The 121,896-nt window shown below is 44.5% G+C and overlaps 9 protein-coding genes across 16 annotated transcripts in view; 7 read left to right on the forward strand and 2 right to left on the reverse strand.

Moving 5' to 3' along the window:
- The window catches only part of efna3b (ephrin-A3b), a 43,655-nt gene extending 42,129 nt beyond the window's left edge, over positions 1–1,526 (reverse strand). The window contains exon 1 of the mRNA XM_071911182.2: positions 1,407–1,526. Coding sequence (XP_071767283.1) covers positions 1,407–1,516 — 110 coding nt within the window. The 5' untranslated portion in view covers positions 1,517–1,526. The remainder of the gene's footprint in view (positions 1–1,406) is intronic.
- A 21,005-nt stretch (positions 1,527–22,531) lies between these two features.
- On the forward strand, positions 22,532–54,095 carry efna4 (ephrin A4). Its single transcript, XM_071911226.2, has 5 exons — positions 22,532–23,052; positions 42,751–43,040; positions 45,500–45,568; positions 51,789–51,815; positions 51,946–54,095. Exons 1-5 carry the CDS (start codon positions 22,928–22,930, stop codon positions 52,038–52,040), a joined length of 606 nt encoding a protein of 201 aa, XP_071767327.1. The 5' UTR covers positions 22,532–22,927; the 3' UTR covers positions 52,041–54,095.
- Positions 54,096–62,059: 7,964 nt separating this feature from the next.
- Positions 62,060–69,882, reverse strand: flad1 (flavin adenine dinucleotide synthetase 1). Of its 3 annotated transcripts, XM_078287226.1 has the most exons (11): positions 69,682–69,705; positions 68,409–68,505; positions 67,582–67,755; positions 66,679–67,056; positions 65,839–65,952; positions 65,462–65,729; positions 64,929–65,076; positions 64,426–64,524; positions 63,895–64,084; positions 62,702–62,775; positions 62,060–62,520 (listed from the first exon to the last, which is right to left on the reverse strand). In XM_078287226.1, exons 3-11 carry the CDS (start codon positions 67,750–67,752, stop codon positions 62,385–62,387), a joined length of 1,578 nt encoding a protein of 525 aa, XP_078143352.1. In that variant the 5' UTR covers positions 67,753–67,755; positions 68,409–68,505; positions 69,682–69,705; the 3' UTR covers positions 62,060–62,384. The 3 variants fall into 3 exon arrangements, with proteins under 3 accessions (XP_078143352.1, XP_078143353.1, XP_071767328.1); XM_078287227.1 differs by lacking the exon at positions 68,409–68,505 and having other exon boundaries at positions 67,582–67,752; positions 69,682–69,882; XM_071911227.2 differs by lacking the exon at positions 68,409–68,505 and having other exon boundaries at positions 69,682–69,882.
- A 1,679-nt stretch (positions 69,883–71,561) lies between these two features.
- On the forward strand, positions 71,562–93,294 carry shc1 (SHC (Src homology 2 domain containing) transforming protein 1). Of its 3 annotated transcripts, XM_071911194.2 has the most exons (14): positions 71,562–71,758; positions 75,942–75,986; positions 82,909–83,073; positions 83,323–83,393; positions 83,930–83,993; positions 85,017–85,136; positions 86,223–86,276; positions 86,649–86,700; positions 87,141–87,267; positions 87,410–87,557; positions 87,911–87,968; positions 88,624–88,743; positions 89,684–89,940; positions 90,160–93,294. In XM_071911194.2, exons 2-14 carry the CDS (start codon positions 75,975–75,977, stop codon positions 90,286–90,288), a joined length of 1,377 nt encoding a protein of 458 aa, XP_071767295.1. In that variant the 5' UTR covers positions 71,562–71,758; positions 75,942–75,974; the 3' UTR covers positions 90,289–93,294. The 3 variants fall into 3 exon arrangements, with proteins under 3 accessions (XP_071767295.1, XP_071767296.1, XP_071767293.1); XM_071911195.2 differs by lacking the exon at positions 75,942–75,986; XM_071911192.2 differs by lacking the exons at positions 71,562–71,758; positions 75,942–75,986 and having other exon boundaries at positions 82,218–83,073.
- A 680-nt stretch (positions 93,295–93,974) lies between these two features.
- lenep (lens epithelial protein) lies at positions 93,975–94,169 on the forward strand. Its single transcript, XM_071911186.1, has one exon. It carries the CDS (start codon positions 93,975–93,977, stop codon positions 94,167–94,169), a length of 195 nt encoding a protein of 64 aa, XP_071767287.1.
- Positions 94,170–95,638: 1,469 nt separating this feature from the next.
- On the forward strand, positions 95,639–106,258 carry pbxip1b (pre-B-cell leukemia homeobox interacting protein 1b). Of its 4 annotated transcripts, none has more exons than XM_071911176.2 (12): positions 95,639–95,734; positions 97,947–98,023; positions 98,563–98,647; positions 98,750–98,808; positions 99,393–99,819; positions 100,232–100,306; positions 101,106–101,339; positions 101,530–101,553; positions 102,320–102,372; positions 102,736–102,849; positions 103,038–103,272; positions 103,450–106,258. In XM_071911176.2, the coding sequence occupies exons 2-12, from the start codon at positions 97,973–97,975 to the stop codon at positions 104,970–104,972; spliced, it is 2,880 nt and encodes a 959-aa protein (XP_071767277.2). In that variant the 5' UTR covers positions 95,639–95,734; positions 97,947–97,972; the 3' UTR covers positions 104,973–106,258. The 4 variants fall into 4 exon arrangements, with proteins under 4 accessions (XP_071767277.2, XP_071767281.2, XP_071767279.2 ...); XM_071911180.2 differs by having other exon boundaries at positions 103,038–103,128; XM_071911178.2 differs by lacking the exon at positions 101,530–101,553.
- Positions 106,259–106,859: 601 nt separating this feature from the next.
- Positions 106,860–112,260, forward strand: LOC139921034 (toll-like receptor 12). Its single transcript, XM_071911181.2, has 12 exons — positions 106,860–107,044; positions 107,254–107,386; positions 107,496–107,836; positions 107,955–108,281; positions 108,475–108,691; positions 108,870–109,037; positions 109,152–109,460; positions 109,633–109,893; positions 110,041–110,229; positions 110,454–110,888; positions 111,794–112,002; positions 112,131–112,260. The coding sequence occupies exons 1-12, from the start codon at positions 106,860–106,862 to the stop codon at positions 112,237–112,239; spliced, it is 2,883 nt and encodes a 960-aa protein (XP_071767282.2). The 3' UTR covers positions 112,240–112,260.
- Positions 112,261–113,793: 1,533 nt separating this feature from the next.
- LOC139921071 (protein S100-A11-like) lies at positions 113,794–115,174 on the forward strand. The gene is made up of 3 exons (XM_071911233.2): positions 113,794–113,886; positions 114,078–114,234; positions 114,859–115,174. Exons 2-3 carry the CDS (start codon positions 114,106–114,108, stop codon positions 114,991–114,993), a joined length of 264 nt encoding a protein of 87 aa, XP_071767334.1. The 5' UTR covers positions 113,794–113,886; positions 114,078–114,105; the 3' UTR covers positions 114,994–115,174.
- An 851-nt stretch (positions 115,175–116,025) lies between these two features.
- LOC139921036 (protein S100-A13) lies at positions 116,026–120,739 on the forward strand. Its single transcript, XM_071911183.2, has 3 exons — positions 116,026–116,203; positions 119,909–120,030; positions 120,220–120,739. Exons 2-3 carry the CDS (start codon positions 119,911–119,913, stop codon positions 120,373–120,375), a joined length of 276 nt encoding a protein of 91 aa, XP_071767284.1. The 5' UTR covers positions 116,026–116,203; positions 119,909–119,910; the 3' UTR covers positions 120,376–120,739.
- The last annotated feature ends 1,157 nt before the right edge of the window (positions 120,740–121,896 follow it).

The raw sequence follows: 121,896 nt of genomic DNA on the forward strand, positions 1-121,896 counted from the left end.
AAAGTTTTCACGTAGTTGGGATTCATTGCCAGATGGAGAATGAGTCGGCAGGTGTGTGTCAGTGTGTGACGTGCGCTCTTAGGTGTGAGTGTGTGTGTGTGTTTGCGTGTGTGTGTGTGCACGTCTGTGTCATAAAATCTAGGTCGATCATTGCATTTTTCTGTGACCTTATCGGGAAGAGCAAAATAGATCACAACTGGCTGAGGCACTCACTAAAATGAAAACGTCAAAGTCAGCCAATAATTGATGTAAATATCTGGCCCTTGGTTGCAGATTAACAAACCCTCATCTACCTGTTTTGGGCAAGTGTAAGTGCCTGTGTGTGTGTGTGTGCGTGTGTGTAAACATACATGTATGTAGATGTATAGATTGGGACATACTGAAACATGACGGATAAAAAGAAAAATTTACAAGATTTTCCTGTGAATAGTAAGAAAGATAAGCCTACAGAGTGCTGCTGCAGACTGACGCTACATTCCTAAGGATCCAGCAGCAGAGCCGTGGACTCACTAGGACAGTATTAAAAAGGCAGCTTTCAAAAAAAAAGAGAAGAAGCCTTTTCACTTGAATTGAGATAGGGGCGAGGAGCGAGGGATTAGGAGGATAACAAAAAGGCCAACGGACTGAGTGTAAACAAGAAAGGGGGTTAGAGAGGGATAGAAAGAGAGAGCAAGTTGGAGAGGGAGCGAGAAGCAGAGATTGAATAGTGACACTGCTGGAACACAATGGGGTCAGGATGAAGAAGTGCTCCTAATTGAACCAGATAGAGGAAGAAGACAGAGAGGCCCTGAAAGACTGAGAGAACCACATGACGGAGAGAGGAGGAGAGGAGGAGAGCATGGTGGAGGGTGGAAGAGAGGAGAGAGAGAGAGGAGGAGGAGGAGAGCGATGGGACCATTTGTAACGAACGCAAATTGGTGTTGGAGCGAGGAACCTATCGTGCTAAACGAAGGTGATTTGGAGCCTTGTTTTCGTGGTAGGAGTCCCTCTTGGTCTGACAGAGCGGTCTGATGCTCGCTCCCCATGTCCTAACATAAGGATTATCCTACAGAGGTGGCCTTACTGCAGGCAGGAGCATCGTGTTCAAATAGTGTCCGTGCCATCTAAATCACGAGTGCCACCTTAGAGAGACAAAGATATAGGCGAGAAAGGTGACTGCTAGAATCCCGAGGAAGCATGAGAGAGCCACACAAGCAAAAGCTCAAAATGGCAAAAACCACTAGCAAACTGAATATTCGAGGACATGGACCTGACAGCCTGAAACACATGAGGACCATACAGGAGGAGAGAGTGCAAATCAGGACATTTACCTTCCCTTTAACAGGTGTGGAATGGAGAGATCAAAGGAAAGGGCACACACACACACACACACACAGAGAGAGAGAGAGAGAGGAGAGAGGTCTTACTGTATGTTGGAGCTGTTCCAGTGAACGGCATGCCTGTTGGCGGACACCTGGAGGAGGTTCGCCCAGGTGAGACTTGTTAGCACCCAGAGAGACAGCGCTACCAGAGCCATGCTCTCCCTCTCTCGGCCTCCGTCCCTCGGTCTCTCCGGCCACTCTCTCGGTCCCTTCACCCCACCAAACAACGCGACTCAAACATCCCAGCAATTGCCTAACAAACGAAAAAAAAAGGGGGGGAAAGCTTCATGCATGCACACAAACGGATAGGTTCAAAGAATATAGTTGCTCTGGTTAATAATGCACTGGGGAAGTGTTGTAAAACTCAAAGTCTATTGTGATGTGAAGTGACTGAGGTCCCCCCTCCCCCATACCCAGATACTGCGTCCCCCCCCCCGCCACACACAAATCCTGGGCTTCAAACAGGGGGGTTTGTGGATGGCTTGCTGGCACAAGTCCTTGCGAGCGGGTCCTGGTCGGCGCCTGGTCCTCTCACGCCGGGGATAGCTGCTCCGGAGCCCGCCAGAGGAGTGGGGGAGGCCGGTACCGGGTCCAAGCGCGAGGACGGTCTTTCTCCGGGCATGAAACGCTCCTCTCCGCTGGCTCGGGAAAGAGTTGAGTGTTGGTGGGGGGAAAAAAGCCGCCTGCTCTACGGCTTACTGAAAGAGAAGGAAAACGGTGGAAAAACACTAAATAGAAAAGAAGTCCCGTTGTTTCTTCAACGTTGAAAAGAAAAAAAACGCTTTTTAATATTTATAAATTATGTGCGTGCTGCTGCTGCTGCTTCAGCTGCTGCTGCTGCTGTTTTTTCTTCTTCACAGAATCCGTAAGTAGCGAAGGATATGGGCTACTGAGCTCTGTAATCGTTGCAAACAATTCACCCGGCCAATTTCATTAGGTCTTCAAGACTCTATCCGACAACCATCGTTACAGTGAACAGCCTGCCCATCCGTCTCTCTCTCCCCTCTCTCTCTCTCTCCCTCACTCCCTCTCTCTCTTTCTCCTCTCTCTGTTTGGTAGGCAGCACTCGTTCACTTTCTAACTCCACCCCCTGTGAGCGACAAAAGCGCATTCCTCCAATATTGTGCCCAAGTCGCAGCACATCAGGCATCACTGCGACTTCAAGTTTTTGTCAACTATTCGACCTCCATGCCGCCGTAAAGCAGCACGCTTTGAAACCTCTGCCAGATCCGTCTGCAGCCACCATCTGCAGCCTATTTTTCAACATTCGGTCCCCCCACTTTTGCATTTTGACTACATACAGAAACACGCACGCACATACACACACACACACACACACACACACACACACACACACACACACCCCTCCACCCCTCCTTGCTCGCTCTCCCGGATTGTGGACCCAGACACTGTAAGTCAGTCTAAGTCAGCAGCATTATCATCATCTACAATCCTCTTAGCTGCAGCGCATAAACACGAACACACATGCGCGCACGTATACATGCACACGCGATGTCTTCTCCCCTCATCGTTATCCACCATACATATAAAATATAATGCCCCTATAGGGACTTACAGTGTGACGGTGACACTCAATAGTGAGTTCAAAGTGACTTTTATTTCTCTCTGATATCACTATGATATTCCTACAACATCCCCATAGGGACTTGCTGTGATATCCACAAGTTATCCCTCTAAAATGTATTATAGCTTGTGATTTATAGTTCTTTTCATACAAATGTGACATGGCTAATATCCTTGTGAGTCAGAAATTAATGTAACTGCTCTGTCCTGCAGAGAGATGGTAAAATGCTCTGTAATTTGCCCCCCTCTGTCACCTCCCCTGCCACAAACTGTGCATGTATACGTGAGTGTGTGTGTGTGTGTGTGTGTGTGAGAGAGAGAGAGAGAGAGAGAGAGAGAGAGGGAGAGAGGCTAGACGGGGAAAGAGACACGGAGGAGGAGGAGAAAGAGAGAGAGCGATAGTGGATGGGAGAAAGATTGTTACAGTTTTCTTCTCGCCTGCTGGGAATGAGTTGGTTAAGGAGAAGTCAAAATGATTTATTGGGAGAAAAAAGGAGGGAAATAGGGAGGAGAGCAAGAAAGAGAGAGAGATGAGATGTCATCGGGGAATCCCTCTGTCTTTTCTCTTTCTTCCTCCTCTCTCATGAGCTGTCCATTTAATCCTCTCCCTCTCTCTTCTCCTTCTTCTCGCCTTACTCTCCCGTTTCCAACACAAACTTTTATTCTCTTTTCTTTTTTTTTTTCTTTCCTCCACCCCCTTCTCTCCCCACCTCCTATTTCCACTCTGTGATTCCCGCTCCCTGGCTCTCCCATTTTGCCTCTGTCTTTTGTTAGCTTTGTCTCTGGTGGTCTACCTGTCTCCTCTCCCTCTGCCTCTGCCTCTCTCTCCATCTCCCTGTTACAGCAGGCATGCAACTTTTTTAATGAGCACTCCTCCTCTCCTCTCCTCCACGCGCCTCTGTCTATCATTTCTCCTCAGTCTCCCTACTTTGTCTCTCTGTGTTTATCACTACGCTGCACTGTGTAGTATCACAGCGGTGAGAGAGCACCATGAACCCAGCAGCCTGCACAGCGAAGCACCTGATAAAATGAAATATACATGCATACATATTGCATGTGTATGCGAGCTACATCTGTACTCCCTCTTTCTGCTCTTATATCCCAGGATATGGAGCGTGGACGATTTACTGCATGGGCTGGATTGTAGATATATGGCTACATTTGAAAGGAGATTGTAAATCAGTTGCACGGACACAAGCTTGAAAATCCAACATCCAGAAGTAGGGATTTGGTATGTTTGAATAACACAGATGCCATTTCCCCCCCTTTTCCATTTGGTTTCTTTTAAACAGACGCTGACAAGTTCTGTTTCCGCAAACGCCCCTGTCAATTTTAATCATCCAGGTTGGATTTTCCAGGCGTGGGCTGCAGTGCTATTGGATTACTTTTGTATTGGGGTTATTATGAGAAACGACCTCGGGGCTGACTGCACGCAGTGACACCAGGGCTCTTATGACATTTCCAACCCAGAGCCGGCCAACATCACATCTGTCAACTGCTCCTTCCTCCAACCCCCGAAATCTAATCGGAGTTTTCTCATAGCGCTGATAATTGGATATTAGGCCCCTATGGCTCACATCCGTCTCTCGGCCCAGGGAAGTCAACAATACACGTATGAATTCGCCATAAACTGGCTTGTACACATATACATACGCATGGACGTCATGTGTGTATACAGTATACTTTATATTTCTTCCTAGGCTTGTATATGTACACTGCATTTCAATGGCATTCTTGAACTGGGAGTCTCTTTCTCACTCCGCCTCCCGCTCGCTCTGTGTCTTGGCCTGCTTCGCTGTTCACTGTTGTGTTAGTAAATTGTACTGACACTCCCCCCGCCTCCTCTCTCTCCCTCACCGCCTCTGTTGCTCTCCCTCCCTCCCTGTCCCTCTCTCACCCGACTGACTGACACGAATTTTCAATCTCTCTGTTTACCTTTCACTGCTGCGCCTAAAACAACACTGGTACAGACTAAGAGCAAGGAGGAGACGGGGGAGAAAGCGAGAGAGAGAGAGAGAGAGGGAGGGAGAGGGAGATCGAGCTGAATACGACAGAGTGGCGGAGGGGGGAGGAGGAGGAGGAGGAGGAGGAGGAGGAGAGGTGCCACTAAGATCGGATGGGAGAAGGAGGGGGTGGGATGCAAAAACGAAAGAGGTGCAAAAAGAGAGAACAGGGCTTTCTCTGTGTTTTGGTTGGAGAGGAATCCATGGGGGAGAGAGGAGAGAGAGGGAGAGAGGGGTTAAGGGAAGGAGAAGAGGAGCTGATACTTTTGAACAGTCACGCAAACTGAGCCAGCAAAAGGGGGCGGAGGAGACGGGAGGGGAAGGTGAAGGGAGAGGAAAGGAAAGGGTGGAAGAGAGGGAGAGAATAAGAGCAAGCCACAGAGAGAGAGAGAGAGAGAGAGAGGGTTGGGAGAAAGAGTTAGATGGGGCACAGAACATTAGGAGTGCAATGAGATATAGAGAGTGAGGGGGAGAGAGAGATTTATAGAGGTACAGAGAGAGGGAGAGGACAGAAAGAGTGATGTGTAGAGAGAAGGGATTTTTTTAAGAAGACGGGAGGGATGGTGGGAGAGAGGGAGGAGAGGGCGGAGAGAGAGAGAGAGAGCTCAGAATAGATACGCTCTCAACAGCATGAAATATTGAACGAAGGAGACTGAACACAAGGAGGGGCGAGGAAAATGGAGGGACTGATAAAGACAAATACAATCGTTTTGTGTGTGTGCGAGTGTGTGTGTGTGTGTGTGTCTGTGTGTGTGTGTGTTTGTGTGTGTGAGTGTGTGTTGTTTTGGAGACAGAGGAAGATGAGAGAGAAGAAGAGTAGGTGACAGGAATATGAAGAATAGTTGCTGGTGGCTGGAGACAAACACAAACACAAACACAAACACACACACACACACACACACACACACACGCACACTGACGTTGCTTTGAGTTTAGATTACTCCCATGTGTGGAGGAGATGGAGGGGAATTTGGTGGTGTTGAAAATATCACACTGCAGAATACGTTTCATCACTACTTGCCCCCCCTCCACCCCTTCACCCTCCCCCTCCACTTTGATCTCTCTTCTCACTGATCTTCTCTCCTTCCACGTCAAATATTTAGGCTGCATTCGGCAGGTTTGACGAAAATTACCATGGAGAAATGATTTTATTTATTTAACTCCACATCAGAAGTCAATGTCAGTAGCTCCGGAGGATGATCCCAAATTTCAACGAGCGGCAGACCGGCTCTGATCCAGGAAGCTGGAATCTGCTGAGCTTCCTCTTTCAGAGAAGTTTTTTTAAATTTTATTTTTTGCAGGGAATCTCTGTCGATGGATTTCTGAGGAAAGACCAAAGCCAGAACATGAACAATTCATTTAGCAGAGTTAATGGAAAAAGTATGGAAAAGTTTAGTCAGATTCAAAAGACATTACTTACACCAGACATTCTCACACACACACACACACACACACACACACACATGCAGCCGCACACACAGAAACCCACTTGAGACGATGAGTTAACATTCTCTACCTCAGTCGTTTCTAGCATGGTGTTGTACAGCATGTAATCTTTATGAGATTCAGTTTTATGTTATTTTTTGGGATAAGTAACGGTATTCTTCAATTAATTCAGACCGTGCGGCCCTGCAGGGAGCGTTAATCTCCAGCTGAGCCGGAGAGCTCTATCTTTTTCACAACAGGATTGATAGAGAATATCTGACTGGCATCACACATCCCACACAGAGACCGACGCACAACAGCATATCTCTCCTCTCTCCTCTTCTCTCTCTCTCTCTTTCTTAGACACACACAAAGACCTGTATTCACTTACTCTGCACTTTTTTTTCTTTTTTTTTTTAACCAAAGATCTTGACATAAATCAGATAGAGAGCATCTGGGAAGGGGGAGGCGGGTTTACAGTAGTAGATGAAGAACGAAAGAGAGGAGGAAAGGAGGGCCGCAGTAATAACCAGGAATAAACCCACCTGAACACATTTGATCCACCTTTTAAATGGTGAAATTGAGTTTAGTATGTTAAGTATGTTTTACAATAACACAGATCTTTATGTGAGATATATAAAGGCAAAATATTACACAGATTTAAGTTACATGAAAATAGGGTATTTTCAAGAAAATAAAGCCTAAATGAATGTGTGGATATACTTGTTTATAATGATGGTTGTTCGCCTAATGGAGATCACTGACTGCAGGTCATTGTTCACCCTTTTAATTTGACACTACATCACTGGTAATAACATTTGTTACAGAAAAACAAAGAGTCATCTCAGCCGTGAGTCTGCCTTCTTAGGACAGAGAAGCTGTCTGTGATAGATCACACCATATGTGCTACACATATACGTACATACACAGGCCTGGCGATAAAGTAAAAAAGTTTCTGCCACTTAAATTGCTGGTTATAGCAATGTGTGTATGTGTGTGTCTGTGCCTTTTTGTGTGCGGGCGAGTGTGTGTCTATGTGCATGCCTGCAAGCTTGTGTGTAAGAGTGGTTGGGCTTTGGGGCTATTTAGACAAATGTTCCTGACGCCTCATATATCACAAGTCTCAGTACTGTATCATCCCCCGTGAGTGTGCTTCTGCAGACAGCACAGAAATACTGAAGACAGCAGGTACACACACACGTACCGCCGAACGCACACACAAACAAACGCACACGCACCCCGTATGCATACTCACACGCATGCACAGGCGAACACACACATGCGCACACACACATACACGCAGGGAAAAGGAACAGGTGCAGGTTGAAAAAGCCAGCTGCCACCCGTTCTTTGTAACATCTACATTTCATCAGCAACAGCAGCGGCACAGGTGACGCCGAGCCCAGTGGGCGCCGAGATTAGGAGAGCGGGAAGAGGTTTAACTTAGACTGTCATCTAAGGTCAGATTTGCATTTTCCTTTTATTGTTAAAGGTTAGGTATTTGGGTGGCTAAGCTGATCTTAGATCAATGCCTGAAGGCACCTTCCACCCAGAGGGCCTGCACCTTGAGCTCTTGGTGATGACATCATATCTAGCAGGCCCGTCTTCAAGCTTGGGCGCTGGAGGCTGAGTGGACAGTGGGGTGATTTTTGCCCATTTAGAGCAAAGTGACTGGTAGACAGTCAGTGTCCTCTACTCCTCTACCTTCTTTGCTCACTCTCTCTCTTCTTTCTTTCTCTCTTTTCCCATCTCTCCCTCCCCCTCTCTCTCTTGCCTGTAGCGTCCTCTTTGTCATTCTATCTCAATCCCCTCATTTCTGTCTCTACTGCTATCTCTATCGCCCTCTTGCTCCTGGCCTCCTCTTCCCTGCCTCTATCTCTATTCCCTTATTGCCCCCGGCCTCCCTCTCTCTCCTCTGCTTGGCTGCTGTGAGGAAGTGCTGTCAGGTGAAACCCCGGTGAGCAGATTACCCTCTGACCCGCAGCAGGAGGTGCGACCGATTGGCTTGTAATTGCTATCAATGTAGTGTGTGTGTATGTGTGTGTGTGTGTACGCATGTGTGTGTGTGCGTGTGTCTTCTCTCCATTTGGACAGTGAGATGGCTATCTGGCCTAGCACAGGTAGCCAGCAACATTAAAGGGTGAAATGCATTCTGGGCTGTGATGGTGCATTATGGGTGTAAGTGTCTCTTTGGTGTCCATACCAAAGAGGATGAAAAACCATCTCTGCTGCTCTCAGCAAACTGGAGCTTACTGCTGTGTCCAGAGAATCCCTATACACAAACACGTAAACACACACACACACATACACATGTACAAACACAAGAAATAAATAACTTAAAATGATATCCGTTCATTTTTGTTTTTTTAATGACACCTGATTTGCACATCGGTGGGTGGTGAGGGTCCTCCTGAACAGCTTGTCTGATTGTGTTTGCGTGCACGGGTACCCATGTGTTTGCCTGTGTGTGCAGAATATTTAGTACAGGCGCGTGTGTATACACGTGTGCGCGTGTGTGCGTCATGAGTGTTCATGTGTGTATATAGATGGGCTGCTGTGAAACACAGGCTCTGACTCCCAGCAGTCCTTTGTCACACTGACTGACTGCTGAAAGGCTGAAAGCAGGAAAGCTATTTCAGACTGTGGGGCTAAATGATGGCAGGTACTCCGATCCACCCGCAGCTCACTACAATAACACAGTACAGACCAGTCATCTACAGCCCTGTCATCTCCATCTGTAAATGCACTTCTCAAAGCCCCCCCACCCCCACCCCCTCTCTCTCTGCTGACTGCCATTCAAACACTTGTGTAACTGTCCCCTAAACCCAATTGGACCTTGTATAACTGAAGTACAGCCAGTTTCTGTGCAGTCATTTGTGTGGTTCCTTTTCCCTTGTTTCCTTGTTTTGTTTGTCTTTTGTCGTCCTCAATTTGTTTTGGAGTTACTGCTGAATTTATTGGCTCGTTGTTTTGGCGGGGGAAATGTCACTTGGCTTTAATGTATGACTCACTTGGAGGAGCCATGTATTTCGGATGGTGTCGGGGCTACTTCTGAGCCTATTGATGAAATTAATGACCAGAGTGACTAAATGGGCCGTCACAATACATGGCTCTGGAGACTCACAGGGTGGGCAGGCTTTTATGCCGGCCAAGCACTAACACAGTCAGCTGCAAGAGAGACAGAGCAAAAAAAGAGGACTAGAGAGTTTTTTTTTTAAAGTGAGAGAGAGGAAGGCGGAGAGAAAACAGAGGGAGAGAGACATCAGATGGCAGAGGAATGCATACAGTAAAAGTAAAGGATGGAGAGAAAGGGGGGGAACAAGAGAGGGTGGCAGAAAGGAAGGGAGGGAGAGAGAGATAGTGAGTAAGTAAAAGCAGGTCTGGTCCAGGTGGGGTTCAGACAGTCAGTATGTTATTTTAGGAGGGCAGAGGGAGGGAGGGAGAGAGAAAGGGATGGATGGAGGGAGGGGAAGATGAATGTAGTTAATTAAGACGAGCAGGCGGAGGAGACAGTGTGGAATTACACAAACACTAATTAGAGTCTTCGTTAGGGGGCACGAAACGAGAGCAGCACATCCATCATCTCAACCCTCCATCCCTCTTTACTCCCTCCTTCTTTACCTCTATTCTCCACTGCTCTTGCTTTTGCATGGCAACCATATTTCCTCTCACAATCCTCCCCACGGCCCCCACCTCCTCCAATCCTCCTCTGCCACTTTTCACTCCACCCTTTTCCTCCCTCCCGTTTTTTCCCCTCTCCTCAATTTTCCCTATCGATCCGATCAGCAGTTAACTAAATAGGTGCGATTTAACATTCGTAATCGTAATCGAAGCCACCTGTCCTCTCCCCCGCCTTCGCTCTGATTGCTATTCTTCCTTTTCACGTCATCCCTTCTTTTTTTATCACTGCTCCAGGAAGGATTTCATTTCCACACTCCGTCTCCCACTTCCCTGTTACGTGCTGACAAACACACACACATTAACTGTGCCATGTCAGCACTATTTTTATTGTCTCTCCAAGCCAGTCAATGCCTCCTCTAGCCTCTCTGCTCCTGTTCCCGTCCTCCTACATACAGTAATCATAGCACTGTAAACCACTTACCTCTTCTTATCTTTCAGTGCCTTCTCCCTATGTCTCTCTCCTCTTCTCTCTGTTTTTACACACAGTCTCTCAGCACTTCTCTTGTCCTCTTATCGTTTCACTGTCCTCCACCAGCTCATCCCTCATTCCCTACTCTAATAGAGGAGCAGATCTACCTCACACTGCTGTCATCTGCATCCCTCCGCTTTCCCTCATCAGACCACAGGGATGGATGGAATAATGGGGGGGATAAATTTAGCTGGAGCAGGGGGTGGTCCTGCCTGATACTGCATGCATTCACATATACAGCCATGCACACATAGCATAACAAAGAATAATAATATCTGAGACACAATGCAACTGGACTACTGTACTCGAATGAATTGAACACCCTTTTCATGCCATATGAGAGAGAGAGCATGCAACATGTAGCAGTGTTTCCTTGTGGTGGACTGAAGTGAGTGTGTACCATTCTCTGTTTAACTAATAGCAGTGGCAGGCTAATAGCAGTCAGCAAGCATCATGATTGAAAGCAAGATGACGCATAAATATTGTAAGTGTTATTCAGCAATCATCCCTCTGTTCTTCAGGACACCTCGTCTGAATATTTATTATTTACTTACCGCTTCCACACCTTTGACCCCGTGCTGAACTTTGTATGAGCTCCTCTCCGCCGGGTTGCAGACAGAGGGAGCAGGCGGAGCGGAGGACTCCCCACTGTTTGCAGCTCGGATCTCCGGTCAAAGGTCACAGCGCGCTCACAGCTGGAGCCTACTAACAAGCTACTGTCCACCTGCCTGTCACATCCAGGTGACCTCAGAACACCTATAGCATGGTAATGGACCACCTACACTTAACGCTCAAAATACTTACTCATAGATGAGATGGAGCCGCGCTAGCAGCAGTAATTATGTTGGCTGGGAGTTGTTGAAGCTGTAAAACCAGGAGCACTCCGCATTACCTCAGCCGACCCACAACACAAACAAAAGAGTAGCGCTGCTCAGGGAAATGTTGTCAAGTGTTGTCAAGTTGGTTCAGGCCTTCTTGATACAAGGCCTAACAGGGAGGGAATTTCAGAATCAATAATTTTGGGTATGACTCGCAGCTGGTAAAGATTTGCTTGTGCACCAGAGTAAAACAGAAATGTTTGAGCCACAGTGGCACAAGGAATTTTCAGAAAGCATAAGGTCCTATAGGGCTGAATGATGCGATTATTTGACAGAATATTGCAATTGCGATTTAAACTGCGATTCATATCATCACTAGTTTTTCTGGTCATACATTTTTTATAACTTTAAAATTGTTTAAAGAAAAGTGATTTTGTTAAAAAAAAAAAAATAGATGTCAGTGTGCAGGATTTACTGAGTTTGAGTATGATGGAAGGTTTTTACCGATATTGTACTTGATTCATGGACCAAAGATTAATAAAACACCTTGTTTAGAAATCCATTTTGGACGCTCCTCTCTCTTAAGCAATTAACTGCAGCCTCTGCAATTTGGAAATTGCAGAAGTTTATATTTTGATTTTTTTTTCGATTAATTGTTCAGCTCTAGGTCCTACTCTGCTAGATCCAATACTAATATTGTCAAGGAGGGATGGCCCTAAAACCTTAAGTTTCCCCATGCAGCAAAGCTAGCGTTGTGCCTTGAGCTATATTTCTTTGGCGGGGCAGTTTGTATGCCCTACAAGGGTTGTTTTTATACATAAAAATAATTTATGTACTCCCTGACTGAAAATTCCTTAAACTATTCACAGTCAACTGGGACTCCATTGCAACAGCGGACCACCCGTTAAAACCAGTGCCATTTTTACTCTACGAGAATTGCCCAGTCTCCTTTCTTCCATCAGTATCCATCACAGCACTTCCAGAATGCTACCTGGCCGGCACAACAGCAGCATGCTAATTTAGCGTGAAACCACCATAGTGTGTCCCATCATCGCAACTCCTGTAATCCCTGCAGGTGAGAGAGAGGGAGAAAGAGTGAGTGAGAGAGATGGATTCCTGAGTATCTGATTGAGCAGCACTAGATGAATAATTGATATGTTGGTTCTCCATCACAATGAATACACAGAAAACACACAAACACACAGACGCACAAACACCTACTGTTTTACAGCCCATGCAGTCACCAGCCTCTCAGGCTAAGCTAATCCTCCAGGAAATGTATTACGTGATTCAATTAGTAGCAGCATGACTATAGTGCCAGCTCCCTCTGTGTATGACATGTTAGAGAGTGTGTGTGTGTGTGTGTGTGTGTGTGTGTGTGTGTGTGTGTGTAGCAGCACTCTAGGTACAGAGCTGAACTAAGACCGTTTATTAATGTACGGTGCTTTCCCACATCTCTTCCAGATCCTAGAGCGTGGAGAGGAAAAAAAAGAAATATTGAACAGAGAGGCCTTGAGACACACACACACACACACACACACACACACACACACACACACACACACACACACAGAGTAAAATTAAAATCTGTCTTTCCTTAAATTAGAAAAACTTCAGAGGCAAAAAGTAGTGAATCAAAATGTGTGTAATTTGCATTTTAAAATACAAAAAATACATCTTACAAAATGGACATCCAAGCAAACAATATCCTTCCCATTGTTTCATCCCTTCTGTCCAATTGATCTGTTTGCTTTTTCATTATTCATAATCTTGTTTTTCATACACAAGAGTCAACCACCCAAAATCCAATCTCAAGCCAAGATACAAACAAACCAACTGAAGGGTTTCAAAGGCTCTATATCAATTTTTTTTTAGACAAATTTCAAACATATTGATGACTCCATCCTTAAAAATGTTTTGCAAGTCAAGGTCAGCTAATAGCAAAACCGCTAATAACATAAACAGAGTTTCATAATGAGTTGGTAATGGCCAGTTTGTCAGAGTAGGCAATATATTTTTCAAACTGATATCTCATTTTGGAATGAAACTAACCACATTACTCACTACATAATATTACTTTTCTCTTAAGTCTAATTTAAGACAGTATTTCAGAGAATCTAAAAATCATAAAGAAAATATATCAGATACAAATTGAATGCTAACACAGGGAGGGAGACAAGGAACATGACTGAGGTTCCCAACTCCACCACAGTCCTGATCTTGCAGTATATTGTTGTGATCAGTTGATTCTTTTTTTTTATTTCAGTTGCCTAAATTAGCTCTCTGTGGTGTAATAGGTTTCATAAATTCAATTTTCGTCAATTATAAAGGCAGATCTTTACTAAAAACGTATTTCACCACTTTTTAAATACAAAAATACTGTCCTCATAGGCATCTTGTTAAAAATAAAATAATGAATCTCAAACTTGGCAAATAGTAATTGCATATTTCAAATACATATAGTGAAATACAGTCCATGTCATGGTCCAGTGAGGGAAGAGACAGAGGAGAAAGAACAAGAGTGTTACTCTTTATTGCTCCATCTCTTTTTCACGCTCTCTGAATCTCTCTATTACCCTAGAAGTCTCCTGATTCTCCAAGACACACACACATATGTGCGTGCACACACACACACACACACACACACACAGTGAATAAGTGTCCATCTATGAACAGTGTGTATTGCAGCATGTGGATAAGAATAATGACTCTGTGTGCGTGTGTGTGTGTGTGTGTGCACGCGCGCACGTGCATGTTTGCATGCGTGTGTATGTGTGTGTGCTTCTCTGAGTTATGATTGATGTCTCTCTCCTCGTATTAGGCATTTAAAGACGAATGGGGTAGAGAAGGGGAGCATGGGATGAAGAGAGAGAGAGAAGAGATAGGGGCTGAGAGAGCGAGAGAGAGAGAGAGAGAGAGAGAGAGAGAAAACAGCCACTTAAGAGGGGACTAAACCATTTAACCATTTAACCTCAAAGCCCTCTCAATGTCACGATGCCTTCCTCCATCCTCTCTCTCCTCCACGCTGCCTGCCTTTCTCTGCTCACATGTTCTCTCTCTCTCTCTCTCTCTCTCTCTCTCTCTCTCTCTGTCTCTCTGGCCCAATAATCATCTGATCATCATCATCAAGAAATAAGGACCGTCCCCCCAATTGGCCTTTTAGTGTCCATCCATCCCTTCACCAACTCTTTCGTCTCCATGGCTCAAACTATTCTGAGGTGATGATGTCACAATTTCACGCCACAAACAAGCAAAAGAATTCAGCTGTCTGCAAATCAATCGGTCTGTCACTGATTGATTTGCAGTGATTGGTGGATTAACCCGGATTGGCCAGCCTGCCTGTCTGTAATCAAAGCGGACGAGGCGAGGGCGGGGCGTGAGACGGCAGACCGGCCGGATGTGACTCTCATTATTTTCCTCGCTACTTTCCCCTCCTCTCATCCCCTACTCCAATTTATAATACCACTCTCTCATTCTGTCTCCTCTCCCTCTTTCCCAAGCCTTCTGCTCATCAAATCCCCCTCCTATCCTTATATATTCCCTATTTTTCATTTTCATTCTTCCTCTCTCTCTCCCCTCTTCCTCCCTCCCTCTGCCTCTCTCCCTCTCTCCCCTGGATATTTAGTTTGATTTATTGCCTCTTGTTGGAAAGGTTGGCGTTTTAATAACTCAGCTCCTCCTCACCCGAATGAGAGAGAATGTGAGGGAGAGAAGAACTTTAGTAAGCACAAAATAAACGTGTGGACAGGCTGCAAGGTTTTCTGGTGCTTTTCTTTTATCTCTCCAGCGCTCTCCTCTCTTTCATGTCCTCTGGTTCCTCTCTCTCCATTCACTCCGGCTGAGGATATAAAAGCTAAACGTGCAGTCGAAATGGATGTCAATTTGAGCTCCTCTCTGATCTGTGGAGAAAAATACACACACACACACACACACACACACCCAACACCCGTAATGGACTGGGGATGTGAAAACTGACAACCACATGAAACAGAAAAGAAAAAAACAGCAGGTCTGGGTTGTGGTACAAGAAAGCATGGTACCGGAAAGATGACTTTAACCAGGAGAGCAATGTTGAAAGGGGGGAGACACGCTGGCCATGAGATACAGAGCGACAATGAAGAGACAAAAAAGGAAGAGAGGTGGAGGGGTGAAATCATCCGAGAGATGAGACTCCGAAATGTACGGTCATCAGCTAATGGGCCAGCGGAGAGACAGGCAGAGAGGGAAGATAGAGAGGAGGAGGAGTGAGACACAGATAGTGAGAGACAGACTGGGAGATTTCTAGCACCAAACAGAGCCTTTATTTAGATGGCGATTATTCACACTGGTCATTAGAGAACCGTATCACTTTCCCTCATTTACTGAAAGAGAGCGAGGGAGTGGGGGCGAGGAGAGAATGAGAGGGCAATCATTAGGAGATATCACTTTCACCCGTCTTCTGATGAGGGGAAGAGCGGCGGAGGAGGACGAGCAGACAGATACGCAGTTTGAGAAGTCCTCGTCCTACAGCAATAAGACAATAACAGCAATTAATAATTAAAGTGACATGGCGGCCGCCGTCACGCTGACACATGGGAGTTACAGAAACCTGTTCGCAGCGTCATAAGCTCTTGTTCATTTCAGGTTTCAGTGTCAGGGCATTGGAGGTAAACCTATTTGATCGAGGTAATTAAGTCGTCTTAGCTATAGCCTGAGCACATTGTTTGTTTATTTACAGCACATCTCCTCCAAGAGCAATTAAGTTAAAGCATATGTAGAGTTAATTACTGAACATGAAGTGGGATTATTGGAAAACATGCTGCATTTTCAATTTAATTAAATGCTTTCAGGTATTCATTTTAAATACGTCAAACGCCGTGATGTAAAAACAGCAGAAACAGGCATTTATATGACACACAAGCACACAAATATAAATACACTGGCACACAGCCTATCTCTCTCTCTCTCTCTCCTATTCACACACACACACACACACACACACACACACACACACACACACACACACACACACACACACACACACACACACACACACACACACACACACACACAGACAGTGCTGGTGTCTGATTCCGCAGTAATAACTCACAGGAAAAATCGTTGATGGGGAAAAAGTCATTGACAGGAAAAAAAAAATAAAAAAATCTGCATTTTTATCTCCAGCCCATAATTTTAAGTGGTCCGGTCTGTTTGAACGTATCCTAAGGGAACAATTAACTTGCTTTTAGTTCCTACCACATAAGCATGTCTGCCAAATCCCCATCAGATCACTGCCCACAAAAACACACACTGACAGTCAGAGATTAGAGACACAAAGGCACAAACTGGCAAACATTCACACATGCACACGTACTGACAAAAAAACTAAAAGGAACAACAATAAGAAATGAGTGAATTTATTCAGGTTAAAGAAAATGAAAGCTTAGCGCGCACTAATATGTGTACTGCTCTTGTGCTGCTGGAGGTAGACCAAGCAGTGGAATTAACCAAGGCCTGTACCAAGTTTCTCCTTAAAGGGTGAATCCACTTAATTCCGGATATGTACTGTAAAGGCTGTACATGTATGTGACATTGTACACATGTATTCTGTTCTGTACTGATAACTGAGTGGAAGCATTTGTAAAAAAAACAACAAAAAAACAACAACAGCAGTTCAGTGGTTGTGTGAGCGGACCTTTCCTGTTAAAGCGGCTGAACAGCTGCTAAAAAAGATGGATATTCATTTACATTTCAGCCACGTGACTGAGCAGGTAAGGGATCAGTGTCGAGCTCAAGGGCACTTTGACATGACACATGGCTGTTTTGGGGTTTCAAACCTGGAATACGTGGTAATGGGACAGTCACTGTAACCACAGAGCCTTTTTGGCTATAATTACATTAATTTTTTTGGCACTAAAAAGAATCTTTTAGACTGAGAAGGTGGAGGGCATGAAGGCAAGTTGCAAGTCACAAAAGTGGAGTTCTTGCCACTAAATGGATCGAGATTTAACCTTCACTGCATATTTGGCAGAATATCGTACTGCATGCGCAAACAGCCATATAGCCTTGTTCATCTCAAGGTCAATTTTACTACAGAGGGTTCTCTCAATCCATTTGGGATAGAGAGGAGGAGATAGAGAGAGGGAGATACAGTTAGGGGACAGACAGGGAGAGGACAGGATAGATTGTGGAGGTATTCAGGGGAGAGGATGACTGCTGCTGGCACACAGAGCGGATGGAGAGTTAGCGGACAGGGAGCGGAGAGAGAGAGGGAGGACTGCAGCGAGCGGCCCGGCGAACGGAGGGAACAGAAGGACAGATGAATATGTAGAGCGAGCCGCGTGTCCTCGTCTCGCTTCCATCTGACTCCACTAATCATCCACATGTGCTGAGAGGGGGACCGGGGAGGGGGGGGCAGGAAAAGAGAGATGGAAAATAGGTGGGAAAAGGAAGAGGGACAACATGGAAACAGAGGATGGGGATGAGAGCGAAATGTGTCGGAGAGAGAAAGAGGGGAGAGAGAAAAAACAAGGTGAGCTGCTCTGGAGAGAGAGATGAACAAATAGAAAAAGAGAGAGGGAGACAGAGAGAGAAAGGGATATTGGACACTATCGGTGATGATGAGGGGAAAGAAGAGACACAATCAGATTGCTCGCATCTCTGAGCGTTGTATTCAGTTGGGGCCACTTACACTGTCAATAGTAATGGATAGTGCACAGCGTATCAGTACAATAAGAGACCTTGCCTTCTTTATGTAGTACATGGCAGCAACAATAGCCCCATCCACTGTATTGAAAATCTATTCAACATATTCAATCCTCCTCTCTCTCCTATACAAATAACAACTATTAGTTACCAAAGAAGTTAAAGTACCCCCCTAGATAACAAAAGAGCGGAATGAAATGAGAAAAAAGACACGGAAAAGGAGACAGTCAATACACAAGGGCACATGAAGAGAGTCAACAAAGTGAGAGACAGGTAGGGTAGGAAAAAAACGAGAGGAGGGAAGGCGAGAGGGCTTAGGGGGAGGCAAGAAAGAGAGGCAAAAAGCATTTAATAAACACGTCTCTATAGTAACCAAGATGTAATTTGCTTGGTGAGAAAAAGAGAACGACGGAGATTGAGGGAGAGCGATGGAGAGAGGGGAATAGAAAAGCATTTACCATCACTGCTTGAGTCCAGAGCTGTAATTACGGAACTGAGAGGCAGAAAGAGAGGGGGAGGAAAGAAAGGAGGTACACACAAGAAAGAGTCGCACACAGTGTACTTCACAAAAGGAAAAGGTGAGAATGAAAAATGCGCACAAGTTAAACGATGACCCCATGAAGTCGGTGCTGTTGCGACTGATTGCAGTGGGCGAGTGGAAGAGAGTGTCGGGGAAAAAAAGCAGTTCAAGAAAGCCAAAAATTGAGCGAGATCTACCAAAAGATAAAGTTGAGAAAAGGCATTTTCTGTGTCTATGCATTGGGTAAATAGAATGAATGAGAGTGTGTGTGTGTGTGTGTGTGTGTGTGTGTGTGTGTGGGGGGGGGGGGGGGGGGGGGGGGTCGGGGGTGCGTGCGCGTACATGTGTGCATGCATGTAACCATCAGAGGAAAAAACACTGACAAGACTGAGCAATCCTCCGAGACTGCTAGATCATTATACATGTTAGAAGTCAGCCATATCCCAACATTAACACAGTGGAAGCAGCCGAATAGGTCTGCGCATGGGTTTGAGTGGCAGTACGTATTAATGTTACCGGTGGCACAGAGAGGAATGCTGGCATGCAAAGAGAAGAAGAAGAAGAAGAGGACGAGGAGGAGAGTTAAAGTGAGGAGGAGGAGGGAGAGTGACAGGCGAAGAGGACATATCTTATGGGAAGCAGTAGTACTCCAATGATGAGTGATAGACAGGCCGAGATGTGTGTGAAACGTGCAGGCATGTGGCCTATCACAAATGGGAAGAGACCAAAAATAGAGGGATTACAGAGAAAGAGGGAGAATGGGGCCAGTCTGTGTGTGTGTGAGAGCGTGTGTGTGTGTGTGTGTTTAAGAGACAGTAAGTGTGTGTGTGTGTGTGTGTGTGTGTGTAGGGTAGTTGATTACAGCTCTGGCGAGTGGCTTGGTGTCAGCCTGTATGTGTGGAGATAACAGGATTAAGAGGCTACTGACACTACTGTACAACAGCAATGGAGGAGAAAGAGAGAGTGATGGAGAAGAGAGTGAGAGAGGGGAAGAGCAGGAAAGAGGAAAAAAGGAGTGGAAAAGGAAAAAATGAGAGGAACTTAAAGGAATATACCCCTCAAATCCTGAATGCACGTATTATTCCTATGGCGTGTGACACTTCAATAAACAAGAAATCTCATCCTGAATCTACTGAATAAGGAAGACTGTTGAATGTGAAGACACACACACACACACACACATAATAGTAATTCTGACTTAAAAAAAATGCATTCACATCCATCGTATCTTTTCCATCTACTTTATTCAAATTCATTCACAATGAAGCTACCCATCAGTATTAACACAGATGGGGGCAGAACATCAGTCTATTTAACACTTTAAAATACATCAAATAACAATACATGCATTTTATAATAATCAAGCATGACACATTATAGTCATCGACTTATTTCTAATGTGGTTCTTCCGTTTAAATATACAGTTTTAATGGGGAGTTTAATGGAGTCAGTAGCAGTAGTTAATACAATAGTTAAACAAATAAGACAGACATTTCTTTTTTGAAAACCACACTTGTCAGAGGCATAATACATACAAAAAGTGCAGAATATGTAATGAATTTATACATTGAAAAAGAATCCTCATAACCTTAGCCTCTTTAATGGCAATCCATTAATCTCCTCACTACGCCTTTATAAGCAGAAACCGTGATCCTGAGGGCGACGACCTGCAGCCTGTTTGATAGGAACTAATAATAATTCCAATTCCTGCGCCCCAGAAAATAAAAAGGAGCACTGAGCAGTTCTTGAGCCTAAAATATAAAACTATTCTTCGACTTTACCTACATTCCATCACACAAACAGTTTAGAAAATATCCTTTAAAAAAAATGTTAAAATGAAAATGAAAAGAGACTTCAATATGACATCATCTTCTTTTGACTTGCTTGGGTTTCATTTTAGGTAAAAAAAAAAAAAAATGTGCATAACAATCTTTTAGAAATGAGGCTACTCATCCCGTAATGCGATGGATGCAGGTTTGCTGCGCTAGGACAAACTCTATGGGACAATAGAGAATGTTTACTGAGATAAACTGTCCCAGGGGACAGGAAAAACATATTTGACCGGTAATGAGAAGATCAATGAGAGGAAAGATGAGCAAGGATGATGGATAGAGACTGAGAAAAAGGGAAAACAAAGAGTTTGAAAGAGTATTGATAAGGATAAATAGCAGACACACAGGTCTGAGGACAAATTCAAAAGATGAAAGAAATATTAAAGAGGAGAGATGGAAGAAGAAAGTTGGAGAGAGAACAAAGTTGGAGGGAGAAGAAGAGATGACGCAAAGCGGTAGTCTGGTTAGTTGAAACAGCCAATACCAGGTGTGAAATCCATCAGACTTGCAATCAACATGACTCCTAATTTAGTGCATCATAATTGTAGATCTCAATCGATGCTCCCATGGGGAAAATTAGATCGCTTTTCTCTCCATCCAATCAGAGTCAAGAGGGTGAACTCTGGCCAGTCTACAGTCTGTGACATTATCTTGGAGAGAAAGGTAAGCTAGAGGGTCCCAGTACAGCTGGATAACCATGCTCTAAAGAAAGGCTTTTTCAGAGAGAGACCAAACTGAATTTTAAAAAAGCATTATTAACCATCAGCATTCTTACAAATATTATCAGAAACAGTGCATCGATCAATCAAAAACGAAAGAGAGAGAGGAAGAGAGAGAAAGAAAGAGAGAGAGAGAGACCCCTGTGTACAGTTACTCCACTGTGGTCCTCTCCATGTTTGCTGAGGGAGTGCTAGATCTCACTAGGGACAAATTAGCCACACAGGAGCACTGAGGCATCATGGGAAATTAATGATCAGGACCTCCAGGAAGTGAGCTAATGAGTCCTAGTGCCACACAAACACACACACACACACACACACACACACACACACACACACACACACACACACACACACACACTGGGAAAGAGATAGAGAACGAGAGAGGAGGGGGTCCGGATAGGAATTAGCCAAACGTGCAGTCGCAGCTAATAACACAAAGCTAGCCATGTAACTGTGTCTGGATGAGTGATGGTGCTAGCACAATAGCAGTGTTAGTAATCACAGACACACACACACACACACACACACACACACACACACACACACACACACACACTCACTCAGAGAATCAGATAATTAGACAAGACCACCAGTGGCTTTCGCCCATGGAGGTGCAGTGATTACTGTCACTACACCCTCCCCTGGGGTGGCTGACAACAACCAGTGAATTAATACTTACCCACACGCACACACACACACCCACACGCACACACACACACCCACACGCACACACACACACACACACACACACACACACACACACACACACGGCAGGTAAGGGAAGATGAACTAAATGGGGATCTTGCAGATGACAGTCAAAGCAGTGCTGGGGCCTCCTGCTGTTTGATTACCATGTGTGGGTTACCTGAACACACCACTTTACCATGTAAAGTCCATGCAAAGTTGCCCTACTGGGAGCAACACAGTGGTGTCTACTAAGATACGTTGGTATCTGCTGTGCCTTGAAAGCAGGGGTCGGTGAAGCTCTGACTGGACGTTTGCCAGTTCAATCCCTGAGCCAGCTGGGGAAATGTGGGTGGGGGAAGAGAACGAGAAACTCCATCAGCAACTGTCGAGGTGCCCTTGAGCAAACACCCAGCTGCTGCAGTGGAGCAGACTGTGCAGGTGTGATTGTGTATGCAGCTGTACTGCCTGGTTAAATAAAAGTTAAAAAAGTAGTCAATTCCCTGATCAGTCATTTCAGACGGGAGAAAAGAGGACAGAAGTGGGGCAGACGCTTTCCAGAAAAACTGGAACAGGCTGCCTGCTCACACCAGTCGGCGCACCTCACAAGGAAAACTATGCACTATTGTCACCACACCCTTCTCTGCTGATTGGTCCAAAGTTTCCCCGGCACCGCCCTCTGCCCTGCGGACCCGCCCTTCCGCGGCTCTGCACAGCCTGTTGCTGCCAAACCAGATGGCACCTCTCAATTGATTTTCCAACCTATTACTGTATGCGCAATCCTGACCTTTAAACTCAGGTTTGGTCTCTTTTTTTTATTACTTTTCAACGAGGAGATCCTAATCTAAAACAACCATGCGGAACGTGGACAGACTCTTAAGAACTTTTCATTGTGGAAGTTAATACGTTTCTTTCTGCAGCCTGCTGACAATTAACCTTTTTTGAGCGACAATCAGCTTACTTTTAGTCAACATGCGAAAGCAAATGCTGAGGACATAGCTGTTCGATTTGTTCATTAGTTGGAGAAGCTACCGGGGAATTGGAAGTTGTTCGCCCAGTTCCTCAGTCGGGTCTGCTTACCTGTCACCGAGTTCCTCACCACTCCCACCCGGTGCAGAGCCTCCCCGCGGCCCCTGCGGCGGTAATGATGGGCTCCCTTTGGACACCTGGAGCTCTCCCTGCATGGAAGGTCACCCTTTTCCTCTTCAACTTAGTCTCTACTGCCATGGCCAAGAGACACGTCGTCTACTGGAATTCTACCAACACAAGGTGAGAAATCAATGGTTGGCAAAGCCCCATGCATTGACACTCATTTCCCGGACAAAAGAAGATAGCTGCTCACACATCTCTCTTGTCCTGCGTTCATTCTCACTGCGTGCAGAAAGCCTGCATAACGTTTAGGATGCATTTCATAATTCAGTGGGAACCGACTTTGCGCAGGACAAACATAGCTGGTCTGAACTTGCTCTCCCATGCTCACCTGTACTATTGCGCAATGACCACAATAATTCCTCCTAAATGAGTCAGGCTTAAGTTGGGTTAAAGAATCTCTGCTATGCAGCGGATCACGTCCCTGTGTACTTAATTGAAGAGAGATGCATAGCAGGTATGATCGCTTAAAACCTCCCCTAACCCAAAAGCTATCAGACCTGTATTTTAGTTGAATAAGGAAGCCTTAACTGGGCCAATATGAGACGGAGTGTTCTGATCTCACCCTCGTCCTCCTCCCAGTCAGGCTATCTCTATCATAATGACTACACTCTAACCCTGGCTTTCACCCATGCACTGAGTTTTGGGGTTAGTGATTAGGCTACTTATAGAAGGCCAGAAGTAAGGGTTTCTTCCTAAGTGTTTGTTCTGAATCGTGCCCTAGATAGCTTTCTGCGAACACAGGTGTATATTAAAGTCTAAAGTGCTGCTGTGCGTAAGCGAATGTGTAGTCGGGTAATGGGAAGGTGTGTGTGTTTGTGTGTGTGTGTAATGGGTTGATTGGGGCTATTAGCAAGGCAGAGTGAGGCTCACCTGCTGATCCAGGTGTTCCAGTCTGGCTAATTGAAGGGTTGAGTTGGGAGAGCTGCAGGGCCAGTAGGGCTACTGTCCAAAATAACACATCCGCCGTTCCCTCACCCACTCGTCTCGTAGCCCTCGCTTTCCATAAGGCCTGATTCCCCAAACACTCGGATGAATGGCTCTTTTTACTTCATAGCCATTGGCCATGGAGACCCCAATGTCAATCACAATTTGGTCTAGTATTTTACATCATTCCTGGATGCACAAAATGTGACAGAAATATTACGCCAGGGACTTGATTTCCCCCAGGGCTCCATTGGCAGGTCTGCAGGCTCATCCTGTATTGGAGTCAGCCGAGGTTAAATCCAGTGTGTCCAGGCGGGTAAAGCCCAGTCCTGTAATTGGGAGCCACCAGAATTGTAGTGGGGAGGAACACTGTGAGGATTAGGAAGCACCTTCTTGTTCCCCGGAGGTTCAGGGATGAATGGTCACAGCCTGTGGCAGGGCCACACAGTCGGCCGCAACACCACACAATCACAATGCCATCAGCATCACGGCGGAGGGTAACCCACTGTGGCAGAGAATCGCTCTCATCAGCAACACCACCCAATCACAAAGCTATCAGTGGAGCCGCGATGCTGCACCCGGCCCAGAATCCCCTGGGTTTACCGCTGGGGCTCGCTCTCATTCCTCCACTCCTCCCTCTCTCTGTTTTCCTGTGTCGTCTCTCCTCTCCTCTCCTCTCCTCTCCTCTTCTCCCCTCTCCACACTCTTCATTACCTCCCTTGCTTCATCCCTCTTTCCTTTTCATTTTTTTCTGCACTCCCCCTCCACTCCTCCGCCCCCTTTCTCTCACGACTCCCCCCTGCCCAGTGATGGATATTGGCTGTGTGATTAGTTGAGGTTCAGTCATTTTCCCATACCATATTTTCCATTAGGTGCCAGCCAGCTAGCCAGGTTGTCCCGAGGCCCATAACCGTAGCCAGGCGAGCGGAGCGGGGCGCGGGGACTGGAGGGCGATGCTTCTGTTGGCACGGCTCTGCGCTGCAGGGTCCAGGAAGCACTTGCTGGCCGTGGTGCAGAGGGCACTCTTGATCACAAAATACTCACACTCTGGTTTTCTGTTTATAATTGCCCTCGAGTTTCATATTGAGCTGTAGTTATTAAGTATAAAAATAATGAAAAACTAGTATAACTTCTTAAATTTGTAGGGGCACAGGAATATTCCTTACATCTAGCCGCTGTGGCTTTGACCCTTGCACTCCTTACTGTTGGTTGTTAGTAATGCGGTCTAGGAAATAAAGCTTATTCGACTGTTGCACTAATTACAAGTTGCTCTGGGTAAGAGTGACAGCTGAAGGCCTAAAATGTAAAATGTAATTCAAACCCCAAAACTTGTGTGGGCCTATTTGTTTATCATTTATTATGCCAGCATTATTCCTACCGGCTCTGCCACTGACAAAACCGCAAAATAGGGGCCATGTCTGACATTACTGTACATAAAAGTCTTAGCTAGTGTGTAATATCACTGTAGCTGGCGAGCACACTGGCTCCTCTTAATACAGATGACAGAGGACATTCCCTGGCCGTCACCTTTCCTTCGACATCTAGATTTATGGTTTTAATGAAGCAGGGGCAGTGAAGTGGAGACTGAAGGGCCTCGTTGCTCTGTTCTTTGCTGGTTAATATGGCTGTAACAAAGGCTCAGTGAAACACTTTAACTGGCCCACATTTAGCACCCTCCAGATTGAAAAATGGAGCTCTGAAATGGAAGTGATAGACTGACTGCAGGGTCAGTGTTGAACATCTTACAATCAGATACGCTGGCCTCTTTCATTGTGGGGCTAAATTGGTTCGATTGCCCTGTTTTATGATTTTATGAAGAGGGTTTATGATTGTCCTCAATTTTATAACTGTGTTTCTCTCTGAGCTATAGTTCCTTATTAGAAGAGAAATTATTTTTCAGTTCCTGGAACAGATAAAAGTTAATAAAATATTAAAAACCACAGTGTTCTAAGCCTGTGTGTGTGTGTGTGTGTGTGTGTGTGTGTGTGTGTGTGTGTGTGTGTGTGTGTGTGTGTGTGTGTGTGTGTGTGTGTGTGTGTGTGTGTGTGTGTGTGTGTGTGTGTGTTCAGTACTCGGTGTTGACAGTGATACTCAGCTCTCCCATGAGCAGCAAGCTCAGACTAGTTTATTGGTATCTTCAGCCCCCTGAATGTGGCATCATGGTTTGCTCTAGAAGCTGTTGGATCAAACCAGTTTATCACCCAGTTGACCAGCCATCTTGTTGGTACAACGGTGTCTGCTTGTTGCGTTGCATTCTTCCTCATAAATACACCGAGGATCTGTCAGGTAGTTTACTTGGAGCACGAGAACTTTCAGGGTTGAATTACCTTTTTGCAAGAGATGGCACGAAAGAGGCTTTTAACATCTATAGGGCTTCCCATAAATTTGTAACGGGAGTAAATGTCACCCAAACCTGAACCTTAAATCAACTGCTCCATTTCCTTGTCCTCTGTCTTACCCTTGGTTTTGGCTCACACCTCTCCTTTCGCTCTCCCTCTTCCCCGCCGTGTGTGGAGCCAAACTTGTTGCAACACTTCCTCTGGTTTCCAGCTCAAACTTCAGACTCTGTCTATGTTTTCGCTACCTCTCTTTTTTCCATTCTCTCTCTCTCTCTCTTTCCCACAGAATGGCAGATCAGCAGGGTTTTAATTGGAGATAACAGTGTTTACTATTTACATGGAGAGACACTGTACAATAGGAACACTCGAAGTCATTTCCCTTACCTATGCCTCCCTCCCTGGCACCTTTCCTCTCTTGTTCCCCCACTCTCTCCAGCAATCATTAATGTATGCAAGTAACTCACTCAGCAAGTTTGGACACAGAAGTTATATGTATAACAATACCAGAAGTCCAGACAACTCTGACTGAACTCCCTCTCTCTGTCTCTCTCTCTCTGTCTCTCTCTCTCTCTCTCTCTCTCTCTCTCCCTCTCTGACGAAGGCTGAAGGCGAGGTGCAAGCCAGTGAAGCATGTTTAAATGGTGTGCCAGGAGATGAATATTTGTATTGGTTTTCTGTATCTTTATTGAAAGCACCCCTCATAAGTCTTCTGTGTAATCTCTGCTCTGTTTATGCATCATTTCCCTCTGTGTGCACTCATGAATGATCGTGCGTAAATACCAAAGTAAATCACATTCCGCATACCATACCTTCACACACACACACACACACACACACACACATATTTGGGGGTGCGCTTGTGCAACCAGACACACACATAGACGCAAATGCACACCTGCACATACAGTATACAGTAGAAATGAAAGCCGGCAGTGTTTGTAATTGTGTCTTGTCAGGGGAGATGATTGCACCTCTAGACTTTTTTTTTTTTGTTGTTTTTTTGCCCCCCAGTCTCTCTGTCTGTTCCTCCTCTGTCGTGTGTGTGCATGTAAATGAATGCATTTCTCTCACTCCCTGCTATCTCTTCTCTCTGTGTCTGTCTCTGCGCTAATCTCTGTCTTCCCCTGGTAAATGATTAACATGGAGAACCTGGCTGAACTATAATCAACAAACCCACAGTGAGGTAATTACCGCTTTATTCCCTGTCCTTCTAACAAAGCAATCTCTCTCTCTCTCTCTTTCTTTCTCTCTCTCTCTCTCTCTCTCTCTCTCTCTCTCTCTCTCCCTCTCTCTCCCCTTCTCTCATCTAAGATCTATCACTGTCTCTCTCACTCTCTTTATCCTATCTGTGTCAATGTCTATTGTCTCGCTTGCTGCTGTGCAAAGCGTTGTGGTCTATGTAGATCCAAAGGTGTGTGTGTGTGTGTGTGTGTGTGTGTGTGTGTGTGAGAGTGTGATTGTGTACCTTATCTGTCTTTGTAAATGTGCTTTGTCTGTTTGTTTGTGGTATTGAGTGTATTATCTGGAGGTAAACTGTGGATGAGTTAGCTTGTGTACACTTGAGCTTCTTCATCTCTGGAGGAAAACAATGTGTGGCAGTGATTTTAGTTATTTGTTCACCTGTAAATTGACATTTGGCGCCATTGTGTTTGGTTGAAGTTCATTTCAGTGGAACAATAGCCCTGTCAGAGGTGTGTGTGTATGCTTGTGTGTGCGGTTGTGCGTGTGTGTGGGAGTGTGAGTGTGTGTGCGTGCATGTTCTTTTGGAACTGACCTGTTGGTTTGTGTTAAAGGGAAGTCTTTGTTTCCTTGAGCAGAGATGAAGTGTGATAAAGTTCAGTGCTGGAAAAACAAAGCCCAGAAATCCACCAGGATACCCAACCCTATTAAAACACTCACACATTTCATTCATTTGTGAGCCACAATATGAATCATGTTTTTTTACTAGAATACAGAGGTCTGTTCCGCGCACAGCAAGCAGTGAGAGTGGCTTTGACTGGAAAAATCCTCAGTTCCTGCCAGTGGTGTGCGTCTGTGGGAACATTTACCAACCGCTGTGTTGGCCTCTCATCTAAATAGGTCATTGTTTTGTTTCCACTCGCTACTTCATTTAGGTGTGACTAAAGTGTTACAGGGAAAAGGTGTGTTGTTGCCTTTGGATGCTTGGTTTTTAGAAGGAGGGGTGAGCAGGCATGAGATTAGTATTGTGCAACCAAGTCTCTCGCTCTAAAATGTCATGTGGCCTCATTTTGTGAACTATTTCAGGTTTGGTGTGAATTTTCACAAAAGTAGGTATAGGTCAGAACTGACACTGCTTCCTTTGTGTGTGTGTGTGTGAGTGTGCATGCATGAAATCAGTAATCCTCAATTTTACAAAGAAGGAGAGGCATCTTAGATTAGTGTTATATTACACCTTACAGTGAAATCTTATAAACATGTTGCACAACAAAAATAATCCTTGCTGCTATTGAGGTGAAAGCAGTTGAGGTACACACACACACACACACACACACACACACACACACACACACACACACACACACACACACACACACAGTCAGACTCTTTCTCTGCCAAACACACTGTGTTGAAAATGAGGTTTGGGCAGAGGCCTAGCGGTGAGGATGTCTGTATTAAAATGGATCAGATAGTCACAGTGCTGCTTGGAGCCGTCGGAGCAGACATGGTGTACAAGCATGAAAGGACGGCCGCTCTCTCCTCCTGGTCAGGATATTTAGTCAATCGATACCAATTTAACACCCAGATATTATCGCCAGCTTCTCACATTATCGCCAGGCTGCATATGGACCCGTCTCTTTCCCAATTTCTCTCGTTTTCTCTCCCCACGCTGCCCTGCTTCTCTGTGTACACACATACATCAATATTAGGTTCTATTTAGCTGTAATAAGTTGTATTGTATGAATGTCTCCAAGTGGGGTGTAACAGCTGTGGAGTGAAATGAGGTTCAATGTCGTCTGCCTCTTGGTTGGCACAATGCTGCCTGGCTTTGGCACAAAATGGCTGCTGTGCCGTATGTGTGTGGAGAGATCCGTGGTGGTTAGGGGCTGGTGCTGAGGACTGTGCAGGAGTGCGTTCATTCATGTAACACAATGAACTGCCATTGCGGTTTGTGTCAGGCCTACTATGTATTTTTGGCTATAAAAAAATGTATATACAAAATGGCATTTAAATCATGGCAATATCTAAGCTAAAAAATGTGGGGGAAAAAAATAAAGCAATCCACTTATTGTATTGAACCACTATGCACATCTTAGAATTATTTCCTTCTCACACACACACACACAAACACACACTGACATACGTATACACACGCCACAAAATGCTCTCCCGCTCATCTCAGAAACCCTGCCGAGAGGCAACCAGGGAATTCCCTGAGACAGAAATTGAATTAGTATTGACCCAGGCAGAGCAAAAGGCTGTAGCAGGAACCTGGATTATTGTACCATACAAGGTCCTCAAAGCCAGGAGGGCACAGAGACTACAGCTCTTCAAAGGTGCTTCAACACAGTCACTTTCAAAATGTGAAAAAAAAAAATCCAGTTTCTTCTTTTGCATGTGCATTCCCACCATAATTCTGAAGATATCATATGATCGCCAGTACAATAGTTGCTATGGCAACTACCATTTTTCCTACGTTGCCAAGAAAATGCAAGAGGTGCATGCTTTTGGGTGTGACTATTTGTTTAGACATTTGTTCAACGAGCCCTAAAATGTGTGTGTTCCCCAAAAGTAGTTAATTGATTTAAAAATCCAGTTTTTAAGCAAAAATGTTATCCTGAATCTTTAGAAATTAGATTTGTGACTGAGCGTGCTAGCAGAACTTGTGTGCAGCAGTTCTGTAGCCAGGAAATGATCAATAGGTTGTAAGCAACAATGCCTGAGATACAACGTCAAATAAATGTGCACTGGGAAATGTCCATGGTTCCCCAGTGGACATTCCTAAAATCTTAACATTCCTAAAATCTTAGAAAATATGTCATTAATTTTTTTTTAAATAAATTTTGGTTTGCATTCAATTATTCCCAATGTCAGTAGGCATATGTAGCAACTCTTGACATGTAACAGTAGCTGTTTTTTTTTTTTTTTTTTTTAAATTACAGAGTATCTTGTGAAAAGTGTAGAATAACTTCATTGGCACAGGGAAGTGGTTTCAGTGACATTTATTAAAGTTTTATATCGAGGGAAAATTGTAAACCTGCGTGACATACCTCCGTAATAATAACATGATCTGGCATTCTCTCACTGAAAGGCTCAGCAACACACAACGAAGAAGTACACTACATCACTCCTGATGAAATCATATGAATTCTATTACAGCCTTACACTCACTGGAGGAAATGGAACAATCCATAAATAGTAAAAAGCAGGGAAAATGCATAGCCAAAGAGAATACACCAGATGCATTTTATACTTTGTGCTTCGCTAAGCCGTTATCTGTGACCTGTCTCTCCTTATTTACTAGTTATTTCTGCTGCTGGTCATGTGTACTCCATCTGTCCCGTGAACTAGGACACAGGTCGGCGATGTCATGTACATGTATCAGTAAAGTTCACAGTGTGTCTCGAGTGTGATGCTGTGGGTCCGGGAGCGGCCGTCTTCACACCAGAACAAACTTTATGGACTAATAAGCCTCCTCCTAGAAAGCAAAGCACAGCCCCTCCACACTTTATCTAGACACAACAAAGAGACAGTTAGATAACGACACTTGAAGGTGTATGTGTGTGTGTGTGTTTAGGGGGTGTAGCTTTCTGGCTTTGGTGTGGGCGTCTTTTGTGTATTGCACCTTAAAACCGTTCTGCTTATCAGAATTGCCTTCTCGGGGTTGTGAAAAGGCTTAAGAAACACTTTTTGCCGGCTATATTCCCCATTTGATAGTCTGTCCTAAAAAACACCTTTTATCCTGTACTTTTTGATTCCCGCTCAAGTGGAGGAGATGGATCACATGACAAATCTTGCACTATGTAGATATTTTGGATCTTTGAGCGCTGGATGATTTCAGGAGATTTTCATGCCACGGAACAAAAACTAATATTATTTTGGCATCGCCTCCCAGAAGTATGGCAGCACAGCCTACTTTCCAGCCCCCAATGATGTGAAACGCACACACACATTCTTCTTCCCTTTTTCTTTTGCTCTGACACACACACACACACACACACACACACACACACACACACCGCATGCACACTCTCTCCCCTCTCTGTTTCTCTTTCTCTTCAGCCCCCAGAGATGGTAAAAACATTAGACCTGCAGTGGAGGGAGCGAGGGATGGAGAATGCGTTAAGGAGAGGATGGTAGGGAAAGAGTCAACAGATTTCAACTCCCAAAACAGCACGGGAGGGCCCCGAGGGATGGAGGGATGAGGTGAGAGGGAGAGAGGGAGAGAGGGAAGAAAGGATGTCAGCAGGTATTACTATCACTGTCACAAGGAAGCGTGAGGAGCCCCCCCTCTCTCTCCCCTCTCTCCTTCCCCTCCCTCCCTGCCAGCACACGCACTGGTGTGTGTACGCTCTCTCCCACACACACACACACACACTCGCATACAGGTGTGGTACAGACACACGCACACCGCCGCCACTACCATCGCCCTGCCTGCATACACTCTCACACACACATGGCTGCCTGGACTCTGGGGAGAGCCCGAGTAGGAATCACACCCCATTTAGAACTGACACTGCTTTCTGGTGTGTGTGTGTGTGTGTGTGTGTGTGTGGCTGTGTCTGTGTGTGTGTGTGTGTGTGTGCATTGAGTAAGCAGGCTTGCGCTGAATTATGGTTATGCATGTTGTGTGTTGGCAGTAGTGTGTGCTTTTTTGCATTGTACCTGTGTAAAAGGGCTTATTGGGCAAAAAATGAATGGAATGCTGCATCATATTCAAACATGTTCCGTGCAACATACGACCTCACATTTTTTGAGGCTTACGGTGAGATGATGAGATATGGTATTGGTATGTGTGTGTGTGTGTGTGTGTGTGTGTGTGTGTGTGCGTGCATATTTGGATGTGTTATTTTTGTAGCAATAACCAGTACCACATGATTTTCGGGTTAGCGGTAATGCGCAGCTTGATCCCTCTCTCTTGGTACTGTGACTTCTATTTTTTTTTTCCTCGGCTTCCACTTGTTCTTTTTTCCTGCCCTTCGCCCTCCTTTCTCAGCATTTTGTTTCAATCAAATCCTTTATTTATGAGTTAAAGGAATGCAGACTTTTTTTTTCCAATAAGTTCTTTGATCAGCCTACTGTTGTGCGGCTAGAAACTGATATCAGTTTCACCTCTATATATCCAACATTTATTGCAATACGGTGCATATATTAATGCTGCTGAGACGATGCTAAGCTAGCTTGTACCGTCTGTTATAAACATGCGCAGCCGGCTAAAGCGCTAGCATGCAGAGGAGGGAGCTAAATACTGAACATACTGAACACTGCTACTGAACCTACCTTTCCATAGTGGTAAATTCATTAAACTGCCAAACAGTTGTTGTGTTCCTTAAAGTCTTTAGATTTTTTTTTTTTTTTTTTTTAATGTTTTTATGTATTATATTTTTAAATGAATTGCTTTCTGTCACTGTCCAAAAGTATGTTTTGTTATTTTCATCCAAAATGATCAGCTGGTTGTAATTCACAGTCCAAGAGCATCCAGAGTAGTGGTGCTATTTTGTGCTGAATGGAAGAGGGGGAAATAGCCATGTCCCAAATCTCCATAGCTATGGCCTTGTAGCAGCAGAACTCATGAATCTCATTGCTCTCCTATTCAGCTGGAAATGGAGTTCTTGTACGCACCACGCTTCTCAAAACACTGGAGCAGACGCTCCTGTGTTTATGATTGTGGAATTAATCTGTGTGTGCTCCCAAAATACGCCCAATGACAAATGCCTAGTCATGAAAGTCAAAAAATCCCCTACTCACTACATTTTTAAAATTAAGGAGGTTCCCTGGTTTATTTTCTTTGGGAACAGAAAATTGTTCTGAGTAATGTTATACTTCATCAAAGTTAGATATTCAGCACCAAAACAGGTTACGTTTCTTTTCTTTGTTGGAGTTATTTGCTTGCTAACCCGCTTCCTGTGAATGATTTACAATGGATTTACTGTTCTTTTTTTTTCCTTGCCTCATTAAGGAAACACACACAGACACACACACACACACACACACACACGCTGATGCATACCTCCTGCGTGTTAATCTAGTAATTGTGGGTCATTACTTAAAGCAGTGGCCAGTCAATCTTTAATCCCAAATTAATCAGATAATCCCAGTCCAGTGTCAGGCCATCATTAGCATGATGGGCCATGAGACCGCCGTCTGCACCCCTCCTCTCAGCCCCCCATCCTTCCTCTTTCCTGCTACACCCCCCCTCCCCCCTCTCTTATTGTGTCTAACCCCTTCAGCGGTGTTGTGGAACTGAACAAGCCTCTCTAAGAAATCAGGGGCATCCGGCTGCAAGGCTGGCCATGTTATGTCAACCCAAATGTAGAAAATCAATGAATAATCTGGTAAAACTGTATTTTATTCAATGCAACTGAGTGGTATGTATGACCTGTGGCATGTATGTATGTATGTATGTATGTATTAACTCAATTTACAATACACAGTTTATTAATAGTGAGAATTCAATAGCCTTGGCGTCCAACAGACTTTGCAGGTTTGGCTTATACTTTTTAAAGTAAGTGTATTTCTTTACTCAGTTGGTATTAGACATTGATGTCAGTATCTTACCTTTGGTGTGTGTGCGCATGTGTTTGTATGTGTGTATAAGGGTGGAGTGGTGGGTGGCTGTGCGTGACTAGAGCAGGACAAAGCTGGCTGCCTTGAGGGGGAATAGGGGGACCGTCCCATACCCCTGATGCACAGAGCGATATGAATCTTAACCGTTCTGACGGAGAAAGATGGAGAGAGAGGGAGAGAAGCATGGATAGGCTGCAAGAGAGGGAGAGGGAAGGGGCAGTTTAGACTCCTGGGATTCCAAAGCAGTGACCGTGAAAGTGCTTAGATAAACAGAGAGAAAGAAGGAGAGGGAGGGAGGGAGGGAAAGCAAACGGGGGGGAAAGGGCGGTGGAAGGAGCAATGGAGGGAAGAGAGAAGGGGAAGGTGAAGACACGTTGACAGGGGAAGGAAATGAGACTTGCTGAAGATGGGGTGAAAGAAAGCGGGTGAGAATGAAACCAAGTAAAGAAGTTTTTAAATAAGTTCAGCAAGAGTCAGAGGGACTGGAAGGGGCCAACTCACTCTATTTGCTCCTTAACTCTTGTGGCTCTCCAATCTATTTCTCTCCATCTTCTCCTTTCCTTTCCTCTCCTTCTTTCTGCTTAAATAATTCAGGCCTGTTGGCTGTATTGGGGCAGGATCCTAGTTGTCTTGACATGTCTTAACTGTGTGTGTGTGTGTGTGTGTGAGAGAGAGAGAGAGAGAGAGAGAGAGAGAGAGAGAGAGAGTGAGTGAGTGAAGGAGGGCTTCCAGAGCCCAGGCCAACTTCCCATTCCTCCGCTAACAACCACCAAGGCATCAGAGAGGGAGGGGGAGAGAGATTGCACACCTGGGACGAGTTGTATTTGCTGCCTATCCAGCATTGACCTTCACATCAGGGAGAGAGAGCGAGAGACAGAGACAGAGAGTGCGAGAACGGGAAAGAAAGAGTGTCTACCCCATCAGAAGTGTGACCCACTTAGTAAATGATGGATTCTCAAAGCCAAGTCTGATTTATTGGTTCAGTGTATTTGCTTAGCGAGCGCCCTTTTCACTATGGTGAAGAGTGTATCTGAGTGTGTGTGTGTGTGTGTGTGTGTGTGTGTGTGTGTGTTGTGGGGGGTGTTGCTTGCATGTCCTCCTTAACCCACTTACACAGGTGGGCCTTGCTGAAAGACCTGGGACACAGATAAGTGTAGTTAAGTATAGTTAAAATAATAGATGAGAGCCTAGACCCTATACTGTTAAGCTCAGAGACTATTCCGCCCTCTGTAAGGATAGGATTATAACACAAGTAACTTTTCAAAACACTGTTACAAAGTGATTTTCCAACAATAATAAATGAAAGCCAATAAAATAAACCAAAAAAGAAAAGCCAGACTTGGATATAAAACAGGGTTACATAAGGATTAAACAGGAAAATGCAAGAATAGAAAACGAACTGAAAGCGTGTTTGTTAAAAGTGTTACAGAAGTGATTTAAAAGATGACACTCATTATCTCCTCTGACAGCGTGTCCAAAGCCCGAACAGCAAAGTTACTACATAAACATTAGACAAATGATGTTGACACACCAGATCAGACTAGCTGACACTTTGTAGCAATGCACTTTGATAGATTTCATAAATGTTTTGAATCATGAGTTTTTTCATCCACCCCTCATAGCTCTCACTGTCTTCCTCCCCCCTTCATCTCTGTCAGTGTCTGAGCAGTGAGGTACTGTAGCTATATTCAGGTTTATATATCCAGGCTTGGCACCAGTACAAATCAGCCCTGTATTTACACTGCAGCTCCATTTAGACTGCAGAAACATGGAGAGCACTCATTACTCTGAGGTTTAGGCTGCTGTACGGAGGGATGCAGGAAAAAAGATGGATGGAGGGATGGGGTGAAGGATGGATGGGTGGGGCATAGGCTTGGCACCAATCCCAGCTCCGGATTGGTTGTTGTCCTGGCAACGGCACGTCTGACCTTATTTACCCCCCTGCACACCCTTGCCGAACGCGCGCTCTCGCCGACGCACACTTCTTTTGCCAGAACACACGTGCACTTCCTCCATAACTCCACTTCTCCGTGTGAACGTTCTCCTTGTGCTCTTTTACTTGAGCTCCTGTTACAAGTGTGGCCACCTCCACAATGCAGGTGAGAAAGTCAAGTAACACAATACAGTTAGCTGCCGCTGTGCTAGCTGCGGCTGTGCTAGTGGGCGGCAGTGAGGCAACGTTTTGGCATGCAGTGTTTGGTCAAACGGCACAAAAAAAAAAGACCCATTCCAGAGCCCGAGACTGTGTTCATGTCCATTTATATTGTGGACAGTAATTTCATATCTTCCAGTAATGTCACTGGAAAGCCTATTCGAGGACCAGACTAGACCACACATAGAGGGCTGTGCCTGTGTGCAATAGAGCTCCACCGCAGAGAGTAGAGACGGTTTCCACAGACCTGCAGCCGTATCGAACTGGTTCCGATGGACTGGTTTCCATACTGATGGCTTCTGTGGGCTCGAATCACTCAATTCTCCTCAGCTCTGAGGGTCATAGCTATGCATCCTGTTCTGCTGCGGAGTCCCATAGAATGGACACACATGTGCGCGCACACACACACACACACACACACTGTAGCACCAAGGCCATAACAGGCAGAAAATAGGGTCTGTTCTGTCTTTACCTGAGGCTTAGAATCTTCAGAGCCTGAAGCAGCAGGTGTGTGAGTGTGTCTGTGTGTGTGTCTGTGTGTTTTATCTGTGTCTCTAAATTGATAGGGGATGTGGGTCCATGAGGCAGCCTGCTGATCCGCACATTCTGAATGTGAAGTGGACTGGTCTGTGCCTTCTGGTCATTTAATGGAGCCTGCAGGCTAAGAGAGGTGCAACCAATCGCTTCATCTAGGTTATGGACATACACCCACTGCCACACTCACCCACATCCATGCACTGAATTCAGATCAGTGTATGAGGCATTCTCTGAGCTCTCTGCAGTGTGTGTGTGTGTGTGTGTGTGTATGTGTGTGGGTGCGCTCGTGCGTGTGCAAGTCCTTGCACTTCTATCCTTATGCGAACCAAGGATAGAAAGATGAGGAAAATCCTCCAAAGTATGGACGTTTTAAGATTAGGTATGGGTTACGGTAAAGGTTAAGGTTATGCATGTAGTGGGGTGAATGTAGTTTATGGAAGGTCCTCACTTGTATATTAATACAAATGTGTGTGTGTGCTGATCATGCATGTGTAGAAAAATCGCAAAATCCAGTGGATGGAGAAAGAGAAGTGGAAAGGGAGAGACGTACTCCACAAATTCGCAGATCAAAAGTCACAGGAAAGACGGCAAAAGGTCCAGTGTAGCGGAGAGATACACTTCCTGACAACCTTGAAGGAAGCATGCACACACACACACACACACACACACACACACACACACACACACACACACACAGCATAGCAAACAGGAAAGAGCAGATAAGAGCAACAGCTTGTTCCCCTTAAGTCCCTCTTTCCTCTCGGTGAGGAAGGCTCGGCGGTGGTCGTGCGCCACAGTTTGAGGACACCGAGGAAATCTTCAGAGAATTTGGAGAGGCGGGGCTCGGGGCGTCTCGGGCGGGGGGGGGGGTGCAGGGGATTTTTCGGCCAGCTGGGCAGGCAGGGAGGTGGGGGGCCCCAGATGGTCAGAAGTGGGGGGTAAAGTCCTTGTTTGTGCGCATTGAGGGGAGTAAGCACCAGGTTAGACACAACACTGGCGTTTGGGCTCAGGACACAGCATGGCTTTGTGTGGGTGTGGAGGAGGGAACAGCTAATGGAACGGGGGGGTCTGTCCCGATACTGTTCCGTTTTACAACCATGCACTCCATAGTGAAAGATGGAGTGGGAGAGAGGAACAGCTGAGAATGGAGTAGATGAGGGAAAAAGGGGTTTAAGCAATGCACAACCTTGGAAATGGTGCAATGGCGAGTAGTTGAAGGTGTCAGAGTCTCTCTCTCTCTCTCTCTCGCTCTCTCTCTTTCTCAGTCTCACGGGTGTGGCAGTAAGGTTGTGTGATTCTCTCTTTTTTTTTTTTTTTTCTTCTCTCTGATGATGGGATAGCCTGTGGAGCAAGAGGTCGCTGAAACTATGGAGACCTTAAGGAAAGAATGTTCTGCCTCTTTTGTTCTCTGCCTCGCTCCCTCTCTCCTCATGTCTGCAGGGTCTCTTTGTTGTTCACTTCTCTCACATTTTCCATCAGTTCCTCTCCTCCCTGCACTTCTGTTCTTCCTGGAAAGGCTTCTACACAGTCTGGTTTCGTTCACCTGCCCAATATCCTTGTTTTTGTTTCACTCTGAGGATGAAAACGTATCTGCGTTTAGGTACACGCCCATATGAGAAACCTCCCAGTTAAGTTATTTGTTTTCCTTTGGTGGTCCTCATGTTGAGGCCAAGCACCAATGTCCCTCCTCCAGTCTGACCTGGGTCAAATAGTATTTGCAAATATTCTTAGCGTGTTGGGAATACGAGATCGGTGATGTTTTCCACATAAGACCGTACAGTAAGAGTTGGAATGCTACGACAATCATAGGAAAGTATCTGAAAGTTAATTTAGCATACTTTATTGAGATTTATGACTCACCCGACACCTACTCATTTGTCCTTATGCGGTAAACCCCACCCGTCTGGTACTCCAAGTAAATTGAAATAAACAATACCATTTGACCAAGGCATTCTCCTACTGGGCCAGCGGTTCTCCCATAGCACCACTCATGTTGCTACAGCACACAGCACCACAGCGGCTGTAGCCGTGGCATGCTATGCCCAGCCAAGGCAGAGTGGCCACAGCCTGCTGTGCCCAGTCAGGACAGTGACCAGAGTTAGCGGTTGCCCTGCTGTGATTGGCCACGGAAGAACTAGGGCTCCACCAAGCCTTTCGGCCTCCCACCATCACTGTAACAAAGCAACACTGACTTTTACTTTGGGCTGATTAGCCTCCTGTACATGCACCACGTTTAATAAAACTACGTATATATTTTCTGAATTCATTCAGGATGCATAGTGTAGTGTGTGCATGTTATTAGCATTTTCATTGTAGTAGAATACTCTTATCCACCATGTTGATTATGTGTACTACTTGTATAAGGGCCTCAGTGTATTCGGTATGCGTAGTATGTAGCTGCTCTGCGTGGTGGAGTATCTATTCTGTATTCCTGATGCTGTGTTGTGGGATTGTTGCTCCTTTAATTATTCTCTCATATTAAAGGATCAAAGGTCTCTGCCACAGTCAACCCCCTGCATTTCATTATAACTACACACACACACACACAGTAGTGCACTTGTGTGTGTGTGTGTGTGGGTGTGGGTATGTGTGCATGTGTGTGTGTGTGTGTGTGTGTGTGTGTGTGTGTGTCCATTCGCACGCACATTTACATGGATACTCATGTACACATCGGGAGGACATGAGTTATGTTAAATTTTGAATTTGGATCTGATTTGCTGTAATTCTATAAAGTAGAAAAAATACAATTTTGGCCTTGTTAAGTTTTTCCATTGAAGAGCCCGGCACGTTATTTTTAATTCGGCTCCTCGTTGAGATTTTTCTTTATCAACCAAGAGCTTGCACCAGACCTCAGAAGGGTGTCACTGATCCCCCTCTGGCATGGGGGATGGAGTGTGTTTCATTCTCCTGAACCCGTTTCATGTTTATGCGTGCCTGTGTTTGTATGGTTTTGTATACGTGTGTGTGTGTGTGCACGTGCACATATGTGTTCATGTATACTTAAGCACACTTGAGTACGAGTGAGTCTGCTTTGCTGTTGCCTTGCCCTCTACCCCGCTCCAGCGCTGGACCGAACCAATCCTCTCCCCTGCTTCCAGAGGTTTCTCTCCCTGATAGGCTGCTCCAGCGCTCTGTGCTTTGACACCCACTGCTCCGCAATGCTCCCATGATGCCCTGTGCTGTCACCGCTCTGCAGCATGGTGGCTGGCAGGAGGGGAGGATGCCGAGTGTAATTAGGGCGTACCCAAGCCTACCAGGGCCAGAGAGAGGGAGAGAGAGGAGAGAGGGGTAGAGGAGAGAAGGAGGGCTGACAGTTTGACATCAGTAGAGCACACCTTCTCTGTAATTGCTGGCGTGCATATGGTGCAGGCCGAGGTTGGAGGCTTGTGTGTGTGTGTGTGTGTGTGGTGGGAGGGGGGGGGAGTCACAGAAATAGGAGGAGAGCAGAGGGAGATGCAGCAGGGCCTCTGAAGCAATAGATGGGGATGAGCGTATGTCATCCAGAGAGAGGAGATCGTGAAAGGATTGAGGAGGAAGGAGGAGGAGGAGGAGAGGAGGAGGAGGAGGAGAGGAGGCACGCAGGGTGGGGGAGGGGGGAATGTGGGAAGGGGGGGGGTGACAGGACCTGAGTAGCTATACAAGCACAGAAGAAGCTTGTGGTGACTGACATGTATAGCAGGGGGTGCAGCATGTTGACACAGCATACGTCTATTATTACATACACATGCACACACATAGGCATGCACACACACACACACACGCACACACTACGACAGCTGGTGCACCTAAGTAAACATCTCTCTGTCGAAGCCTCAGAAAACGCCACAGGTAGTACTACGAGTAAACGGGCTGCTGTGCGCACGTGTGTGTGTGTGTGTGTGTGTGTGTGTGTGTTGAGGGTGGGGATTGGGGGATTGGGGGGATACCTGTGCACGATTACACCGGCTTATGTGCTTTTCTGTTCTCTTAACCAGACAATCGAGTGCCTTTGTTAGGCTGTAATTAGAGCATCCAGGTAATAAAGCTATTGGACGTGACCACACACACACACACACACACACACACAGTGGCTCACAGAGGGGATATTGATCAGTGGAGTGTGTGTGTCCTGTGCGAGGGATCCTGATCGATGGTGTCCTGTCCTGTTGATAGATCACCAATCGTGTGCAGCAACTATTGAGCAGGAAGCAGCTTTAGTGAGGCCTGCCTCCCGGGTCTCACCTGCCGCCCTGCCACACACACTCACTGCTTTTCTGCTCCATTATCTCACCGTGGAAACACACACCCGCTGTGTCCACTTTCATTCACTCAAGCATCGCCGTCCGCGGATCGCTCGGGTTAACACAAGATGTGAATTTCTATTTTTTTTTTTTTCAATTTCAGTTTCACCATATGGCCCCCCTTCTCTCCTGACGGTTTCTTGCCATTTCCCTTTTCATCGCTCCATCCATCTTCACCACCCTCCGCAGATTTGCTGGACCATCTCAGTCTCCTGCTTCCCGTCACATTTTTCTGTTTCATTTCAGTCATTCTTTCTCTCATTTATTCTTTTTTGTCTCTTCTCTGCCCACCTACTTAACTTGAGGCCAGCCTGCTGTCCATGCCCCCCCCCTCCCCTCCCCCCCCCCTTCCATACTCTTTTTTCCCTCCCTTGTTCCCCTTCGCTGACTCCCAGCACTCCTTCCCTCGCTCCTTCGCTCTGTCGCCCCTCTATAAAGACTCCCACTGACGGACCTGAACTTGCTGCCCAAGCCACACTCGGCCTCCTCTTCCTCTCGCCCTGCTAACCCACCCCCCCACCCAACCCCCCACCCCCCCCGCCCCTCCCCCTTCTTTCTCTCCTGCGCTCCATGTGAAGGGGAGACCAATTAAAGTCCGTCTCTTCTCCTTCTCCTCCTCCACTCCGTCGTTCTCCTCTCTCTGTGTCTGCAGTCAGACTCTCTGGGGTCACTAATTAAAACACTTTCTCTTTACTTTCTTTGCTCTTTCCTTTCCATTTTTTTCCCACCTGCTCATCTTACTTTCTGCTTTCTTTTGCTTTCTTTTCTTACTGTTTTTTTTTTTTTTTTTTTCCATCTCTGTGCCCTAACCTGTCTCAACAACTGTCTTTTCATCAATCTCCCTCTGCCTCTCTCTGGGCCCCGTTTGATGTCACTCCATCACTCACATTCCCTCTCTCCATTTGTCACGCATTTCCCTGCTCATTTCTAGTTTCCTACTTTATTCGCCTGTCTTTTCATGCTGTTATGATTCTCATGAAGTCTTGTGATTTCTTTCTATTAAGTTTGCCTCTCTTACTTTGTTCTACATCTACTTTTCTCATCTCCCTCATTCAGTTTTTTTTCTGTCTTATCCTGTCTCTCTCAGTTTGTGGTAGTTTGTCCAGGAGTAATTATCTATACTGTAGCTTACAGTAAGAATGTGCAGTCCAAAGGAACGCGCTTTATGCAGCTTCTTCTGCTCTGTTCTATTACTACTGTCTTGTCCAGAGTTGTTATTATGCCTAAAACCAGCCAACCTTGACTTGAGGCGTGTGTGTGTGTGTATGTGTGCCTGTGTGCGTGTGTATGTACGTGAACAGAAGAGCGTACATGCCTGTGTTTATCTGTATTGTGTAGTGGATCATGGAAAGAAAGAGGGAGTCAGGTTTATTTTACACTGAACTCTTCCCACTGGCCTTAATTAGCATATGAAGAATTGTTGTTCTGTCTCTTTTGTCTCCCGACCCGTCTCCTTTGTAAGTCAGATGATTTCCCCGGTATTAAGATGGAATTGCATCATTACAATGTATCAAATCCCAAAACAAATATAAAAAAAAAAACAGCTGCATAACTTTGCTTTATCACCCTGTGTAATCGTTATATGTAATATTGATGAACTATCCATCTGCTGGAGCCATCCACACTCCTCCAGGCACAAAGGAATTATGGAATATCTGCCATCCATCTCTCTCTCTCTCTTTCTCTCTCTCTGTCTGTCTGTCTCTCTCTCTCTCTCTCTGTCTCTCTCTCTCTCTGTGCTCTACCTCTACCTCTACCTCTCTTCCCCTTTCAGTCATATATTACTCTGTCTAATTGTTGTGTGAAATATTAATGCCGTTGTCGTTCTCTCTCCCAGGTTAACAGCGGGTGATCTGTCCATCCAGGTGAATCTGAACGACTACCTGGACATCTATTGCCCCCACTACCCCGCCGAGGGCCCGGGGCAGCCGGAGACGCTGGCCCTCTACCTGGTGGTGGAGAAGTCCTTCCAGGGCTGTGTGGAGACCAGGGGGGCCATCAAGAGGTGGGAGTGTAACACCCCCCATGCTCCGTTTGGACCGGTGCGCTTCTCTGAGAAGGTCCAGCGCTTCACCCCCTTTTCCCTGGGCTTCGAGTTCCTGCCTGGGCACCACTACTACTACAGCTGTGAGTAGGGCATGCATGTGTTTATGCATGTATGTGTTTGTGTATGTGTGTGTGTGGTGGGGGGGGGGGTCGTTTAGCCTGGGGGTTGAGAGCCCCAAGGGGATCACAAGATGATTTATAGAAAGGGGGGAAAATATATATTTCTAAGATGCAAAATAGATTATCACATTTAAAATGCTTTTTTCTCATGAAATAATGAATATTTGCTGCCTCCAGGCTTCCCACACTAGTACCCAAGTGAAATAGCGGCAAAAGAGAAAATGTAAATATTTGATGTCACAGTTCATCATTCTGTGCATAGACACCTGTGTCGGCGGGAGTGTGGCGGCCCTTTATTTAGAGGAGATGCGAGCAAAGAAGGTTGAGAGCAGCTGCTTTAGCCAATGTGTTTTTCATGAGGCTTTGAGTGTTGGCAAACTGCAGCTTTTAGCATTAATGCTTTCCATAAATGCATTCTGAATTGCATTAATATGTTGTTTCCTTAAACCTGTAGGCTGTTACACAATTTCAGTGACGGTTTCCTCTTTTTCCATTACATCCTCCCGTGCTCTCCCTCTCTCATTTATTTCAAACCACTGGAGGGGGAAAGAGGGAGGGAGGGAGGAAGAGAGAAGATGGCTTAGTGGCTGTAAAATCAGATGACAGTTTTTTTTCTCGTACTTTTTACAACTTCTGGTGGCGGTCCAACCGAGAGGGAGAGAGGGGGAGGACATGAAACAACACGGAGAATGAAAGAGTCAAGTGAATGCATGGAATGGAAGGGTGACAACAAAGAGACAGAGGGACAGCGAAGTGTAGGAGGAAGAAATGGAGATCAATACAGAACGACAGAGAGAGTGAAAAAAAAGGCAGGCAGAAAAGCAGACGGAGGTAGAGAAGCGTGGAGGAGTGACAGAGAGAGAGAAAGAGCAAAGATGGACACAGTCTGACAGTACAGGAAGGGAGGGGTGAGAGGGAGAGAGAGAGAGAGAGACGGGGAAAAAGGCCGGATGAGTGGAATCCACACAGGAGAAAGAAAAGGGAGAGCAACAAAAGCAACGGAGTGAAGGGATGGATGAGACGAAGGGAAAGAAAGAATCTTTACATAAATTACTGTTGCGGTCGGTGGGACAATGGGGCATTGTCAGAGCATGAGAGAGTGGTTTCACACACACGCTAACACGCACACACACACATACACATATACACGCACACACACTGGGCTATTGTGGTTGCGCAGGCCAGTTCAGAGAAAAGCAACAATGGGTCTTCCCCCCCTGATTGTGCCACATCGGGTTTAGAGCGATTGTGTGTGTTTTGTCCACATCAAAGATAAGGCGTAAAGTTGGTCCAAATGTCTGGCTCTAGGGCTGTGCGCTGAATGGGCCCGGAGCAGTGGAGACAGTATAATGGCATTAGCCTGGGAGGACAGTACAATAGTATTAGAAACACTAATGGTATTAGTTGGCTCAGTCTGAGCTGGGCTCAGCCCCTCTCCCTGGCTCCCACAGCCTAGGACACTGACAACACATCCCACTGTCTGTGGGTCTCTGGGTCTCTGTCCCACTGACAGGCCAGGCACACCAACACCCACTGGTTTTCCATGTGTGGACAGCAGACCCATTGCTCCCAGCAGCCACCAAACAGGAAACACCTTGACATCCTCAGATATGTCGCTCACAACATGGGACTGTTTGAGAGGATGGGGCCCTAATGATATAGTTCCATTGTTATTCTGTGCTGTATCAGTTTATATAGCAGATAGAGAGTGAGACAGACTGTAGGCGAACACACACTCTGCTTGTGTGGTGGGGTTCCTATTCAGTTAGCAGCTGTTTGTGAATTATTCAAATACAGCCTTTAACTGCAATTGCCAAACAGATTTGTTTTATGAAACCAATGCTAAACTGGCAGGTGATGCAGTCGAGGTGTGCCAGTTTCCCCGGGTGAGACATGATCAGCATTGATATTGGAGCAGGGTTCTTTTATGTTTGCACTTTCAATTGCGTAGTTTATTGTTTTTATTTGGTTAGGTAGTGTGATGAATGTTATTCTCTATAACACGATGAGGCGGCTTAACGCTTTATTCTGATGTCATGTATTATATAAATTGTACTTTTTTTTTTTTTTTTTTAAGTATTGATATTGGAGCAATCGGAAAACAGCCTTACTGCTCTCCAATTACTTTTGTCATAGGAATGCATCAAATAGTAGTAATAGTACCAAGAGCACCTTCAAAATATGGCTATGGTGGAAGGATTTCATTCATTGCTATGCAAAATTCTCCCTTTTATTTGACACTTTAGTATTTGTGATGCTGCATTTCACTGTTTGTTGAGCTTAATAAGTAAGCAGCACATTTAAATCTCTCTCTCTCCCTCTCTCTCTCTCCCTCTCTCTCCCCCTCTCTCTCTCTCTCTCTCTCTCTCTCCCTCTCTCTCTCTCTCTCTCTCTCTCTCCCTCTCTCTCTGTCTGTCTAGCTCTGCCTACAGATGAAGGCCCTCCTCTGCCATGTATGAAGCTGCGTGTCACCGTGTGCTGCGAGCCCAGTGAGTGCACTCCTCTTTTCATCCTTTCTTCCTTTCATCCTTCTCCCCTACACCATCAAGCTCGTCTCCCTGCCTCTCACATCTCTGCTACATGGGCTGTACAGCATGACGCTGGTATTTAGACTGCCACTTACCCCCCCCCCGCCCCGCCTCCCCTCCCCTCCGCCCCGCCACTATTCCCTCCATTTCTGCTTCTTTCTTCGGTTGCTCTGTTGTACTACCTCTCCATTCTCTGTGTTATCCCGTCCTTATCAGTGAACCTAAATCTGTCCTTACTATCCAGAGTGATAACCTTGCATTGTCCCCTGCTAACCCAGTGGAAACATGCCTTAGACGAGACTTTACAAACTGCTTTTACAAACGACACAAACTAAAAGAAACCCCATTCTTCCTTCCCGGTCGGCTTTTTAAATTAATTGGATTGAGGCTCTCTTAAGCATTAGTGCCTTCTAAAGCGCGTCTACCTTCTCCCCCACCCCGCCATCCTCTTTTTTCTTTTTTTTTTCTTCTCTTCCCTGTCTCCCTCATTCTCCCACTCTCCATCTCTTTCTCCCACTGTGAAATTCCCAGAGTTGATCTAACCCAGAGCCCGCCTGGAGTAATGTTAGTCTTCCAGTCCAGTGAGCTGCCCATTCCGGTTGGGAATGTTGCCCAGTCACTGTGGGAATCCCTGTACAGTTGTCGGTGTGCGTGTGTGTGTGTGTGTGTGTGTGTGTGTGTGTGTGTGTGTTTATGTGTGAGAGCATTTCTCTGTGTATGACCACTTTTTTTTTTGTCTGTGCACTTTGTGTGTGTTTGTGTGTTCATGCGAGGGTATATGTGCATTTGCGTGTGTTCTTTGGTGGTTTAACGTACGCGTGTGTGTGCATGCGTGCGTGTGTGTGTGCGCGCCCTCATATGCATGTCTGAGACGTCTGTCCCAGTTCCCATCCCAGTGCTATCTGCAGGGGGCTTCTCATTCTGTCCCAGGCCGAACCAACACGCACTCTTTCCAGGGAAACTGGTAGCAAGGGATTTCCAGCAGTAACCAGTGTGGGTGTGGGTGTGTGTGTGTGTGTGTGTGTGTGTGTGAACCATTTACTGAATTCCTACATGTCCTTTGATGAATACCTCCCAATCATGCAGCTTTGATAAAAATGTGTCTGCCTGGTTTAAAAAAAATCCCCTATCGGTCTCGAATGAATTCTTAAATGCCATCACTATTCCAGCGAGAGACGGGGACTAATTCGCTGTGTTATGACTAGAGCGAAGGCTGATGACTTTTTTACACGTTAATTATCCTGTAGTCATTAATTAGAAATACCACAGATAGACATTCAGTGGGGAAAAGCTAATGTAGTCTTGACCTTCCGACAGAGTATTCCCCGATCTGTCGTTCTGTGACGGAAATATTCAAAATATGTAAAATCTTGGGATTTTGCATGCTGAGACACACACACACACACACACACACACACAAAATTATTATCCATTACAATAAATTAGAAAGAATATTGACTTCTCTTCTCGGCCCACTAAGATGCACTTACTTCCCTCTACTGTTTCCTTTTTTCATTTTTTTGTCTCTCTTCTCTCCCTCTCTCTTCCCTCTCATCCTGTTCCTTAACCAAAACTAATCCCGACTAAATTTCGGGATCTCTCTCTCCTTGTCTTTTACCCCCCCCCCCTCCATCCCCCCCCCATCCCCTCCATCCCCTCATCCCCCCAAACCTCCCGCTCTTTCTTTCTAGTCTCCTGTCATTCCTGAAGTGGCACTAATCCTCCCCTTCTCTCTGTCTCCTCAGCTCTCTCCTCCCTTCCTCATTTTTTATGATCTTTCGCTACTGGAGCAAAACTAATCTAGGCACCATCCATGGCAGTCTCTTTATACTTCCTCCTCCCTCCCTTGACTCCAGCCCTCCTCGCTGTATCTTCTCTATCTCTTTGTTGTATCTCCATATCTGCCGTACAGTTACTTATTCACGGACTCCCCTCCTGGTTTTACCCCCCTGCCTCCCTCCCTCCCTCCCTCCGCCGTGCTCGATCTCTGTCGTGCGCATGCTGTTCAGTGAGTGCGTGGGGATGAGAATACATGAGGCCGGAGAGAGGAGAGGGAATGAGATGGATGAGAGGAGAGATGAAGGAGAGTTGGAGGGTCTCTCTCTCTCTCTCTCTCTCTCTCTCTCTCTCTCTCTTTCTCTCTGGCTGTCCATTAGTGGTGGTTTACCACAGCTGTTGTTGTGTTGTTCCCTGTGGTAACGCCTCACATACTCTCTGGTTCCTTCCTGCTCAGGTTCCCTTTTATCTGACAGGTAGCATGGCAGCAGGGCGCTCCTTGTCTTCGTACTCTGTGTGTGTGTGTGCGTGTGTGTGTGTGTGTGTGTGTGTGTGTGTGTGTGTGTGTGTGTGGCCCACGGTGATGGCAGCTCTTGTCCTTCAGCTACATCCCGTCTCTCTCTCTCTCTTTCTCTCTCTCTCTCTCTCCTGCTCGGCTTTATTTAAACTTCAAACCGCGCATCTTTCTTCTTCCCTCCCTCCCTCCTCTGCCCCAAACTTTTCTTTTCCAGAGAGAAGACTGTGTGATTAAAAGCTAGTTCCATGTGGGGATACCCTGTTGTGGGTGTGTGGTGTTAATTATCAGAAACACACTCGCCCGCACGCACACACACACACACACCTAGCTCATACCGGTCTGAAGGACAGAGTGGTGACAGTGAGAGGGTCCGTCAGGTATGTTGTCATTGCGCCAAGGTCAGCAAGCACCGGTCTTCTCTCCAGTGTGTGAATGTGTGTGTTTATCTCCTTAATTTAACCCAAACGCACAGCAGACCAAGCAGGACACAGAGTCATGTGACGCAGGATGCTCCTAATGATGTCCTGCGAGTGTGTGTGTGTGTGTGTGTGTGTGTGTGTGTGTGTGTGTGTCCCTAATGTCTTCTAGGTCCATATTTCCCACTCGAGGTCGTCCTCGTTGTCGCTAATGCCGACTGGAGCGGTACAAAGCGTCTTTTAACCTCGCTGTGAGGGCTTTTGAAGTGTTTGGTTCTGTGTCTGGTAGTGATGTTTATTCCAACATAGCGCTGTCACGCATCACGCCAGAGAAAGGCTTTGCTGATAGGTGCTTGAGCCCGAGTTGCATCAGAAACAAGTCTCTGAATCGGCGTCGGCAGAGTGGTGTTATGTTAAATCTGTGGCGCCCTGCAGCCCTCTCTTTTATTCCATCTTTCACCGGCTCTCTTCGCCTCTCTCACTCCCATACCCACCTTTTTTTCTTTTTTTTTTTTTACTGCAACTCCTCCAAATACTCCTCCTGTTGTGTTTATCTCCCTTATTCTCTCTGTCGTTCTGTCTCTCCTCCTTTCTCTTTTCCTGCCGTCCCACTGTGAGAAGCCATTATAGACCAACTTCCCTCTCTCTAATTGATTCCCTTTCTCTCTCGGTCTCTCTTCTTTTTTTTCCTGTCTTTCTCCCGCTGTGAGCAGTCCATTGCGGTCATTTCAGTTTGCAGAGCTTCACCATTTTCCCCACTTCTTTCTTCCTTTTTCCACTTTTTTTTTTTTTTTTTTTTTTTTTTTTTTTTTAGAATTTTCTTACATCGCTGCCCTCCACCCCCTCCACTCTCCCAAATACCTTTGTACCCTCTGAACCCGATACACACAAGCACAAACCCGAACACAGACACACACACTCACACACACACACACCGCTTGCCCAGCCCGGCTCTCTCAGATCCCGAACTCGACACTGAAAATTTGACTTTAACCGTTTTCGTCGTGATTTGTTTTTTCGCTCTTCTTCTTTTTTTTCTTTCGCAATTTTTCTGTTTTTTCGTAAAGCGCTAACAATCGGGTTGGTTAGCATTAGCTGCTGTGTGTGTGTAAAATGGCGGCATGGAGAGGAGAGGTGGGATGGTGGAGCAATGTCTGTCTCTGCAGTGGGGCGTTCTGCCGACTGGAGACACACACACCGACACAGACATGCGCGCACGCACACACACACACACAGCCATGGCTGTGCACATATAGTTACACATACTGCGTGTTTCTGACTGCAGTGCAGGAACGGCACTGTTCTTACAGACACGCCACCATGGACGCCATTTTGTGGCAGAGCTCGCCATGACCAAAAATATGATGTTGACATAAACGAGTACTTTTCTGTTCGGTACATGCACACACGTACTCGTTTAAACCGCATCAAAACACACATATCAATCACAAGGCTTTCAGCATGAGCTCATTTTAGTTAAGAGCTGTGATGCAGCGTTATATCCACGCTAATTGTTAGTGTACAGTGCAGTGTTTTCCCTCTCCTCTCGCCACACAATAAATTAAAATAGTCTATTTTAAAAACGGATTTATAATTGACATGAAGAAATTCTACTGTATACTTGCCACATCCAAGTCTGCTCCAACCAAGACATGTTAAGCTCCCTAAATAGGTTTAGTGTGTGAGATGAAGTCATAGCCAAATTTATTTTGATGCTGTGGGAGCGCTCTTGTTTGCTTGATGTCAATAGTTTTGCATGTGCTAATTGCTAATTGATTTCGGGAGAACTAACTGATAAAATCCCACACTTTTTTTTTTTTGTCTCGCTTTTTGTGCTTCTGTTTTATCCGCGCAATTTAGACATGAAAGGAGTGTTAATTAATAAATAGTCTTCAGTTGCTAAATTGTATTATAATATATTTTGATCATAGGAATGCAGTGCATATAACATTCTGAGCTTTAAAATTTTTAAACTCAAAATTAACACAAGATCATGAACATCATTTTTACTTAATATATTACTTCTGTGTGTGCATCTGTGATAGAGCTACACAAGTTGTAAGTGTTTTAAGTATAATTAAGTTCTATTTGAAATGATTTCTCTTACAAGCACGAACACACACTCACTCACTCTCTTTCTCACACACACACGCACAATCACACAGCGAGGGGCCCAGGCCCAGCATGCTATTTAATGCTTCGTTAACTCCTAGATGGTCGTTAGTAGTACAGAACATGTGAGTAATTTAGTGGTTCATGTCTTTGGGAGCGACATGTTGCTGCGGCGGTCTGGGACCTGTGGAACTCAGATGGATATTACAGACTAATAGAGGTTTGAGCGAAGTCCACATTTACCGGATCCAACCTGTGATCCTTCCATGTGACTCTAAAACAGACGAGTTTCCCCTCTGATAATCTCAGTCAGTCGCTGTGGTATGTGGATCAGTGGTAGCTTTTTTCCGGGAGAGATCGATACACACTTTCCTGTGAGTGTGAGTGTGCATGTGTGTATGTTCGTGCGTGCGTGTGTGTGTGTGTGTGTGTTTCAGGTTGCAGTGTCAGAAGGGGGGCTCAAGGCCGTAGATCAGTTTAATAATAGTTGCAATTCTGCCGTCTCATCCCCATTTCCTGACCCTCTTCTTCTTCTACACCTTTTCACCGATGCCGCACAGCAATCCCTTTTTGCGGAGGGGTTCTTTAACTGTCTCCGCTTCTCAGTCCTGCTACCTGCATGTTTTTCTCTTCCTTCACCCGCTCTCACACCCCCTCCCTGTCTCTCCATCCTACCGTCCCTCCATCGTTCCCTCCATTATTTCCTTTTAGTCCGCCCCCTGCTGAGAAAGTGACGCCCAGACACAAACACCCCCCTATTCCGTCTCTCTCTCTCCTTCTCTCTCTCTCTCTTTTCTTTTTTTTTGTCTCCGTCTGACCTTCTTTCAATCTTTCCAGCCTCTTTTTTTTTCCCCCTCACTTTCTCACTCGGGTCTCTACCTCTCTTCCTTTCATCTTCTGTCCACTTCTTGGTTTCGCTCTGTCATTTCGAATTTTGTTGTTTTTTTTTGTGTTTTTTTTTTTTTTTGCCTTTTTCATTTCCTGTTCCCCTCTGTATAATCTCGATCATTCCTACTCTTCCTAATTTACATAACACTATCTTTCCCTGTTGCCATGCTTTTCAAGCTCTTTTTTTATCCGACCTTTAAGAGAATTTGCATAGGGGACATATTTAGGGTTGCACAGCCAGTCAGTAGTCATTTTTCATGGCATTAGGCTTTGAGTAATGGTAAATACCTTCCCTTGGTCGTTTGTCTGTTTCTCTCTCCTTTTGTTCCACAGCAGAACATTCTAAATCAGTACTTTTATTGAGAAAGTTAAGCATGCAAAAATGACTAATCAGCAACTTGTTTCTTTTCCTCAACTTTATCTAAACTCTCTCTCTCTCTTTCTCTCCCTCTCTCTCCATTTTCTGCTGTAGCATCAGAGGGGTCAAAACAAAAACAAGGTGAGATTCAGCTTTTTAAACTCAATTTATTCTAGATATCTATATTGTGTGTGTGCATGGTTACATTATGTGAAAATCAAATTGCTGTTGAGTGATCACTAATATTTCTCTCTCTCTCTCTCTCTCTCAGAAACTCCAGTGCCTCGAAGTATTGCGTGTTCATTGAGGACCGCTTCTTCGCTTCCACTCCTCCTCATCCTCCTCTTCTTCCTGCTGGCCATCTGACTCTGCTCCTCCATCCTCGCCGCTGACCTCATGCCTGTCGTCTCTGTGGGATCGGGAGATATTACTCAGGCATTGAAACTACGCAATGCAATCTATGCTAAGCTATTGCAAATGACACATATTACCTAGAATATGGCTTGTGGCTGTCTACCTGTGATTTTCCGTGAAGAATCAGGTTTTTTTTTTTTTAAACGGGGCCACCGTGACTCAGGGACTGACGCACCGAATCACTCTGATTCATGTCTTGCTGTTTTCGTGTTCCCTACCTGTTGTGTAAGCAGTTCAAGTAGTAACACAGACTCAATATTACACATAGAGGTACGCACAGTCGTACGCTCCGTGTCCCACTCTGAGTCTGGCTAGACACATCCAAGCTTTCTCACCTTTTTCATTGCTATTTCCCTCCCTGATGTTACTTAATTCTCACCACCCCCCCACCCCCACCCCCACACACCCCGCCCTCTCCTTTGAGTACCTGCCTCCAGCTGAAAAGTGGCCAAATCGACACATACTACTGAACTGAGTGACTCAGGTCGGGGGTCAATCAGGTAGCAGGTGACATGATTTTCTGACATGCTCTACATGGGCAAACACAAACAGTTTCTGGCTATATATTTTTTTTTACTGCCACATTTGCATCCAAGTTTCATAAATATGTTGACTAACTTTTGTAAATCAACTAGATTTTGGGAATAAAGGCATTCTGGAAGTAATTGGGGAATGTTCTGGAATAGTCAGGCAGGGCTGCTGCGCCCCCTACTGGGATTAAACTGGTTGTACTGGAGTCCGGACTGGGCTGGCCAGAAACCCAGCTGCCCAGAGACTGGACACTACACTGCGGTGCTGTGTGCTGATGCGGACTGTCTCTAACTGGACCTGGGAGCGGGCGCAGGCTTTTTGATTGGACCCCCTGTTGTTCTGCCTGTCCAGCCGTCTCTCTCCATCAGACTAAAAAGCAGGAGAGAGGGGTTTATGGGTAAACAGAGGGCATCAACTCATCTCGCTCCACTGAACACGCCACGGACCACTGAGGCTGATTGGTTGATGCTCCTGCTGACCAACTAGGTGTGCAGATATTTAAAATGGCTGCTGAACACTTCACCATTCCATAATGGGAGCCCATATTATTATTTTGTTTGTTTTTTGTTTTCTTTGTTTTAAACACGATCCTCGGTTTTAGGTTTCATAGTTAATTTAATTTGCAGAAGCAAGATATATTAACTATATATTTTAATGATTTAGTAACAACTTTGTTGATTTCTGTTATTAAGGGCCAAAACTCTGATGAAGAACAAATTAATTTTTGCATAAACGAACATGATGTTATACAGTATATCCTGGATATGTATTTATATATTGATATGTTCTCAATATGCTCTGCTGCAATGTAGTTTCCCAAGTTAAATGTTTTGCTCACAAAATTGATTACATTTTCAACTGAGGATTTTATTTAATTTCATTTTTCGGTTAAAACAAATTGCTGGAATCGACTGGCATTAATTTAGAAATAACACCACGGTCTGTCATTTTTTAATAGTTTAGTAACAGTTGATTTAATAACCTGAGTTTTTTCTCTAAAAAATGGAGATAATCTAGATGCACCTCTGAATGTGTATTAAATGAAAGTTGATATATTTATGAAAATGAATAATCACTCCCCCCCCATTCGAGTGACTTGTGCTCGCAAAATTCAGTCATCACAAATTAATTTATGATGTTTATTTCTCTTTTTAAAAAACCTACATTGTTAGCACTTATATGCTATTTTTTTCTCACCACATTTGGATGTCAAAATGCTGTAAATCACATCTCTCATCCCGTTGTATTTTATGCCGTTCATTTCCTAAATGGGGGATAAAACTGCTGTTTGGAACCTTGTTCAATAATTTCAGTGATGCCTGATGTAGAATTTTACAATCATTTACTGCTAGGAATATGTTTTTGCTTTATGTGTGTAATTTCTTCTGTTTTGTTTTCACATTTTAGTGAAGAATGTAGCATCTTCTGTGAAGAGCCAACTGCAATCTGAGCCTTTTTACATGGCAAGACAACAAAATAAATATGATTGCATTAAACCAGTTTAAGTGAATTGTCACTGAACTTTTTAAAGTACTGGTATGTTTTTTGCAACCGCAAGTCTCGACGACAACACACACACACACACACACACACACACAACTTTATCCATGGAACAAACACGTATCAAGTGTAATACACAGGAGTATGCAGATAAGGAGACTTCAGGGACTTGAAACGACCTTGTGGTGTAAGAGGCCATTGTAATGTGAGAAACCTAGTGGAATATTGAGCTGAGTTTATCTATGGGCAACCAAAGCCTGATAACACTCAGATACTCAATAGACTCCAAATATTAATAGACCCTGAAGCATCACTGCCAATATGTTGACCTTAAAGTATTCACTGTATTCATTTTCAGCTTGAATACAGTGCTGTGTTCTGTTTTTTTTTTTTAAAGATATAAATGTACATCCAAGTAAGCTGTAAATGCATTTCCATTTATATAGGCTGTAATGTATACCCTCTTGTGAAGCCAGAAAGGCAATTTCCTGGATAATAGGGCTAATGCTCCTATTTCATGGTTTATGATCTGTTCTGATGACATGTTTGTCACTGTTGAGGCATGTTGTTTTCAACTGGCTTTGATTTTGACCTTCACATATACATTTCCTAAGCCCGTGTTTTCACTCTTTTCCCGTCGTGAATACTGAAATAAGCATACTGGAATTCAGCGGTAAGTGGGGAATAGTTTTGGACGGGTGTGAAGGGAAAAGGACTTTGAGCCGTCCCCAGAGAGCCACATCTGAGCCCCTGCCCAGTCCCAGCCGGACCATGTACCAATACTGTACGATTATTTATCCTCGCAGATACAGATAAAAGCTGTGTTGTAACAGTGTGATCTGGTGGTGTTTTTATCTTTTAACTTTGATTCCAGGGAGGAAAAAGTAATTCCTTTTTCCTTCCTCATTTTCATGTGATTAAACAGAAAACAAACCAAACGTCATGATATGATAATAATTTGATTACAGTCTGAAAGTTACAAATTGAGGATTTTATATCACCTACTGTTGTTTCTCTTGCCAGCCTCCTGTATCACATGCAGTTGAAGATGTGATAACATACAATTATCACCAGCCAAACATATTATCCAGACTTAAGTTGATGTGATATTGATATTAATATTAACTAACTTGATTGACCATCAGGATGCTTGTGTAGAACTAACAGTCACAATTTACATTTACATTTTCAGAATTTATTTGTTCTTGAAAATATTGAAATTTGTAACACTTCTCCTATATGTGAGGGTGTATTAACTACACAACTGGAGCTGAGCTCAACTTCAGAAATAAACTACATAATTATGACCAGATGTTGCTGTATCATAAATTCAGATGATTATGATGAAAACCCCACACCAAAAGTTTTCTCAGAAGCTCCCTTGGAGGACTGTGATCATAAACATTTTTCTAGAACACCAAATTTAGTTTTTAATTATGTCCAACCTCAGAAAAATATCATTAACACTTCACATTGCAGCTCTCTTTTTCCGCAATTGCAATGTAATTAGACAGTATCAAAATTTGACATTCGACGGTTCTGTTGCTACCAGTTGGCCTATAATTAATCTGAAATAATAAAGTTAACCTTGCCTGAATATTTAAGGGTCAGATTCCTGGTGTTGATTACAACTTGAGAATAATACCACTGACCATTAATAGAAGAAATTAATGCCCATTTTTCTTGCAGTATCACTATCAATTCATATCTTGCACCATGACCATACCGTATACATTTTGTTACTGTCTAATTACTGGAATAAGGAGTTTGATATTTACAAGGTTACTGAAGAATCTACATTAAATCTAATAATGTTTCAAACAAAACTTAAGTGTATCACTCTTTATGTGATTATATTAAGAAAATAGAATTAAAAATGCATTAAATAACAAAACATAAAAGCAGGTGAAATGGATCCAAAGATGTACTTTAGCTATGTTGGTCCATCTTGGATAAGTGTAATTCAACTGTGACCCAGTTACTACAAATCAGTGCAGGAATAATGCATTTCTCCTTTCTATCTACTGTTCAGTAGGGTGTGGATGTCTTGGACGCATGATTTCCAAGTCAAGTCCAGATCTGTCCCTGAATTTTGAAATGATGTTTCCCACAGCTGACTGTTTCTCATCGTAGCCCACAGCAGGATCCGGATCCTCAGCCTGTAGTGGCACACACTGGTTGTACACACTTCAGAACCAAGGCTAGCTGGGTCGGGCTGAGGGGGCGTCCCTGCAGCAGCAAGCGTCCTTCTTCCAAACTTTTTGGAAGTAAATGTCTCAAGATCATCAGATCCTTGGGAATACCTTCAAGATTGTGAATTTTTGAGGTGCTGATTGGATATTTTTTTAATCAAAGTCACAGCATCCATCAAGAATGAGAACTTTATCTCCTCTGGGCAACGAAGCCACACAAGGTCAAGCCGGCTTTCTTTGGGCACGTTCCGCTTTCTTCTGAAAACCTTCATCAGGTACATTTGTAAAGGACTAGCGAGGATTGTGGAGAATATTATGTAGTCGGCACTGAAGCCATGCCAGTCATCTGTTATTTTAGACAGGCTTAATCTTGTTGAGATTATTCATTTTGAGGGGTTTATTAAAGGCATTCTTTAATATTTGTGCCATTAAAGACATGTTTTCCTTGTTGTCACCTAGATGGGTTTGTGAATGTAATTGATGTTCAGAGCAACACAGAGATTTCATAGGTGTCAAAACTTAAGCTCCACTGATCTTTCCAGCTCGCCAATCTAATCTTGAGTTGTCATCTCTCTCTATAACGGAGGGCACATCTGCCAACTGCAAAACAGGATTGCCTTTTGCCTGAGGAAATGGAAGTGTGAGTGACACCGAATCACCGTCTGAAATCTCTTGACCTCTCAATCTCACAGCTTTGGACATAAAACATTGCGTCTGCTTGTATGAGGAGCCTTTCTAGCCCGAAGAAGCAGCTCTGTGAGCGGGGAAAGTGTTTTTACTGTTGGGTGCAACCTTGCCCAGATGTCTGTAAGGTGCAGTGAGAGTATTTACTCCTCAAGGTAACATCTTAGCGGTGTGTGCTGCCTGTGGCCCGCAGCAGGGCTCGCACCAATACCGGCATCAAGGACTGTGTTGAAGTCTCCACCAATCACCAAAATTTCAGTTGGCAGCTCTTGCAGATATTGACTTAACCTCTTCGGTATTTTATGACTATATGTATTTCCCTGGGTGAAGATTTGGCCATGGACAGAACAACAGAACTGCAGTAGGCTACAGTTTTATTTTCTTGGTTATCACTATGGTGGTCCTGCATGGTGTGAAGAGTAAATACTGCAGTAAGATACAAAATATCTTCACAACCAATGTGAGTCTATGCTACAGATGGAAGAGCAGACACTCAACCTCCTTTAGATCATTAAGAATACTTTTTTTCTGTGAGGTTTAACTCGCTGTTTAACCTCCCTGTTGATCAATACTCTTACCATACACTGCTAGCACTAGAATCATACTTAGAGAACTGGAACAGCAATGGCTCTCCCAACAAAAGGACAGAATCATCACTTCGTATAATGGAGAATATCGTCTTTGTTCATAGTACCATAATGGAGATTTTCCGATGCCATGCTGACTATACAATGGCAGATCAACCGCAAACACTAGGCTTTATACCACTCAAATTCAGCTCTCATTAGTTCATGAGATATTTAAAGCTGTGACAGTAAATTATGATGTTGGTTTTTAAATGCTAGCTAATACTTTAAATGCCAAATGTGGTAATTACACCCGAGGAGAACCCAAACCAAACTGAAAAGCCACAAGATTTATTTTACACATATTTTCCAAATCCTTCGATAAGTCACAGAATAATAATCAAACCAGAGGAAGCACTGACAGGAGTGTAATTTGAAGTAGAGATGTGTGATGTTTTTTTTTATATTTGTGTGAATAAATCAAATCAAATCAAATCAAATCCTCAGGTGAGTCTGTCTAAATAAGACTTTTGCAGCTCCACACTCATCTCCTAGTCGTCATAACTGAAGATGCCACAACACAACAAAACACACTGTGGAGAAATTTGTTGTCTGAATGTTGTTTCATTTATTTGGTTTTTATATGAGTTGATTTACTGCATTACGTACAATCAGTGTCCCGTCTGCAGCAGAAATAATCACAAGGTCCACAACAGCCAGGTTTCACAAGGTGTTTCTTGCGTGAGACTCTGGGATTTTTCTACGAAAGCCTCGGAGGAGTGTCATCGAATAATTTTGTAGCCTTGATAAATGGCTGTATTATTTAAGTTTCAGGTAATGATAAATCGTCGGGGGTTTTATTTACTCTTCGGTGTGAGGAGGTTTCGCTCGTTCTAAATAAAGTCTAAACTAACCGGGTCTACTTGTTTCATCACATCCTTTACACGTGTCAGGTAGCCAATAACAGTGTAATTATTTCTGCTGTATGCTTTCAAAGCAGGCGTTTCCAGCATGTCACACAAACAGTGATGAATGTGGACAGACCAGATATGATGAAGGAGAAAAAAACAGCACATCAGCTGTCTTGGTGTCTAGCTGAGCAAAGAGCTCTTGTGAATAGATACAGCAGCTAACCAGGCCAACCTTATTTATCATTTTCATAGCCTAATACCACATTTTGTTATTAACATCAATTAATCGCAGAAGTCTGGCATAGGAACAACTCAAGGGCAACCTGAACAACATTGTAAGTAACTTTTAACACGAGAAATGGGGTCTAAGGGAAGGCCAATAAGCTGTCAGTTGAAGGAAGTAAATATAATTATGACTATTATTTCCTTCTAACATCTATAACAAATCTAACAACACTGGTTTGTACAGAAAGTAATTGTTAGAAAAGTCATGAAGGGACATTTTGAAGGCTGAGATTTTAATTCTAAAATATAAAAACAGCAATCAGTTGACAATTGGCTTGGCTGTTCTAGTGTTAAACATCTCTCTTATCTCTCCCCCACTATGTTTATCTTATGGGCATTGGGTGCAAATGAACTCCAGTTGAGTTGAAGTGAGTTAAATTTTTTCATCAGTTTTCAGCATGGTGGCTGAAGCTTCACAGGCCGTGGCCCTTTACATTAAAGTGAACCCGCTGTGTGAAAGGCATTTCTGAATCCATCCCATGTGTGCGGATGCGAGCGGGGGGTCTTGGTTCTGTGTACCGGACTGAGAAGTGTGACAAACTTAAGATTATGAGACCGGCTTTTATGCGAACGCACCAAAACCAGACACAAACGACCTCACTCAGTCACACTTCACATGACAGCGAGCAAAGCAGCCTCCTTCCTCCTTCTCCCTCCTGCTCCCTCCCTCCCTTTCTCTCTCCCACTTTCATCCACTTTTAATGTGTGACACTTTGATACTGAACATCCTATTTCCCGTGTTCTGGTCGGTTGGCTTTACATGCAGATGGGTTGGTAATTTGCATAGACTCAAAGGTCTCCCTTCTCTCCTGATGCTTTCTGACAACGGAGCGTCTATTCATCCTCTGTGTTAAGCATCCCTCCTAGGACACCGCCTGAATTGCTGTCTCATGCTGCTTCAAGTCTCGTTTTACACCGCAGGAACTGCTGAGGAATTGGATTAGGAACATATTCCTTTAGAGAAAACCATCACATTCACCGAGGCAGGCTCTCATCTGAGAATCTGAAATGGATAGTTCACTCTAAAATCAAAGTTTGTCAGATGTTTTCCCATACAAAGTTATGCCGAGTGTGTAACAGTGATCTCGAGTCATGCTGAGTCCATATTACACGCCATTAGCTTTGTGGATTCTGTCATAAGTGAGAGTCCCACCTAGGAAATTTGGAGAGAAACATTGATCAGGAGTGTAGCTAGGAATTATGGGTCCCATCCTCCACCCCCGCCCCTCCCACCTTCTTCTCGTCCCCACACCACCTTTCTTCCATCGATGACAAACATCTATATCTACCCATCCACAACTCAAACACACCACCGCACATCCATTTACTGATCAATTATCGGACACGTCCCTAATTGAAATGATGGGTTTTGGGTGTTTCTCTGAAAGCGCTAATTAGTTGTCATCATCATGCTTTCACCAGTAGTCCTTTGTTAGAAAATCTGTCTAGGGAGGACAGTTTTGTTTGTTTTGTTTTGTTTGCAGGAAAAACCTTGCCAAATATTATTCCTGCTTGTTCCAGTTTGTCTCAAAAGACACAAGAGTTGCTGTATCAGATTTTTGAGAAAGTTTTGTTCGCGGTTTTGTAGATTTCAACCAAACCCTGTTTCAAAACCAGAGCAGTGTGAAATAGAAGTCTAAAATATGTATAAAAGCACAATTGAGGACCACAAAAGGCATTTTAGTCCCTCAGTCTTGCCTCAGCTTGGGATTCTGGGTAATTGGTACTCCGTATTCCCCCAACTGTGGCTCCCCAGACTTTGATAGGTTGTTTTTCCAATCCAGATTTCCAGATGTTCCAAAAATGTTGACAAAAATGCAGGGTCACAGCGCACAGGAAAATGAGACGGTCAAAAGCAGTTGTCTGATGTCTGGATAGAGTGGTTTTGCTATGAAAGAAACACACATATAGGGGAAAAAGTTGATGAAGTAGACGAGTGAGAATGACAGAGTGAGAACTGAAAGGGGATGAAGACAAAAATGTGTAAGATATTGTAATAAAAGAACTATAGTAATCTTATAATAAACTTTAGAAAGACACAAATGTCACAGCACAATTATAATGTAAGTCCCTATAGGAATATTATAGGAATATTACAGTGATGCTGTAATAGGAGAGGAAAATTAATTTAAGAACTTCACTTATAAGGAACATGATAGGAATATATATAAAGCTATCAAATGCTATCAAAGAAACACACATATAGGGGTAAAAGTTGATTAAGTAGACGAGTGAGAATTGAAATGGGATGAAGATAAAAATGTGGAATATATTAGAAGAAAACAACTATAGTGATCCTACAATTTATTTTAAAGGGATAGCCTACTATAGGCTACAAACATGCAAACTATAAGTCCCTATAGCAATATTATAGTGAAAAATACCTGTAAGTACGACAAGGTTACTATCAACTCACACTTGAACACCACAGACGCACTTTAAGTCTCTATAGGAATATCACAGGACTGTTATAGTGATTTTTCACAGGACTACATCATAATTCCAGACAATGTCCCGGTCTGTTTATTCCACCATCCAAACACACACCATTACATTTGGCTCTGATTATGAAGCTTCTTTTCATTGCTCCTTTTATTACTGTTATTATTAATAAATCAAGCAAGCCGTGAAGCCCGGACAGACAAGTTAGGGGGTATGGAGGCAGGGCGGAGATGGTAATTGCTGGTGTAACAGTGTGTGCAGCCCCGCGGTGGCCTCGTAAGCGACCCGCTTTATTAGATCGGCCGGTATCGATCCACGCTGCGCGGTGTTGACTAATCTCCAGGCGGGGAGAGAGAGGAGGAGATCGATGAGCCTGGATTCAATCATGTCTGAAAACAGAGAAGGTAATTTATTGTAATCACGGCGCTAAATGGAAAACGTGAGAACAACGCGCCCGTGAGGTCAGCAACGAGAACTGCACCTGGGACGAGATTTTCCTGATGGACCGAGGATGCTAGGCTACATGCTGGAGTCTCCAATTATGGACATTCACTGTGAAAAGGATAAATCAATAGGAGTGTGCTGGTTGACCTTCAGCAGTCTCTCCATGCCTCCACAGACTGAGACTCTCAACTCTGCTTTTCTCACCTTGACAGAAAACCTATTCACATTATTTACCTATATATTTTGATAAATACTGTCTTTCTAGACAGCTTGTTGTTATTGGATATATAAATAAGATAGATGGATTCACGAATAAGCTGAAGCAAGAACTAAATTGTTACTACTACAAACTGCCATCTGCTTGTGAGATGCATCTTAAAATAGTATCAACAAAACCATAGAAACAGGTGACAGATTGATGTTTTATTGAACACCACAGACAGCCATTACTTCAGACTGAGACTCACATGTATACACATGTAGCACGCACGCACTCTCTCTCTCTCACACACACACACACACACACACACACACACACTTCCTTCACAATCTCATTCTGCAATCTGGGTCTCTTTTTGCAAACATTCACTGCATTTCCTCTTTTCTCCTGTGGATAAAATGGTCCATCAGCTTTCGTTTTCCACTGCTAGTTAAGTGCAGGGGAGGGCTGATCCTGGATCTGTGGCAACGGGCAAATTCTGCCTCCATCGGCAACAGGCGGCACTGAGAGACGTGACAACATCAGGCACGAGAGTTGCGCTCTTCCTCCTCGTTCTCCAGCAGGTAGGCTGGCTTGTAGCGCTTCACCCCCCTGCCATCCACCGTCTGCAGGGACGTGTTTCGACAGGTGTTGTCCATACTGCCCAGTGAGGTGTACCTGTCGGTCCACACAGAGGGTTCAAGGCCGGTCAGAGTCAGACAGCAAAGAGGAACACAAGAGCTTCCGCACAGAACAAACACACATGAAGTGATAATTCTACAATGTAACTGTCATGTTGTTCAAGCCCAAATAAAAGGAGGATACAACAACTGGAGAGAGTGGATGGACGTGTTCTTACCCTTTATCATAGAGAATACAGTAGGGAACATATAACGTCCTCAAGAATGACCAGATGTCATGATACGTCCAGTCCTGTACAGGGAGAAGACAGGGAAATGAGTCAGAGGCAGACTCAGAGGCAGGCGTACCAGTAAGGGTGCAACTAACGATTATTTTCCTTATCGATTAATCTAATGATTTTTTTTTTATTAATTGATTAATCATTTAATGTATAAAATGTAAAAAATAATGACAAATGCCCATCAGAAGTTACCAGAGCCCAAAGTGAGTCTTCATATTGCTTACTTAGTCTGACCAGCAGCCAGAAAACCCCAAAGTATTCATTTTATAGTGATATGAAACAGAGAAAAGCAAGCAAATCTTAGCATTTGTGAAGCTGTTTCCAGATTAATCGATTAATCGATTATGAAAATTCTAATCGATTAATTTTCTGTCTGAATTATCCATCAATCGACTAATCGTTTCAGCACTACATACCAGTGTTTCCCCTACATGTATTCTATCATAGCGGCATGCCACATAAGATCATTACCCGCCATGCTAAATATATCTGCAATATATAAATAAATAATAATTGAAAAATAATAACCAATTTTATTTTTACTCTGAACAGGCGAAATACAGCGGCGGCGCAGTAAACATTTGCGCGCTACAGTCGGTGCGTTTCCTCATCATCTCAGATTCACCTCAGCTCTTCAGTCAGACCAGGTGAGAGGCAACAACACCAGTTAGACTTATGCCGACGTTAGCGAGCAATCTAGATCTGCACTCTACAACTCAAGTCAACATGATGAATAATGTTAAGTGTAACAGGGGAAATTGCTTGGCTAGAGCCGTGGAAACAGATTTGTATTACCAGTCAAAAAGACATTTCTCTCCCAGCAACAAATCTAATATAACTTCACTTTAGTTATCAACTGTGTTTTGGTTATATGTATTTTTCACATTGCAGTAAGTCAACTTAATCTTAGATGTATTCTGTGTCTCAGTCATATTTCCTAGCAGTGATTTTCTGACTTTTGAAGTGAAATCTGTTTTCTTCCAGAAGGAGAATGCCCCCAAACCGCCCTACATATGACTTTGTGCGTCCTACCACCACAATTAGAAAAAAAAAAATAAGGAAAAGACTGAGGCAAACTATATTAAAAGTGTGTGTGTGTGTGTGTGTGTGTGTGTGTGTGTGTGTCTCACCAGTAGCGGGTTGACTCTCATGTAGTCTGGCCAACCAGGGTCGGTGGGACACATGGGTGTGAGTGTGTGTGAGTAGGGGTCGCTCCTCCTGGTCCCCATCAGCACCGCTCTCAGCTCCGGCCTCCTCTCCTGCACCTCGCTCAGCGCCTGCCGAATATTGCCCTCCACAGAGAACAGCTCCAGGTCATATCTGTGGGAGACACATTGCCAAATAATGAGCCCCAGTGTTGTAACACCGAGAGTGGGTGGACACTTTTTGAACACTGTATTCCAAAATATTCTTCTCAGAAAGTCTTGAGAAATGCCCACTTAGACTAGAGAAGTACCTGCTAACAACGTGAGGATGTGAAAATATACAAAATTAATCTTCACTAATGCCAAGGATTCTACAGACGAGCCCTGAAACATTCTTATTAATGAAGACTCGGATTAGAGCTGTGAGTGTGCGGCCATACTTTCAAGTGTTTGCCAATATTGTTTTCAAACCAAAAATTCAGTCCCTAAAGAGATGAGGATAAACTTGTAGCTCACCTCTTGATAGTGTCCTGGAGGAATCGCTCCATTTCTGGGAATGGAGAGACAATGCGGATGTACAGAGCCTTCACCTTGTCTTTACCATCTGGGCACCGCCTGAGTGGGAGGAAGAGAGAGATGGGGAGATAAAAGAAAAGGATAAAAGGAAAAGAAGATTAGATAAGTCTCCCATTATCATAATTGTTATATCTCTCAGTATCTGTCCAATATAGGTCAAGACAAAGCAACAGAAGAAGTCTTTGTCCAGTCTGTCTTCTCCAAAGGATTGTTTTTCTCTGTTCTGTCTGGTTGCTGCTCTCTGCCTCATCTTCTTCCCCACTCTCTTGTTACTCTGATATATCCCTCTATACTTTAACAGCATCGTTATGTTCTTAATTTACCTCTTCCTCTGAATCTCCCTTTCATCTCTAATCTCTCAGGTCATTTCTTTTGTCCTCATTAAATCATTCCCACCCCAAAACGGTCTAATTGTCTTATCTCCTCCGTTCCCCTCCCGTTACCTTTTCAGCGCTGCATAGTAAAGATGCAGCAGGGCTGTGCAGTCCTTGCCTCCGTTGAAGCCGACACAGACCTGCTCTGTCGAATACTGATCCAGTGCAGTCTCTATTGTTTTCAGCGCAGACAATACTTTCTCACCCAGCGGTGTGCCTGTGGGAAATGAAATTAACATTGACTGGATGTTTTAGGGGAAATGTAGTCAAATTTTGTTAGGTATGATATAAAAGATCCCTTGTTTCTGTGTCCAAGTCAAAGTCAAAATTCTTGCTTGTGTGTTAATTGTCTTATATTTGTTGCCTGTTCTACTGACTGTTCTGTCTCGTGCTTGCATTAGTTCTTTTCGTATGATCTATTGTGATTTTACAATCATCATTACTTTAACCTCTTTGTTTGCTTGCTTTCTTGTCTGTGTAAATGTCTGTGTAAAGGGTATGACAGTTCTGTACAAAATTCACTTTCAATGAAGTTTATATGACTTATCCATCTTCCCCAAATCAACTGTCCCACCTCCCTCTGCCCTCTGTCTCCCCCTCACCGCTGTTGGCCAGTGTGTACACCTCGGCAGTAGCGATGGACACCGGGTCAGTGACTAAGGGCACCACGCTGCCCTTGGGCAGCTCGTCCAGCAGCTGCGCCCGGGCTTTGTCCACCTCCTCCTGGCTGTCTGAGTCCAGGACCAGCCTGACTCGGTGATAGTTACTCAGCCAGTTGGGGTAGGAGCCTAGTGCCACCCTCCGGCCCCAGCCCGCCTGCAGTCTGGTCAGCACAGGAGCGATCGCTGCTTCGTCTGCATCCACAAATACCTACCGCAACGATAAAGAGGTCAGCTCACAAAACTGCTTTCCACTGTGGCTGCATGAAAACAAGGTATTTAAAAGGATTTGTACATGTTAGGGATGGTCATGGTGTTACCTCACGAGTATGAAAGGTGGTCCCTGACCCAGCAAACAGGTGCTCCAGCCCATTAAAGGCCCTCTCCATCAGAGACGGGATCCCAGGAAAGATATACACGTTATGCACGCTGACCTGGGACAAGGGGACAGACACATCTAAGGATCTAGATCAGTCAGTCTGTCCTAAAACTGTAAATATATCAGTAAATATACAATAATAGATTGAGTAGTATACATACTACATACTATGGTGCACAGAAAGTGAAAAATCTCAACATGTTTATATGTGAATTTCAATATACTATGTTCTAAACATACTGAAGCCCAAATATTAGCATGTCTGTGCCTTACACTGCTGTCTATTTGAACAAACCCAGAAAACAATAGAACATTCAGTCACTTTGCAGGAAATTTTGTCAACTAAACCATTTGTTAACACTGTATACTGAAAAAGCCTAGTGAGGAGGTAATACACAGCGTAACAGATTTTCGAGACACAAGTTGAGGGTACTGACTCATCACAGACTGGGTATAATCTGATCTAATTTAAGGTCCATTCACATCTAAAAGGATAATTATAAAGATAAGCATAACGACAAAAAGATTTCGATCTCATAGTGATTTTTTGGATGCAGAGACAGCGATAAAAGTCACTGCTCACTGCAGCTTTGTTTGCTGAGGATCTTATCACAGATACTGTTGCAGTGTGAATGCTTAAGTAACAATGTTTTGTTATAGTTTAGCCTATAGTTATTGTTCTAGATGTGAATGGGCATTATGTGTTCTATGATAACCTGGTGTCATGAATGAAGTTCAATGTAAGAAGTGAGCTAATGCTCCCGGTCCTGAGCTCACTCACCAGTGGGTAGCGAAGAGGCTGGCCGGTCTGAGGGTCTATCCCATAATTCAGTTTGGCTGAGCGAGGCACCATGGCCAGCTTCATAGCAGCACTGTCCTTATCCACCACCCCAAAGAACTCCTCAACCAGCCGGCTCAGCTCAGGGTGGGGATGTAACTCCTCCTGGAACGCCATGGCGATGCTCTCAAAGGTGACGTCGTCATGGGTGGGGCCTATGCCCCCCGAGGTGATGAGGTGTGTATACTGCGGCGAGAGGAGGGCCACCTCTTTGGCAATCACCTCCTGTACATCTGGTATGACTGTTATGCGCTGCACACACACTCCCAGCTTCCTCAGTGCTCGGGACAGAAAGGCACTGTTGGTGTCCACTGTGTGACCCTGAGAGACAGAGGGGGAGAAGAGGTGCTGCGTTAGATCTTCAACCCAGGGTTCCTACTACAGGGTTCTACTCACTTGGACATCAAATTTAAGGACTTATCTGTGAAATTCAAAGGCTCAAAATTGGCATATTTTGGGGTGAGACATGACATTATTAGATGACAATTAGACATCATGCCAAGTCAAAAAATCCTGGTGAAATCATTAATTCTAAAACTGCTGCTATGTCACCATAAATATCCATCACAGGGTTTTCCTCTGGATAATAAGTGTTGATCCTAGGACAGAGAGAGGTCTAGAGAGCTGAGGCATACTGGTGAATTTGGGTGCTATATTTTAATCAAGAAAATCAAGTACTTTCAAGGCCATCCATTCATTTCAAAAACTTTTAATGGCTTATTCTTTTTCTCAAACGCACAAACTTTCAAGGGTTTTTAAAGACAGTGGGACGCTATCACACAAGTGCAGTGTGAAAGTGGTACAAGCACGAAATATCTATCAACTCTGAATCACCCTCCAGCCAACCTTGAGTATCTCATCTCCTATGATGAGAATGGCTGCAGTGGAAGATTCCCCCTTCGCTGTAGAGGACAGACTGGAGCACTGCTGGTTGTTTGCCATGGCTGCTTTGGTGACCTGAGCTGCCACTCTCCTCACACGCACTACTGCTCTACTCAGCTTGGGAACAGCCTGCATCTACTGGGAGACAGACAAAGCAACGCGCGATAAGACACTGGTCATAAAACATTTTGCACATTCTGCATAGATGCTCTTGCACTCAACTGTAAATGTGTAAATCTGTGAACTGCAAAAATCTCTCAATCTGTCAGATTCAGATTCAGACAAAGCTTATTGGCATGAATCTAGTAGTGTTGAGTGTTGCCAAAGCAAATTACAATAGTACAGGATAAAATAAGGCACAATACAGATTAATATGGTAATTACAGGATTTTTTTTTTTTTGTTCATATGATAAATGTAATTATATGCAATGCTATGGACAATACATTGATTTGTATGCAATGCACCCTCGACAATTTAGTCACTAATTATCATCCCTGAGATTATAACACAACAAAACATATCTGGCAGCAAGTAGCATTGTTTCACTGTTTTCTCCTCCTTCCTAATAACCACTGGGAGTTTGAATGAATTTAGGAGGGAAAATAAATTATCCAACATTGTCAACATAGTCAATAGCCAGAATTCATCCCAGCCAATAGGAACTAGGTACTAACATCATGAGGACAGTGCTTTAATCTTCAATGATATTATCTATCTTGTATTGCCATCTAGGTCCCATTCGTTGCTGTTGCAAGGAGGATCAATAAAGTTCATCTTATCTTATCTTACTAGAACATGAAGAATCCATACGGTGTATCCCAAAATGTTTCACTACAGCTCAACTCCTCTTCTCCTTCATAACAACTCCTCTCCTACCAGGACGTTTCTTGGAAGAGACACAGGAGGGAGCGGAAGAGAGGAGGAAAAGAAAGGGAGCAGGGGAAACTGTGAACGGCTTATGCACTTCAGCATCACAGATAATGCGTCAATTAGCCTAATGGTATGAGATCACCATTAATCGTTATTATCTGCAGTATCAATAGTGTCCTAAAATTAGCTATGGATATGGCTTGAAATAATAAATTATCATCTACATTTAAGCTACTGCATCTTTAATGTTTAAAATTCAACTGTCTGAGAGATTAATTTGCTTCCCCTTTTCGTCTTTTAATAGGACAATTAGTTCTACTTTGAACAGCATGGTATATGGTTGGGCTACACTGGCTACATATGAAACAACCAACAACAATTTACACCTTACACCCACATATGGGATGGTCACACTAACTACTGTACTAGGCCGTCCTGCCATGCCAACGTTAGTGCCAAACATGGAGATTGAACCCACAACCCTGAGATGAAGAGGCTCATGCTCTACCAACTGAGCAAGCCGGGATGCGTATCCAGTATCCCTGTGTGTCCTTTGTCTGAAGCGGTTTTGAAACGCTTCCTCTTGTCCCCTCCAAGCAAAATAACAACAGAATGACAAGATGGGAACAGAATGAACAGGATAACAGAGGAAAGGAAGATTTGGGACTGTTTGGGTGTATCCGTAATACTATACACCACACATAGCTGTCTTGGCAGGAATATGTGTGACTGTAGTCAAACAAGTGGATATTGTAATCTAATGAGGTAGCCAGTGATCTCTGTTTAAGCCAATGTGCCAAAATAGTGAGAACAATGTGAGAATACCATGCTTAAGGGGATGAAGACAAATAGCCTATATGTTGACTGGGGAAAGTTAAGACAATGGAGAAGACAATGATAAGGAGAAAGAGAGGAGAGGAAAACAGAGGTAGTGGGATAAGCATAGCATGGGCAGAGAGGTTGTACCGGCAGCAGCCAGCTGGGATATAATTCCCCTGACAAGATAGGTGTATAAAGTGTTAATACGGACAGGTGCAAGTTAAATTGGCAAGATTAAACCCCATGCACATTCGTTTGCTGGTAATGGCAGGCAACACACAACTAAAGTAACTGAGGGTTCAATGTAATTCAAAGCGTAATAGCTACTACTACGTTTAAATGACAGCATACTCCTTCGCTTCAAGTCACCTACCTAAAAGTGACCCGATGAGGGACACTAGTCTTGGAGAACTCTAGCTGACCAGTAACTAGCACCACTGCAGTTAGCTGGTAGACGTCTGCACTTTCGTTACTCTTCTGCCTTTTATCTCGACTACCATACACTGTGAACTAACACACAAGATATTACGGTAATTGTGTGTTTGGTAGCGAAAATCATAATGAAAATTGAGGCACTTCGAGGCTAAGCTTACCCCTGAGCCGCATATGTCCTCGTTACGTATCACTACATGTCACTCAAAACTCTCGACGCCAGCCGTCCAATCACAAAAAACACAGCGTTCCCTGGGAAATAAGAGAGCCAATCAAGTCCGCGGAGGCGGGTCTTAACTGACAGGCTTTTTGGCTACACGGAAGTAGCGGAAAGATGATCCTTGTCGCTCCAAAGATAATCGGTTATGACAAAAACTCTATTAAGTAAAAAAGGCTATTTGGCCAAAATAAACAGGGCAGGTGCTGAGCGAGTAGTAGAGAGAACTTCTTTATCTGTCAACTAGTAGTTGAGCTATCTCGACCTGGATAGCATGCTAAATTGCTAACAGATGCGGAGACACTGCTTCTTCTGCCCGAATTAAACGAGATTACTGTAACTCGTCTGCCTCTGCTGGTTGGAGGAGACGATCACGGTTACAAACCAAAGTGGAAGGTGAAATGCATATTTTCCCTGTGATTTTCTGTGCAGCACGCATTTGAAGTCAAACCCGCCTCAGCATCACTGCACAATTCACATTGCTTTGACTGGATTGCACTTGAGCATGTAACTCTGGTCAGTATTTTAAGGTGACTTTTATGTAAAGAAGAACAAAAGAAAAAAACAAAACAAATGTGTTTATTTTTTCATATATGTATATATATATATATATATATATATATATATATATATATATCTTCTGTATTACATATAATAGCCTAAAGACAATACCAACACATATTCTCAAATGCACGAATGTGTATATCATCCATACACCTATAGTCTACTTTGTCATACACACTCACACCCAAACGCACACCCACACACACACTGGCGGTGGATTATCAGACATACAAAGAAACTCCGACTCTCTTTAGGGGTCCAGCACCATTCGACCTCATAGGCTACATGCAAATTAATTAAATTAAACTATTTCAAATGAATGTACACGCAGCCCCTTCAGGTTTTTGCCCCAATTTCAAATTAATCTACACATTAATCTACACACTACTAAAGTGCCACCGGTCTATGGGGCGTGTGTCCCATATGTGTGTGGTTGTGTGGGTGTGTGGGTGTGAAAAATAACTATGGTGATACTATTGTGAAATTTAAAAATGAACTACAAATATCACAGCAAAACAGAAACTAAGACAAAGCGAAGTCCTTATTGGGATATATTGGAATACCATAAAGTTTGATAACTAGCAAGTACCACGCACTACAGGAATATTATAGTGACAATAAAACTTTATAGTGATACTATAAAGAAGCCTAAGATAAGGTCACTATAAACTTCATACTGAGTGCCACAAGCACACTATAACTCCCTGTAGGAATATTACAGAAATATTAGCCTTTTCCTTTGAGGAAATATCTCCTTTTTTTTTTTTTTTTTTTTTTACTTATCGAAGTGTTGATAGGCCACTTGGCTTGCATTAAATCTGGGGTTTTCTACTTTTGCGCAATCCGGGGTCTGGGGCCAGGTGCAAAGCGAGGGCCAAATACACACACACACACTCACACACACACACACACACACACACACACACACACACACACACACACACATACAGCGGCCAGATGACGTTGCCATTTGTTCGCGGAAGTGGCTTCTTTCGTGACCGTGGAGGGGGCGGCAGGGGGAGGAGGAAGGGAAGGGAAGGGAGAGGAAAGAAGAAGAAGAAGAAGAGAAGTTTAGACCCATTTCTTATGAAGTTAATGAACACTGTAAGGAAACCTGCGGCGGACAAAACCATCGACAGTTGTGTCCTGTTAGATGAAACTAAGCTGAAGTTTGTGTACTAACAGCTTGGAGGAAAGGAGGGGCGACACAAGGGAAGGGAAGGGAGGAAGAGAGCTGGTAAGTTGTTCGTCAAAGTTGACCACACTTTTTGGGGCATGGTTGGGGCTGGGATCTCTACACTGCTGCATGCTGTGCACAACGTATCCGCAATGTTTCGCAGTTGATATGCATGCAGCAGCAGTTGAGAAACTTTCAGGAAATAGGTCACACACTATCTTTATGGTGACCGCCGAGAAGCATTGTTCTGCCTGTGTACAGTTGTCTGCTCATGTTAGGGCGACACAGTGCAGCCTATCGGGTTACTGTGACACACAAATGTCTGGGGCTTATACACACATTATACGAAATGTTCAGACTGTGTTCTTATTCGCGCTGTCAAACGAGTTTTTGTGTTATTCACGCTTCGAAGTCTCGGCAACTGTTAAGTTGAGCAACACTGAGGAACTACAGGACTCGTTAAAGTTAATGAACTAGGCAATGAGAAGTCAACTTTTGAATAGACAATAGGTCACTAAAACAGCTTTTTTTTTAGTGCCTTTTGATCATCCATTAGACAGGAATATTCTTGAATTAAGAGTATTTAAAACACTTAACATTTTAAAAAGGATTTGTTCATGGTAGTGTCAGTCAGTCAAGCTGTAGCTCTTCAGGTTGTAGTAGCACAAGATAGAGTTTATCAGCACAAGCACAGTCAAATCTTTACACACACACACACACACACACACACACACAAACAGGCTACACATTATGGTTACGGTCTACCTATTAATCTATGTTAGGGATATGCATGGAGACTTTTACCCATCAGCAAAACACACCTAGATGTGATGAGACAGGGTCACAGTGACAGAATGAAAGTTCACTGTGAAAGAGTGAAGGACAGGCAGACTGATGGAAGCAGACTCAAGGGCATGTGGGATGATTGAGGGGCCTGAAAGCAGTGGGCTCACTTCTCTTATCAGGGTCAGCCACACTCCTCAGACCAGCAGCAGCCTCTGACACTGATATTATATGGTGAAGTTATCTCCACTGATGAAGAGGAGGGGCAGGAAGGCCTAATCAGCAACTGATCCGGGAAATGGTAGATTCAGACACATGTCAGGGGCCCAGACAAACAAGACACACATGCACACACAGACACACACACACACACACATATGATGACAAAAACACAAACAGGCAGACGCATTAAATCAGACAGTCCAAGAAACAAGCTGTCGATCAAAGCGGAGCATCTCAGCCGCTCCATCACGGCACGCCACAATCCAAGAGCCACTCGATTAAAATTGGATCTGTCCAATCCAACTCAAACCGTATCAATCAGCGGTGAAAGCTTTAGTCCTGAGTGACGGGGGGAGCGTGACACCTGTGATTGTTACAGCCTGACTCTGACAGGTGCGTGTGCACGTGCACGCACACACACACACATACGCACATTCATGCCAGAAATAAGCTTTGATATTTGTAATTAGTGACATATGAGTCCTAAAGTTGTTGTTATCATATTCTTTATTGAATCAGTGCAAGTAGCAGTGTAATATTTGAAACTTTGCTATTGATAAAACACAGCAGCAAGGTACTCAGCTGCTGTAAACATGTCAAGATGACCTCAGACTTTTGCCCACATCAACAGAACATAATGAAATTTTGTGTGTGTGTGCGTCTGTGTCTGTCTGTGTGGGGGTGTGTTTCTCTCTGTCTTTGTGTCTGTATCTGGTGTGTGTGTGTGTGTGTGTGTGTGTGTGTGTGTGTGTGTGTGTGTGTGTGTAGTGGAAACATGTGGGAGTTCTTTTTCTAGGTCGTAGCGTGTGGTTGTCCGTTTCTACCGAATGGGACTGAGTCTAAGCTGTGTTTCCTCCTGCACTGTTACCATATGCAGCATACGCAGGTTCTCTATGCTGTGTGAACCACAATCGGTCATGTTCAAAATGAGAAATGAGTCTAGATGACTTTAGAGTACTTAACAGACCCCCAGAAGCGAAGCTTAGTAACATTGTAATACGTGTCATTTGTTATTTTTGTATATTTGGGCCTGACCATCAGTTAATCTTTACCCATCGATACATATAAGTTGTATAATGTACTTATAATTGATTCCAGTTTTGTCTTTATCATGGTCATTCACTCTCCATGCAGACATTTTCACAGGTCACCTACTTTTTCAGGTCAGGGCCCCCCACCCCTCCCTAGGTTGTGTGGTGTGAGGTCGACAGTGTTCCTCTGCCAAGCAGGGTCAGGTTTGGGTCAGGTAAATATCAGGTCCGGACTAAATCTCGCTTCCTGGTGTTTCCCTGAAGAGATGTTATGGCTGTTTTATGCTCTGAATTGTCCTCCATTCTCAGTATGCTGATCTTGGGGGAAAAAAAACTTACCAAAGAGATAATTCTCGTAATATACTGAAAAAGTTCACTGATCAGCAGGTACAGAACTGCGTGACACACTTTTTGGACACAGAAAGTGCTTTAGTTTAATTTTATTTGCATAGTGAAGCACATAGAAACAAAGTGATAAAAACACAGGGACAAAATCAACACCAATTATTCATTTATGCATGTGAGAAAAAAGAAACTTGAAAACATCTGGCCTCAAAACAAATAAGAAAAATCAAGATGACAAGCTAAGATGCACCTGGATTGGATAACAGAATCTAAATGATAGAAATAACATGGTGGAAAATGGCAAAAAGGTAGAGGAAACAATCAGAATGGTTGTAGTTTTGCTTGCAGACCAAGGAGGACTTGGGATGATGTCTACTCTTACCAGTCTTGATCATTGAGGTGTTAAATACCTGCGTGAAACCATTTCCATTCGGTTCTTTGTGCAGGTCCTGAGTTGAGTTAACGCTCGTCTCTCCATGACAGAACGACTGGGTGATAGTCAGCTACATGAGAGCAGACTGGGAAGTGAGGAAGCAACACACTCTATGACAAATAAGACCGTTAGAGAGAGGGGGAACTTGCAAGCAGAAGAGAGAGAGAGAGAGAGAGAGAGAGAGAGAGAGAGAGAGAGAGAGAGAGGCAGAGTGACAGCAGGAAGGGAATGATGGAGGGAGAAAGAGACGGGGAAAGAGAGAGGGAGAGAGGGGGGCGGGGGGGGGAGGCAACCCGAAATAGCCAGCTCACATGTTTGCTGTGTGTGTGGTGAGCTGTTAAACAGGCAGACCAGCCTGCTGCTGAATGCCTAGCTAATCTAATGTTCACTATCACCCGCTAATCGCATTGATTTTACTCCCAATCCAATTCTCTGCCTATTTCTAGACCTGTCCCACCACGTTAGATAGACATAGTCTCTCTGAGATTGATTTGATTGTCTTGTGGCTGTCTGTCTGTGTGTGTGTATGTGTGTGTGTGTGTGTCTTCTTTACAATCGTAAATTCTCAAAGGCTTTCAGTTCGTGATCTCCTGTCAGTTTCGCTCCCTCCCACTGCTCCGTCTGCAGTCATCATCTTCATCATCGTTATCCTTGTCTCCATAATGTGAACTGATGTTAGACAGCCTTCAGCGCTGGCAGTAGTCCAGTAGGGAAAAGGTCAGCCGCTGGGCCCGGTCACTCATCTACTCATCTACACTCGTTTTTTTTTTGGCGTAGTGTATGTGAGTGGGTGAGTGAGGTCAAATCAGATTACTCGCACACACACATATACACACACACACACACACACACACACATACAGTATAAGAGCAGACAGCAGATGTGGCCCTGCAGCGTGTCTCCATCTTTGCCTGTTTCGTCCGATATGCGCTGACTGGCTGCAGCTTCCACCGAGGTTTATCCCATCGACTGCATGCAAAGAAAGGAAACGCACGCTCGATAACTTGTGCTGGGCAAGCTGAGACAGAAACGTCCTACACATGCAGTCCCTTCAGTCAATTCCTTTCATTCCAAAGTGTGTGTGTTTCAACACGCACACTGGATCATTCTCCTTCTCCCTCTTGCACTCTCTCAATCTCTCTCTCTCGCTCTCTTTTTCACTTTCTCTCACTTTATCTATCACTCCCTCTCTCTCTCTCTCTCTCTGTCTTGTGTCAAGAGTTGTGTGTATCTGTGTGCTTGATCAACTGGATTGTTCATGTCAAGGAGGTCCCGTGACACTCCCCACAGCTGATCCTGGGAGCAAAGCATGCTGGGAGTCAAGTGGCTGCAAGCGCGGCATTGGAGCATACTGTGATTGGTTCCTTGATTTTTGTGTGTGTGTATGTGTGTGTGTACAGTGTGCTGATGTGCACTTTGGTGTTTTTAGGGTTACAGACTGTCAGACAGCCAGTGTTGCCCAATGGAGTATGTGGTAAGAAGTTCAGATGATACACACACCTAATCAAAAACACAGTGACACAGTGGCAAAGGGGCAAGACTCACCTCAGATGCATAAATCAGTATGTATAATCATGGCATGAACAGAAATTAATTAATGAATAGAACAAAGTAATCATAATCATTTGGCCCATAAAAAGTCCTCTATACTACAGCAGGATCATTAAAAATTGGTCTTTATTCGAATGCCTTATTATAAATTTAGGGCTGCATGATTATGGCAAAAAGTGATCCCAATTATTTTGATACATATTGTGGACATGATTTTTATAATACAATTATTACTTATGATGATTTGATGATGACCAAAATATTTTACTGCACTTTTGGCATGTTACATCAGCATCTTGAATGTTTTCACGTCCAGCAGGCACTCTAAATGTCAGTATAGCCGATATGCCAGTATATAATCACGTTATTATCTACTATATTGTATATTATTATGCGCGATTAATTGTGCAGCCCTATATGTAAATGTGTTGTGGATTATTGTAAACCTAGTCTTTTTATTGCTTTTAATAAAAAGACAGGGTTCGACAAGAATATGATTGTTCACGAGTTATCTTTAAACTTTTACAAGGACATGAGAAGGTCTTCCTATTATTCCCAAGCCACAGTGTGTCATGTGTTTCACGGGCATGGTGTAGGCCAGGGGTTTTCATCCATGTGCCACAGAGAGCCACGTGTATGCCGGTTTTCGCTCCAACCAAAGACTAGAAATCACCTGGTGCAGTGTTTGGTTGGAATGAAAACCTGCACTCGCTCGGCCCTCCGCGGCAGCTGTGTGTGAATACCCCCGGTGTAGGCTTTAGGCGCCTGGGGATGTGTTCACCAGTCAGTAATATCACTCTGTAACGCCGGGGTGTGTGGTGACGGACGTTGCCTCGAATGACACCCTATAGTTCTCTGTAGCTTTCTCATTTTGATCCTTCACATCCCTCGTGGAGTCTGCTGGCAGACTGCATGATGCTGGTGTTGTGGTCAAAGGCAGAACTGCAGGCACGCCACACAGGGTGTCATTTGAGGACTTCTTACTATCCAGTCTGCTGGGTTCCTCTGGCTCTCTATGGGTGGCTCACTCTGGTTTCTGCAACACTGCCTTCTCATCAGATACGCTCCTGAATGTCGGGACCAATCTCTCGGATCTCTGCTTTCTGTCTGCTCCACAGAATCATTGAGTTGTTATGGTGCTCGTCTGTTAATAACCTGTCCTTTCCCCTCAGAGAGCTCCAGCCACATAGTAACAGCAGAATGCTTTATTATGTGAATGCCAGTCTTTCTTTGTTGTTTTATTTGTCCACTTCCATCAAGGTTATTCACAATGCCCTCACATCAGACTCCATCTGTACAGCCCAGAGAGAGAGAAGGGGGGGGGTGTCTCTCCCTCCCTCTTTTCCTCTGTCTGTCTCCATCCTCCCTCTCTTTCCCTCTTTCCCTCTTTCACCCTGTTTCTCAGGTTACTAAACATGAATAAGGGAGGAGCCTTGAATAACCCTCATGGACTGAACCCACCCCTCCACACAAACACACACACACACACACACCTCCCTCTCCCCCTCTCCCCCTCCCTCCCTCCTTCCACATCTCCGTCTCCCCCTCGGAGTGTGTGCATTAATGTGTGGGAGCACGGCATCTTGCTGTGCATACACATGTACACTGCTAAATGATTGAGGCTGCAGAGAGGAGGGGGGAAGGGGAGGAAACAGGAAGGAGGCAGGATGGGAGAAAAGGAGGCAGGGAGGGCAGAGGCAGCAGCCGTGTGTGTGAGAGGAAGAGAGAGAGAGAGAGAGAGAGAATGGGAGGCAGCATCACCCAGACTGGGAGGAGGGGAGGACAGACAGCATGCTCGTCCCTCTAACACAGGCAGAGGTGGAAGGAAAGTGGGAATGAGAGACAGACGTGAGAGGAGAAGAGGAGCACAATGAAGGAGTGCCGTTGTCCGACCCCACAGCTCTGCCATTTCACCGTCTGCTGAGAGAGAGAGAGAGAGAGAGAGAGAGGAGGGAAGAGAAGAGAAGAGGAGGCAGCCAAACGGAGGAGAGGATAGATGGAGAGAAGCTGCCGGCAGTGACTTTGTGAATTAATCGAGTGGAAGAGCGGATCAGAGGAGAAGCACGTTTTTCAGGGAGTGGACAGAGGGAGAGCCAGAGAGAGGAAGGAGAGGAGGAATGACCGGACAGTCTGTGGCTGTTTAAACATTAATATGGTTCTCATGTGAATATGGAGCCCAGCTTTAGATGGATCACCATGGATTATCAACTTTATGCTTTTTAAACCAAAAAAGGAACTATTTATGTTTTGTCACTCATTTAAAACAAAGAAGGACCTCCTAGGGAATTGACTAGACTCACTTTATTCAGAACAATCAGAAATACATTTTTTTTAAAATATAAAATTAATCCGTTTGTGACTTTTTTTTTCTATTCTCTATGAACATAAGACCTGCTCTGCAGGATGTTATACAATCATAACCTTTGTTGTTAGCTGCTGTACAGAATATTCAGGTTGTTTTTATGCAAGTTTTCTAAACATCAGCGTTGTCCTTTAGCTAGTAATGAATGGTTGGTGCAGTTTTGTAATTTTTTCTGTTATTATTGAAGTGAGTATTATTCTCTGAAATATACAGTTTCACATGTCCTAGTTAGAGCCGGTGCATGCAGCCGACGTGGGATGTCAACATTGATTGGGCTTTATGGCTGGCGCGACGCGAGCCAAACTTTGATCATTTCCTGAAGCCTATTGATCTCTCTAGGAGTCTGTAGTTTTTCCCCTTGTTGGTTGAAAAAAGCTCTAATGTGGAGGCTGTGATGCAGCCAGCCACTGCTGCCATGTGAGTTGAGGAAGCAGTTATCTCTTTGTCTGAAGATTTCTGCCTTTGTCAGGACTTCTCAGTATATATCCTCTGCAGGCATCTCTTTTAATGTCTGTTGCCATAGCAACGGGCGGCAGCCCCAGACGGAGCAAGATGTAAAGTTCTTTGTTCATTCCTTATCTTTTAAAATTGGTGCTGTTCCATTAGGTAATTGTATGTATTTAGTAGATAAGAAGCAGTAGACTGGACTAGACCATGCTTGTGAGTGATTTTTGACATTTTTTAATGTATTAGACGGTGTTTGTCTATTCAGAGCTTGGCGGTCTCACAGAATCAGGGTTGTTTCAGGTCACCTGTCTCTTCCCCCTCCCCTTCGTCTTTGTCTTGTGCCAGGCAGCTTATCCTTGTCTGCCCTCATCATCGGCTACTACCACCTGCACTAGTCAAATTGATGTGCCATTATAAGAAATGACTGGACAAATCACATTATTCGTCTGGTTTCACTTGTACATATCACTCTGTGCAGCTGTTCAGCCTTGAGGCCACCGATCACTGATTATTGGTGTGTTATGTTTGTGACAGATGTCACACATGTCTGTGTGTAGGTGACTCAGGATTTCTCCTCATCTGGAGGGTCATCTCTTCTGCACTCACCTGACCTACACTGTGTTCTGTGCACTAAAACCATCGGGCAGGGCAAGGGTTAACTGCTCCTCGAGTATTTCAACACCCCTGTCTATTTGAACACACCTGTACTCTCTACGCTAGTTTTCAGAGGTCCAATTATTTTGGATTTTTGCCTTTTTATAAGTGCTAATTTTCTCTCTGGACTCATTTTTAGATTAGAAGTTTAACAGACTGTTCTCTGTTTGCTCTGCATGGTCTGATTGTCCGATATGGGGTGTCTTTTGTGACTTTTCTAGCCATACTTCCTTACAGCTATCTGGAGGCCATCCCAGCCTGTCTGGCAGTGTGTGAGTGTGACTGGGTTCTCCGCGGTGCTTCGTGGCCAAGACCAGATGGATGACTAGTTAGACTCACTAGACAATCCCTCTGTGGTGCTAGACTGGTGTAGGCGACTGTTCCTTTGCCATGCATACAGCACCCACTACAAGCTGGCGCTCTGTACTTCAGACACAGTTCACTTCTGAAATGTGAGCGTGTGGAAAAATCAGCTTTTCTTGGCGTCACTGAAACGTTGGTGCCAAATGTACAACCTTGTGTAAGCAGGCCAGGCCAGGTGTGTGTAAAATTGTTCTGTTCCAAGAGAGTAAAGGTCAGGAGAGTGTAAATATGACAAGTGCCTCAACAACACTGAGGTGTAGGCCAACTAGCTAGCTACGGAAGTGTAGGTGTAGCTGTGCCTCCTACTGAGGTGAAACCACTGCAGACTGTTTTACTTGTGGGACTTTGGGTTACAAGAGACTGTTAATGTAAAGAGACTGTTGTTTGCCTTCTAGGTTGGACTATGCAGAATACGAGATGTTATGTGGCGTCTACACAGTAGTTTGTAATAGAACTGAGAGCTAGCCTACACACTGCTGTTAAGCCCTGCCTTAGATAAGGGAGAAAGCGGATTCAGAATATAGTAGTTGGCTTGTCCATATCATATGGGGCTGTGTCAATGCTCTTCTCTCAGGTAACTGACTATAATCTGGGCTTGTTATTTTAACTAGACTGTTTGTGTGGCAGTAATAAAGCAACAGGGAGAGAACAATGGTGGATAGAGACATCAGCAGAACAATAGAGTACAGTTTTAATTGAGCGTTTCTGGCTGGGTGAGTGAGTTCACGTTCAGCTCTGATGAGCCTCCAGCACCATTCAGGGAACCCTGGGTTGGGAGTTCAAACTGGACCAATCAGGTCTCATTATTGTCGCAACAAGCCCACCGGTAGTCGTCATCAGCCAATGACCTACATTCTCCAGTGTTACATCACCGCCGTGCTACTGCAGTGTGTGTCACTGTACCAGACATAGACAACATCTCAGACTCAACCATCTCCAATCTAATGGTGCTCCAGAATAAACACATTTTAACCGAGGTGGCCCTTTTTAGAGAACACACTTGAACCAGGGCAGCCTCACTTGTTTTAGCCATATCAGGAACCTCCGTCAGGAATGGGCCCGACTCTGCCGGCCCAGTCTTAAGTACTAATCTTTTTTTTTTTCCCTTTTCTACTGGTGTCTAAATAGGTGAACATGCCTAACCTCTAGCCATCGCTAGTCTTTGAGTGAGTGAGGCAGAAAGACAGGGCTCACCATTAATACAGTAGACAGAGGGACTGTTAAACAGGACAGCCTGGAGAACGGGAAAGCAGACGAGGGAGGGGGAGAGGGGGAGAGAGAGATCATCTGGAAGAGGAGAGAGGAAGTGGTGGAGCGGGAGAGGGCGGAGGCGTTGGAGAGACAGAGGTTGGCGGAGTACATCGTGTGGAGGAAGAGAGAGGGCTTCCAGGAGAAGAGAGGAGACAGAGAGAAGGGAGAAAGGGGTGCAGAGAAAGGGAAGGAGGCAGTGCCAGAAGTAATCTGGAGGAGGAGGGAAGAAGACGGAGAGACGGAGAGGGAGAGAGCGAGGGCTTTTCAGCAAGGACACGAAACCATTTGGAGGAAGAGAGAGAGGGAGTGAAAGAGGAACTCGGTGAAAGAGTTCAAAATAGGGTGAGCTTTAAAACTAGGTGTTAAAGAAAGCGTGTTGCCACCAGGAGTTGGAGACTAGCCATACATCAGTAAGCCTCCTCTCTTCTTTAGCAGTGCCGGGCTTCATTGAGCTCTGCAGGTGCTCGCTGTAGTATCGACCGGTTGGAGCTGTGCAAGTGTCTGTATTGTGTGTGTGTTGCTGCTGTGTTAGTGCGTGCAGCCCCCTCGTGATACCCTCGTTGGCTGCTAATAGGATTTTTATGGGCCTGTGTCAGGAAAGAGCTGCCAAAGGGAGCTGCTACACACGTACACGCACGTGCGCACACCAACACACACACACATACACATAATCTCAGAACCAGTGTGGGCAAGAAAGGTTTATACTCACTAGACACATGCAAACACACAAGAGCGCACCCCTCAATGCAGTAACACACACATGCTTGGGGTTGTTGAGAGACAATCACTTGTGTTGATTCTCCATGGTGCTCACGACAGCTGGTGGACCGGCCTGCACTGAGAGGCTATTAAGCTGGGACAAGATACTCACAGATATTGTTTTACATTATGGCAAAAACACTACACCAAGATGAATACTTTTTGGAAAACTGAAGAAAACATTTCCTCATCATCAGTCCCTGGGAACACAATGAACATTGACGCAGATTAAAAGTGAACTGATGACAACATGATCTGTTCTGGTGCACTAAATACAAACTCCTTCCATCTGTTTTCTGCCATTAACTGGGACACTCCATTGCACCTCTACTCCTTTTCTCATTCTGCTTTCATTGTGGATAAAGCCGTTTTTAAAGCAGTTTGGTTTTGGCTGCCTGGTAATGAGTGGAGGACAGACAACCAGACAGATGGATGTGGGCCTGACTCTGAGGGAGACAGACAGATGGCTGTGTGTCCTTTTCGAGAGGAACTTTGAATACTGAGACAAAGAGACTTTGACTGAATCACTAGAGCCTGTGTGGACTTGCGCGGCTACAAAAACTGACACTGCAGATTTATCATGGAGCTTGTCCCAAAAACCAAGTACACCCACTTTCGGAGTGAATCGCTAAGCTCAACTGATGAGACAAACTCCAATCCATCATCCCTCCCTCCTTCTACGCCTGCCACCCCCCTCACTCCCTCCCCCGGTTTACCTTCCTCTCTTTCCTCCTCCTCTCTCACGCCTATCTTGCCCCCCTCTTCCCCTCGCCCGGCCGAGAACAGCCCCACCACGCTCTGCTCCTTCTTCCCCAGGATGGGAGCCCTTCGTCTGGGTGTCTCCGCTACTCTCCTCCCGGGACTCAAGGCCTCGAGCAGGCCGCAGCAGCCTCGGGCCCCCGTCGAGTCCTCCGGGGACGAAAGGAGCAGTTCCAGCTCCTCCCCTCCCCCCCACCACCCCGCTCCCCCTCTAACGGCTCCTTCTCCCCCTCCTCGACCTCCTCTGCAGGACATGAACCGGCTGGGAGGGGCGTCCAGGCGGGCACGGGTGGAAGGAGGGCAGCTGGGAGGAGATGAGTGGACGCGCCATGGCTCTTTCGTCAACAAGCCCACCCGCGGCTGGCTGCACTCCGACAACGTGGTCAGCACCACCGGCGTCTCCTACAGCGTACGGGTAAGTGGCTGGCTCACCCTCACTCTCCATTTTGGGCCTCCCTTTCTGCATAACTACATATCTGTCTTTCCTGGTTTGTCTCCATCTATGCTTCCATCTTTCACATGCATTTAGAAAGAAGTACAGCAATGAGGAAAGGGCACCATTGCTTTCTTCCTGTGCTGTCAGTATTGTGTTCCATCTGCCCAGTGGGACTGTGATGTAGGAAATGTCTGTCGTTAATGTGTTGCCTTCCTGTTTCCTGGGCAGTATATGGGCTGTGTGGAGGTGCTACAGTCAATGCGAGCACTGGACTTCAACACCAGAACTCAGGTCACCAGGTGAGATTACACACTCCTCGTCTGCTGGCTTGCTGTTTCGTTCTTTCAGCACTTCTGCACTGGTTCGTGCATGTGAGGGCGGGATGGCACAAGTGTGGTGCAGAATTAGGAAAGCTGGCCATACACACTCACGCACCACCCACCTCTAATCTGTTCCTTTCTCCTATTGCTCGCTTTCTCTCCCTCTTCCGCTCTGTATCACTCACTTGCTCACTTTCTTTGTGTGATTCATGTCTGTGTGTGTCTGTTCGTATGTGCATGTGTGTGTGTGTGTGTGTGTGTGTGTGTGTGTATACATGCCTGCTGCTCTCTCAGCCCCTAAATTAGAATGTTCTGGAATCCTGGTGGTTTCCCTCTGGTTTCCGTAGTGATGTTTGTCTCCGTGGCAAGGACAAGCACCGTTGCCAGGCACGATAAACTCAATCACCCACCGCCAGATCTCATTGAATCCACGCAAGTGTGAATCCAGGAAGGTATGAGTGTGAGGGTTAAAGACAGACTATTGCAACACTTGCATGTCTTTGTTAATGTTTCAGAGAGGCTATCTCAGTGGTGTGCGAGGCCGTGCCCGGAGCCAAAGGAGCACAGCGCAGGAGAAAGGTACACACCACACACACTAGCACACACCCTTACAGGGCATTATTTATTTATACGCCTTAAGTGGCCAGCAGTGGGAAGGGTTCTCTGGATAAGAGCTAGATTTAGCTTGATTGTCCACTCTGTGGTCAGTTGGCTACTCAGACACACTCTGTCTCTCTAACACACACACACACACACACACACACATAGTTCTGGATTTAGGCTGATTGTACACTCCTGTGGTTAGTGGGCTACTCGCAGGTAATTACCAATCACTCTCTCCTCTCTCTTCTCCTTCCCTCTTGTCACAAGGGAGGCTGGAGAGGTGGAGTAGTAGGTTGTGTGGAGCCAGTGTCAGGCCAAACAAGCACTTCAGATTAGCAGACACAGCCTCTAGTCTGCTGTTTAACGGCTGTGTGTGCATGGTATTCCTGTAAAACTAAAAACATCCACCCAAACAGTCCATAAAACAGGTGGCTAAATCCAGCAGCCTTCAGCCATAGCAGGGTTTGGCCAAGGAATGTCTGGCCGTGCAGCACACTAGACAAAATACAGTTATAGGATGTAGACTAGAATAGACTAAACTAGTCTGGTCCTTTTGATTTGGCTGGACTGAGGTTAACACAGCTGAGGATGTCTGCATCCTGTGCTGATGCTGTTGTTATTCTCACTGTGTATTTCAAATAAACCGTAGCAGCTATGATTCAGATGTAGTCATGAGAACAGGAGGAGGATTGGGACAAATTGGCTGGCACAGTAGCACTGGCATGGTCTGTGTGATGCTCTTGGCCAAGCCTACAGTATGTGGACTATCCTGTCTACTCTCCATTGGTCACAGTTGGCCTAGGAGACAGGATCACTTTCACCGTGCAGCTGTTCTCCCACTCCCACACACACAGGCATTTCCACACATACACCCACACAGGCAGTGTGCGCTCCCCGGACTATAGCTCCTAGCTTCAGAAAAATAATAAATGCTCTGTTGTTTTCTATTTGTGCACCTTGCTTGTGTATTCTTCCTGACTCCATCCCTCTCCTCTGCAGCCTTCCTCTCGCTGTCTGTCGTCTATCCTGGGGAAGAGTAACCTGCAGTTTGCTGGCATGACAATCAGCCTCACCGTCTCAACCAGCAGCCTCAACCTGCTGGCCTCCGACTGCAAACAGGTGAGACTGTTGGCTAGCCTGTGCTATGTTTACTGAAGTAGAGGAAGAGATCTCCGGAGATTTCTCTGCTTTTGGGAGTTCATGTTGTTCCCTCTACCTGCCAAGAAATAGCTAGTGGTTGTTAAACAAATGTGACATCCTGGCGCTTAATTTATTTATTTATGATATTTTTTATTATGTGATAATTTCAAAGAATAGGATTAAAAAAACACATGAAAATGATGCCTGTTGCATTCATACTCTTGGCAATGATATAAATGAGTTTTAGCTTTTGATATTTCACAGAACGTTGGAGCCAATGGATGTAAAACTCTGATTTTGATTGACATTTTTATAAATCACAACTTCGCTCAAGCACAACATTTGTGTGATTCGGTCATCAGCACAAAATCTGTGCATAGGGAACTTTCATAAATAGGGGCCCTATGGGACATTGAGGGGATCCCCAGATGAATGTAGAACTATTCAACTTTGTTCACTTCATTTACCACAAGAGCTGCACAAATCACTCTTAACCATCGTCCTCATCCCCGCATTGCCATGGGGCAGGATGTGATCCTCCTCCTAGACCTCTAATGAGTTAATGGCTACTGAATGATGTTTATTTCTGTGGGGAGGTATTCAGCGCAGTGCACACACATCAAAACGCAGCACGTAGAAACATACTGTACCGTACATACACCCAGTCACCAATAAAGCCTCAGATACAGACCACACATTGTGCAGGGAGCATTAGCAAGTGTTGATGTTGTTATTGATCCAACATGGGTTGTTATTGCAGACTGTTAAAAAGGTGTTCCGTCTGTCTTCCCTACTTAGTTTTTATCTCTGCTGCAGCTGATGGTGCTGCAATGGAGGAAAAAGCACTTTTCTCAGTAATGATTCCACGTTTCTGTCTCTCTATCCACATGCTTTCATCTCACTTCCCACATCCTTCATTTCACCCACATGTGCTCTCTTTCTCTCTCTCTCGTTCTCTCTCTCTCTCTCTCTCTCTCTCTCTCTCTCTCTCTCTCTCTCTCTCTCTCTCTCTCTCTCTCTCTCTCTCTCTCTCTCCCTCTCTCTTTCCTTTTGTTTTCTCCACAGATAATCGCCAATCATCACATGCAGTCCATCTCCTTCGCCTCTGGAGGAGACCCAGTGAGTCACCCAACCCTCTCTCTCTGCTCAACTCTGCTCTCTATCCATCATCTTCTCTCTCTTCCCCTTTTTCCATCTTTCTTCTGCCTGCATATCCTTCCTTCCTGCCTTCGGTCAGTATCTAGTCCTACCAATACCATTCACTCTATCGCTTCCTCACTGGTTTGCTGTCCTTCTCTTCCGAGCTTTATCTGGTTGCTTCCTGCCATCTCTCCTCTAGCTCAGTGTGTGTTTTTAACATCTCCTATGACTGAAAGAGTTTCCCTTTCTCTTTCTCTTCTTCGCAACCTTTTTATCCTAAACCTGCCCTTCACATATTCCTCCCATTGATTTTCCCCTCCTCCCCTCACCGTCTTCCCCTCTCTCCTTCAGGATACGGCTGAGTACGTAGCATATGTGGCCAAAGACCCAGTCAACCAGAGAGGTGAGCCGCAAAAGAAAAATGACACCTTCACTCAGGCAACGTCTGGCCATTTATAGTCGACCTTCCTTGTAATCAGATCAAATATGGGATTTTTCATGGGATTTTTCATGGGATTTTTCATGGGATTCTGCAAATCGGGGGAAATCTGTGCAGGTAAAGTGAATGAGAAACACTCCCTCAACAACTACTGCCAAGGTGTCAAGGCACTTAACACCCAACTGATCCAGTGGAGCTGCTCAGTGCCAGCAGTGGAAGGCTGTGGTTGAATTGGGCAGTTTCCAAGTGTGGATTTATGAGATGCTGCTTAAACTGCGCATGCATGCTCATTCAACTTTCCCTGGATACTATGCCTGCAGGTCGATATATTTATCTGGTGATGTGTGTGTTTCCAGTACATACTGCCACTTCCTTATTTGTCATCCCTGCCTCCTCTCCTGCAGCATGTCACATCCTGGAGTGCTCAGAGGGCTTGGCCCAGGAGGTCATCAGCACCATTGGCCAGGCTTTCGAACTGCGTTTTAAACAGTACCTGAAGAACCCCCCCAAACTGGTCACACCCCATGACAGGTAAGTGTGGATATGTTCGCTCGCATTATGCCAATAACATGAGCTTGTGTTTGTATTTCTCACCTCGCCTCCTCTCCAAGGAACATCCTTTTCAAATAGTGTGTGTATATATTTGTTTATGCATTACCCCCCTCTCTCCCAGAATGGCTCCGTTTGACGGCTCCGCATGGGAAGAAGAGGATGATGAGGCTGCCCCACCTCCTGAGGTCCCTTATTATAATAATTTCCCCGGAAAACAGCCTCCTCCTGGTGGACTGATCGACATGAGGTCCCGCCCTGGGGCCACGCTGGTGAGAAAAATACACAAGGAGGAAGGCGTGTAACATTACACAGGCTTCAACACAGCCAAACACTGGCGGCATTCAGTTCAGAATTGATACACCTAAATTAGACTTACAATCTACTTATCTGTCTAAGAACAGGCTCAACTCTCAGTCTGAAGGGAATTATAAAACAACCGTAACCCAGCAGTAGCTCTCTGCTCTGTTTGAAGACTGGATATATAGGGAAATAACCATCGACCTTTTTTAACCCCTAGAGCAGAGTCACTGAGTCATCCTTTGCTGCAACACTGTGAAATTCTTTGTGTGTGTGTGTGTGGGGCTGTGACTCATGATGTGTTTATTTGCCCCTGTGTGTGCAGCCTTATGGACAGCCGGGCCAGAATGACATACACAAGCAGCCTCTGCCTCCTCTACCAGGTGAGCCTTCTCTCTCTCTCTCTCTCTCTCTCTCTCTCTCTCTCTCTCTCTCTCTCTCTCTCTCTCTCTCTCTCTCTCTCTCTCTCTCTCTCTCTCTCTCTCTCTCTCTCTGTCACAGTCATTCACTGTGAATTTGGAGAGTGGGAAGCATAGGGGGAAGGGCTCAGTTTTTCATTCAGACACAGAATGGGCAGATTACACAACTCTTTTTCTCCCTCTCTCTCTCTTAAGGTTAACTAGTAATCTGACTCAGTATGGATCATTGTTTCACGGTCAGGCTTACATTTTGAGTCAATGTATCTAATTTTGCCTTTGAGCTATGTTTGTATGTATACATGGGTCTGTGTAAGGCAACGGCAAAAGGGTACTTGAGGACAGTGCTGCCACTACAGAAGCCTCTCTGAGCATGTTTTTTTTTTTCAGCAGGCAAAAGCACTGTGAAATAGTCTTAACCCACTGATACACAGGCTTAACCCAAGCTAAGAATTCAGTTTCAGTCACAGGGAAAGACGGAAATCTGAAAAACTGCAAGACCATTTTTTTCCACTCATGTCCTTTGACGTGACTGGTTAAAATACCATTTAATATGCATGGCTGATAGGAAATGAGAAGATGGGCCAAGGTTACTGATCTCAAAAATTTATTTTCCTTTCAGTGGGTGCCAAGGAAGGGGGACGGGAACTCTTCGATGACCCTTCATATGTCAATGTGGATAAGCCCCGCCCCCCAGCAGTTGCAGCCAATGGAAATGCTCACAGAGATGCTTTTGACATGAGTGAGTGTCTTTCTTGACTGTCGATCTGTGTGTGTGACAATGCCCCTAACTGTTGTTTTATATTAGTGAATGAATTGTGTTAAGAACATCACATTTATAACTATAAATCAAGCTAAAATGGGCTGCTATCCAAACAAAAACATGTGAACATGTGGCCTGGTTAGCTGCTGACTAGGTAGTAGCTACTTGCTAACTAGCTTGCTGGCCAGTTAAATTATTGGGGAAAAAATTCTAATCTATATGATTTCTTCCATTAACTTAAAACAAATGGCAGGATTTGTGGGTATCTATCAACATGAAAAAAGTTATCTGTCACTCAAATGTGCAACTCTTTCACCAAGTGGGGAGAATAAGGTTCAGTCATTGGCCGAGGAGATGAGCAAGGCACAGTGTGCATATTGCTTATGAATGGCTCAGTGAAGAGTGGGGCAGCCCGCTGTTGGCAGCCTTGGAGGAGGCAGCTGCCTTCCAGTCGTCGCTCGGGGAACAAAAGTGCCTTCTTCCCATTTTGGCGGCGTCTCTAGCAGCCAGAAAGAGCCACTGCTCTGATTGTCTGGGAGTACTAAAGGGTCCACCTCCTCTCCCTGTCCCATATGAAAGATTATTGGTCAACTGTGTGAAGCTTTCTACATAACAACCTGACTGTGTTCTGACTGGCCCATTTCAAAGGCAACATTTTTTTCTAAGTACAACTTTGGCAGAACAACAAATAATACAATTCTCACTTTTTTTTTTTTACTGTGAACAACAAGGAACATCAAAGTGTATTCAACCCATGAAAAACATTAGATTATCCACTTCTAAAGATACTCCCCCTTTAAGCGTTTTAACAGAGAAATACAACATAACAGATGTCTGGGCATAATGAGTATCTTGGTCTAGAAGGAATCACCAGGATCCAGATAAACAGCGAGCTTATTGTATCTATCTTTTCTTGCAGAGCCGTTTGATGATGCCCTGGGTGTCTCTGGGCCCGGGGGCCCGGGCTCGGTGTCAGCAGCGCCCCCTCTGGTGGAGCAGTTGCAGTTCGAGACCTGGTTCCACGGTAGTTTGAGCCGCAGGCAAGCCGAGAAGCTGCTGACCCGCGATGGAGACTTCCTGGTGCGGGAGTCTGGGACCACGCCCGGACAGTACGTCCTCACCGGACAGCAAGGGGGTCAGCCCAAACACCTGCTGCTGGTCGACCCGGAAGGAGTGGTGAGTCCGGGTGGGAAGAAGGGATCACAAAGGGGAGAGAGATCATAAAGGAGAGGGTGGAAGGCTGGGTGGGGAAGGGGGATTGCAAGTGGAGAGGGATTGACTGATTTCGAAATTGGCCGATCCAATACATATAAAGGTGTTGTGGTAATTATACTTGTCTTTTATTCTGTTTTCTGGTTAACGGGGCTTGTTGTAATGATTGTTTTTCTGTCTCAGGTCCGTACCAAAGACCATCGGTTTGAAAGTGTGAGCCACCTGATCAGTTACCACATGGACAACAGACTCCCCATCGTATCAGCTGGGAGCGAAGTGTGTCTGCAACAGCCAGTAGAGCGCAGGGCCTGAACACACTTACACACACGCACACACACACTCCCTCACACACACCAATGAAATACTCCCAAATACATACACTCCCATACAGCAATGCAAAACAAGACGAACACACCTTCATGTGCACAGTACAATACACACAGCAACACTACACAACCACATATAAATACACCTGAACACATATGCACACACCATAGCAATGAAAGCCAAAAAAGAAAAATAATCACCAGTTTCTCTGCCAAATCACTCGCTTGCTGCTGTCGCCACATATTCCTGTCCCTTCGGAAAGCCAAACTGTGACCTCTGCAATCCCTCCTCCGCCCCATCTGACCATCCCTCAACAATGGAGAAGCACTGCTGCATTTTCTCAACAGCCTACTGTGAACCAGGGAGGAGCCCTTGCTAATTTCAGAACAGGGCAGAAAACAAATGCAATTTTTTAAAACGCAAAAAAAAAAAAGCTTAACATGCGATTCTGAAATGATAACACAGAACACCTAACGAATACATGGAACCATGCAGAAATATATTGTGGAACCGAAGAGTTAACAATGAACTTTTAGAAAGGGTCATGAATGGGACAATGAATGAGATCTTCAATGCATTGAAGCAGATGTCCTTCCATTTGGGGAAATGATTTCCCTCTTCAGACTGTTGCTGGAGCATATTAGTCAAAACATGAACTCAATGACAATGGTTCTTTGTTTCTAAGACTCAATCAGGCGCAAACAGAAACTCTCCCTTCAAGTGTCACTGGAGCAATTCAACAGCCAAACAAGACTCTGAAATCAATCCGCCTGGCGAATATGCAGAAACATGTTTGCTTCCAATCTAATCAGGAGACCCCCCCCCCCCCCCCCAGCCACTCCCCTTTAACGACTTTTGAACTTAGACCCCTGGAGTGATACCTGGTGATGTCAAGGAGGACAGCCTGTATGCAAAACTGGGACTGCTATGCCAATGACCATCATTTCTGTTTAGGGGGTGTTTTTTTTTTTTTTTTTTGGAAGGACATTAACGCAGGTTTCTGTCTGTCTTAGCTTGGGACTCATTTCATATTGGACATTCTGAGTTCAGGATGCTCTGATCAGCTGTATCTCCCTATAAACACAGATAGATACACACACACACACACACACACATTCATACAGGGCGCAGTCCACACTCTACCCACACCACCTCTGTCATCATGCCAAAGAACATGAACTTGGTTGCTTAAGGTGGAGGAAGCCATGGAGATTATCAACAAAGACTAATGCCAACTGTATGTTTGTGTATCTGTCTTGTGTGCTTACATAGGGAGCAAGTTGAGAGGGAAGGAAATGCGTATTCAAAAAAAAACTGTCTGTTTTAGAGCGGATGAATCTAGGCATCGTGCCTGAACACAACATCATCAAAAAGGAGAGTTCAAAGCAAATTGTGCAATGATGTCATCCAAAAACACAGTAACTAGTACATTGTGAGAAGCATTGGCCAGATCATTTTGACCTTCTATTGCTTTTCAATGGCTGTTAAGTTTAGTATGTGTTTGCATTGACAATCTATGGCTATATCTCTTTCCGGAGTGTTTCGATGGAGTAAAGGGGGGATAGCTGAAGGACCTTAAATGATGGCACTCCTTATGCTGATGACATGAGTCATGTTGAGCGGTCTAAGCAATGAATTTCCCTCTGCAAATGTGATGCACAGTCTGTCGTAGTGAGTAGTTGATTAGTTTTAGTGTATGTATGATGTTGCTTTTTTTTAAAATCACTTGAGGGAATAATGTCCTTTTCTAAAACCTTGTATCAGATGAAGGGGGTGGGGGCAATTGAACATGTGGACATAAGTGTGTTTTGGAGCATTGCAAGCGTTAATCAAATGTTAAGCCAAATGTTGCTCCCTGGTGTGCTGTTTTCACAAAATTTGAGGATTTGTGGGGGGGAGAGGTTCAAATTATTATTTTTTCTCCTTTCTTCTTCCTCCTCCCTCCGTTCATGATGTTGTTTTTATATCTTTTAATCGTGCCTTGTTTCTTCAATGCAGTCACGTCACTTCAATGCAGTCACCTTATGTACTTAATTCAAATGTAGTCGACTACAGGAGAATCTTACACAAGCCTCTCAGTTAAACAAAGACTCTGCAAAAATGACACTCCACTACACACTCACAAACCGATCCAGTGATGGCAATCTCCTCTGATGCACATTCTTACATTCAGCTTGTTGTCACAGATACTTGATGTCACCTTTGGGGGGTATTTCCTGGCCACCTGTAAATACCATCCATCTTGATTGGTCAGCTTAGTATTGGGTCTGGATTATTGTTTTCACAGTTGTATATTTAACGACTTATCCGATAGGTGACACAGAGCCAGATACCACAGCACTGAGGTAGCTCTTATAGCCAACTTGTTAAACTTGTCAAAGTATTTGAGATTGAGGCCAAACTGTTTAAAAATGAGAAGGGATCTCTCAACCTAAACCTTAACTGTCAACCTTAGAGTGGACTCACACCTAGTCCAACATACACACACACACACACACACACACATACCCGAGTGACAGCTGGGTCAGTCAGACACTCACTGTCTGCCTGTTCAGGTGTTGGTAGGTCATGTAGGTCAGAGATGGAACACCTGAGCTTAAAGTTCTGCTATTGGTGTGTGTGTGTGTGTGTGTGTCCCTACATTGTGAGAGTATGCGTGCCGAAAAAGGACCCATCTGTCTGTCTGCATCATTAGTGAACTGGTCTAGCGTTATCATTGTTCATCACAGTTGCCTTTGTTGCATGAAAATCGTTTCTAAATTTCTAGATCGTTGTTGTTGGTGGTGGTGATGTTGTGGATGATGCTGTTGTACTTTTTAATTCGTGTTTTTGGAAGCCAAAGGTTACTTTCAAATAGCCTGCACAAATATTGATTTTTACTTTTTACGTTTCTGTTTTAATACTTTCTTTTGTTTTGTTTTTAGGGAAACATGTCTGTTTACACCTGTATCTGAAAATATAGATTGCATATATAAATACATATATCATTCATCTTTCTTTGTGAGTTTGGCTTTTAATACATTGTCTGCATCTAAATCCAGTATTGATTACTTTGTTTGATAGACCAGTTAGAACCCTTTCATTTCTCTATCAATGTCACTGTTTAAAACCTGTTTTAAAACAAACAAAGCACACTCTGCCAGAAGGTAAGAACAATCACCTGTCACAAACTGTCCTGAACAAACAAAGAGCTGGACTAGATTGGTTGGAGAGTGAGAGAGTTATGTGGAGGGTGTAGTGGAGCTGCTGGAACTCTCCTGTTTGTGAATAGGTGGAGTCTGCACAGTAGGGGGCTGATTCAGGGATTATTAGAGCCCAGGGAGAGGCAGGGGGGTGGCTGCAAAATACAGACAGCCAGAGAATAGAGGGGAACAGTGGACCGCAAAGGTAAACAAGGCCCTTAATCAATCAGAGGATGTTTGAAAGCAGGGAAGAGTAGAGAAAAAGCAGGATGTGGATGGAGGGAGTCTGCGGTTTGTATAGGAGGTTATAAGTAGGGGAGCTGACTGTGGCAGGAGTGCGGAGCAGACCTCAGCTGTTAGACGGGCCCAGTCCAGTCCTGATCGTCGTTTCTCCACTCCTGTGCTTGCTCTGTCCTATCTCACCTCTTTCACCGCTGCTTACCCTCCTGGTTGCCTCTGTCTGATCACTCCTTTTCCCTCCGTGGAGCCATGCACCCCCAGCGTCCTCTGCCCCAGGCCATGCCCTCCTCCTCTCTGGGGCAGAACCTGCGTGACTTGGCCATGGGCCTGGGACGAGGCAAGAACTTCCTGGGAGGAAACATCGCCTATGGTTTCATCCAGTCTGTGAAGGAGTGCCTCTACTTCCTCCTCTGCTGCTGGTGCATCAAAGAGATCCTGGACTGAGAGACTGGGAGAGAGAGTAGATCAAGTGATCTTAAATCAATTTTCCCTGTTTCTCCATTAGCTCCTATAGTGTTATTCCAGCTTTTATTTCATCAGACATGGAGTGTTTGATCAGCATTGCTGGCAAAGCATCGGCAAGTATGATTCTTCTCTTATATGACAGCAAACTATATTTATAGCTCACAGGAAACTAAACTTTATAGCAGTGTAACTTTTTTGTACCACTAAAAGAAAAAGTACCCTTTTTGCGAAGTAACAGTTTCAGTGAAGAACAGGTTTACTATATCATTAAATGATTTTATGGATAATGCACACATATTATCTCTTTCTTTCTGTTTTTCAGTGCCTATAGGATGCTCTTCCTGACTTCCCAGGAAACAAACATGGAGTCCTAAATGTTGTGTTTTCAGATGCTGTAGCAGTTCAGTGTGGGGCTGGTTCAGAGTTGCCTGAATTCAACCCAGCTGATCTGAGATCTTCAGGGATAGGACAACCCTGATTGTGATGTTGACCGGATAACAAGACAAACTGGTGTGATGAAGAAGAATAAAGGAACAAGTGAATGGAAAGATTTAAGCTTTATGTCTTTCATTTTGATTTGATGAATTTGTTTTATTGGATGATAATTTATGGAAAGTCTGATTATTCAATGTTTAGCTAAAGTTAAAGATGTGGACATTTTTCTGCAGAAAATAGTGTGGACACTGTTGTGTGAAATCATCCTGAAACATCCCCAGACTGAAGGCAGTAGGGTACATTCAAATCCATGTTAAAGTCCTCAGGTGGAACTGGATGCATTTGGATGTTGGGCGATGACCATAATCCTTCAAGTGAAAAGAAACTTAATTTAAGTTTTATTGATCTGGGTCAACAATTGAAAAAACAAAACAAAAAAGAAAACAGTGAAATTAAGAGAAAACTAAAGTCCCTGTGTCATATACTATATGTGTCCTGGTAGCTTTCATGTGTCTTTAATGAGATTTTAAAGCCAAATTTGCCTATTATTAATTTGATCCAATAAAATAATTTTGCTGTATTGGCCTGTCAATTGCCTGTGATGTGGTCCAATGGATGATCCAAGTATTGAATAGATATATAGGCAGAGTTCTACAGGCTGTCTCATGTGATAGCCACCCAAAAATATCAACATCAACCTGCTGAGTGAATCAGTGAATCAGCACAAGCCTGTGGAATACCAGCGTTAAATGTCGGTGACTGCTGGTGTCACTTGCTTCGTTTAAAAACACATAACGTATGTAAGACATATAAGACATACATAAGACGTGGGTATATTTTACATACCCACCATCACCTGCGTGTGTCAATCAATTAGGAAGTTTCCCAGTTAAGTGGTGTGATGCTGCATTGTCATTGGTCGAGATGGAGGACGAGGGGCGGGACGACAGTGAACGCTGTCTGTCGTTGGACGAGAGGCGCGTGGATCACGCAAGTTAGGAGGTGCGTTCCAAGTTCTTCTGAAGTTGGATGGAAAGACGCATTAGTACAGACTGTTGGAAAGTATCACCATACAGACTGTGAGGTTTAAAGTAAAGCGACGGAACAAGGTAAGACTGACATGCATTTGGCTGCACGGGCCTATTTATTACAAAGTAACGACGCCGTTTTGTTACACACGTTGTTACATTGTCTCGACTACGTCGTTTGACACCCACTTTTTCCTGGTTCCTCGAGTGACTGTTCTAATGTCAAGTTGGAAGTACAAAGGATAGGTTTTCCGTAACAACTAACGTTAAAAGTTTGCGGGTTTTGTTAAATATTTAGTACCTTACTCATGCTTCAAAGTTAATTCGTTTTATTTTCCTTTAAGCTCATCAAGCTCATTATGACAGTTCCTGTCAGAGGCTTCACACTCCTTCACTCAAAGCAGACTGTATACATAATAATTTGGCGAACTGCCTTTGTTGATGATGCTGTGAACTGCTATGAACAATGAGTTGTTTATGATAAAACGTGATATAGCTGACAGTCTAACGCTTCCCTCCTAATGGCCTGTACTGTAGTTACTGGTCTGACCATTTTTGGTCATTTTTCCATGTCGAGACCAAGATAAAAAAGATTAGGCCTACAATTGCAACCATATATTTGGTGGTGAACAAGTAAGAAGGCATGTCCCCGTAATTGCCTAATGTAATTTTAGGTGACACATAAACTGAACTGATTGCAATGTATTGTTGGTTATAAACGTTAGTAAACTGAAGGAGCGTCCAGTGCACAGAGACAGTCTGGCAGGACGGCAAGCATTTGTTAACTTGCAAAGCTCAGACGTGAATTGTGTAAGATACCCCAAAACTAGAACTTCAGATGCTAAATTAGTAAGTTATCCCTCTCTCAAAAAGATGAGAGGGTCAGGCCAGTCTGCATGCATTTGAAAAATATTTTTTGTCTCAGTTGAAAGTCGCCTGCTTTGTGGTGCTTTTCCAAAAGCCCCCTTTAAAAACTGTCCTTAGAATACATTGCTGCCTCTGTTGTGTTCCCCAAGGCCATATTCTGCATGCTCTCTCTTCCTCTCTCCAGTCAATCTCATCGTGGCTATATTTAGCTGGTATCTATTTAAGCCATTCCACTATATGCTCCACAATGCTCCTTGGGCCCCAGGCTACATTCGGTAGACTTCTCTTGGGAAGCACTTGATTAGAAGACCTAAATTGCAGTGCTGGGAGAGAATTGAATTTGGGGAGTGAAGTGTGTCATTACACAGAGAAAGTAGTGTTAAAGTAAATGGTTAGTATGTTCTGCATTCACTGAAGAGAACCAGACAGCACTCAGTAAATATGCATATCTGTTATATCATTCTCTACTGTGTGAAAGTAAATGCTTTATAAAGCTGTAAGACCTTACACTTTGCCAGGATCTGGCCAGGTAGTACAGTAAGTGAATTGTTTTGTTTCTGGGTTAAGAGCATCCACTGGTCAGTCAATCCGTGTGTTTCTGCTCCAGTGATCTAGGTCTGAATGGAGACCTCTTGGCCAAATAGATTGCCATATAAGTAGAAAAAAATGCTTCTACCAAATATTGTTAAGCTGTAAAATGTATGATTCCTAAGTAATGCGCATTTTGACATTTTGCACACAATTAAAATGGGTGGTTTTTAGGCATCCATTAACCAGTCATTATTAGCAGCTTTGAAATGGACAGTCCATTCTGCTGGTTGTATCTCTAGAACAGCGCCAGCCTTAGTTACCTCTGTCTCTGCCAAAGCATTCCCCAGCTAGTCAAAAGCCAGGGTGACCAAAAGGCCCACAACACACACTAACTACTAATGAAGAACTGAATGCTCCCAGGAACTTATACTTCCTGCACACACACACAGTAATGTGTTAACAACATGTTACAGTAGGTCCTTTATCAGCAGGATGGGTGAGGCTGAATGGCATATGTATTCAAATCCTGTGGATGTGTAAACAGAGGATGTAAATTTCTTTAAGCTGCAGAATAGACAGTGTCACCCTAATAGTGAGCTAGTGACCGACCTTTATACAAACCCCAGCTCACTTTGATTTGCTAGCTGCCACCTTGGTCAGTGTATTGTTAAGTGTATTGTTCATTGTTCAAAAAATTGCTCTCCCCACGTCACCATTTTAAGGATCTTGGACTTAGTTATTTGGAAAATGAATTGGTTTAAGGGGTATAAAGAATGGGAGGATTTTGTATAGGACCTTCATTAGTCTCATCATTTGATTCCTGGTCAGTGATGTTCGTATGAATCTAACATGTACATTAAATTTGTTCTCAATGTTGTTATGTCTTGTGTTGCAGGAGTCGGGCAAAGCCACTAGGGGGCCATGTCTGGTGGCAGCAGTGCTAACAACAGCTGGACGATCCTCACTCCTGAGGTATCGAGTCTCTCCATCTGAATGTGTCTGGGTGTCAGTGTTAGGGAGGGGATGTCACTCTGACTCTAAAGAGCACAAGAATATGTACGAATGACCTGAATGAAAACGCAATGTTGTTAAGAGTGACAACTCCTTGTCCCAGCTGATTATCTTTTGGGTCACCTGAATAGGAAGTAGGTTTCTGTAATAAGACTTGGAAATTAGGTGGTATCAGGAACTGTCTCTCTCTTTTTCCTTTTCTCTTTTTTCTTATTTAAATCTTATTTGACCAGCCATGTTGACTTACGAAATTCTCATGAAAAGCAATGGCCTGAGGGATTTAGTTACACACATGTACACTCACATCTGGGAACCGCCCAGTACAACCACAGTCTGAGCAGTTGGTGGTTTAGTGCCTTGTTCAGTGGCACTTTGAAAAAACTCAAAGACAGACTGTGCATCCAGGTCGGCCTACATTGCTCTACTGATAATATCTGAATAGCATAATGCCTGTGTGTTTGTATGCATGTGACTGTCTGCTGTGTGTCTGTTTGATTCAGGAGACTGCTGCTGAAACCCTGCGGCCTCTGGCAGAGGGGACAGAGCCCCGTGAAGAAAGCAATACATCAACAGCAGAGCATGCAGGTGTTCATACACACTACTGCGCACATAATGAAAATGACACAGCATCTTGATTGCTCTAAATGACTCCCCATTCTCCTTCTGTGTCTGTGTTTGATGAGCTAGGCGGTGAGGCGGAGAGCCGGCCTGCAGAGGGTGCAGCGTCTGCAGAGGAGGAGCACCAGGTCAGACACCATGTTCTACTGCGTTATAGTACTATGTGTTAAATGGCTTTGTTGAATACTTAGTTGTGATTGGCCAGTGAAGGCATTCTGAGGTCTGTTATTTCTGAATAACAGACCATTGTTTAATATAACAGATCATATCACTCTGCAGTCAAGAAGCCTCCAGTCACTTTTGTTGATTTCTAATCAAATTAACCAGCGACGCCTTATGCCAAAACAACTTAACTCCTTGGCTACTACAGACAAACTCTTGGCCAAGCTAGATTAGAAACATGGAAGAATTTCCAATATTACTTTTAATTTTTTCTGAGAGCACAAAACTTAAACTTAAACATAATCTTACCAGGTTTGTTGGTGTTGCTATGGTTGCAGTTCTGCTACAGGGTAGGTCAAGGATGTTGGCTACAGATGTTTATATGGTTACAGTCCCACTGAACTACTTCTTTAGGTGGAAGCGGACGCCGTTTCACCTCGGGGTCTTGATTCACTCTGTCAGGGCTTTTTTTGCAATAATGACCACTCATTGTACATTATCCCTTATGTAATACCTTAAGGAATTTTAATGACCTGATTCCTGTCCCCAGGTATCAGAAGAAAAAGCAGCAGAGCTTAGTGGAGACACTGTCACTGTCACTGGTCCTGCCGATCACCCCACCCTCACGCCCCCCCCTGTCAGCGACGTCCCCCCTCCCTCCACTTTAGACGTCCCCACCCACTCCGTCCCCGGTAGTGATGCACTCAGCCAATCAGAGGGCCTGCCCGAGAGCCCGGCACAGTCCAGCCCCGACCCCGATTCGTTCTCTGACTCCTACACCCACATAAGCCCCTCCCCCGACGATCCCCCGGCCTCACTGCTGTCCACGGAGACTCTGGGAGGGGTGGAGCTTACTCAGGAAGAGGAGAGACTTGCACAGGAAGAAACGCTGCACCCGCTAAATGGGGAGGAGCTTGAACAGGAAGGGGAGGAGTCAGAGCTTTCTCAGAGGGTGACTGACTTGGGGAAACAGGCAGGTATGACAACAAGAATCCAAAACATTTGACTGTGGTCTGGTTGATTGTGTATTTGCCTTGAAACTTTGATTAAAACATTAAACTTTAGATAAACTTTACTATGGGATGGGGCCTAAAATCAAACTCTGTGGGATACATTTTACATACAGTACAAGCTTCTTTTAGTCAGGTCACCATTACATTACCATTAAATTAACTTCAACATCTGTCTTTATTATTATATATGTATGACGGATAATGCTCTTGGTGTATGTGTGGCAAAGATCGTCAGATTATATGTCTATAATTTATACCATGTCTGTGTTTGTGATTTCCTTTCACAAAATGAGTGTACACATAATTTGGTATGGTGCGTGTGTGTGTGTTTTTTTTGTGGGACTAAGCTCTGTGTACTGTATGTTTGTGTTTGAAGTGTACTTGGTGGACCAGCTGGTTATGGACTTGTTCAGTATCTGGGCCAGGAGGTTGTCTGGAGAGGCTGTGGTCGGTATGAGGAAGGGAGCATGATGTGACAGAGAAGCTCTTAGTTGCATGACACCTTGCGGCAGTAAATTGGCTTCAGAGGGACTGGGACCTCTAAAGTTTTTTGCAGTGTGGTGTTTTTGGTCTACAGCTCTTCTGCCTCGCTGCAGCATTGGAATATTCTTTAGTCTTCTTTTGCTCTGTTGTGCATAACTTACACACAAAGTTTTTATTCGGCCACTAAAATTCAGTATAAGTGGGTTCTTTACAGTGCCCATTTCACCTGAATGGTAAAACTTGATGAGAGTAGTTTGGACTTAATATGTCCTATAAAGATTGTTGATTCCAGTTGCCAGAAGTTCGGAAACAATGCACTTGAGAGCTGAATCGTTTTATAGACCTAAGATTTAAGCCTTATGTATGTAGTTTGGTGGAAATTAGGCAATGCCAATGGAGCAAATCAACCATATGTGCCACAGCAGAACCGATAAAGATGCAAGTCTCAGCTCCCATGAGGAGGTTGGTCTCATACTGCAGCATTAGACCAAAGTGACAGCGCTACAGCTGCTGTGCTATCTAACATCAGCTCTGGAACTGCAAGAGCAAATTTGTGCCCCAATAAAGTGCCTCAGCTTTTGTTTAAAAAGTAAACATGTCAATTAAACTGACTTATGTGTACCCTGAAAGTAAGTAACGCACTATTTTTTTCACCTTTGCCTTCAGGGTATCCATAAAATTGATGAAACCTCTAAAAAACATGAAGTAATCGTCAAAATAGACTTTTTTACAACTGTTGTTCATGCTCTTGCCTTCTCCTGCTCCAGACTCCCCTGTGGATTCAGAGGTGGCGGAGGAGAAGAAGGGAGAGGAGGGGGAGCCAGAGGTGAGGAGGAGATCTCTCTTGGCAGCTCTGGAGCGGATCGGAAGGAGTGAGGAGGAAGAGGAGGGTGAGGAAGAATTTCAGCTGCCACGGCGGGAGGAGGACAGTGGGTTCTCTGTGAACAAGTGCATCCTGGGTGCTGTTATTCTGTTAGGCCTCGGGACCATCTTCTTCTCAGGTAGGCATCGCCATGTGTGCTGTTGGGAAGGTAAATATCCCGTTTTGTTTTGTGTGTTGTTTTCCTCTGGCTGTTAATTTGTTAACTTTTTGTGAATTTTTAGATGCATTAGGCCTTTTAAAGTGAGGTTAGATTGAGGAAAGTGATGACTGACAGTGCGCTCTGAGACTGAGGTGTATTATACCTACAGGTGTCTTCATGGACCTGGATGAGGGTAGGTTGTGTGTGTGTGTGTGTGTGTGTGTGTCTGTGTGTGTATGTGTGTGCTTGCCTACAGTGTGAGTGTGATAGTGACAATATGCATGTGTTTTGAATATGTGTGCATGAAGAAAAACCTCTGTTTTTGCATCTGACACTTGGCTGTATTTTCCCCAGAATGCACTGCACGCTTTTAAACTTGTGTATGTGTGTGTGTGTGTGTGTGTGTGAGAGAGAGAGAGAGAAATTTATCCGCTTATGCAGTGAGGCTTATTTGCTGTTGTCGGGTGAAAACCTTGTACCGTATCTCCAAAATGTAAACTTTTCAGGAACTAAGAAAAACACCCTCCTTTTTAGCTTGATGACAATGCATTTTTCAGTTTATTCAGTGGGTTTTGAAAGTCAGAGGGTCATAGAACTTCTCAGCCCATAAAGCACCATGTAATCCTTCCATGTAAATTAAAAAATGAAAATCACCAAAATTGGAGTTACGAGGTTTTCACTGTTTCACAACAATATTTTCCCCACCTTATGATTTTTGATGAATTATATATACTGTATGTCCTTTATCTACTAAATTGAAGAATACACACTTTTGTAGTGAAAAGGCTTTGAGTGTTGCTTGGCAGTTCTGTTAATTTATCTCCAGTGTTTTTGTGCATCTTTATGTTTGTGTGTTTTTTCAGTAATGTACATTGCAGTGTATTGCTTTTGCTCATGTTCTTTGACAAGTGAATTATGCACATGGACATGGAAGTAAAGCTTTGCATAATCATTTGCAGAGAGTGACTATGGTGCGAGGGAGCTGAGAGATGCAGAGGTGCCTGTAAAACAGGTCAGTCTCAAGTTAGTTCTTCATTTCTCTTTCTCCCTCCGTTCTCTTTTTGTTCTCTTTCCGCTAGTCTGACTTTTATTCATAATATATGCCATTTGGTGGATGGCCATTTGGTGGATTTTACCCAAAGCAGCTTACAGTACAATGAGTACCACCACATACATTTTTAGCATGGTATTCTCAGTAGGAATCCAACCCCTAACATTTGCAGTGTTAGTGCCATCGTCTACCCGCTGAGCTATTCAGGACCTTCCCTCTTTCTCATCAACACATATAGTCTCACCTCTCAAATATCCTGTCTGACAATAATAAATATGAGAAGTCACAGTCTTACTATTGTGTTGTTTGTGTATATGTTCACAGGAATGGCTTAACCCGGAGGTTCCTCCACCCCCAGTAGACACTGACAGTACAGAGCTTCTGAATAAGTTAGTCAAAGGAAACCAGCAGATTTCTGTGCTGCAAGCCCAACTTCAGGTATGACTCCATTCTGTCTCTCAGCTAATCGCTTCTCTGTGTGTGTGCATGCTTTGTGCATGTGTGCGTGAATGTGTGTGTGTGTGTGTGTGTGTGTGCGCGCACGCGCGTGCGCATACACGTGTCACTGAGTGTGTGGTATTCTCACAGGATCCCCTTTTCTCTTTTTTTGTTCTTTTTTTAATCAGGCACAGAAAGACGAGCTAAAAGTAGCCAAGGGACAGGCAGCAGAGGGAGCAAAGGAGCGGCTGCGGAGGGAGGAGGTGGAGAGGGAAAACGGTAGGCTGAAGAAAGAGATGGCGTCTCTCCCTGTCCTTCACAAAGAGAACGAGAGGATGAAGCGAGAGCTGGAGTCTGTCCCGGCCCTTCAGAAAGAACTAGAAACACTGAGAGCCACTGTGACTGAACTTAAACTCCCCACAGGTACAAAGGGACAGAGGGAGGTGAGGAGGGAGGAGGTGTAGAAGGATGATAGTTGTTAGAAGGAGGGCTAGGGGAAGTGTAGAGGTTTCTTCCTTTTTTCCTCTTGCTCTAATTCTCTCTTTAATATCCACGTCTCATCTTTGTTGTTTTAGTGACTCTGTGTTTTTCCTTCATCAGCCAATGAAGCGGCTCCATCTCCTGTGAATCCCACTGCATCGCCCCCCACTGGCCAGGCAGGGGACAGCAGGCAGGGCACAGCTGGAACTGCAGAGAGACAGGCCAAGAAACCATGGGAGGGAGAGAAGGTAGAGAAGAAGAAAGAGTGGAAGAAGGAGAAACACGACATGGGCGAGAAGAAAGAGTGGAAGGAGAGAGAGAAAGTTGAGGGGAAAGAAGGAGAGAAAAAGGAACGCAAAGATGGAGGGAAAACAGAATGGAAAGAGAAGGAATGGAAAAAGGGGAAACATGAGGAGGGAAAATACGACCAGGAGAAACGTAAGGAAGGTAAGCAGTCGAGGCAAAGTGAAGAGAAAAAAGAATGGAAGGAGAGAGGAGACTGGAAGAAAGAAAAGGCTACCAGAGGGGATGAAGGAAAGCCATGGAAGGATAGAGAAGGGAAAAAGGAATGGAAGGAAAAGAGTGAGAGAAAAGAAAGGAAGGAGGAGAAAGACTGGAAAAAGGGAAAGCATGAGAAATCGAATGACGGTAAGCAATGGAGAGGTAAGGAGGAGAAGAAAGAGAGGAAGGGAGGGAAAGATGATAGAGAGTGGCACAAAGGCAAGGAGGAATGGAAGGGAGAGAAGGAGTGGAAGAAAGGGAAAGATGGCTACAAGGAAAGTGGCAAAGAACGGAAAGAGAAATGGGAGAAAAATGACTGGAAGGAGAAAGGAGAGAAAAAAGATTGGAAGGAGAAAGGAGAGAAAAAAGAATGGAAGAAAGACGGCGACTGGAAGAGTAAAAATGGCAAAGACCACGGTAAAGAATGGAAGGGGAAGGATGAGAGGAAACAGTGGGAAAAGAAAGAGCGGTCCAAAGAGGGAGAGTGGAAGAGAGAGGGACCGAAAGAGGAAAGGAACAATGGAGATTGGAAGAAGGACAGAGGAAACAAGCACAAAAATGAGCGCAAACATAACGAATATGAGAATCAACATGAGCACCATAAAGAGCATCTGTGGCAGGGTCCAGGAGACAGAAAACCCCCTCACACACACCGCCAGCCCTCCCTGGAACAGCCGGACTACTGGGTCCACCAGAGGGACAGGCTCCAGCACAAGCCCAGACCCCCAAACCACTGTGACTCCGTGGAGACCTGCGCCCAGGCTGAGGGGCTGATCCCCGTCCCCTTGCCCGAGTTCGAGGCCATCCTCCAGGGTTACCTAGCCAAGGCAGAGGGGGCGGGAGTGGACGCTTCCAAGAGAGAGGAGCTCGGCAAGCTAGCCACGGAGTTCTTCAAGGACGGAGTCTTCGTCCACGACCAGATGAGCTTTCAAGATTTTGTGGAGGACGTGGGTGACATTTTGGAAGACATGGTGGAAGGAGATGAGGACGGAGGAGGGGAGGAGGATGAAGCAATAGAGGAAGAAATGGATGGGTTTGAGAGAGAAGTCATGGATAAGTTTTCGGTGCCAGGGGCTGGGGAGAGGGCGGAGGAGAGGAAGAAAGGGGAGTGGAGGAAGGAGAGCGGAAGAGGGCGTGGCTGATGGACCGAAAGAATGGATGGATTTGTCATACAACGAAAGAAACAGAAAAGGAGAGGATGGATGAGTGGGGTTATTCAAAGGGAACACTTCATATTGGACCACACACGCTTACAAGTATAAACTTATCTTTTCATCTTATTTTCACACCTTCCATTTGTTCTCTGCACAACCTGATACAGATATTCAACTTAAAATGTAATTTCACTGTTTTGGTGGTTTTGTATCTCACCTGTTCAAATGTGCTCACACTAATACACACTGATACACAAGCACTAACATCTACATCTTACCAGAATTTTTTTAGGAGGATGTGATGAAGTTGAAGAAAGGAGGATGAGACACTACTGAATCTTAACTCATACTCACAGCCTTCTTCTAATGTCCAGTCACAAACACCTGAGCTTTTCATTCATGACTGACTGAGTGCCTGCAGCTAATGGTGACATTTCTGCAGGCAATGTTACTGTATCAAACTCTAGGTTAGTTTGAGTTGTTTGTTGTTTGAGTTCTGCTTTGATTCTCACCTCCAGAATACTGTACAGTTTATTTACAGTCTCTTCCTCTTCCTCTGAAAACACTGTTGTGCACTGTTGAAATCACCCTTTTCATTCAAAAGGCCCGTACCTCTGTCAACTTTGTGTTAATTGTTTATCCCTAACTCTTAACGATTTGAAGATAATCTTTCTGACATTAATGAATAGTTTTAATGAAGGGTGCAGTAAACATGGACTACTGAAAAGGTTTAGTGAATGTATTATTTGAAATTAGAAAGGTCTGCATTAATTTTCTTTTGAATGTTTGTACATATTGCACTAAACACACATTTGTTAAAGAACTATGCTGATATGAGGAAACAGTTAACTTATTGTATTGAGGTCAGCATAACATGGTACATCTATGTCTCTAAGGTCTCTCTGGGCACATAAAAAATGTATCAGTCATTTCAGGTACAGATTCATGTTGTGCACTAAAATGTCTTTAATTCTTGTATTATAAATGCAACATTTGTTTATATGAATCAGTTTGCGCATGGCACTTAGTTTTCAAGAAAGCACACATTTACTGTTCCCTGTTTACACACCAGCTTGAAAAAAAAGGTTGGTGATTTAAGAGCCTATAACCACTTAGAGATTGTTTTTCAGGGGGTTTCAATGCAGAGCCACAAACTGTGTGGGCTTCGCGGCAGCATAAAGAACTTTGTATGTTAGGATGTTCATATTTGACCATATTATTGTAATAAAAGCAGTAGACCTATAATAAATTTAGCGTATCCCTGTGATGAAAAACTTTGTATTTTGTCTTCTATTCACTCACCTGCTAGCACTGAACATTAGCTGTTTTAAGCCAGTGGCTGCAGTGTATTTTCTGTTGACACCTGAGAACTTTAGCTATTTTAGAGGTGCATAGATCTACTCATTTTGATAAACACATCTCAGTTCCTCTTTCACACTTCATCTGAATTTGGTACAGTGGGATTGTACCTCAGACTGAAGCCCTGGTGGTTCTAGGAGGTTACAAAGTAGGTGAGGTCTTCATTTCTATTGAATATTAATAATAATGTTGTGGCCGTTTGAACAATAATCTTACCAGTTTTTGCTGACTTGGAAAGAAAGTGGAATCTGTAAAGGAAAATGCTGATTAAGTGCTGAGAGATAAATATAACCCAGCTCTGACTCTGAAGGAAATCTCATATAGTTGCTAGAATTTCTTACATATTACAAAAAAAACAATATGCATACCTCCTTGAACACTACAGAGGTTTTATGCAGTTACATTTCATTATATATGACTTCATTCCTACAAACTAATAGCCAATTCCTTATTGTCATTGTCTCTTATACAGGCAAAGCTCTCATTATGGGTTGTAAGCCTTGGTCCTGTTTAAGTATGTGTGTGAGTGTGCTGCTGCTGCGCTCTCTGTGTGGCGGGGGTGTGGAGGCTCTGATCAGACAGTTTTGTGACTGGTTTGAGGAGGATGAGTATGTTCAGAAGGACATCGGAGGCACCATTCCGTGTCAACATATGCCGGGCCTGGGACCCTATACAGAGTGTGCTGATGTTACTAATCTAAGGTGGGCTCAGTTTCCAGTACCAACAATTGAATCAGATCTTAAGTACAGAAAGGTTGTATTAAAATGACAAAAAATATCATACATAGTGAAGATATGATTCACCTGGCACCATTCACATTTCTGCTTTTCCAAAAATTTTGGTGGATTGTGAATGCAAATTTCCTTTGTTCTTGCAAATCGATTCTTAGTGTTTCAATATCTGTCTAAAGGTTAGGCCTGAAGGAGGTGTTTCCTGACACTCGGACCCTGTGTATCTGTCACTCTGACCCCTTCCTCCCTCATGCTTCCTTCTCTCACTTCCCCTCACTGGAGATGCTAAAGCTGGATGGAGGACTGGCTAAGGTACATTATGAAGTCTGTTCTTTCTGGCCTGGCCCAAGGGGTGTGTAGGAAGGTTATGACAATCTTTGTGAGAATCCAAAGTTGTGTAGCCTCCACTGTCTTTTTCCAGGTGTCTACTGGGGCCTTCTCTGGTTTGTCCAAACTGCGTTTCCTACACATCAACACCTACCCCACTGGTGCAGGCTGCGTGAACTGCACCTTGGAGTTGGGTGCTTTCCAGGGTCTGGCTAGCCTGGAGGAGCTCACCCTGATAGGGGTGTGTCTGTCCGTCGTCCCCCAAACGCTGCTGTTTCCCCTGGTGGGGCTGAGGAAGCTGACAGTAGAGCAGGTGGGAGTGCGGGACCTGGGGGAGGTATTCTGTCTACTCATCCAGGAGATGAAGAGCCTCCAGACTCTGGAGCTTTTGAACAGCCAGGTGGCAACTATCAGGAACAGAGGCTGTGCAAATAGGTATGGGCTGGTTCAAAGCTTTGGCTCTATCTGTTCTTTTGCAGTACATTGACTGAACTTCACAGTTCATATATATACTGTATTTGACTTCAGTTGTATCCCATCCTGTTCATCCAAGGGCTGGATCTGATGCCTGGCCAACTGAAGTCCTTTCCAGGATCCAGGATTTGGCTCTGCAGGGAAACCCAGTCCAGACTGTGGAGTCTGGCTCCCTGTCTGTGTTCCAAAGCCTGTCCAGGGTGGGCCTGAGTCTCCAGGACACCTGGGTGGGTCAGCTGTGGGAGTCAGGGATAGGCAAGGTGGCTGAGGTATATATATCAAGTTATATCGATGACTTCTCTCCAACTCTGGATGAAATGTGCACACTGGTGACCAAACTGGGAGTGCAGTCCTTAGAAATGTACAAGGTCCATGTCAGAAACTTCAGCACCCAGGCCTTGAGCAGGTATGTCAAAAGTTTCTCACACTCAATGATGACATGTATCAAGCTGAATGTTAAATATAACTTTTACAATTCAGGAATGTTGACTATATTATACTTGTAATGTGATCATGTAAAAGGCCCTTTAGCCATACTATGTAACCAGAGGTAAAATGCAGCATCCAGGCTAATAATCTTTTCCAACCTGGGTTTCAAGGTGTGGAGGCGGTCTGAGGGAACTGTCTCTTAGCTTTGCCAAACCCCAGGGTCTGGAATTGGACTTCTGGACCACCACACCCGGGATGCAGACTCTGGAGATGACCTGGACTCAGCTAAGCAATGCCTCATTCTGTGCTGCAGGGAGAGGCGCTGTGTGGAACCTGACATCCCTCCTACTGCCTGCAAACTACCTGACTCAGATCAACACTGACCAGGTATCAGGAATCAGATGGTCCAGGTCATTCCTATCTTTAGACCATTCCGGAAAGAAATTGTTGACCTATAATTACGGCCAAAGGAGCACATGTAGTGCTATGTAGAATCTTTTGTTTTTATTGCATGGTGTGGCCATAATTTTGCTCCGGGTGACATCATTATTGCTGTCATTTTCAGTTTGCTTGCATGCCTCTCCTGGAGAAGCTAGACCTCAGTAACAACTACATTGCTGCTCTGGTTCCGAGGGCCTTCCATGGCCTGGCCAGGTTGCGCATCCTCAAGCTTGCCCAGAACCACCTCACTCACCTGAGAAGCCATTACTTTGAGGAACTGCCTGCTCTGGAGGTAATGAGATGTGAAGATTTTATATGTGTGTGTGGGTGTGTTGAGGGTGGGTGTATGCATGCATTTGTCTGAATATTTCCCAGGGCTTTAATGGTGTGATCCTGCACTGATCAGGTGCTGGACCTGGATGGAAACAGGATTGACATTGATGGCATAGAAGAGGGCGTGCTTAGGAAGCAGTGTGAGCTCCGTGATTTGACCCTGGGGCCAATAGACGTCATCTATGAGCTACACCTCGACCTTCTGTTTTACGACTTCCCTCCTAAGCTCCAGAGATTTCACATTAACGTTGGTCCAGGGACCAACTTCAACATAGGGCAGCTTGCTCCACCTGAGAAGCCCTTTGTCATGGAGATCATAGGGGATTTTGTCTCTTTACTAGACTGCGACAACCATCTATTCCCCAAGGTGCGGGAACTCACAGTGCGGGGACAGCAGGTATTCTTCTATTTGTAGATCCACCATCTTGTTTATAATTTTAATTTTAAATCTATGCCCTGCTGCAGCTACATGGGCTGCCACCTTTTGGAGTTCTGTGCTTTACCCTGCATGTTTTACTACAGTCTAAGAGAAAAATGTTCTCTCTCAAATAAAGGAGCAGAAGGGTACGTTTTTCATCTGCAGCCAAATGTTCGCGGCTGCCTACTTCCCTAATCTGGAGTCCTTTGAGTTCTGGGCCGACCCGGAGAGGTTTACCATTAGCTATGCTCCCATCAACCAGCTACGAAAGCTCAACAGGCTCAAGCTGGTCAACCTGAACTTCTCCAACCATTCAGACCCAAGTGTTATCTTCAGGAACCTGACCCAGCTCAGGAGCCTGGTGCTGATCAACTGTAGACTCTATTTCCTTACCAAGGTGCATATCTTCATCTGGTGATTACACTGTTGTTTTTGTTGTTGGCATGACTCATAACCCTTGTTTTTCTCTTTTTTCATCAACTGGTTGCCATCTGTCTGTCTGACTGTCTCTGTTTTTCACTCTGGACATATTTTCTCCAACCAGACTATGTTTGCGGATCTGGTTTCCCTGCGTCTGTTGCGTCTGTACAGTGAGAATCCTCTGTTACTGTTGGACGGCGTGTTCCTGCCCCTCGTCCATCTGTCCACTGTGGTATTTGACCATGTGGACCTGCGCTGTGACTGCTCCAACGGATGGCTGTTGGAATGGGCTGAACACTCACCACGTGTACAGGTCAGCATAGATTCCTTTAGCTATAATTGGTTATCTGTACTTACAGTAAGTCTAACATTTGACAATGGCATAACATTTGTCACTTTGACTATCACTTGTCTTCATATATCTGTCTATATCAATTCATGCATTGACTGTGAACATGTCAATTTATTCCTTATTAGTGACTTGTTTGTGACTTGTGCTATTGGTGATAACTGATTGGTTATTGACCTGTTTTCCAGGTCTTGTCCCTGCAGCACCAGCAGTGTGTGTGGCACTACCGAAGAATCAACTTCTTGTCCACCATGGAGCGTCTTTGCCAGACCGATGTCGACTTCCTCCTCTACATCTCCACGGCGATAGCCTCGTCTGTCCTCCTCTGCTCCTCGCTGGGATACCGCTTCCTCCGCTGGCCCTTCCTCATCCTCTTCTTCCGTGTGCGTGGATGGGTGGAGCGCCGTCTGGGCCGGGGGTGGTGGAGGAAGAGGAGGGCAGGGAGAAGAGGAGGAGAAGGGATAGAGGAGGAAGAGCTGTTGGAAGGAGAGGAGGTTCGCTACGATGCCTTTGTGTCGTTCAGCAGTCGTGATGAGGCTTGGGTGCTGGGAGAGATGGCCCCCAGGCTGGAGCTGGAGGGAGAGCCGCAACTTCGACTCTGTCTGCACCACAGAGACTTCGAGGTGAGATTGTTTGAGTCCAGAAATAGGAGAACTAGTCCAGATGGCCAGTGAGATCTCATAAGATAAATCAATATTTATAGAAATAAAAGTGATTCTCAGCCAGTCACCTGGATTTTATTCCCACTGGAAAAAGCAAGATATTGTCAGCCAATCAACCTGCTGTTCTGCAGCTTCAGTGGTAATATCAATTTAGCTCAGCTGAGGTAAAATCAAGTGAACACAGATTCTGCCAGTGAATGTTCTCTATTTGCTAACAGAATCATGAAGCAATTTGTACTGATTTTGGGCCAATATGCCCCAACCACCAAGAAATCATCCAAAAATTGAGTTTGTATTTTTAGACTTCTGGAAGGACTGGCTATGCCCTGAAAGGCTGACAAAGTGGTTTTCAGCCAGTTGAACACACAGCACACTAGTCAAGAAGAGGCCCATGGAAAGTGGAACATCTAATTTAAAAGTAGCAGAGAGGAAAGAAAGAGAGGAGATCTGAAAGGAAGCGAGGAATAGAGGTGGGAAAGAGCAGTAAGTAAGAGAAAAGTTGGGGATGAAAGTAGTGGACTTTTACAATTTGGACTGTGTTTCTGTCTCCCATTTATACATTTTTAAACAAAACTGGGCTACTAACAATTCAGCCAGGCCAGTAGAAATTTTGTTCTACTCTAGCGAGTTATTGTCCAAAGTCCTCAAGCCTCCCTCAATCCTGTATTGTATATGTCTTGTAATGTGTCACCACAAATTAGCCGTCAGCCACCTCAAATTCCTTGTTCACCTGTTGTACTTGGTGAATAAAAGTGATTCTGATTCTGACTACTGATCACATCCATCCATCCATCCATCATCTATCTACTGATTCTTCCAATCACCCACCACCTGACAGTAGCTTTAGGACTGTGTCTTGTGTGCAGGTGGGCAAGGGCATTGTGGACAACATCGCAGAGAGTATCTACAGCAGCAGGAAGACCGTGTGTGTGCTGAGCAGACGCTACTTGCGTAGTGACTGGTGCAGCCTGGAGCTGAAGGTGGCCACACACCGCCTGCTCTCTGAACACAGCCATCAACTCATACTCATCTTCCTGGAGCACATCTCCCCCTTCGAGCTCTCTGCCTTCCATAGGTAATGGAGATTCACATGTATGAGAACGCAGAAACACACACACACAAGTACAAGCGGTTACATTCCTTTATCTATCCATATATGCAGACAAGCACACAAAAACATATATGTTGTGTGATATACTGCAGACTGGCTAAGTTGGCTAGCACCAGGACCTACCTGGACTGGCCTGAAGATGAGGGGGAGAGGGTGACCTTCTGGGAGCGTCTCCGCCGTAACATCGCAGAGAGAGAGTGAACCGGTGAGCAGAGCATCTGGGACCTGGTATCAATGGCTACAGCTAGTCTCTTCACAGCAGCAGGATAAAAGTAGATTTCATCCTTTCATCCTGTCACAATGAAATGAAAAATGACTTTTTCACCTTGTCAGCAAATTCCCTATATCATAACATACACCTATTTTACAATAAATGCCAAACAAAACATATATATATTTCTCATAATGTTATATCAGAATGACATTACTTTTTAAATAGATAAATCTGTAGATCAACCAGCCCTATAGTTTCTTATGTGCTTAAGAAAAGCTGAATCTTTGTGTTTTTGAGTAAGTAAGTAATTTGAGTTAACCTAAAGTCTGTTTACTTTTTAGCGTGAAAAACCTTCCAGTTGAAGATTGATCCATTCTCATAGCCAAATGTTGAAGGTGTGACGGGTGAATCAAGGAATTTAAGGATTATGAATTACATTTCAAAATATGGAGAGACACTCTGTTTACACACACATGGACCTACAGCCAAGATTCATTCATAAGACAAAGTAGTATGATCAGCCATAAACTAGTAACATACCCCCATGGAAAGAAAACAACTAAGCTATTTTCATACTACTGTATATTACATTATGATTTCTCAATCCTCTCTGTAAGCCATTTATTTCACATTAGCAGTATGACATTCTCCTCCCCCAATGACGACCGAGGGAATGGAGGGAGGAGAACTGTAGACTGCTGTATCAGGCATACAGGGATATGGAGCTGTGTGTGTGTGTGGGTGTGGGTGTGTGTGTGGGTGTGTATGTGCATGTGTCATTGTTATATAGCTGAGATAAGAAGGCGAGGTGTGGGGATATTAGGATGATAAAGCCATTGTGCTTGCTAGCAGCAACTGCCTCTCTATTATGCTGATTGTGCACATCCTAGCTTTAAATAATGTGACTTTCCTGAGGTGAAACCAAAGCTGTGTAACGCAGTACCTCATTCTCAAATGTAAGCCACAAGTAACAAATAAAGTTTGTTTTTGCAGCACATATTTGGTACAAATACAACTGATTTACTGCTTTCTTTTTGCTCTCTACACCATTTCATACTCTGTCAGACTGCAGATTTGAATGTGAAACATAGTAAGTGAAAATTGTGAGATTATTTTCCACGCATTTACATTAATGAACGCAGCACAGTGGTTTGCACTGTCGCCTCACAGTAAGAAGGTCCTACGGTTCAAATATCGGTCTGGGTATGGAAAATGAATGAATGACATTAAATGAGCAAAACATTAAACTCTCTGTGCTCACACATTGCAACACTTTTGACCATGCTAACCCGGATTGTCGGTCTGAGCTACAGTTTGACTGGAGCTTTCCTGAAAGAGGTGATTCACCCAGTGATCAATAACTCCTGCAAGAGAGAAATTACACGCATAAGTTCCACTTGGGAATGCAGTCACGTCATGGAAAGAGGTCAGTGGTTTGCATCCTAGCAGTGTTTGGGTAACATGGCTTACACTGTTACTGACTGCGGTGAACAGTGGGCAGGAAACACATGCTGTAAATATATAAGGAGAAATAAGTGAATGAGTAACCTTTTTTTTTTACCAAGAGAGGTAGAAAAGGGACAGGAAGGCTCGCACACTCACAACTTACCCACTTCTTTGATATTACTGAGCTGGTGAGTCTTCTGTCTCTATCGTTGTATTGCTTTAAACATGCGTTCAGTTATGTCACTTATTTAACAATGCTGCTGTTTCCCTCCTCTCCTAGGTTTACCTTAGAAAAACAAACTTAATAAATAGCATACATTCACTGTGTGTTAACTGGAAATACTGATCAGGATTAAAAATGTTTCCTCACTTTTACCAGTTCCTTCGTGTCGGTCTCTCTGCTTGTGATGGAGTCTGCCATTGGTGTGCTGGTGTCCCAGTTCAAGGCGTTCGCTGGGAGCGATGGTTCCTCCGATACACTGAGCAGAGACGAGTTCCAGAGACTGGTAGCAGCACAGCTCCCTAACTTTGTCAAGGTAAGAGTTAGTAGATTTTTCTGATACCTGATACAACATATTGGAATGAAACTCTTCATTCAGTGTTTGATGTTGAAGTTTACACATAAGGTGCCATACACTAACACATGAGTTTGTCATCAAGCAAGAGTTGGCAGCCTGCAGAGACTTGCCTCTTTAACTCCAGTCTTATCTAGTCCTGTTTTTTGGGGGAGTTTTCTGCATTCTGCATGCCGAACCAGAGTACAAATAGCAAGTAGGTCTTAAGGCCTGAGGACGGCTGGGGCTGCCTGTTCCAAGTGTGGAAAATTCCATGTGTCTCTGCTTGCATTTAAAGGCTGTAGTATTCATGATGGTCACTAGATGGTGACAGAGACAGAGATCCTTGTGCCAAACCACCTCTGCTGATGCTGCATGGACTGGTTAACTGGTCTTCATGGCAGTGGTGTCAGCTAGCCTCCGCCTTGTCTCCTCCCCTCTTACCCTGGATTGAACCGCTACACTAGCAGTAATATGGATCATAGCTGGTCTAATATGACTGTCAGTGCTGATGATTTGAGGGGTTGAGAGAGCAAGGAATACAAAACAGCACTGAGATACACTCCCATGTACCTATATGTAACACTTCACTGTATTTTCCTGTAGAATGCTGGTGACCCTGCTGTCATTGACCAACTCATGAGCTCATTGGACGACAACAGCGATGGAGAGCTCACCTTTCTGGAGTTCTGGCAGCTGATTGGACGCCTGGCTAGCCAGCAAGGGGGATTCAGCCAATAGAGCGCCTTCAGATCCTCTTTTACAACCCTGTGTGTGTTAGTGACTTGTCTGTGTGGCATTCAGTTTGAAACAATGGGAAGTTAGCAAGATGGAAACACCATATTCTCTGTTAACACTGCATGTGATTCTTGTGTTTAAATCTGCACTTTATTAAATCCCATCCTTTCCTTGCTTTCACCAGCTTGGTAGTAACAGTCTCCACAGAATACACTTACTGCACCAAACCTGCCACAGTAGAACTAATCCTGTTTCACAATATACACACACAGAGAGACTGACTCACACACACACACACACACACACACACTCCACAGACGGCTGCTTGTGCTTACAGGACTAGGGATGTGTGTAAGACTGTTGCATTGGACTGGGAATGCATTGTCTGTGAAAACCGAGAATCTCTGTGTGTAAGCAGAATGTATTCTTGGCTTCGTGGTTTGTCTAATTCTTAGAAAATGGGCCCCATGTGTTTTATCAGTCCCTGCAGGAGACAGATATAGCCGTAATAGTGCTAAACCAAGCTTTGATGTTTAGGGGTAGAAATCATGTTTGATAAAATGTGAAAGGTGCCTATGGTTGTTATTGTTCAGTTCTTTTTCTGTTAGTTTGTTCAGAAGTTTTGTTTTCTAGTGAACACTGTTTCTCCATTCTCATTACTCAACTGAATAAAGTTGCAGTTAGGGTGTGGCTTAAATACATGTGTCTATCGAGAAAGCTTTAAACACACACACACACACACACACACGCACACACACGCACACACACACATTCGCACGCGCGCTTGTTCGTACATGTTGAGGCAGAAGAGTATGCCAGAAAAAAGTATGTAAAAATCATCATGCATGCCACAGAAAAAGCACATATGCATGCATGAATATCTGTTCACATAGATTACACAGACTGGCAAGCTTGTGGCTCGTGTTTACGGTTGAACAACGGAAAGTTTGGTGGTAATGTTGTTGAGAAACTGATCTGTTGGGCCAGCCTCTCCAGCTGCACCTCTTTCCACATTCTTTCCCTCTCCCAGGCACACGCCCTATGACACAATGAAAAAAAGCTGGCTGGAGAGAGAAATTAAATCACGGAAAAGATAGCTTATGTGCTGCTGGTTCATCTCGTCTGAGACTGGAGAGAAGGATCCATAAGAGAGAGATACATAGACAATAGTTGCCTAAATATTTTTTCTTGCCTTTTGTTCCCTGTACTAACGGTGAGTATAGTTTATTCTTATTCTGACTTTCTGGCTGCGTCTCTGGAGTAAATTTGGACACTGTTCATTATAGTTCATTAGCTCTTTGTGCTGATGGATCCAACTTGTCCTTCGGGCAAACTCGAAAATGTGTGTCAGTTTAGCTCATTTCCTCCACTGTGCCATGAATATTGTATAGTTTGCGAGCGGCTCTATTGTCATTACCCAGCTTGATGGCCACAGGTATCGGGTTCTCCTTGCTGGTAATCTAACCCCAATCCCTTTACACTTCAGGAGAAACCGGACTCCTCACCTTTACTTATTTATTTGCCGCGTGTCAGTTCTGCCTCTGGGCTATCTACAAATTGTCAGGATTAGTTAGGGCTAAATGTAAATGGGGGACACGGGCGGGCAAGCCCCTGCAGTCTCCGTTACGCACGGCGTTGACAAGATTTGGCATATGCGCCGGGGCCGTTATCGCTCCGTAAACAACAATAACACACACGGCTCTACCGAAAGCATTGTAACGGCGGTCAGTTCAGCCCTTACCAGTTTTAATTATTAACGTTATGGTAAGACTCCGGTAGCCCGAATCGAATGGCGAGCCTGGTGTAGTTAATGACGCGGCGGAGAAACAGCGACCCGGGCGATGACAGGTAACATGCTCATACAGGAAGGCAGTCAGTCACACCTAGCGCGAGCAGCACGTCCAGACCGGGGCTGATTGGTCACTGGGATTAATCAATGCTCATGAACCGAACTGACCCGCTGGTGCCACAGTGACAGTTAACTCAACACAGTGATGATCTCTGCGGATGATCTCTCTCACTCCTGTCTAAGGCGCTTCAAAAGGTTTGTGTCAGTGTTCCAGGACATTCGTGAATTCGAGAGAGTTGTCATGATTAAGTGGAGGACAAGTTGGACTGATAACAGCTTTCTTGTGCTCTTGCATACTTGCTTGTCACACCTTGTCGTGGCGGGGGGAGGGGTGGGGCAGAACCACCTGGCCAACCTGTAAACTGGTTTAAACCTGTCAGGCCTTGAAGCAATTTGTAACACTGACAACTAAATGCAAATCAACACCTATTTGTGATCCATATTTCACAAATGGGACCTATATGAAAATCAAGCAACGCCTCTGACTTCACTTCAGACGTCATAGCACTTGAGTCATTCCAGTCACAAAGTAGCTCTCCAAGCATTGGATCTGAATGCACTGGATAGGCTAAATGCTGAGCCTCTGTGTACACAGCACACATTCCCAAGCCACCTAGACAGACTGCACTCCTCTTACTCTTATCTGACTCACCCCACCATGTTCCTTTCTACCCATTTGTAATTCTGTGGTCCTGTTGTCCCCAGTTCTGACTGCAGCCGGCTCGGTTTCACGTTCATCTCATTACACTCAGGTTTACAGTGGCGAGAGACACTAATGGATGGTGACCAGTCAGTCATTTTGATATATTGCCTACACAGATACAGAGACACGCACACACACTCACACTGACCCCAAGTCACTTCCACATATACAGACACACACACACACACACACACACACACTTGTCTGCCTGCTCCTGTGCTGGTGTTAATCATGTAGAGAGCGTTAGGAAGGTGTTGGGACAACTAGTCGCCTATTAAATAATGATGAACAACACATGGTGATGACAGGTGCTCACTTGTATGCATGAAGAGTAGTGTATCGTTGTGCAACTGTGTGTGTGTGAGTGCAAATGTGTGTGTGTGTTGGCATTGCAGGGAAGCATATGAAACAGAATCCTGGGCTCGGGTGCCCGACTGTGGGTGTGTTGTGCTCTCGCTCACCCAGTAATTAGGTTAATGCAACAGAAGTCCTAATTGCTGTTGGCCTTCCGTAGATGTGTATGTGTGTGTGTGTGTGTGTGTGTGTGTGTGTGTGTATGTGTGTCTGTCTGTCTGTCTGTGTTAGGGTATAGGTGTATGTAGGCCCATAATGTGAGCATTGAGGTGTGACAACTGTGTCAGATGGGAGGTTTACGGGGTTCTACGGTTACTCTTAATGTCACCTGACATCACCCTGGCACCCTCATCAGCACCCATCCTGTGGCTACCGTCGCCACCGCTGCCTCAGGACAGTTTCCGATACCTATTGGAAAACCTGCGGCATGCAAGGCCTCACCGCACACTGCTGCACAGATAACAAGTGATAGGCCTACTTACAGACAAGACTTTGAAATGTCAACCACCGTCAACCGTTTTTGTTAGGACTTTAATTTGTAGCATTTATTTATAGCATTTTTACTCATTTATTTTTTGTAAGTAGTCCAATTCCCTTAGCATTTCTGTTTGTTGAGGAAAGCTGAGAGGAGAGACATAGTAGCGGAGACACAGGAGAGTCAGCGTACATCAGGCTTCAGAGGCAAAGGGCTTAACCTCTACTCTATCTCTGGGCACAAACTTTGTTTCCATTTTTATGCTAGATTTGACATTTGATGAAAGCACAAATGTGTTTTCATCATGTTCCTACCCTTGGCCAGTTGGCAATTAGCAGTGGGTGAAATGAGCCAACAGAGAAATCCCAATACGCAAACTGGGATGTGTCGATGGTTCAGTAGAGAAAGAAACTTGGCATGGCTCCAAAATTGACTCTCTGTCCATATCTGCACACAGCTACAACCTCAGTGGAGGTATACTGGCTTTTGCTCAAGCATAGGTTCATCTCTTGGTGCATGTGTGCGTGTGCTCACATTCACTTCTTGGTTGACATGTTTTTCAGCGTGTATTTGGCTACAGTATGCAGTATATTCCTACAGTATGTAGTATACAGTATGCAGTATATTCCTACAGTATGTGATGTGTTCAGAGCCTTGCTGCGAGGGGAGGAGTGCCGCAGCAGACGGGCAGCAGGCAGTAATCTGAACCTATGGCCTCCTGCTGGCTTCTAGGGATCAGATGTCCACCGTCAGAGATCACAGCTTCCATTGTGTTTACCCCAGAGACTCCCCTCCTCTTCATCCCTCCATCCCTCCATCCCTCCCTCTCTCACTCTGTTTACTTCAGCGAGCCTTCAGGCTGGGCTGCTTCCTGTCCCTCGCTCCCTTTCCTCTTCCTCTATGCTGACATCACCCGTGTCTCACCTTTCTCACATGTTTATGTCGATGTGATGCATCCAAGTGTGTCTGATCCAGATGCATTTTCTGGTTGTGATCCATCTAATACCAAGATATTGTGATCACAATTATTAATCTTAATTATTAGTCTTCAGGAATAATCTTATTTTACTGCACTTTGCACTTGGCTATTTTCAACCACAGCAGACATTCTAAATAAAATGAAATGTTTTGATATTACAGATATACCATTATTCTGCAAATATTAACTGTGGAATCTAAAATTACAATATACAGCATGACTGCACAGAATTAGCCCTAATCTGGGCCAGTCAAATGTGCCCAATTCAAATACATTTTCAAGTTATGATCTACCTTTCTCCTGTCTGTTTTAAAATAGGAATGGACTTAGCACTCCAAAAATATGATGTGCTTAATAACTAGAGTAAAGCCTTTTACACATCCACATGTTCAATCTAAATACATTTTCAAGTTAATACGTAGGAACTGTTAGTCTAACACAGGGATGGAATTAGCTCCCCGACAGCATGATGTGTGACTTTCTAAGATATGGCCCTATCTCTCCTTTTCACTCCCCTACTCAATTCGCCCCCTTTTCTCATTGCCTCTCTCTCCCTAGATATGGAGTCAGCCATCAAGACGGTGGTGAGTGTGTATCTGAAGTCGGCCCGGGGGAAGGACAACCTAGGAGGGTCAGAATTCCAGAAACTGGTGACGAAACAGCTTGGCAACATCATGTCTGTAAGGACCTCCATAACCACTCTACCCTCTGCTGTGGATGGTTCTCCATCAGGCTTCTCCTTACCGAATAACACAGATTATCCATCATATTAGTATATCTTTTACAGTCTTTGTTTCAAAAAGGAGCATCATATTACTACTTAGATTATCCCCTGTCTGTGTCTCTGTCTCCCTACCTGTTTCTCCCAGGATACAGACAGTTCTTCTGCCATAAAAGAGATGAGGCTGGGACTGGATGAGAACAACGATGGAAAGGTCAGCTTCCAGGAATACCTCACTCTGATTGGCTACCTGGCCAGCTCCGTCAGCCAGAGCAAGAGTGGATCAAATGCAGCAGCTTCATAGATGCTTCTCTAGCCGGCGCTTCGCAACATGGATCCTGTGGAGTTGCAGTGTGTGTGGTGGATCAGCAAATTAACAGTGATTTTGTTTGCGCTTTTAAGTATTTTCATTGAATTCCATATGATCCAAACATCATATGTACATTCTTTCACGACCGTCCATAATCATTTTCTCAATTAATCAGCCATTTGTATTCTAAACTCCATCTTAATGTCTGTTTCAAGATCAAGCTTTTTATAAGTCACTCCATAATGATGTCCACTGTCTAGGACACATTCAAGGACTCTGAGCTGGGTTTGTCTATTTCTACAAAAACTATACAAAGGATACTTTTTCAAAATAATAAAGGCTTTATATTAAACCCCTATTGTGTGTAGCGTTCTCCTCCATCATCATTCAAGGGAAGTAAGCCTCAAATCGTGCTTGTTACATTTGTGTTTCCCCAAAGCGCCTAAACGCTGACATTACCATTACTCCATTAACTCCATTAGATGCCATTGGGAAATCCAGCACAGGTGTGTATTGAGTTCAGCTAGTTCATGGTGGATTCCCTGATACAGTATGACATTGTCCCACAGGCACACCCACCGCTGCAATGATACCTGCTCCTTTCATAGCCACCTGCAACGCTTGCTAAATTTAGTTGTGGCCTACCTGACGTGGTCAAACTCAGCAGCCTTAGATGCATCAACTATTGCAACCAGATCCCAATGTATACGCTTCCCATTGTGCACCAACCTACACTCTGCAACACTATACATACACACATATGGTGTACACACACATACACACACACACATTGTGCTGCCCCCCTCACTGACACAATATACTGCAGCAAAGAAACATAAACAAGTAGATGCAATTTCAAGACATCTTGTAATGGCAGTGCATTTGTATAAATGTTGAATGTCCATAAGATGTTGTTTGCTTTTATAAGTGCACTCTTCTAGATCATTCTTTGAAGTATACATGATTATTTATGCATTTCAGCTGTTCAGTTTTGCTTTTCATTTACTTTTCATGTCCTTTGCCTGTATGTATCCGTTATTCTGCTTTAAGTCTGGTGGAAGCATACACATGTCCTGTAGTGCTTGTGCTCATCTGTCCAAATGCATTTGTAGTTGAGCCTTCTTCGTATGTTTTAGGTGTGCATGTATTGTGTGTTGGAGCTTGAGGTGTGAATGTGTTTATCAGTGTGTGTGTGTGTGTGTGTGTGTGTGTGTGTGTGTGTGTGTGTGAGCTTGCATGAGCGTGTGCGTGTATGTGCGTGTTCTGCAAAGTCTTTGTGTGGGGATTTCTCTGCATGGCTGCCAGGTGTGATGACTCCATTCACTGGCGCTACACTAATCCTTTTGATACTCTATCGAGCATGAGCCTCCTTCAATAAACAACCTAACCCCACACACTCTTTGCGCTACCCAGGTTACTGTTATCCAGCCGGTTTATAGGGTTAGACCTATTTGGCGAGTTTTCAAGTTATTCATCTTTTTGCGGTTATTTATCTTAGCACTCCTTCACTCCTTC

Source organism: Centroberyx gerrardi, chromosome 12, assembly GCF_048128805.1.
Source record: "Centroberyx gerrardi isolate f3 chromosome 12, fCenGer3.hap1.cur.20231027, whole genome shotgun sequence".
NCBI classification, from domain to species: Eukaryota; Metazoa; Chordata; class Actinopteri; order Beryciformes; family Berycidae; genus Centroberyx; species Centroberyx gerrardi.

What these genes read in the sequence shown, in the direction of transcription:
- LOC139921034 (XM_071911181.2), top strand. Translation starts at nt 106,860, where the DNA reads ATGTGTGTGAGTGTGCTGCTGCTGCGCTCTCTGTGTGGCGGGGGTGTG. An exon ending in AGGAACTGCCTGCTCTGGAG is followed by an intron (nt 109,038 to 109,151) that starts GTAATGAGATGT and finishes TGCACTGATCAG; the next exon opens with GTGCTGGACCTGGATGGAAA. An exon ending in AACACTCACCACGTGTACAG is followed by an intron (nt 110,230 to 110,453) that starts GTCAGCATAGAT and finishes CCTGTTTTCCAG; the next exon opens with GTCTTGTCCCTGCAGCACCA.
- flad1 (XM_078287227.1), bottom strand. Translation starts at nt 67,752, where the DNA reads ATGCAGGCTGTTCCCAAGCTGAGTAGAGCAGTAGTGCGTGTGAGGAGA. An exon ending in AGCCTCTTCGCTACCCACTG is followed by an intron (nt 65,953 to 66,678) that starts GTGAGTGAGCTC and finishes CCCTTGTCCCAG; the next exon opens with GTCAGCGTGCATAACGTGTA. An exon ending in TACTATGCAGCGCTGAAAAG is followed by an intron (nt 64,525 to 64,928) that starts GTAACGGGAGGG and finishes CCTCCCACTCAG; the next exon opens with GCGGTGCCCAGATGGTAAAG.
- LOC139921071 (XM_071911233.2), top strand. Translation starts at nt 114,106, where the DNA reads ATGGAGTCTGCCATTGGTGTGCTGGTGTCCCAGTTCAAGGCGTTCGCT. An exon ending in AGCTCCCTAACTTTGTCAAG is followed by an intron (nt 114,235 to 114,858) that starts GTAAGAGTTAGT and finishes ATTTTCCTGTAG; the next exon opens with AATGCTGGTGACCCTGCTGT.
- shc1 (XM_071911192.2), top strand. Translation starts at nt 82,480, where the DNA reads ATGGAGCTTGTCCCAAAAACCAAGTACACCCACTTTCGGAGTGAATCG. An exon ending in AGACCCAGTCAACCAGAGAG is followed by an intron (nt 86,701 to 87,140) that starts GTGAGCCGCAAA and finishes CCTCTCCTGCAG; the next exon opens with CATGTCACATCCTGGAGTGC. An exon ending in TGGTCGACCCGGAAGGAGTG is followed by an intron (nt 89,941 to 90,159) that starts GTGAGTCCGGGT and finishes TTTCTGTCTCAG; the next exon opens with GTCCGTACCAAAGACCATCG.
- LOC139921036 (XM_071911183.2), top strand. Translation starts at nt 119,911, where the DNA reads ATGGAGTCAGCCATCAAGACGGTGGTGAGTGTGTATCTGAAGTCGGCC. An exon ending in AGCTTGGCAACATCATGTCT is followed by an intron (nt 120,031 to 120,219) that starts GTAAGGACCTCC and finishes TGTTTCTCCCAG; the next exon opens with GATACAGACAGTTCTTCTGC.
- efna4 (XM_071911226.2), top strand. Translation starts at nt 22,928, where the DNA reads ATGATGGGCTCCCTTTGGACACCTGGAGCTCTCCCTGCATGGAAGGTC. An exon ending in TGGAATTCTACCAACACAAG is followed by an intron (nt 23,053 to 42,750) that starts GTGAGAAATCAA and finishes TCTCTCTCCCAG; the next exon opens with GTTAACAGCGGGTGATCTGT. An exon ending in GCACCACTACTACTACAGCT is followed by an intron (nt 43,041 to 45,499) that starts GTGAGTAGGGCA and finishes CTGTCTGTCTAG; the next exon opens with CTCTGCCTACAGATGAAGGC.
- lenep (XM_071911186.1), top strand. Translation starts at nt 93,975, where the DNA reads ATGCACCCCCAGCGTCCTCTGCCCCAGGCCATGCCCTCCTCCTCTCTG.
- pbxip1b (XM_071911176.2), top strand. Translation starts at nt 97,973, where the DNA reads ATGTCTGGTGGCAGCAGTGCTAACAACAGCTGGACGATCCTCACTCCT. An exon ending in TGACTTGGGGAAACAGGCAG is followed by an intron (nt 99,820 to 100,231) that starts GTATGACAACAA and finishes TTGTGTTTGAAG; the next exon opens with TGTACTTGGTGGACCAGCTG. An exon ending in CTTCATGGACCTGGATGAGG is followed by an intron (nt 101,554 to 102,319) that starts GTAGGTTGTGTG and finishes AATCATTTGCAG; the next exon opens with AGAGTGACTATGGTGCGAGG.